Here is a 142,953-nt window from a genome sequence, read left to right as displayed (position 1 = left end):
GAGTATTCATGGGTCTCACTGCCTTGCATTGTAATATCTGAATAATAACTGTGACTTATGCAAACCAGTTTTCAGCTGTTCACTGTGATCAATTTTTCATTTTAAGCAACTCCCTGCCATCACAGGGCAAAAAAAAAAAAAAATAACCTGATAGGCAAGAAGAGCGAGATCCGAGGCAGGCAGTAATACCCTTCCCTTTTTAAATAATGCACAACTCATTTTGGGAGCACTTTCAAACGTGTTGCTTTCTGTTAAGTGCAGATAATATTCTGAAGGCGTTCCCCCCTCCTTTCAGGTGAGGCTTTTGGAATAACGAAGCACAAGAACGCGGGTCTCCCTGGCACAGTGCGGACCAGGGCCCGGCTGGTTAAATATCCATGAAGCAACTGGGAGAATTATTCCCCGGTGCTGTGGGCTGGTATAGCAGCTACTCCGCCCCACTCAGGAGGCACCCGTGTTTTCACCAGTGACTAGCGTTTCTAGAACTAGCAATGCACGACAAGCACTGCACAAACACAACATATCACAGCAGGCGCTTCTAAAAGCGGCTGAGGGAACGGACCACCTCTTCCAGGAAGGTGGTTTGGTCTAAAGGGCGATGGTTGCTGTTGGACTGGGGAAAGGATTAGGAAAAGATTTGCTCCCTGACAATGTTCAAGTAGACCAAAAGTCTTTTAATGAGGAAAGGCTCTCCTGCTAGCAGGAAAAGTGATGCTTAACTAGATAACTTCACTTGATAAACGCGAGCATCCCAGAGAATTTCACCTGAACCCGAGCCTGTGGTCATTCTCCCGGGTTGATTTCGCTACTGTGCGATGGGTGTCTCTGAATTTCACTCACACGATGATAAATAACCTCAGTTCCTTCAGGGGACACTTCAATGTCTTTTCTCTTTCTTTAATGAAAACCTCCCAGTTGGGAAGTGAAAGAAAATTCTTGCTACTAATAGTCACATCTCTGTCCCAGTGCTGGTAGACAAGTTTTTTAAAAAAATCTTGGTTTTGTTTCTACTTCCTCCCTCATTTGGGAGCCCAGGTTGCTGGGAGGCTGCTAGGGATGTTGTTCTCTCTTATTAGTACAAGCTGGAAGCTCGCTGTATAATAAACACTTCATTAAGCATCAGGCTGATGCATTATGACACGATTTACAGATGGAAATACACTGCTCACTTCCAGGCCTGGCCTTCCCAATGGGAACCAGATTGCTGCATGCGGTTTTCTCAAGGCTAGTCAGATTGATGCTCTGGTATTTCACCTGATCCCCAAGAGTCATGGTAGCCAAGAATCTTTCCTTAGCTACCAGATAAAAAGGTCACACAGAAAATGACTTTCATGTGTATCCATGAAAAATCCCTGAATCAGCAATACCCACGTGCTCCCAGTCTGAGACATTTCATGTAGCTCTCTGCAGTTAGGAGGAGCCTGGACTTCTTGCAGGCGTAAGCAAGGAGTCCTTTTGTCCAGGAAAATACGAGATAGACAGATTCTACATATGGCATACAATATTTCATGCTGTCACTTGATTAGGTGCTTTACTTTCGAGAAAGGTTTCAAGACAATCCTTTTATTGCATTAACCTTTAAAAACTGAAAACCAAAAAAAATCAAACCCACAACCCTCTTCCCATCTTAATTTCAAGGGGTCCTTACTCCTGTCTGAGCCACAGCCCTCCTTATAAATTGTAAATTTTGCCTGAAAAAGGTAAGAGAGGGATCTGTTGTAGTTAGGAATCCCAAAATAAGCTATAAAGCTGGGCTGGCACAGCCTGCCCATTTCCTCGGATCTCCTATAAACGGAGAGAAGCCCTTTTCCAGAAGCTTTTACAGCGGTTGAGCAAGAGAACAACCTTCTGACAGCCACCTGGCCTTGTTTTAAAGACTTCAGCGGTGAACATCACCGCAGCCCACGGGAAGTGAGTCCCGCCATGAATCAGTAGCACAGCACTGGCCGAGAAAATGTAACATGTTCAGTCAAGAGTTATTGGAGGGAGACAGTTTTCACAGACAAAATATCGAGGCTCTTTTGGAAAAGATCTTGTGTTATTTTTCACAGTACAAGAGTCTATTTTTCAGTACAAGAGTCTAGGATCTCCTTTGCTGAATATTTAGTGAACAGCATCTGCAGTATCTTAATTACAGTAGCTGTTCTCATCTTAATCTCTTGCTTCAGAATAAGGTTAAGTGTAATCTGTCCTAGATTCTTATACAGATGGTTCATTTCTTAAATACTTGAGAAGAGTTTAGTCGATCTTTAATTCCTTAATCTGGGAACCAAGACCAACCAACCTGATTCCGAGTGATATTTTACCAGATTTTACAAGAAAATGTAACATGCACCCACCCAACAGGGGTTGATTTCTTTTCAATATTTTTTTTCATTGCATTGAAAGTTGCTGGAGGCACGAAGATCCACACATGACTCTCCCTTCCTCCCATTAACCCACAGCATTATGGATAAAAAGCATCTGAGTGGCAGGAGAAGCTAGCAAGTAGCTTTTCCTTTAGTCGAAATACAGTAGTTTCTAAACAGTTCAATAATATATTCAGCAGCTGGTTTTTTTTAATCTATAGCCAAACTGCTGGCATCGCTAAGAAATACAAATCCTGATTGGACATGGATTTCCTTTCTGCAAGCAAACTGTGCCTAACCAGCTATGATTCTGGCAAGGAACAAACTAAGACGTGTAATGGCAGTTTTCAATTAGGTTCGTGTTGAAACACAGTGTGATTACAGCTGTGAAAACTGCTGATACAGAATTTTAAACCAAAATTGTGTTCCAGAATGCTTATCTGTGTCTCGAACCAAACTTCTTGACCTTCATGCAGCTATATACAAAAAAGTGGTAGATTTTTCCACTTGGACTAAGGGAATAAAAACCACAAGGGTTTTGACTACACATCTTCTTGCCTCGTTCAGTTTCCCTTTACGAGCTGAGTTCCTCTCTCTGATGCTCAGTGTCGTACCAAGGGAACCCCAGCTGATGTGAGAGCACAGCTACGCCAGCTGCTCTACACTCCGAGTGAGAAGCGGTGCCAGCCCCCAAAAGCAGCCAGAAGAAGTTGTTTCAGCCTCAGGTGTAAAGTGAGAAACCACAGCCCCAAAGTCCTGCAGCGGACTCAGCCCAGGGCCCCGCACATCCAGAGTCACAGCCTGTCGTCCAGCACATGGCCATTCTCTTCACAGGAAATAACTGCGTTCACTTCTTTAAGCTAATAATCACTTCACCATTTTAATTCCCCAGCTCTTGGCTCGCGCTTATGATTTCAAGCTTTGCATTCGGTAAGACCCTAAAGGAAGCTCAAGAAATGAGCTCCCCAATACCGTCATTTCTATTCGTGAACTCTTCCAGAAGAGTCTCTGCCTATGTTCACCTCTGGTAAGCCTCCAGGGAGGGCATTTTGACATCGTTTCTAGCACTCCTGGTAGCTCCACGTAAGAATAATTGAGATATTTTATTTGCCCTCACAAAACCTGTGGTTTTCCCCTCACACACACAAAAAGATTGTTTATTTCCCCTCACAAAACCACGATGATGCTCCAAACACTGCTCTGTGTTAAAACCAGCTGGCTCTGGAGAGCCCTTGAGATGTTCCTACTGAATGCAACGGTCACAGGTTTCTGCAGTCCACCAAAGTGGCACGTGGCAAAGGTGTGCTGGCTGCCACAGGCACGGCCGGGTCTCCCACCCATCAGCGGGAAGTTACTGCACAGGCTTTTCAGGCAAAACTTGTGCCAGAGATGACAACGAGCTGGTCTGACTGGACAGGAATCATTCCATGAGGAAGAGAGCCTAGAAGCGCCCCGGCGAACCCCTTGTATGTCAGCAGCGGTCCAGACCCCGTTCAGCGCACACCCAGTCACTGCAGTTACCCGCCTCCTCCAGCCCCTCTTTTCTCAGTGTTCCCCTCTTTTGTGTGACAGTTTGCAGCAGATCGGGAAAGCTTCCCCACACTCTGCATCTCCACGTGTGGGAGAGCGGGTGGCCAAAGCCATCCTAGGGGTGCACTCACCCCAACCTGTGCTTCTGAGCACAGCCCGTAAGATGTGCGCATTGCTCAACGACCCTGACCACGATCACCCTGGTGTGAGAAAGATTGCCTCCATACTTTCTATAAATGCCACCTCAGTCGTTATAAATCCGTTTGAGAAGGGGGAACGTCACTGAGAGGGATTCATTCCGGGGAGGTAAACGTCTCCCAGCACGCAGCGGCAGATCCAGAGGTCTCTCAACTGTCCCCTTTCCCCAACCGAAGCCGACCGGGGGGTCCTGAGGAGCCCCTCACTGCACCAGCCCTGACAATGCCCCCGGAAACCTTAAAGCCGCATGGATTAACGCATCGATCTCCGAGTTAACAGTAATCTTTATTTATCTCTCCTCAATAAATCAGCGGCTCCTCAGGCCGAAATGTGCTGGCGGGCCCGCCAGAAGCCCTCCGGCGCCGTGCCTCCCCACGCAGGCTCTTTGTCATGGCCCCTTCCCCCCGCACACGCTCAACTTCCCCAACTTCCTAATGGGCCTCTTGGCAAGCAGCAATTTTTCTCCGAGATTATAAATTTCAGCTGTTGCCCTGATACAGCAGATGTTGGTCTTCCAGCTCTCCTCGATTGGTCCCCGGTGACAGGAACCGATCGATTTTTCACCTCGGACTGCGCGGACGGATTAACACAGTGATAAATGGCTAAGGATTGATTCGCACTTAATTGACAATTTGGTGAACCTGTTCTAAAACCCCGAGGTTTGGCCCCGGCAGCGAGCACGCCGCGGTAATCTACGGCCCGATCGATGCGGCCTGGCCTGGCCTGGCCTCGCCCCGCCGCTCGCCTGAGGCGCCGCGGCCGCGCGGGCCGACAGGGGGCAGCAGAGCCTGCGGGACGGCGGCCGCGCGGGGCGGCCGTTGGGACCGTTAAAGCCGTTAGAACCGTTAAAGCCGCGCGGCCCTGAGGCGCTGGGCCGCCGGCGGCTGCCCCTCACGCAGCGCGGGCGGGAGGCGCTGAGGGAGGCGGCTGCGCCCTTCCCCACCACCCGCTCCTCTCCCCATTTGGTTCCCGCCCGCGCGGGGCAGGGCCCCTCGGCCGCGGCCCAGCGCCTCCGCCTCAGGAGGGGCTGTGCAGGGGGGCTCGCAGATGCTATCTGAGGGATTTTTTTTTTGGTGGGATCTGGGGCAGGGGCAGAGCTGCAGGCAGCCTGCCGGCTCCCCACTGTCACCTCTGAGGCCTCTGGGGACAACGCTTCAGCCAGATTCCTGGTGTGGTGGTAGCAGGGACCATGCCACACGCCCAGGCCTGCACCGGAGAGGGAGAGGAAGCCCCCAAACCTGGATCACCTCCATTTCCCCACGACATCCACCTGCCCTGTAGGATCGCAAGCCCTCCTGATCTCTCTCTGCCCCCTGTGCTGCCTGTCCCCTCCACTCTCCACAGCCCAGCTCTTCAACAAGCCCCATTTTGTGTGCTGCCTTCACGACGGCTGGGATAATCGTGCCCCACCAGACCCGCTGGTGGAGTTCCCCTTGCCCAGCTGCTCAGGGAGTGGTTCCAAACTCATTACCGCTGGCTTACCTGCAGCCTCGTGTTTATCTTAAATGTAACATAAACTCCCCCCAGGCTCAGTCACCTGTGACTACAGGGCTTTATGGACAAAGCAGGGAATTGGATTGCTGGTAGTAGTGAAAGTAAAGGCCAAGAGGGAAGTTAATTAACAAAAACTATAACCTCCATTTGCCTTTTCTGTCATCCTTTGTTCTTTCCTTCTGTTGTGCCAAATCCCAGAGCTTTTACCCAAGTAACAGCCCCACTACAGTCTGCATTGAGATGATAAAAAGCTCTGTGCAATTCATGACAGCAGAGCAACATTATCCTCCAGTATTTATTATTTATCAGCAAGTACTTTTAGAGTTGAAAAGAGAAGCAGGATGAAGTCAACCTGTTGAACAACTTGATTCAGGCCCATCTTGTGTATCTGAATTTTCTGAAAGGCTGTATGACCCTCTGGCTCTACCCCCACAGTGACCATGACCCAGCCATCATCCCCTAAACATAAAGAATGTCTGAATTTGAATTTTTTTCCAATAGCCTTTCAGTTCCTTGCAGCCTTGCAGCAGCATCATTCAGAACCACCTCTGGATTTCAGTCTGTAGGTTACAACCACAACTGCTAAGTCTAATAAAGTAAATTGTGGACAAAAGCTAAAACCTTCATCTTGAAGAACTACCTTAGCCTTCATGCCTTCTCTTCGTGCTCACCCCAGCTCCGTCTAACCCCTGTGAAGTCAGCAGAAACTCTGCCATGAGTTTAGGCTTCTGAAACAAGTGCAGAACCCCAGACTTGATGAGCCAATAGTCTGATCCAGCAGAGCAGACCCTGCACTCCCACAACCACATGCAGCCCCTCTTCCTGCCATTGCAGAGCTCCTCCAAGTGATGGAAGCTCTGAAACCAACTGCACGGACTGCAGCAGGCATCCCCTCACAACGGGCTCTGACCCTGCAAGGCAGCCCTTCCTCTGGGGCAACCGGGCTTTGCAGAGCGCTCAGAAACGAGGCGGTGGGAAGGCTCTGATTGAGGACAGCGAGTTTAATTTACACCTACCTGCTGCACACCTAACTTGCAAACTTGGGGTGCTCACCGACTTCGGGTTCGTTCTTCGGGACAGAACTGTTGTTACTGCTGCCCCTACTGTGTTCTCCTTCGCTGCACGTCTTGGCTTTCAAACTACCTGGGGAAATAGCCACTGGCCACGTCCTTTGTGTTTATTTTGAAGCAGTGAAGGGACATTTCTCTAGCACAAAAATTATAGGGCAAAGAGAGATGAGGCCTTCCCAGATTTTTATACGATCCTCTTAAAAGCCCTTCTCAAATACAAAGCAATAAGCTTTATTTTTCCAAACTGCAGGACTTGTGTTCAGCTCTGCTTCAACCGATGGCCAGTACTACCAAAAAATTAGGCCTACCTTCCCCCTAAGGCAGCCTTCTGGGCTATTCTGTTACACTGGTTATATAATGGAATGGAGATAGAGAGGCAATTAATTATGTGGGATAAAGAAAAGTTCTTTGTAATGTCACCTGTAGCTTTGTGGCATCTCTGTAGTGATTACACCAAAGGGAAAATGGTAGATTACAAGCCAAGTCAGAATGCACCCTCAATACATTTAATTGAAAATGAAAAGACCAGTTTACTAGTTAATTAAGAACCATATCAAAAGAAGGCTAAAATTACATGGAAAGAAAAACTTAAAATTTCTCTGGCCCCAGAATGACCTCTACTCCTGCTGCAGCTCGCTTTTGTGCTCAGTATAGCCAGACCTCTTTGTGTTCCTTGCCTGGAGAAATAGGGATGTTGCTGACAGTGTCGGTACACAAAATAACTCTGTATTCATTTATTATGCCAATAACCCTTGTAACTCCTTAGCATGGAGAAGGTTTAAATAATCATATGTTCAATAATTTTATTTCCTTATGCAAGAATCCATGGGTTATGTAAAAGGATTGTGCTGCTGAGACCGCTAGAATGAAATAGCATCTTCTGACAGTTTCAGCGTGGTAAAAGTGGGCGAGTGCTGAGCATTAGGGTTTTAATTATTGGACACACACAAATCATTTATTAGACATTGATTTGTTTTTTAAGAATGTTCTGGTAGTGTGAAAATAGCTGGTAATTAACTTGTGATTAGATAGATTTACCTCCCTTAGCAAAGCAGGGGAATCTCTGAAGGCTTACATTTATCAACAATTTTACTGTTAATCCTAAAAAACAAGTCAAGAGCTCCTATGGCCTTGCTGGAGACACAGAAATGTTCATTTGGCAAGTCATAAAAAAACCTGTCAGAATTCTCACTGTCCAGAAGAGCCAAGAGTAAGGATTTGGGTTGTGTTAAGATTTAAGACTGTGCCTGTGATTTTATTAGATTCCTAAGATGTATCTGAAGGAACAGGCAGCTAATTGGATATTAGGTGTTCATTAGTTGTTCAGGAAAGCAAAATTGGTAGAAAATAGGTGAATCCTAGGAACAGCAGGAGCTGTTAGTTTGCTAGAGTTTCACATAATATATCACAACATCAACTTCTAAATCCTACAGTGGTCCTGAGCCCAGCAGCTGCTGATACCCAGTATTTCTGGGGGAAATGCAATTTATCAATTATCTGTGAGCTCAGGGAGAGAAGAAAAGGCACAGTGAAGATCAAGCAGTACCTTTATTCGTCCAAAAATGGAATCTTTTCTCCCCTCTTAGGTGGTTACTACTGGTGCATATTCCAGCTGCAGTTTTCCCTGTGGTAAAATTCACTGTTCTCAGAGTGTTTCATTGTTCTGAACGGGAATGTTTGGGAGGGGGATGAATTTGAGCAGAGTGACCACAGTGCCTTTTGGGAGTTCACTTTCTGAACTTAAAGGTGTGAGGTGGCAGCCTCTAAATTTGTGTATTCAAATCATCCTGCAAGAATTATTATTTCCATAACAGGATTTCAAATCACCTTTTAGCCACAGACAAATTAAACCTCCACCTGGCAGATACAGAAATGTTATCCATCAGTTTAGAAAAAGGCAGATTTAAGGCAGTGCACAGCTAGGAAGCAGAACCCACACCTTCCAGCTCCCTATCCTCTGCTTCATTCCCAAGATCACCCTTCTGGGAAGCAGGTTCAAAACTAGGTATTTTGGGTAAAATTCCTCAGGCTCACTGAAAACAAGGGCAAATCATCTGCTGGCTCCTTTGGGGTCAGGGTTTCACCCTGTAGCTCAGTTGAAAACTTGTCAGCTGATAAGTTATTATATTTACTGCACTTTCACAAGGGAGCTCTTAATAAAGGGACTTTCTTCTAAAAATGAACAAGAAGGAACGGAAGTGAGCCACTGGGTAATCAGACAAGTCACTGCAGCAAATGAGACTGGCTGGCTTGAATTTCTCATGCGGCCATTCAATGCCACTGTTAGTTCTGAGCAGGAAGGTGCAGCCAAGTCTGGAAACAGAGGGATTTGAAAAACAACAGGAAGAAATTCCATATCCCCTACCCGTCCTGTGAAATGTCATGAGAGACCCAGGGATAATTATTGCAGGGCTGTACCGAGTGCAATCTGGGTCTGCACCAGGTGTCAAAGGGTTAAGCCCGAGTTATTTTGAACAATAGATTTCACTTTATTTTCCTGTTTCCTACTCCGCAGACTTATATTCTGAGGCTTTACTACTTAATCCCCAATGTAGTAATAAAAATTTTTAATCCTGTGTTTAAAATATGAGATTTACTTGTCAAAATCTGGATATACAGCAGGAATTATAATCGCTGTTCAGCAAAAGCAATTCCCCTCAAGTTCAGGCTGGTGTTTGGAAGAGTTTGTCAGGTCCTTTGTGTTCGCCCTGGAGGTATGCAGACCGCAGAGGTCAGAGCAGCTGCCCCTCGGCACACAATAAGTTCACAAGCATTTCATAGGTACCAGCTCAGGTTTCCCTTTTCTCTCTTCTGGTTTTTAATCCACCCATTCTCTCTGTGGCGTTAACAGTAACATCGGCTCCCTCAGCCAGCACCTGCCAGGCACTTAGTGGGTAAAGTCTCAGGCCAGAGGTGGGGCGCAGAGCAGGTTTGCCGTGCCAGCACCTCACCGCCACAGCCGCGCAGCGCTCAGCTGAGCCTTTTGCCCAAGTCTTTAGTTTTAGGTAGTGGTGTGAAGCGTGACTGGGAGGAGATACCAGGAGAGCCCTGCAAGCCTGAGCAGAGCTTGCTCGCCTGCACCAAACACACTAAGCAGACACAAGATGGCCAGACCTCCTCGGCATGGTCTCTGCTTCGATGATCAAGGCTACACTTTAATTCAGGAGAAGCATACACACTGATAAAGAGCAGATGTGGGATCTGATACAGATTAACATCCAGTTGACACTACTGCCTTCCTGGGAGGGCAAATTCCAGGCTGGAGTATAGCCATGGCCTGGCCACTGTAATAGTAAACTCAAAATATATTCCTCACTTGAACAAAATTTGTTTTCTTCACCCAATATTTATTCAGAGCAGATTTGGAATGTGCCACCCATACCTACCAAACTTTTGTTACGGTAATATGACAGAAAAGATTAAACTCCTTTATGTTTTAGCATGGTAATATTAATGCCAATATCCCTGAGCTGTTTAGTGAATTCTTAAACAGCTGTAAGTTCATATGTGTATCTAGATTATTGGCATAACTTCATTCCCAACCTATACTTCTCCAGGAAAAAGATTAAGTGCCAATTTACCAGCAGACATGTCTGATTTTGTTATGTTTGGTTGGGTTTGAGACCAATAAGATGGGAAAGTTGTATATGTCACATCACCACCTTTCCCAGTGTTGATGTTCTCCCAGCTGAGAAAAACAAAGTCACTCCTTGGAATTACTCCCCCCGCCTTTAAACACAAAACCTGCCGCTTTGGTAATTGCACCATTTCCTTTGCATTTCTGCAGCTCATCTCACCTTACTGATTTGAAACTTCAGTGCTTGGAAAGGAAAGGGCCGTACTACAGTGAGCTAACCTGCAGTTGCAGCAAGGGAGGCTGGTTATTCTGGGGTTAGTCTTCATGGAACGGCTGGTTATTGCATCATTACTTTGAGGCTATTTCTGAGTTAGCTACTCTTTCAACAGAACAGCTCTTTGTCTTGTTCAATGGCAAGAAGGTTTTTCCTTTCTGGCTAAAAGAAGGTTTAAATCTAGATGAGGAAGAAACAGCTAGGAATAGTGATTATTTTTTCTCAACAAAAAAATATAAGCAACTATCAACTAAGTCATCCTTCATGCTAGACATGACAGGCTTAAGTACTTTGAAATGATTTGTTTTTAAATGATATTATGATTTCATGGTTGAAACAGCAATACTTTTTACTTCACCAGACCCTGTGTATCAACCCATTCGTTACCCAGCCGAGACACCATTAAGTAGCAATTGAGGACACTTAGTAGCAATGGAGATAAAATGACATGGGTTTATTTGTATAATGCCCACACATCCTTGCCACGCCAGGTCATGGTACTACACAGGGCTGGCTTTACCCAGGAGGCAGTGCTGCCCTGCCTTTTTCTTTTCCCCGAGAACTGCCCTGGTGGCATCTTTCTGGTCAGGCCATGGGGACAGGGCTCCTGGCTGTCCCACCCATGTCACACCTTCACCCAGCCCTGGCTTTCTCCCTGTTGGTCAAGACACTGCTTCATCCAGGCAAAAAAAAAAAGCTCCAAGGAACACAAAAGCCTTTAAAATGCAATCAGCCCTCAGCTGAATCATCTCAGTTATCCTGACTTGAAAACCTGTGCCACCATCAGCCACAGGTTCCAGCAGCTTGATAAAAATGAAGATACTCTCCCTGCCTCATTGCACCCAGCACAAACTCCCTTCCTGGCACGTCCAGATGCATCTTCGTCCAAACACTGTGACCTACTGCAACAAATGCAGCCAACCTTTCCGTCAGGAAAGGCTTAATTTATTGTGAGCAAAGAACAACAAATCATAGGCTTTCAGATTTATGGCCCCCAGGATCTGAATTGACCATACAGCAAAGCAGCCTTTCCAGCACTCTTCATTTTCAACTTTATTAAAGAAATGAATAAATATGCATGCATGCAGAGCCACCCGATCTGAATTTTATGTAAAGTGCACAATAAGTTTATGGATGGTAGCAACATATGACTCCTTGTAATTTCATTATGTAAAAAGACACAGTTGGGATCTCTTAGGCCCCTATTTAAACATTTATGAATTAAATAATACAATGTATGCAAGACTGGGATTGGAGAACAATGTTTTCCAAAGGCAGAATTGATGGGGAAGGGTTTTCAGTATTTTATGAGTCTGTAACAATCTCTTTGCAGTCCAATTAGGAGAGATAATCTGACAAGGAGTGAGGAAAAAACCAAAGGAAAGCAGAAATCTGTCAAAACGGAGAGAAAGCAAAGCCTAGCACTAAATTTAGGACCCTGGAACAAACCCACCCTGAACTTCAGGTAGATCTAGGGTCAGATATGGGTGCAAAGATCTTTGAGACTTGCATCTGTCACCCTAACGGCAGCAGGGGAGCAGATTCTTGCTTTCACCAGGCTCTGTTATTAGCAGGGCACAATATCTCAGGGCTAGTGCCAGAGCCCTGTCTAACCACTAGGAAAAGAGGCAGCACCAGAGAGCTGAAAACCCGTGAGGACTCCACTGATGAAGTGCACGCAGCAGGGAACCGAGCACAGATCCCGGAGGAGGGCAGTGCGAGTCGTTATCCTTGCTGAACTGTAGCTGTAAACCTCCCCTCCTCTGGCTCTCCCCCGATCCCCCTCCCTGAACCCCCAGATGGGCAGATGATACAAATTCATCCTCCTGGAAAGTCGCTGCGTGAGCTTTTCCACAGCCCTTCCCAGAGGAAGTTTGGGGACACCATGAGACAGCACCCAGCCATCCCCACTCAAACCGCACCCCACCTATGGGATCCCCTCAGGGTGGTGCTGGTACCGACAGCCAGAGCTGGACCCGTGTGGCTCCAGTCTGGGAACTCGGAGCACCTAATGGTTCCTACAGCAGCTGCACGCAGATACTATGGATAAGCCTTTGCTATATCTTGTCAGACCTAAAAGAGAAGCCTGTTCATGCCCTGGGTCTGTTCCTCCCCTCACACCCCCACACCCCGAAGATCTTGTGTTCGATTTCTCTAAGCACCCATCACACATGTCTTTAAAATAGTTTGGTCACCGTGGCAGTATAACCAAGGAAGGCAAAGCTTCAAGTAAATTTTGGTTTTATGATGGTATGCAGAAGACATTTCATGCCCCGAGTTAAGTAAACTCTAACCTGTTTGAGCAATTCCTTTTGGTCAATAGAAATGCCATTATTTAGACTATCACAATCAATAAATTGGATTTTGCTTTTGCAAGTGAAAGGGCTGTTATTTTTCATACAGTTTGTCAATAGGCTCTAGGTTATGAGATATATGAAAGATATTCTATGCAGGCCAGAGAGTTATGAGCTCTCAGGCAGATGAATTATTTAAGTTCTTTTCACTTCTATAAAAAATAAATACAGAGATGGCCAAAACGGATGCCATAAATTGTGGTTTTGATGTAGGATTTCCATCTTTTCTTGTCTGTTCTAAAAAGCCTGGGTTCTTTGTACTGAAAATCCTTTTACCATTTGCATCCATGCAGGGAAAAAACATTATTATACACTGGAATTGTGTCCTGTGAACTGGACTTACAGGTGAAGACTTACTACGTATGAAAACTGAGAACCAAAAGTGTGCGGTTCTGGCTGGAAGCTGGAGGGAAAGATGTAGTCTTCCCATGTTGAAGCCTTTTCCTGTCCAGTAAGGGCGGCCTGCAAACCAACATGGGGATGCTGCTCTCTACGGACAAGTAAAAGCACAATCTCCTAACAAAGAGCTCTGGCGGCCATTCTCCAGGACATCACACTGGAGGATCAGGAGTGTTACTGCTTCCCAGGACCCTTCTAGCCCCACGACATGTAGCCCGAGGAAGGGCTCCAGCCCACCAACACCAGCCTGGCCCAAGCTGCTGGATCATCCAGGGAGCTGCAGTGGCTGAAGACATTTCGTTCTCTCCCCCTTGCTCTCTCCAGAAAGACTCACAGCTCCAGTCCCCAGTGTGTCACAGCCAAGGAAAAGCCAAAACGACAGAGTTTACCTTCCATTTTTTTCCCCCGTGGCTCCCCCCCATCATTCCTGCCTCTCTGCCAGTCTGGAGATTACCTGTCCCCATGAGCTATTGTAAAGAAACCTCAGCAAAGGAAACTGTAATTCATTGCAAATAGAAATGAGTTATTTGAGAATATAATAAAACCAGTGTAATCTGGACAGAGCGCTCTTATGTTCCCATGGTCTGAAATCTGTCTTCCAGCCTGCCCCTTCTCTTTGGCTTCGGTAATTCTCTCTAGCCCTCACACAGCAGTTCAGAGTTTTCTGCCCTACCACTCTACTCTGACATGATCCATTTTTTAGTCTTAATGGGCTCCATATACCTCATCAGCACATTCAATTTTTTTTTTTTTTCATTTACAAGTGTGCTCAGAAGAGCCAGGGCAGAGGACGGGGCCTCTTTGTTGCCAGATGCTGCAGGGATGTTGAAGCAGAAGGGGAGTCCTTGCGTCCAATCTCATGTATTAGGATATTGCTTCCTTTCCCCCACCAACACATGCTTGAAGCACTCTAAGACAGCCTGCTCTGCCCTTGCAGTTTCCTTACACAATCCACTCTAGTTAAATACCTTTTTCATAAGGAGTTTTAAATTATAAGTCTAAATGAGGCCAATAAATTATACTTCATAAAATCCTGTGCACATCATTTTCTCGCAGAAAAGGCTCCAAAGAAATATTTTCCATGCCACCACCTATGTTCCCATCCCTTTGCAATATAACATTTATTCTAATATTAAAATGGCAGCTGCTCTATAAATTGTGAATCATTAGCACTTTTCATTGATTTTTCCCTTGCAGCCTGCAACCCTGGGCAGCGACTGCGTGTGAATATCAGTCTATTGGATTGAGATTCATATCCTATTTGAGGGTCAAAGACCGAGACCTCATGAGCTTGAACTTCTATCAGCCTAAAGCTGATCAATACTTGGAGATATATTTGATCCTGGCTGCTAGCACAGATTAAGTGGCCATAAATACAATCAAAAACGTGAGGCTGCTGGGATAAGTGGCTGGGGAATGGGAGCACAACCACACACATGCCAGCTCCAGTGGGCTTTCTGGGAGTAGGGACAAGCCTGCAGGTTCTTCCTCAGCCCAGGGCTGGGTCCTGTGCTTTTGGGGAGGGGGCTGGAGGGTCAGCCCGGCATGCAGCACTGCTGATGGAGGTCAAAAGGAGGGGTTGTGACTTCAGGGGCCTCAGACAGGATGCCACGTTGTTTTCCAAGATCGGTGTCCAGGCTGGGACATGGGACCCCTCCAAGCTCCCACGCAGTCCACTCCCAGGGTGTCCCAGGAGGCGAAGAGGACTGCTCCTGGCGTGCACCAGAGCCAGCTGCACAACCACCGCTGCACTCAGCTTGGCTTAGGCACCCCGGGTGGGCACACTGGGAGGATTAATTGGAAAACAGATAAAATAAGTTCCTTTTTTTTTTTTGCTTTCCTCTCTCTCACTTTCCTACTCCATCTCCAAGTAAAACTTTAAATATGTGATTAAAATGATCTATTAAAGAGGAGAGACTCATTCCATTTGAGTATATTAATAGTGATTCTGTGCTGGCTGAGGAAGAAAAAATCCATAATCATAAGCCTTATTAAAGAACAATATCATTCGAGGGCTTTTTGTTTTCCCCTTTAGATAATGTGAAGCCTTGAAAAATAGACATAGAAACAGAAAGAAATGGAGACATTGCGTTGCACTGCTACGGAGACCACAGCACTCAGGGAAATTACCTCCCTATTTTTAGGCATGTTTACAACATGCCTATTTGCAGTATTACCTTTGATCCTAAACTCTAATTTAAACGATTCTTTTAAATGCTTGGGTGATCCAGAGTGGAAAGAATTAGAAGTGGCATGAAGTCAACAGGACTGTTTGAAAAGGCAAGGGACTAACCCTCTGCACAAACTGGTTGTAAGAGGGACTGTAGGACATAACGTGGTCGGGACAAGCAGCAAAGGGCTAAGCCAGCCCTCACCGTGCGTGGGGAGGGACCCATTGCACCGCTGGGGCATCTGCAGGGTGCAGCCTCCTGCACCGGTATTGCTTCAGCTGGTTTTGGGAGAGAAGCCACTGCCTAGCCAGTCAGGTGCAGACGGGTGTTTATACTTACACAGCTCGTGTCCTTGTAGTGTCCTTGTAGGAAGAGACTTCATTATCATAAAGAATATGTTTTTATTCCGCTACATAAGTACTACTTATTATAGTCTCATATATTTTCTGACACAACCAAGGGGTCTTTATTGTTGTACATCAAGGTCACTGACAAGCAATATATTCAATCTATTAAGTTATTAGGGAGATAAATAATTTGGATGCAAGTTGAACTCTGAACTTTTACCTTTTCCCCTGACAGACGGGTAGTTTCTTGGCATTCATACTAATCTCGCCTGTGCTTGAATCGTAATTCCATTAGGGTTATGACTGCAGCTGTACATATGCAATGACCTCAAATACAATTTCTTTATGGAGATGGGCAATAGGAATATTAAAATTTTAAGCCAAAGAGGATGTAATGTAACTTTACATTATTTATTGTAGACAAATCCTTTATAATATTAAAGGATAAAGAATTAATAAAAGAAAGATCCCACAAACCATCCATAAAGTCAAATGTAGTTCTTAATTTAATGCAATTGCTTTTTAGTGTCTTCTGGTTACAGGCTTGCACCTCATTAAAAAAAAAAAATCTAGTCAAGAATCAAGAGCGTCCTGACTAACTTGATGGTCCCTGGGTGTTCTTGTAAGTAGCTTTTCAACCCTCTGGTTCCGCTCCTACACAGAGACAGCCACTCCTCAGTGTGGTTGGGACTCATCTTAATCCAGAGGCTATTACAGTTAATTAGTCCCTGAAGCTGGGACCTCTGCACCTGCTAAGCAAGGTGTCCCTCTCTGCAGGACCTCGGAACAGGCCCATGCAGGCCGGGTCTTGGCACTGTCAGGAGACCTTGGGATAGGCTTTAACCTGCTGGTGCCCCAGGGAGGATCTCTAGCATTTAGGAGCTGTGGTTTTTTTCCCCCCACCCTAATAGTCTACCAAAGTGTTATAATTCCTGATAAACTTAGTTGCCAAACATGCCGAATTCTGGGAAAGGATGCATTTGGAGCATCATCCCTGAACGCTGCAGCAAGGAGGCTGCTTCCACCACATCACCACAAAACACATCCACTCCCAGGATGTGGAAGGAGAGGCCAGTCACCCTCCCAATGCACCCCAACTCATCCACGGGTATGGCAAAGCACAGATGAGAACACAGAGTGCCAGATGCCCTCACCTAGAAAAAAAACCAGCCAAAACTGACACCACAAAATGAACCGGTGTGAGGCTGAGTCCACCATGGTGCTGAGCTGCTGGGGCCTGGTGAGGGCAGGTGCGGCTGGGCAGCCTCAGGGGGCTCAGGAGCTGCAGGGCATGCGGCTGCAGCAGAAGTCGTCCTGCCTTGGCTCGGTCCCTGCTGCTCTCCTGCATGCCTTGGTCTGACACAGGTGGGCCCAGCCAGCTCCTGGGTACCAGTTGCACTCTGCAATTTTAAACTGGGATTTCAGTCTTTCTAGAGTACAAGCACCCTCATCACCCTGACATCTTCCTCTGGGCTGATGTCATGTTGCCTGAAAACGCGATCCTGGTATCAGGAATGTTAACTATGCCAAAATCACATCGTATATTTAATAGGTGTTGACAACCAATGTGTTAAAGCTGTTTTCATGTCAATTCTCTTCCTAATTTAGGCTTAGGATGTCAAGAGAATGTTTTCAGCAAGGTTTACATCGGTAGTCTAAATAATTAACTGACTTTTGGAATGAGCTTTTCTCTAATGAGAGCAGAATGAAAGTGGGGGGGGGGAAGCAATAAGACTTTCCTACCATGACTATTAATTTTCCTATTGCAAATTCCAGTGTATTCAAATATCTCCTTATTTTAACTAATAGAATACTTAGTTTAATGAAAAAAGGAATTTGACTAATGAAAGTTACCTCATTAAATTGTAAACCCCCAAGTGCTGTCAGTAGCCATCACCTTCTGCTAGAAGTGCCCAAAATCCATTCCAAAAATGGTCAAATAAAAATTTTACATCCGTGTTTCTAAGAAAACAAGCTTGCCGCTCCTTACATTCCTACAGAAGTTTTCATCTGACTCACTTTTTGGGAGGAGAAGGCAGAAACCTTTACCTGCCTGAAAGGTGCAGAACCACCCAGTTGGCAGATCAGCAGCATTACAATTTTATCCCCAGATTTTCTTCAGGCACAGATTTACTTGGTGCAAAAGCACACGTGTATTGGAGCCACAGCCTGCAGGACCATGAGGCAAGTAAAAATTCTGCATTCTCTTCTTTGTGTCCCCAAGATGCTTATGGGAACACAGGTCAGCATAGCGATCAGGCTGCTCAGGTCTACACCTTCCGAAACACCCTCTACCAGGAAATTTGGGAATGGGGTAAAGCATCTTCAGCACTATTCAGAGGGAGCTTTGTGTGCAGCCGAGAGGTCAGGCAGCCCACCAGTGAGGAAAAGCCCTTCCAACCACGAACGTGGGCAGTAAAACACACACTCCTCTCTCAAGATATTGTCACAGCACTTCAACACGGCTGCAAGAGGATGTTTCCAGGCAGGAGAAGAGCAGGTGGGTTTAGTTGGACCCTAACACCTCTGTGGGACTTCCAAAAGGGGAAAAGCTGGGGACAAGGAGCAGTTGCATTTTTTAATGTGAGGCTCACACCCCGGGCACGGCCCAGCTGGCAGACACCAGATGGTGGTGACTGGGGGTGGGTCTGTCACCCCACACCAGATCGCGGCTTTCCCCAGACTGGGCACACAAGCACGAAACAGCAAAAGCCACAAATCCGAGAAACTCCAGAGCCAGCGAGGATCCCAGCTGCAGTCTCATTCACGTAATCCTTAGCATCGTTACTAGATTGTCACATGCTGATAGGATTCGTGTGCTTGGTGCTGTAATATGTGACAGAACACAGCTATGATTATTACTTTTTATTCTGTATTTATTTGGCATTGGCGTTCAGTTTTTACACGTGAGAGAGACTGCTCTAATTGCCTCCTGGGCTTTTTAGAACTATCACTGTTAACTAACCTGTTTTATTTTTCTCTTCCAAGAACTAGCTGTGCTGATCCTGCCTCTAATTGTCAAGGGTGATGTTTTATTCCTACTACTGAATACAGAAGTCAAACCCATCTGGGGTGTAATGCTACTGCAGTCAGAGTTCAAGCACTTCTTTTCACATTCTCTATTCTTGCTTCTTTTTCCCCTCCTCCCTCATTTATCATCCCCTGCCCACACCCTTTCACCACTCCTCAGTGTCTTCTTCTGACTAGGAAATTGCTCAGGGGCTCAGACCGAGTGTCTTCTCAGGCGCCTGCAGCCCCCCACCCCGGCTGTCCCTGGGGAACTGGGCACAAACCAGCCCCCCCAGTGCCCAGCTCATAGGGACTTACACAAAGGCTTCCCTCAGCCCCATGGAAGTGGGAGCTTTGCCCATAGACAGCATTTGTGAACGTTTTCAGGCTACTATGGGCCAATAAATGAGCTTGCTTCAAATTTGAGGGTTTTCTTGGTTTTCCTTGTTTTGGCAGTGCCTGTTGGGCATATGGGCTGGTCCAGCTCTGCTGCTCTATTACAAACACTAGCTTTTGTATTCCATCAATGATGAGCAAAATTCACTTAACATGATCAATTTGAAATCAAATTTCCCACCTGCACTATTAATTTAATTTTAACCAGAACTATTGGTGATGAAATAATCGCCCATTTATTATAGAAGATGAATCATACCTGGTATATTATATTTCAGGCTGTTCATCCTCTCCTGGCATGCCTTAAACAGTTAATTGGTGGTCACTGAACTTGCAAAAAAAAGTCATTAAGTAGTCAGACTGCAGTGCAGCCACCCTGCTCGGCATTGCTCGGAAGGGCCAGTGGGCCCGTTCTTGAGAGTGGACACAGAGTCAAGCACAGCCAAGCGCATCGGGACTCTCCTAGAGCAGCGGATCCCTTACCCAAGTCTGCTGTTCAATAGAGCCACATCACATCGGTTATGGATGGGTGTCAGGTGGGAACAAGCCCTAAACACCACCAAATTCTGTGGACAGGCTGTCCGGATGCTTCCCATGTCCTTGGGATAGGCTCAGGCCCTTCCAAATGAGCAGTCCCTGCCCGAGGAACATGTCTGCTCCAGCCAGGGTGGGCTGGGTTATTGCTGCAGCATGCTGGGGAGCACAAGCCCTCATTCTGTTAAGGAAGGAGGGAGGGACACACAAGGGTTTAGCTTTGCTGTTGCAAATCAAAAGAATGACATGGATTTGTGGCCTATCATCTTTGACAGCCTCCTTTAAACTGCTTATTTTAAAACAGGATAAACAGAGGATTAATAACCTTGCAGAACACAGAGAGCCTGGTTCCTCCCAGGGCAGAGGGAACAGGGAAGCCTCTGCAGCATCCCTCCCCAGCAACTAGGTGAGGATCCCACCCATCTCCTGCACCTAGGAAACTGTGTCCCCACAAGTGAGCTGTCTCCACCTCAGTCCGCTAAGAAATTCTGCAGGCTCAGGATATGCCCCAGATTCAGTTATAGGGATAAGGTAATACTGAAAATTGACTTTCCTCTGCGCTGCTAGAATGAATCGGGGGGGGGAGGTCTGTGTGGTAAATCCGAGTATTTTCTTAATCATCAAAATAAAATAATTTCAAGGTCAAGTCATGTTTCAACACTGAGTAATAGAGTCTTTGCTCCTCCCACCCTCCGTACAAGTTGGATGGAAATGCACATTCAGAACACACTTGCAAGTTAAAGCTGTTGAAAATACACAGTTTCCCCCCACTAAACACAAATACACACGTATTTACTAGTGAGAAGCTACACTGAACAGCATAGGGGGGTATTTCATCCAAGTCCATGTCAGTCATTTCAGAGCAGATTTTCCAGTCAGCCCCACAGAACCTGCAGGGTGGAAGGGTAAGTGAGTAGGGATGAGCAAGACAGTCCCTTTCACACTTCTGCAAGACCTTGCTGACTTGAAAATGCCACATTTTCAGCAAAGCAGCAGCACATCTAATAAATCACATCTGTACACCGCTTTATTCAAAGGCACTGACAGTTTAGGATTGACGACACCCAGGGCAACCTAGTGTCAAGCACTCCTAATGAAAACTATCCCATTTTGCTCCAGTAGTAGCAGCTGCCAACAGACATAATCTACTGGCATATGGAGAAGGCCATGCTAATCCCTGCAAGGTCATTAACAAGAGGGTGAAAATTACATGCAAAGCACCAGCTGTGGCATCCCCTGCTCCCTCACACTCGATGTAGCAGGGGCAACAGAGGTGAAAAATGCAAGTACATCTCAGCAGGCCAAGCATTTCTATTAAGAGCACAGCTATTTTTTTCCGCTTTCCCCAAACCAAGGTTCAGTCCTGTTGAAATTCTTCCTGTGCAGAACAGCAGAAAGCCTTTCGCAAGTGTCACCTGCTTTCGCAGTCAGAAATGACTCGAGGGGAGATTAGCTCCCTGTCAGCATTGCTGCTGGAGCAGACAAGCTAACAAGAAGGTCTTGGCCCACCTTGTTATGTGGGCTGTGCTCTGCCACTGCAGGAGGCAGGTAGCTACGTCCCATCCTCCCTGACAGCCTGTCATCGCTGGCACTATTGCCCTTTGAGGGGCTTTCCTTGTCAGATGCGAAGAGCATCTTTACATCCTTCTTTCCAAGCATTTTTCTTTAAGCCACACTGATGAGCCTGAGCCTTAACTTTTAACACCCAGCCCTCATCTCCAAGGTTCCTGCTGGCCCACGCTCCTCAGATCAGGACCTCATCTTCTGTGTCCATGCAGCATTTGACACTTGTATTGACACCTGGCAGGTAGTAGGTACCAAAACCCCACAACAGACCATTCGTGTCCCAGCTGACTGGGACACCAGACAGACATCCAAAATCCAGCTTTGCCCTGCTCCTTTGGGCCAGGTCTTTGCTGAGTGCATTGGCAGGTACAGACTATCTGCTCTGCTGCCAGGTTAGCAGAGACCTAAATGCCCTCACCACAGTGAGGAATAGCACTACACAGGGCTAAGGGGGATCTAAATCTCCAGCCTATCTTCCCCTCCAACCCTTAATCTGCAAATAAGGACCCTGTCCCTTCAGGCTCATCTCAGATTTATATACTTTAACATTTACATGCACATACCAAGCTCTGCTTCCATAATCCCAAACTCACTCCCAAAGGATATTCCACCCTCATATTTGCACGGGAACTCAGGATCCGGTTTAGTCTTTTCATTAAATCATGCAAACATTTTTATAAGCAATAAATCAAAAAGTCTGTTAAAACCCCCCAGCAACAACTACCTAAAACAAATCTTTTTCAATTTAAATCCCAGCCTGCATAACGATCAATCCCATAAACCCCATGATTGTTAACATTACTTCGGGTAATGTTTAAAAACATTAATTTCAAAAAATGTAATAGGAAAAAAGCTCTTTAAATCGGCAAAAAGATAAATGGTCTCCAGCAGCATGACCTTTTTCCATACCACAGTGACATTGAATCATTTTGAAGTTATTTACATTTTCATTCTTCCTTGGAAAAATGTTGACAAGGCTTTCACAGGCCATAATGGATACTCAGCAACATCTATGGAAAGTGTAACTGCATCAAGAGCCCTTCCTCAATTCCTCTTCACTGCTTCACACCAAACAGCTTTAATTAATGGAGGAGAGGTGACTTCAGAGCAAGCCTTCTCATTAGCACAACAGACTAATCTGTGGGAAGGGACACAGCTCCCCAAAACACAGCTAATGCAACCTGCAGGTGGTGGTTTGGGGTTTTTTTAAGCCACCAGTGTCTTCCTGCCTCGAGTGTACGTGCCTTCAACTCCACTCTTCAAAGATTAATTTGGCCTCCAGGCTTCTAATTGCCATCAGGCTGCAGGCTGGTCTGCGACAGCTGAAAAATACCCAACATCAGCCTTGGCTTCACTTTCCAGTCTGTAACTGGAGCATCCACCCTCTGCCAGCTCACAGGTGAGAGGCAGTGTCCTAGCGTACGCCCATAACCCGTGGTGCCCAGCATACGTGCGGGACATGTTCTATAAAGTGCACTTATAGGCACATATGGAGCTACAGCTTTACAGCTGACAGAGCTATCGGTAGAGAAATCCTCCAAAGACACTTGCACACCAGCACGATGGAGCACATGTAACACACACACACCCCCCAGTCTGGAGTGGTACATGGAAACTGTGGCTCTACCCTAAGAGGTGCTGGTACAGAGACCTGATACTTTAGAAAGCCATTCCCTGGGCCAGGCTAAAGTTTGACGCCTTGCCTGCACTAACAGCAGGAGCAGGCATGGCCCTAAAGAAAAAAAAAAGTAGAGAGGACTCCGGTTTTCCTTTCTTCCATCCTCTGCCAAGTGTTTGGGTCTTTCTGATGAGACTAGCGTGCCATGCTGGAAGCAGGAGGTGACTCCCAAGTGACTCCTGTCCCCACAGATGCAGCAAGCCAGGGGAGGTGGGGCCAGACTCACAAGCCTTCAACAGACTTCTATTGTATCCCTGCTGCCAATACCACCCCAGGTATCCCAGCCCTCTCCCTGCAGCCTGTTGGGCATGGCAGGGAAAGCACAACTATATCAAAGCTCCAGGCACTGCAACTCGATCTCTGGCTTGATGTAATATTGATGACAAGTAATGTGTCAACCCACAGCACCGCAAAAGCGATCGTCTTCCAGCCGTGCTAGGCCTGAAGGAGAAGCACAGGCTCACCTTGACTCCAGGGCCACGCTAGGGCCTGAAAACCCTGCAAACACACAAGTGCAGAAGCTCCTCTCATCCACAGGACCCAGCCCTGCACCTCTCCCAGGCATGGAGGAGCTTCCTAGCCCCAGGGCAGGCTTTGGGGCACAAGGACGTGTCTTAGGGCTGCACACCACAGCGGGGCCTGATACCAGGCACCAGGCTGCAAAAACGGCGCTGAAGTAACCGAGAGCTCAGCTCCTAGCTCCTGTGAACGCTGCTTATCGAGGGGTTGATCAGGAGCCCACTGCGTCATGCTGTGCTTGGTCTGAAGAGTTAAACTTCCACATAGGACATAACCCACTGCCCTTTATACTGAAAGAAATATCCCACCTGATCAAAGCATGTCCAATTAGTGTTCTTCTAAGTTAATGAGATGCTTCAACTAACACAAGGGAATTTACTTTGAAAATTATGATTTTCCTGTTGGCAAATCAGTGATAAAACTGCACAAATCTGTGTTTCAATGGAGCTGGCCTACAGCTACATCTCCAGATTGACTCGGTGTGGTTACGCTGCCCCTATTGCTGCGGCACAGCTAATATCAGCATCCCACAATTAGCATGCAGTATATTAATCCATGCCAATAAATGAGCCTGGTCCTCTAGTCCAAAAAACACTTGGGGGACCAATTCTTTATTTCTGAGTGTATGATTAGTACAAATTAAAACCAGAATAACTTTTAATTTTACCACATCAGGCAGGTTCATCAACACACCCTTATCCCCCAGAGCCAAATCCCAATAAGAGCATAACAAGGAGATGTTTCAACTAGAATGATTAGGATAGTCCAGGAAAATTAATTTTGAAGTTCATGGCAGCCTCCTGTCAGAAAGAGGCCACAGTGAGGAGGGTATGTTCAGCAAATGGAAAGGGTGTGCTAAGTACCACTGGTGGCAAAGAACAGAACCAGGATCTGGCTCTGCTCCTTCTCAATCGCTCTCATAAAAGCCTCATTTAATATGAAGCCAATTCAACATGATAAACTCAACAACTGGAGCCCAGTTCCCAACCACGGAGGCCTGCTGTCCAAATCCTCCCTCATTTAGCTAAAGGCTCCCTGCAGCTCTCAGTTCAGGCTGCTCAGAGCATTCAGAGCAGTTGCTGCTAGAGGTGGGCCTGAGGGGCTGCGCGCTGACCGCCACGAGCAGGGTACCAAGGCCTGCACTGGATATTTCACTTCACTTTCCAAAGAGCATAGATACAACAAATATCTTTTTAACACCACTGCCAGCCCCTGCACCTTCTGCCAACCGGGGTCTGCTCAGCACACGCAGCCTTGCTTTGCTCCATCACCCTCAGAGCAGCCTGTCAGGCACTTCCCCGGGCTGAGGGACCTCCATCCCACTGCACCCGAGAAAGCAGCAGTTCTGGTGCAGCACACACCACGTTTAGCCAGAAGGTAACCACCATCCCTCCTCTTCTGCACACACATACACAGCTTGGTTTGTCCCTCTTGTTTTCCAAGACCCCCCCTGCCATCCCCAGCACACAGAGACCACCCCCAGAGAAAGAGCAGCAGCAGACCTAGGGCACGACTGCCTCCAGGAGAAAGCAAACAGGAATTTCAACATCCAGTCTCCCAAAATTTTGCCACATTTCAAATTAGAATTCACATTTGAGAAAAACAAAACAAATCCCAGCCCAACGTGCAGCACGCAGAAGGAAAAGCAGCCACAGCTCAGCATTGCGTGGCCTCGCAAAAAGGAATCAGAAAACAACTCCAACCCCTCAAACCCAGGCTGTGTTAAAGGAAAGGCTTGTTGTACACCAAGCTGATGTCATCTGAGGCTTGTTTTGGGGTTTTTCAGTCAAGAAAAGAACCACATGTTGGGAGCCAACCTCCCTCTATGTACAAAGAAACACATACTGCTTAATCTGTGGCCCACACAAATGCCAGGACAGATCCTGGGGAAACACCAAGCACCACGTTCTGGAGACGAGATCAGCCCCACATCCCATGAATCTGCAACAACCTCTCCCAAAGGCAGCCCCACAGCCCACGCGACTGACCTCCTGCACAGAGCGAAGACTCAATCCCAGGGCCCAAATGGTCAACGCAGAACGACCCCACGATACTTGAGGGAAGCCAGGAACCAGCAAGGACACAACCCTAGAAAAGGGGCAGGCAGGAGCCGTTAAATAACTTCCTTCTGGCCTCAGCAGTGGAGCCCAGGTGGGACTTGTTGAGCCTGATCCCTCTTTACAGGCAGGTTTGAGTAAATGAGCTGTTTCAAGTGGAAATAAACCTTCCACCCCAAATCCTGCCCAGCCCTGAGTGGGGTGTCTGTGTGGGATTGAGCCCCTGGCTGTGCAGGGGCACAGACCTGGGGCCTTCATTTCACTCTGCTGCTTTGCACTTCTGTCAAATGCCTCCTGATTTACACCACTATAAGAGAGGGGAGCCTGGCGTCGCACCCCCTGTGCCTGCCCTTAATAAGTATTCTGATGTGCTATTTCCATACATTGAGACCAACATCCTCCCTTGGAAAAACAGAAGCGATTCCTGAATTAATTTAGATTTCCCGCTGCCTTGTTAGACCAGCTGGATATGGCACGCTTCATCTTCTCTGCAAACAGTGCCGCGGTCCCGCCGGGACACTCAGCACTTTATAAACCTGTCAAGCCCTTAAAGCCGGTGACCATGAGGCTTCGCAACAAAACGCTTTGAGGTTTATGGCCACACACACGCACCAGCCAGCCCTGGAGAGGACAACCAGCGTGAATGGTTTTGGAAGGGAGAGGATGTTGTTTGGTGCTACGGTTTCATTTAAAAGCAAGCGAACAGAAATACGCTGCGTGATTTATTTTAAAGCATTCAAGCTGCTGCAAGCTGCAGTGCTTTGAGAGCGTATGTATATACATGGAAAACAGGAGATTGCCTCCAACATCATTTGCATTTGTCCCTTCCCTCCCTCCCTTCCTCATGCAGTGAGTGGTTTTAAAAGGCCTTATCCTAGAGACGGCTGGAATACCTGCAACTTCGGCCGAAGTCAGAGACTTCTGGGTGCAGAGCACCCGATCAAGCTGGTTTTCATTTACAAAACACGTTGTTCTGCCAGTTCCCCCCAGCCCAGCACCTCCAACACTGATTTATTTTCTTTACTCTTCCGACAAGCTTCAGAAGGTGGTTTTTTTTTACACAAACAACATTGATTCAGCATCTCTGGCACTTGCCTCGGGACGAGGGCTCCCCGCGACCCTCGGCACGCAGCGCCCGGCAGAGCGGCACGGGCGACGCACAACCCACGCGCCCTCGCATCCCCTGGGCTGCTCCTTCTGTTTAGAGCCTTGCCCACCCCCGGAGCACAAGGCCACATGGTTTTTGGGCTCAGAGCCGTGGGTCGGTCCCTGCGAGCCGCGCTCAGCTGGCCGACGCTGGCTGTCTCCCAGCTGGAGGGGGCTGCTGGCTCCTCTCCGCCCCGGCCACGCTGCTTTTCCTCCCACATGGCAGTTTGCTCAGCCTAACAAGTCAGCATCTGATGAAGTCTCTGCCGTTTGGGTCCCTCAGGGATTATAATATGACTGCAGCAGGTCCCAGCTATTCTCTGCAGCCCAGCATGTTGTTGCTTCATTAAACGCCAAATTGTTACATTAATTCTAACTGCCCTGTAGAGATGTAGCTGTCAGGAATGATTTACTCGCCTCCAGCTGACTCGGAGACTTTTTACACGCTCCTGTGTAGGAGCTGGAAGAGTCCAGTGCCCGGCTGGGAGTGGAACACAGGACCTGTGTCCAGCCAGATACTGGCAGCAAGTGGCTCTGCCCTCCCTGGAGAGACAGAGACGCTCTTCAAACCCCAGTGGAGAAATAACCAGGAAGCTGTGGAGTTTTTGTCTGAACTGGGGGCTGCTGGTAACCAGAGTTGCCTGTGAAAACGCAGCATCTTTGCTGGAGTATTTATTGAGTCCAAATCTCCGGGATCCCTCCTTCACCCTAGCAGGCAGCTCTGCCTGCACTGCAGGAGGAAGGTTCGGGTCATATATAAATGTCAAAAAACATCTCTAGTGAGTCAGGACTGAGCCAGGGGTTAGCTTTCCTCTGTTTTCCCTGGGTTCAGGGCAAGGCTCTCAGTGCTACACACAGAGCAAATTGGTCAGAAGAAGGGGAAGGGACCCTTGTCCCCTCCATTCAGGTGCTCCTCTGGGAGCATCGCTGTTCCCAGAGCCCCCAAACTGCAGCGAGGGTGGGTTGGCTGGTGCCCACCCCAGCAGCACCACTGCCAGCTGCCTGGCCCCAGAGCCCCCGGGGCCACACCAGGGCTCCTTTACTAGTTTGCTAGAAATTACCTGAGTCTTCATGCAAAATGGAAAGAAGACAAAACATCTTGGTAACCAATATGCAGCTTCTGCTTGTGAACCAGGAAAGACCATCCAGGTAGCATCTTCTGCCGGAGGATCACAGTCTGTGGTTTGTGTAGGCGGGACACACACCTTCGTCACACTCTGCTCACACACACACACACACACATGTGTATATGTGTGTATCCTGCAAGAGAAATAATGCGCAGAAATTGATGGGAAAATTATTTAAACCCAGAAGCTTTGCATATTTGGTTATTATTTTTCATCCCCGGACTGCGAAATGCTGAGCACAAAAGCAGTGCTTTTGCATCCTAAATCAATGCTTTCCCTAGGCTCTGCTCCCTGCCCACTGCACCCGTGTGCCAGTACACATGCCTGCACGTGTGCCTTAGTGCAAAAGGCACTCCCGCCTAGGCACATGATAAAGAAGTCAGAAGAAAAAAACCCTAATTTAAACACCTTTGCTTTTTTCTTGACGTATTTTTGTTAGCTTGGTTTTGGTGTCAGGTTTTAACAAAGTCATTTGCTGCTTTTAAAGGTTATTTTGGTGAATAAACCGTGCAGGTCTCCGCTCTCCTGCCTTGTTCCCACGGACCTTGGAGCGTGCAGGGAGAGGCAAGGCGGGCTGCGCAGGGCGCCGAGGACACCTTTGCTTGGATGCTCTGACACATCTGGGAGAAGCCATCAGAGGGGACCCCGAGGATGACCCGGCTCCAGCCCCCCTCCCTGCTCCCCTTCAGCAAGGGGTTCCCCCTGGCCCGTGTCCCCAAAGCGGCACTAACCTCCCCAAGCCCTGTGCCCCGGGGCAGCGGGCTGTCCCCAGGCCAGCCCTAGGACCCCAGCTGGGGATACCCTCCCTTCCCCCACATCAGGCTGGATAAACCCCCCGTGTCCCGGCCGTTTGGCTTGGCTCGCCCCGGCTCCTCGAGCTGTAGCTCCCGCAGAAGGCGGGCGAGCGGAGCCGGGTGAATCAGCCGCCCTCCCGGCACACGGCCTCGCTGCTCCCCGCCGGGTTCACAGGCGTTGGGTTACACCGGCGGCCTCGGCTGCTGCAAGGACCAGGTTCCCTTGCCGAGCTGACCCCCCCGCAGAAACTGCAGGAAACATTGAGCAGGAAGGTGGTGTCTGTCCCTCTTGGCGTGAGGGGTTGCTTTCGTTGGGCGTGAGCCCCATCAGAATGAGAAAAATCAGAAATGAGAAAAAAAAGAGGTTATTTCCACTGTTTGACACAAAATCTAATAATAATTTGTCTGTAGGGAACGCGAGTTTAGGCACGGCTGCTTCTGAAAGGTGAATATGCCGTTTGAGAAAGAAAGATTCATACATTAGATTTTCCTCACTGAGAGGGCAAAAAATTCCCTGCCTCCCGTGCCGTGCGCTCACGCGAATCAGTGGCGGTTGTAAAGCTCACCTGCAAACTGAGCAATGCACAACCCCTCTTCCTAATTCTGTCTGGGTTTTACAAGCTGTCAGTCAGCTGGATAGCGTTAGTTTTATTTGCTTCTTTCAAATTGGTTTTCTTTTTAATGGGAAGAAAGCATTTATATTAATGGAATCCCTGAAAGGAGAAGCTGAAATGCAATCCCTGAATTTTATATCAGGACCTTCGGGGAGCTCTTCTCCATGTTCAGACGAGCAGAAGCGCCGGCAACTTTCAGCCCGTTCTGCCTTTCAGAGCAAAGCACAAAGGCGGAGGGGGAATTTGCATTTCTTCCTTTCTTAAATTCAGCCGTCCGCTGGGAATTCCCAGGGCGAGAGGAACAACAGAGCCCGTTATTTGCTGGGAGGGAAACGGTGAAATAAAGATCTATAAAATACATGTTCAATTACTACAGTTTCTAGACAATGGCTTTGTAACAGCAGCATTATCCTAAATTCAACTACATTTCTATCTTCCTGTTATTTCCTTCTTTCTTAGGGAGTAAGAGCCATTTATAGTCTTTTTTAGTCTTTTATAGGAAAATGTTATTTATACTTGAACTGATGAAGTGTTCCGGTGCAAAACACCCAGATTTGGTGAGGCTCCTTCTAGATCACAGGGTAAGAGAGTGGAAAACACAGAATTCTTGAAAACCATGAACTCTTGTTTTCTCTTTGGGTGAAGTCTTGTTCTGCTTTTTTAAAATCCCATTGTTTCTAATTACTCCATAAATTTCAGTAACAAATGTCCTTGCGATGTACCTGTGGGCTAGCAGCAACAGTTGTCTCTTTATTACTCAGTTCTGGAGAAGGAAGAAAAACCAGCTCCAGCCTCTCGCTGCCCAGCCCAGCTCTGGGCTCAGCCTCGGGAGCTCACACCTGAACGAGGCAAATTTCTGCCTTGGCTGCAGGAGACCCAGCTTCCCCCCTCTGAAAAATCCCCCAGCAGCAGAGACACGAGCAGATCTGCACGTGTCACCCCCGGGTCTGAAGTGGCTCGGTGTATTTACACCAAAAGCCCCACGGTGTCACACAGTGGGGTTCCTCCCTTCCCCACAGTAGCTCTTGAACTGAAAAATAGAGTGAGTTTCTCTGTCGAGTGAACATTGCAGCGCGAAGGCAGTGTGCACGTACCCGTTTTGCTTCGGGCAGGCTTCTGAGAGCTCGCTGCGAGCAGAAACTGGACGTGTTTCCTCTCCTCGGGGGCGATGCGTGTGTAACAGGAGGGGGAAAAGCTGTGAAGACGCTCATGCGGTGCTGGTGGTTAAACAGGATTTTGCAAATCTAAATCTTTCCGCAAATATTGTCGGTACCTGCTCGCTTCTGGAGACGCCGGTGTCCCACCCGAAGGCCCGGGAAGCGGGGAGCGACAGCCGGGTGCTGTGGCAAGCGCACATCCCCCCGCAGCTGCAAACCAGCGAAGGCCACGACAGCGAGAGACCGCAGCCGACGCCGCGTCACCCTGCTCCAGCGGTGGCCGTGTGTCCTTTAGAAAAGGTGAGGAATAAAAGCCTGGCCTTCCCGGGTGTCACCGCCTGACATCTGCTGAGTCCCCGGGGCCAGGCGTGCCGGGGTGCTGGTGGCCTCCTGGGGCCAGCGTGGCTCCTCCTGGGGGGGTTCCCCCCCCCAAGCGCAGGACGGTGTGTGCCAGAGCAGGGGCTGGAGGCAGCTGCACCCCGAGCCCTGCGCTGCCTCCCCGCCGAGGCGTGCTGCTGGGCTCAGACCCACAGGCTCTCAAAGATCCTTGATACACGGGAGACCCCGGTACGAACATTCCCTGACTTCTCAGGGGAGTGAGAGGCTCAAAGCCCGAGTGCTTGAGAGAGTGTCTCCCACCCGATTCTTAAAGCAGAGATTTCAGCAAAGCGCTGCCCTCTGCTCCGAGGAGCACGACCACACGTTTGTGCGTGAAGACGGGTGTGTGCACGCACCCCTCCCGTGTGTGCACACGCAGGCTGCACAAGCTCAATTCCTTATTTTTTCTTTTCTTGCTGATTTCTCCTTGAAATATTCCGATATCTGACTACTAACGTTTTGTGGGCACAACCTTCTGTTCACAGGCAGACGACACCAGACTCTGCTGTTTTCTGTTGCTTTATCAGCACAGATTTCTGCCTGCACCTCTGGGATGGGTGCTGAAAAACAGCCATGACCTGTCAAAAATAGCTTGCCCGCGATCGAAGCCTGCGCATGCACAGAGCGGTGCTGTTTGGAGCTGCCAAGGACTGCCAGCCTCCAAAACCGTCAGGTTTTATTTCAGCTTATCAAAGCATTTCTACATCTGTGGGTTGGCTCCTGTATTTAAAGGGAAGAGCGTATTTCGACACTTTGCGGAGCCACGACATCGAGTTTTGAGGGCTTTCCCTTTCAGTTTCAGGGATTGTATTTACCAATAGTGATGAGAATTTAGCGAAAGACTATTTAAAGTTTAGCTGACAAATTTATTTGTAATCTTGAAGTATTTGATCATCAGAGAGAAAGCAAGAATATAAATAAAAGACACTGGACATTCACGTAATCTACAGTTAATGCAATATTTTTTTTACAGAGAACAATATACATATTGTCTTGCCTTTCCTCACAATCAGCTCACACTATATCTGCGGAAATACACAAATGCCTGGAACAGAGAAGTGTCACCAGGAAAGCGTGTGCTCGCTCCGACACGCTCCCAGCCGTGCCTGGAGAATGCCTTGAACTAAACCAGGCAAAAACCCCCACTGAGAGACCCCCCCTGAGGAGGTATTTGGCAACAAGACATCAGGGTGATTTTGGAGAAGCTTTGCAGTAAAAGTGTTGCAAAGGAATTTGAAAGAAAAGCATAAGATTCACAACCCAGAGCCACTCGTGTTCCTGAGTCAAGAAAAATCACCTCTTGACCTCATGAGAAAAGTGTAATTATTTGGTAATAAATACATCTATTCACGGTTTAATGCTTATTTGGAAGAATAAGACTAGCAATCTACAAATTAAAAAGATGAGAAGCAGAATTAACGTATGATTTTCATTTTACAAAGGAAAAGGGTTCTGGATAAATGATTGGCATATTAAAGAGCATTTCATTTTAGAAAAGTTCATGTAAATTCAAAATAAAACAAAACATAACGCTTTTTAAAAAATCTGCTGGAAGAACAGAGAAGTTTTCTACCATGGGTTTCTGAAGTGATTCACTATTAACATTTCTCCTATAGAAATATAGACATTGTCACACCTTTTACCGTGGATGAGGACTTTATTTTCCCTTAAAAAGGTTTCGGTGTGGATGGGTGATGAAGCGAGTCCTTGCTTTGGAGAATGCACTGACAACAGAAAGCAAAATGCCTCATATCAAATCCGTAAAGCACAAGTCCTGGTGTTCAGCAAAGCCACAAGCAGCAGCTCCGTAGGCTCATCGCTGCGCTGCGGCTGCCTTTGCCCACCGGCCTCTGCTGACCCCCCGCCGGGCCGCCCTCCGAAAGCACGGCTGCTCCCTCCGCGTCCTCACGCTTCCCTGCCCCGCTCAGCAGTCACGGTTTGTCCCTCCTTTCTTTCCGAGGGGAGAGGACGTTTAACAGCACCGAGTCCTTTCCCTTCCCGCTGCGCGGTGGTGGCCCCTCTATCAAAACTGAGCGTGGTCGACTTCGTCCAGCCAAGAGGCCGGGCTGGCAGGGAAATCCGGGTACCCCCCGCTGCTGCCGGTGGAGAGGTCGGAGCTGGGCCCGTTCCCGGCCAGGACCCTCATGGACTGGGGCACCCCTTGTCCGCTTTGTCCCATGATGCCCAACCCGTTGTCTGGGTAAACCAAGCTGGAGATTAAAGGCTGGTGGCCTGGCAGTGCTTGCAAGGAAGCCGGTGACTGGGGTATCCCATAGGGGCTGTTGGATCGCAGGTCGTGGTACTGGTCCTGAGCTGGGATGCCGCTGTGATCCAGAGCAAAGCTGCCGTTGGTCCCAGCCTGTCTCCCCAGAGCAGGGGACGCTTCGTTGAGATTGCTGTAAATCCCGTTGGAATGGCTCATTTCAGACATAGAGGGCTCATCTGAAAGGGAAAGGGACTGGTTTTACTGGGAGAGCAATGGTCACGGCTGGTAGTGGTCGCACGGGAACTCCTGCAAGCTCTGGGTATAAATAGATTAGATGGATGGGAGCTGAGCAGCCACACGCTTGCCACTCGTAATTCCTTATTATTCCTGTCTGTGTTGACGGATCTTCATAGAAGGCCACGGGATTATTATTTTTTCTGAGTACAAACATCTGATACATTTTGGATCTTAAAAATATGCATGAAAAGTACATATTAAAATATAAGGCCGTGCTTTAAAAATAATCCTTTAAAGGGGAATGTGAATTCAATGTCTTTCCACCTTTTGTTCTGCATTTCTATTGAGCTTTGAGGTTTATCTTGAATTTTGATATCATTTTTAGGAGCTACCTGAATGTTCACCGATGCAACAAAAACTCTCCATTGCTCAGAAAAAAAAAAAAAAAAAAGATATTAAATGAGCAGTATTGCTCTGCTCAGGAACAGGCTAATGAAATGCATTCGTACGGCTTAAAAACACTTCTGAAAAATGAGCAGTATTTTTTAAGTTACCAGCAAAAATTGTTTGCATTCGTTAGGGGCTTTATGGACAGCGAGAGCTGCTCTGTTGCCTAGGATACAAAGCTGTTCGTGGCATCGAGCTATCAATAATTGTTCAACATTTTTTAGTTATTATTTATAGTATATTCATATTTAATGATGCTGATGCACGGCGTGTATAAACAGGCTTGAAAATCAAACAGTTTTTAGGAGCATGGGAGAGAAGCTGAGATGCAAAGCTGTGTCTGTACAACCCTGCAAGCGTTATAGATGTACAGCTGCGGAAACACCTGCACAGAGTTTCGCATTTTCTCTCTGTGTTCCTAAAACCAGGCACATTTGGGCACTGGGGTAGCACAGACCAGCTAACGGCGGCAGAGATCCCCCGGCCCTGGGACAGCTCTGGGCTGGAGCTGGGGCCGTGCAGAATGTGCCCCCTCACAGCGCTGCAGGCACCAACCCCGCACCCAGCCCAGGGCCGTGTCCGGCTCCCGCAGCAAGTGCCCTGGGCCTGGAGGGTGCGGGTGGGACCACGCAGGGCAAAACCTGGTGGAGCTGTGTCCCCAGGTCGATCAACAGAAATCTCTGCTCCAAAAATGGGACCCTCCGGTGCAGAAAGCTCCCAACACGCCGCCATCTCCCTTTGACAGCACAGCGCAGAGCGAACGACTCCCACAGAACAGGCAAGGGAGTTCCTCATTAGTAACTACGCAAATAAAACCACCCCTAAATAGGGTGAAAAAAAAAACCCCTACGTACTTTTCCCATAAAAACATTCAGGGATCCTGGACTCTCTGTATTTCCAAGAGTCCCTTGAAAAGGGTGTCTATGAGCAGCGGCTCCAGCATCCGCAGTGCCTACCCGGGGAGCAATCCTTGCTCTCACCGCGCCTTTTTGGACGTGACAAGCCCCCCGGGAGGCAGAGCGGAGTCTCCCCTGCAGCTCCTCCACCGCGGCTGCCCCTCGCTGCCGCGGCTCCCGTCCCCCCCCCCCGCCGCCCGCAGCCCTGCCGGGACCGGGCAGCCGGGGCCGCACCGTGGTAAATCCCTCAGCTCTGCGCTTCTCCCGCCTCGGGCGTTTTTTTCACTCATTATATTATGATTGAAAATTACTGGCGCAGCACCGAGGGGGTGAAAGGAGCCTAGACTCGGGCAGCAGCTCGGCAGGGAGGGCACAGATCGCACACTCGGCAAAGCCCCGCCTGGGAACGGGGCTCCGGGGACCGACCTGTGAAGGAGACCTCGGCGTCGCTGTCGGGCCCCTCCTCCTGGATGCTGTCCTTGTCGGACTTGGAGGTCCCCCGGGACCGCTTCATGTTCCTGAAATACTGACCCCACCGCTGCCTCCCCGCGTCCTTCTTCAGCCTTTTCTCCTTGGCCCGGCGGTTCTGGAACCAGACCTGCAAGCAGGGCACGCCGGGGAGCTCCCTCTCCGCCGGGCCGGCTCCTTCCCCGCCGGCTCCCAAACCCCGCGGCCCGGGCAGACCCGGCGGGGCGGCGAGGGCCGCCCCGTCTCACCTGCACCACCCGCATGTCCAGCCCCGTCTCCGATGAAAGCTGCTCCCGGACGTGCCGCGCCGGTTTGGGCGAGTTGTTATAAGCGTTTTTGAGCGTTTCCAGCTGCTTGGCCGTGATGGTGGTGCGGGGCCTTTTGGCCGTGGACTCAGCCTCTGCCGACACGGTGCGAGTTAGAGGCGGAAATGACCACGGAGTGGCCCCCGGGGACGTGGGACCCCCGTCCTCCCTCCAGACACCCCCCGACGGCAGATGCTCCCCGCACCCCTCCCGCCCGCTGCAGGAGCCTGTCCCGGAGGGCAGGAGAGCCCCGGGCCACCTCTCTCCTGCCCTGTGGGGTGTTGGGAAGGACGGGGCGAGGGGTACCTCTCTGTTTGGCCGTCTCGTAGTCTGCTTTGCAGACCAGCCTGCTGTCCTCCATGAGGTAAAACTCGTCGCCGGTGGCCAGCTGCCTTTTGCAGACGATGCAGGCGAAACAGTGCAGGTGGTAAACGAAATCCTGGGCCCGCCGTACCACCTGGGTCGGGGGGATGCCCTGCTGGCAGGCGGCACACTTCGTCCCGAAGCGCCTGAACGGGGTTGGGGGGTTGGGGAGGGGGGCGACAAGCGGCGGCCGCTGAGAGCGGCGGGGGGTGGGGGGGGGCGGGAGGCGCGCCCCGGCCCGACCCGCCGCTGTCCGCGGTGCTGAACCGACCGCGGCGCTGAACCGGCCGCTGTCCGCGGTGCTGAACCAGCAGCGGTGCTGAACCGGCCGCCGTGCCGAACCGACCGCGGTGCCGACCCCCCCACCCGGGCCATCGCCCCCCGCCCCACCGGCTTCTCTCCGGCCGCCTCCCCTATCCCCGTCCCCCCCGTCCCCATCCCGTCCCCACGCACTTGAAGAAATCCTCCTTGCAGTAGACGCCGTCCCCGCGGCTGAAGCACTTCTCGGCCAGCTGCGTCTGGCAGTCGGAGCATTTCAGGCACTTGCTGTGCCAGTGCCGGTCCAGGACCTTGAGGATGAACCTGTCCACGATGTGCTGGTTGCAGCCGGCGCACAGCGGGATCTCTGCGGGGAGGCAACCCCCGTCAGCAGACGGCCTTGCCGCCCCCGGGGTCTCTGCCGTCTGACGGCGGACCCGGAGGGGGGGTGTTGGCCCGGGGAACGGCCAGAAAAAAATTAGTATTTGTTCAAATTCGTTGGCGCGGCGCCGTGTGAGCCTCTCCCCACGCTACGGAGAGCAGCGAAGCCATGGGCCACGCACACTGTGAGCAGCGCCCGGGACAGTGGGAGAAAACAAGAAGGGAAAGGATGGGAGCGGAATTAACCCCAGGGCTGAGCCGCCGGCAAAGTTGCAACGCAATTATTCCGGGCTCTTTTTCTTTTTCCTACGCTCCCAAAATTCACCTGCAAGTTACAGCGGGATAGCCTGGGCGGGGTGGGGAAAGAAAATACCAAAAATTACAAGAATGGCACTGAAAATAAAAACACGGTAGGCTTGTCCCGTCGCCCTGCAGATACCAACAGAGATGATATAGAAAGAGATGAGATAAGGTTACATATATAGAGAAATAGAGTTATTAAAATAAAAAGATACAGTAGATAGAGAACGAAAATGTATGGATATATATAGACATAAATATATAGATATCGGTATATAGGTATAGATATAGATAGATACATAAAAATATGGAAATAGAGGTGCATAAATATAGATATATCGGTATAGATACAGACGCAGAGATATATAAACACGGTTGTATAGAAATAGATAGATGCAGCCATAAGGGTAGCTATAGGTAAATATCGATGCAGACGTAAGAGTATCTATATGTAAAGACAACTATATGTAGATATATAGAGATGTATTTATCCGTGCGTAGGGTTAGAGGTGGAGATTATATCGTTATAGGTATCAATCGTCTCCTCAACAATTCACCGCGTCCAAACAAACATCTCCAATAACGTCAGTGCTAAAGGCAGCGGCCCCGGCCCCGGGCTGCCCGGGGAGGACGGGGCTCCGGCACCAGCACCGGCCCGGTAGCACGGCACAGCCCGGCACAGCCCGGCACAGCCCCAGGGCCGGTAACGCGGCACAGCCCGGCACAGCCCCGCAAGGTCCCGCTACAGCCCGGCCCGGCCCGCGGATCTTACGCTGCATGACGACTCCGCGGGCCGCGGCAGCGCCACTCCTTCACGCGGGACGCGGGCACTGGCGCATCTTCCGCGGGGCGCGGGCGCAGCCACTGCCGCTCCCCAGCCCCGCGCCCTCCGCCGCCGCCCCCCGCCCCGACGCTGCCGAGGCCGGGCCGGGGTGCGGAACCGCCGCGCTTCCCCCCCACCCCACCCCCCGCCGGCCCTCCTCGGCCCCCCCAAACACCGCAGACGTTGCCCCCCCCCTCCTCGGCCGCTGCCACCCCCGCGCCGCCGGGGATTTAATTCGCTAAAGCGGGTTATTTTTAGACGCCGGCCCTTCCCGCCGGTGCCGGTCTGAAGCGCCGGGCAGGGCATCGCGGCGGCTGTATTTAATCCCCCCTCGGGGCCGGCGGCACATCCCCTCCAGCCGCCCCTTCCCGGTGGGAGAGCGACGGCTCCGGGGCGCCCGGTAACGAAACCCAGGCGGGGCCGCCCCGCGACAGGGCCGGTGGCGGGCGGGGAGGCCGAACCGGGGGGCACCGGGAGCGGGGGGGCGCGGTAGAGCAGGCCGCTGCCCCGAGTTCGTTGTGATCCTCAAAGCCCGGGATCTGCCCCCGGCCCGGGCAAAGCGCGGCGCGGCTCGACCCGTCCGGCGGCAAGAAAACCCCGCCGGACCCGGTCCTACCGCCTCACGGCCCCGGCCCTCCGCCGCGGTAAGCCCCGGTGAAGCCCTGCGCCCTTCCCGCTGCCTCCCCGAGCCCCGACGGAACCCGGCCGGGTTCAGCGGGGCCATGAACGGGCGTCGCGTCCTGCGGGAAAACGGCGTTTTCGCGTCGTTCCTTCTACCGGGGGTTCGCTCTCGCCTCCTCGCCCCGACAGCAAAAGCATCTGCTGATTGCCGGGTCAAAAGCGCAACTACCGCGGTTGCGGTGTCCGCACGGCGGAAAGACGCGGGGGAGAGCCGAGGAAAGACCAACCGGGCGCCAAGAGCGGGGTAGGACCGGGGGCACTAGCCCAATGGCGGGGGGCTGCCGGTCTGCCCGGCCCGCGGGGTCGGTGCCGCTCTCGGTAACACCTCTGTCCCCGCACACCGGCGGGGCCCCCGCCCCGGCTCCTCGTTGTTTTGTTTTGAAGCCCCCGTCGGTGGGGCTGCTCGATGCTGGCGAGAACCGGGACGGGTCCGCACCGGGACCGGACCCGCTGCCCTGGACCCGGCTCTGCCACCCCCGGTGAGACCCCCCCGGAGCCCCGCACACGCCAGGGCAGCGTGACCCGGTGCTCCCCACACCGACAGCGCCGTCTCCGTTCGTTAAACGGGAAAGAAAAAAAAACCCAAACAAACATTTAGGAGAGGAATTAACGGGAGCTTTTCCAAAGCGGGGAAAAAGCCGGGTCGGAGCCGGGCGGGGCGGCGCAGGGGGTCGCCGCCGTTGGGGGAACCGGCGGGCAGAAACTCCTCGTTCCGTCCCTTCCTTCGTTGCGGCGGGACCCCGGGGCAGGAGCCGTCGCTCCGCGGTGCGGGATAGAGCTCCCGCCGGGGCGACCGCCGCGTTTCTCTTCGGGAGCGGGCGAGGAGCCCCGGTCCAGACCCGACGGGACCCAAACGGGCACCGTAAGCGGGCGCGGGGCCGGAGCCGCCGACTTGCGGGAGGCAGCGGCGTGGTCTTTGGTGTCGGGGACGAGGCAAGAGAAAACGAGAGGGAGCGTGGGGCGGGCGGGATGGACCGGGATGAACCTCCCGGTGCCGTCGGGCCGCCCGCCCTCCCCTGCAGCCAGCCCCGACCGCGGCCCCGACGGTGCCCCGGGGAGCGCGGAACGGGCACGTCCGGCCCGGCTCCCGCCGGCCGCCCCGCTCCCACCGGAGCTCCCAGAGACGCCATCGGTGTCTCCGCGGGGGGATGCGGAGGTTTGCGCGCCCCCCCCTCTCCCCCCTCACCTGGGCTCCGCGGGAAGGGGCAGAGCTCCGCTGCCTTCTCCGAGCCGGAGCGGACCCGCTCCAGCAACATCGCGGCCTCCGCGGGCGCGCCGGGCGCCGTCCGAGGTGCGCGGGTGGCTGCGGAGGAGTGGCGGAGCGGCGCGGAGGGGAGCGCAGGGGCTGGCCGCCGCCCGGGGCGGAGCGGGGCCGGCGCGGGGGGGCGGGCCGGGGGCGGCACCGCGCCGTCGGGCCGAACCGCGGTTCACCGCGGGGCTCTTTAGCATCACAAAAGCAGGATGGGGGCGGGGGGGAGAGCGCTGTCCCCCCCCATGTCCCACGCGTGGCCGGGGACGCCGCGACAGACCCGTAGGCTCAGGCTCCAGCCACCGCCCTCGGGCGCAAAACGGCCCAGGGGCCCCCGCAAAGCCCCCGACGGCGGCACGCAGGGGGTCGGGGGAGTCGCCGTCGGGGGGAGCCTCCCCCGGGGACCGGCCGCCCCCCGCCCGCCCCCGCGCCCGGATTTCGTTTGCCGCCGCGGCGAGGGTCTGCTCCGCTGCCGCCCGTGGGGAGCCGGGGGGGGGTGGGGTGGCTCAACCCCCTCCACTAATTAGTTAATGAGCGCAGAGAGGTAACGGGTGAGGACTCGGGTCTGACCCGCGGCTGGAGGAGGTTAATTGTGCTAATTGAGGACGGGGCGGACACGGACACGCGTGTGTGTATTTGATGGGCACGCGAGGGTGCGTGTAGGAGCACACGCGTGTGCACATGGGGTGCAGGGGCCTGCACATGCACTAACACGCGTGTGTGCACATAGCGGTGCAGGGGTGAGCACATGCAAGGCTGCGTGTGCAGTCGCGTGGGCGTGCGTGAGTTTGTACGCAGCTCGTGTGTGCGAGTGCTTGTGCGTGCAAGGGGGGCGTGCGCCAGCCTGTGTATCCGTGCAGGTGTGCAAGCCGGGGTGTGCAGGTCACTGCGTGTGTCTGTGTCTGTACCTGTGTGCTTGTGCTCTGTTCCGGGGGTCCTTGTGCGTCTGCGTGTGCAGAGGTGTTGGGGCGTGGGGGCACGCGTGTGCGTGTGCTGGGGAACAGCCCCGCGCGTGTGTGCGCCGCTTGCCCCAGGCAGCCGGAGCTGATAATTGTGGTTGTTACTGTGAGCCCGTTAATCCCCCGAATCCCTTTACCTCCTGCTCGCAGGGGATTACAAATTAATAAAAGCAGCTTAGGGGCGGGAGCCTCCAAACACACATATGGTCCTGCCGGGCAGCAGCACAGGGACTTTCGCCCGCCCGTGGGGGCAGCCGGGGAGCCCAGCACCACCCCCTCAAGCGCCCCGACTTCATGGCACTGGTATTGGCCCCGCACCACTACTGTGCACCCCTGGGTGCCAGGGTGCCTGCCGGCCTTCTCCGGGTCCCGCAGGGCGTGGGGCTGCGGGGGCCAGCACCTGGGTCAGGACTGTCCCCTCTGATGGCTCATCTGGCCAGGGGACAGGTCCCAGCCTGGGGGACAGCTCAGCCCCATGGGGTTGGAAAAGAACGCAGGGAGATGTTTTGGGGAGCAGGATTTGGGGTCCCCAAATAAAGCCCCTAGGAATGCCAGGCTGGAGTACAGCTGGGGTGCGGGTAGAGCTGCTGGAGCATCACCAGTACCGTGCTGTGGCAATGCTGGGCGCCACGGCGAGTCCTGCTGGGTACCACCAGCACCGGCTGCACTGGGGAACCTCAAGCCTCCCCAGCGCCATGAGCAGCTTCAGGGGGGCCGCGGAAGGGAAGCAGGTGATGATCCACACGGTCTCTTTTAAGCTCAGTTTTATAAGTGGATTTTTAGTCTGATCCTTTAAGGAAGCAGTTTAAGAAAGCGTGTGCGCGTGGTGGCGGCTGCTCCCCAGTGCCCGGGGCCTGGGGCAGGGCTCTGGCAGCTGGGGCTGTGCAGGACAGAGGGCAGCAGCCCCCGTCCCCCTCAGCACCGTCCGTGGCACACCCAGCCCCGTGCAGCCTCGTGTTTCCAGCCCCGCGGCTCGCTCGTGCTGCGGCACCATCTCGGCCGGTTCCCACAGAAGCCCCTGTGGATGATCTCTGCGCGCTCTCGCGCCCTCCTGCTCTTTAAAACCCTGCACCTCTTGAAAACAAGGCGGCAGATGCGGTCACTTTGGGGGGCAAGGACAGGGCGCCCAGGACATTTAGGGATAAGCCCATTCTCCAGGTTCCCCTGGGGAACATCACCGTGTTCCAGGCAAGGGCACAGGCCGGCAAGGAAACGCCCGTTTCCCTGGAGGAGCGAGCTGCAGCACAAACATCAAAGAACCTTATCTCTAGGTTTAGAAATCTCTAGTGATTTCTAAAAATACCTGGGAGTCCTTCTGCAGGCAGATAACTGATATTTTATAGAGTCACCCGTCCCACCTCCTCCCTAGCGCTGTGGATGGCAGCAGAAGCCCCCAGCGGAGGTAGCACCAGCCCGGCCAAAGGAGAGGTCCTCAGGTTTAAGGGAGAGGAAGGTTTGTGTGCGTGTGTCTCTAGAGAGGTAATGTGCAAATTACTGGTCAGAAACTGGCAATTTTTCCATCGCTCCTGCAGACATTCACTGACATTTTCTGAAGTTACAGGGTAAGAGCATAAGAAATGGGGTAAAAGTTTCCCTGTTCCTGGTACTTTTCAAGGTTCAGTACCTACATGAAGTGGCTTGAAACGCACATGGGTACAAGCTCTCCTTGCCATGCAGTTTGGCTAAAAAGAACTGGAAAAGACAAGTAAAAAGCCAAAACACACCACTTTGCTCAAATGTTTGCAATTTATTTTAAACAAGCACATTAGTTTACAATTTAGTACAAAACGGTCACTTTTCCTTCCCGGAGAGGTACAAGACTGAGTAAAAAAAAACCAAACCAAAACAGAACAGCCTTGAAAATGTCAAGTCATTGAATTAAAATAAATAAACCACTTAAATTACTGCAATGGCATACTCGTTATTTTCAACACCTCAGCTGGAACGCACAGACCGAGACAAGTCCCCTCAGATCTCTGGCTGAGAAGGTAGCTCCCATCCAGCTCCGAGCAGGTTAGCAGGAGGGACACACTGCTGGAAATGAAGAATTAAGAGTTCTCAGGAATAACCTCATGAGGCTTCTTTAGCACTTACAGCTTTTCTTTCTCTCCTGGCGCACTCCACAGGGCTCCTTTTATTTTCTACGCAGGTTTAACATCTCCTCTTTGAAAACATCTGAAGAGCAAAGGCGGCTCCGTGAATTACAAAGGGCCAAGAAATCCTTCTCGGGAGCGACTGCCACCAGCCCGCGAAGGAACGGGGCACTGCAGACACTTCTGTGGTGCAACACAACACACAACTAAAACCCCCGGGACTGAGGAGATGGTGGCTTGAGGCCGTTTTTATAAAGGAACCGCGTTCTTGTAGCTCACCCACTGGTAACGCAGCACGGCAAAGCAGCATCGCACACACCCCAGCAGACATAATGTGCCTTTACAGGGTAGATAAAAGGACGTAATTTGTCATTATAAAGGCAGAAGATAAGAACAAGTAAGCCAAGATTTACACAGCTGAATTCACAGCCAGGAAAACTTCTCCAGATGAGGTCACTACTAGCGTGACAGCGGAGGCCTCGGCCGTTAACTGGCAACGGAGTTGGAGCAACACAGATCAACATCCTCATGTCACGCTTTTACACTCTTAGGAAACCAAAAAAGCAACCCTGGAAGTTTGAGTATCGGTTCGTTTTGTCAGGGCTCCAGCAGGGTCACAGCAAGGTGGAAGTTAAGGGTGCAGCAGAAACCCCACCTCATCCCAAACCCGCGTTTGCTGCTGGTTTAATGGCAAAATCACCCCTACAAACCTTCAACGCCTTTTGTTTTCACGTGGAGATGAAAATAAGCTGAATGAGTCAAAGTTGGGTCTCTGTGTTTGGCAGAGATCTACCCAACAGCAGCAGGGACTGATTTTCAACTTCGGATCGTGCAGCAGCACCCACAGCAGGAACCCCACAGAGACCAGCCAGACCTTCCAGGTCCAATACCGGCTGTGCGGCGGGTTTGGGTGGGTTTCTTTGAGAAGCTAAACATCCTTGTGTCTTGTTGGCTCCTATCAACACCTCCCCACATCAGGTCACTTAAAAAAGTTGCCTGATTTTCCAAACTAAATTTGGAAACTCTGGGCTTTCCTCTCAACGAGCCTCCTCCAGGGACTTCTCGCTGGATTCCAGCGCAAGGCAAGCGGCACTGGCCTGCGCCACCTTCCACCGCTGGTTCAGCATCTCTCAACGGTGCTCACGAGTTGGTTTAATATTCAAGTTGATTTAATATTCAAGTCTAGGCACTACAAAGGTAATTAGAGGGGCTTTCCTCAAGAAAAGGGGCTCATTGTGCCAGAACTCCCGAATGACAAGGGGCCTTAAAAAGCACAGGCTGACTTCACATCACGGACTTCACGGCGAGGCTGCAGAGGGAGGTTTTCCCGCCAGGCCCCAGGCAGAAGCAGGTGCCCGCGGGGGCTCCCGGCAGCGCTGGGCTCCGCGAAGGCAGCAGGAGGCAGGGGCTGGCCTCCAGCTTCCCCAGAGGCAAGTGTCTCACGCTGGAGCCCCCAGGCACGCCCAACGAGCAGCGAAGGTGGCTTAAGGACACCGCAGGTTAATGCCCCCTTCGCCCACGTCAGACCAATGGCGTCATGCGAACGGAGGCTTTTTTCCCTCTGCCACGTTTACAAGAACCACCGAAGGTTATTACCTTATGGGTAAGTTATTTTGAGAAACTTAAGGAACGAGGGACAGCACATCTTTGAAGCTCAATTTTGTTATTCCAAGCGGAAGCTGCAGAAACTGGTGTCAGAAACGTTCAGTTTTGTGAACAAACAAGATTTGATTCTGCAAAAATATCCCGGTTGAGTTTTTGTGCTTTTAGACCACTCTTGTCACTAGGCTTTAAACTTTTTATGCCAGGGCTTGTGATGGAAGTAAGAGGAGGACACACTAACAGTATAAATACAATGAATTGGCCAGGGACTATTTATCCCTTCTCACGTAACAGAAGAGCTAGCGAACATTCAATTAAATTAGAAGTTGCAAATGTAGAATTGAAAGGAAAAGCCTTTTTATATAACATAATTAATCTGTAGAACTCACTGCCACAAGAAAACATTGAGGCCAAAACCTATTAGGATTAACTAAAGATTAGGTAATGGATAACTAGAACATGCTCAATTACATCGGATAGGATTATAAACTTCACTATCCAGGACGTGAATTATCCCCCCCAGCTAGGATCAGAAAGGAACCCCTATTCCAAACAGTAATTTTATAACTATTTTCATAGTTTTTCTGACTGCTAGCAGCCAGGAGCCCAGGCATGTCTGTAAGGGCAACTGCTACAGTCCCAATCGCTGCCACATCCCAGAGCAGCAGCTCTGAGACCGCCTCAGCGCAGCCTTCCAGCATTAAAGGGGGCCCACAGGAGAGGTGGGGAGGGACTCCTGGTCAGGGGGTGTAGGGACAGGATGAGGGGTAACGGTTTCAGACTGAAAGAGGGCAGATTTGGGTTAGCTATTAGGAAGAAGTTCTTCCCTGTGAGGGCGGTGAGGCGCTGGCACAGGTTGCCTGGACAGGCTGTGGCTGCCCCCTCCCTGGCAGTGCTCAAGGCCAGGCTGGATGGGGCTGGGAGCAACCCGGTCTGGTGGGAGGTGTCCCTGCCCAGGGCAGGGGGTTGGACTTAGATGGCCTTTAAGGTCCTTTCCAACCCAAACCATTCGGTGATTCTATGATTAACCATCAGTTAAACCCTTCTTGACCCAAACAGAGGAGCACTCCAGCAGAAGGGCAAGAGAAACGGGCTCGTCTGGGGACTGCACCACCCTCACAGCCAGCAGGTGATACTCTGAGCTCAGAACTGGCAATACCAAGTGAAGCGTTCGCCCCATCTTACGGGAAGAAAATGACTATGTTGTAACGGAGTCACACAGCATCGTAAGAAGTTTGGTTTTTCCAGATCTGCAGGTTCGCTCCGCCACGTTGACGCCAACCTCGCTGTCCTTCGCTAAAACCAGTTTCCCTTTACTAGAGCTCATCAGAACTGGCTTCATCTGGGTAACACGTTAATCACTCAGCTACTTTTCTGGCTCATAAATGAGCGAGGTGAGTTATCTAGTGCTCCATTAACACCCCCAATAGAGCAGCAAGCAAAGCGCTGGGCCCGAGCCTGTCCTTGATCAGCTCTAAACTCCATTACCACAGCATCAGCAATCAGGATCAAGCTGCTTATTGAGACAGAAACCGCCCCAAAACTCTCATCCTGGCAGAGACATACACATCCTTGCCTGGAAAGCACAAGGGAATAGAAGACTTACTTGAGCTTGTAATGCTTTCTACTTTAAATATGCAGCGTAAATAATATTTCAGAAAGTCACATGGGTTTAGAATTGGTTTAATCAGAACAGAACTCGTTTCCTGAAAAAAAAAAAAACCCAACCAGAATTCTTGCTTCTTCAAATGAAGCAGCCCAGGTTAACAGCATAGCCGTTCAGTACTCTGGTAGGTAAAGATCAGCTCTGGATAAATTAAAAAAAACCCAACAAACCTGACCTGAAGTACGCAAAACAATATCCAATTTCCTTCCGAACCAGGCACAGTTGATTGCATAATGCAATGCTTACTCTGAGAATGAGTAAAGGATGTAGGTGGTAATTCACAGAAAAACCTTAACTGAAAAATGCAACGCTTCCTTCAGCGAACACCTCGTGACGGCGCGGTCTGCCTCAGTCAGAGATCGGGGTTCTTGCAGCGAGCGCCATGTATTCAGCTAGAACCCTTGTGAAACGACTGGGGAAGAAAGGGTTTTGAAACAAGGAATACTGTATACAAAATCCCTGATCATAAATATTAAAGCTGCACCTGGTACTGAACAGCCACGTACAACAAAACCTTTGTTTCCGACTCCAGCTTCTACACAGACGAGCGGTAATACTTCACCTTCCACCGCCTAGACCTCATTCGGAAAAAAAAGTACATAATCATTAAAAACAGGGATGATGCTACATACAGAATGACACACAGACTCATGTCTAGGTTCGAAAATCCAATCCCCAAGAAAGACACGGCCTGCTTCGTCTCTTTAAGGGTCGCTGATCCGGCTGCGCTTTTACTGCTCTCTCTGACAGGTCCGCGGTTTGCTATCAGCTTATCTGACACCTTCGATTCTGAATCCAGCACGTTCTCTTTATCCTGGATCTTATTTTCGCTGTTTCCACTTGCTTTCTTCAGTGGGCTTTTGTCTTTGACCTCCCCGGCACCTCCCTGTTCAGTTTCACTGGAGTCAGTCTGGCTTTCAGTGTATTTATACAGAATATTTTCACTGTTATAGTGATGTTTCATGAACTGTAGAACTTGGGCTTCATTCCAGCTGTGCAATCCTTTAATTTCTTCATGACATGCAGGACAAATGTCTGGAGTTGGCCACTGAACTTTGGGAAATTTTGGATCTTCAGTCAAATCACCTAATTGGGAGGAGAAAAAAAAAATTACTAGAAGTAAATGAGCAGCTGAACCACCCGACACTTCACTGGAACAGAGTATTTTTCCGCCGGTAAACAGCGAGGCTGGCAAACAAAGCCCACAGCACAATTATGTTTGTATTAAACCAAAGACAAATCATCAACAGCTTTGGAAATTCCCAAGTTTCCTTACGAATGCATCCATTACGTCCCAAAGCATGGCTTCCTCTTTCACAATGCGAACACCAAATCTTAATTCTTTTCCCTCAGTGAAAGCTGTAGTGTCAAAACTCTATCCAACCAGGCCCTACAACTGCTGGGGTCTCAGAAGGCACGAGACCACCCCCACCCCGGCCTTCCAGGGGTTAACGTGCCCTACAGCTCAGAACAGCAGTGCTCTCTCAGCCTGAGGCTTGGTTCCCAGCGGCTTCAAGGCCAAAGCCTTGCAGATATTTTCAGGTTTCTGTACCGTGAACTTCCATCCCAAGCTGCCTTTGCCAGAGCTTGCATTATCACTATGACAAACTCTTTTCAGTCCTTTAAAAACCATTATCCTATGTAAGATGTATTTTTCTGCTCGCTTTTTAGCCTGTAAACATGTGCTGCTGTCTTGAACCTGACCCAATTTCAACATTTCAGCTGCTCATAGCTCTGGTCACCTTTCTGTCTTGATGGCAGAGATGAACGCTGCAGCTAGTGTTGCACTCTGCTCTACAAAAACAACAGTTTAAAACACGGATGGAGATCACTTTTAGAACAAAAATCTCTACCTGGTAAAAAAGCTGATTTATTTCTCTGGTTGTTATTAGTACACTAATGCTGAAACTATTTCAGAAACAAACAGATTCTTATTTTATGGATATTTTTATCCTTTTTAAAGGTAGGAAAATTCCCCAGGATTTTGAGCAAAATGTTGTTTGGGAATTCCAAGAATCCTTAAAAATATTTGTCTCCTTGATATTTCAAGTCAGAGAGCAAGTCTGCATTTCACAGATCTTTGTTTACAGATCACTCAGCAATCAGTTTGTTTCAGCACAGAAAGTAGAAACAAAACGTCTTAGGGCAAGATTACAAACAGAAAACTTGCTGTACTTCGTGTTTTCCTGCCAAAAGAACGTTTCTGTGCGCTCTAAAGCAACAGGAAGGAAAAATGGGCAGAGCTGAACAACCTCATGACCTGCACTCAAAGGCTGCGCCAAGGTGTTTCCATGGACCAAACACCATTTCTCACTGAAAGCCACGGGCATTACCAGAAATCCAGAGGCAGCTTTTAGGAATGAAAATAAGTCTCTGTCCCAAAGAGAAATTCTAGTAAACTTAGAAAGCATAACCTAACGTTGCTATTTATTCCAGTGTGCCTGTACTTCTCGCTAAAAGGCCGGTTTAGCCGGCTGTTGCATCATCTCAATCAATACCCACGCGGGTTTGCCAATGACCTAAGTTCTAAGTCAGTCCATTCCCCCACTACTTGGCAACTCCAAGTCAACAGCACTGCCTTTTTGTGTTCAACCTGGCAATAGTAACAAACAACAGGAGATGATTTTATTTAATACCTCATCATTTACTTTTTCCCTTCTTGGAGAAAGGAGACAAACCGTTTGTACTCACAACAGTATTCAATATTTCATAAATCTCGGAAATTCAGCATAACCATAGTATAAACACAATGCAGCATATTTAAATTGTAACTAACGCTACCTTACGCAGATCCATAACAGCAGACAGGGATTAAGTGCAAAGAGAAACCAATTTTCTTTAGTGCTTTAGTTACTTGATATCCCCGTAACAGAACGGATTAAATACAACCAGTAGTTTAAAGGTACTTTTAGTCTAACTGGAAACACAGCAATCTAGCAGGGGAACAGATTTTCTTCATGCAGTCATTTTATTTTACTCAGTTGCTGATCTGCTAATAGTTTAGGCTCTTTTAGCCCGAGAAAGTCTCCAATAATCATTTTCTACACAGCACCTCTCCAGAACAAAATGAAGACGGGTTTTAACATCTATTTAAACCGTTACAGAAAGAAATTGAATTGTTTTTTCACCCACAGGTAAGTAGCTGAGCTGTATCGCTCCTTCTTGAAAAGGCTTTGATTTGCAGCCCAGCAAAATCCTCTCGCCAAGCCACAGGTGACATCTCAGAGGCAGCAGCACCTTTGGGAACGGCGGCGTTTCTGCGTTACGTACCGTCAGAGGTGACGGCGTTACTGGAGGTCAGCCTTCTGCAGGCAGTGTTTAACAAAGGAATGCCAAGCTGGGACAGCAGTTACTGTTGTTTTAACCTCCCGTTGGAGCCTGACTTGCACCTCTCTCCGCTCACACCCCTCCACGGTGTATGAAACCCCAGCCTCGCTCTTCAGACCCAGCTGCCTTCGGCGGGGTTTTCCCAAGCCAGGCCCTCCGTACCTGCGAGCCGGCTGTTCACCACGTTGTGTTTCTCCCAGAGCCAGAGAACGGCCTTGTCTAAGGTCTGAACGGAATCCATGGACTCTTTGGCCATTTCTTCAAAATGCTGAGCGCAAGCCTTGCAGCCAAAAAAGTGGTGGATGTATCTCCGCATGATCTGAAGGACTACCTGGGGATTGTCTTCAAGACCTAGGAGAACAGATGACAGATGCACTGAGCTCCACCCGGACAAACAGCTTCAACACGGGCGCTTCAACGCACCTAAAGGTGAACCGCGGGAAAAGGGGAGGAGATGTTGGTGCCTCCTTGCCCCTCTGCTTTCGAGAGAAGAAACTGGCCACTTCGATAATTTAGAGAGATGCACAGCGCGCGTGCCGTCATACAGAACCTACACCTCAGTACGGCACAAAGATATTAGAGGGATTAAAAGCTTCACACAGTCCTTGGAAGAAATACCCCTCCCAACAAAATACATACAACAATATTGTCACCAAGTTGAGGTGAGACATACAGAAACCAAATTATTTGCTAATAAATAATTTAAGGTGATCTCAAACAGCACATTTCAAAACACACGGCTTTGACAGGTTGTCTGGGATATCAGACACAACTACAAAGGAATTATTTCGAACACACTAAGGTTCAAAAAATGTTAGGTGAGCAACTGTGCTCTTAAAAACACAGAGCAGCTATTTATCCTAACACCCACCAACACATTTAATCTATACAACCGTCTTCAAGGTTACCCTGAACAACACGTTAAAATAAGAGTTAAAGATCGAGTGTTCCTTACAGTGAAATTTCTCCTTTCAAAGACTATCTTACAATTTGAAGGGGCAACAACTCACCTAAATGAAAGTTAGAATTTTATTTTTTTTTCCCAGAAGCCCATTATCAGAGTACATTTTGTTAAAAACACGGAAAGTCCACGCTGTCCACACTTCACACAATTCTTCTGGAAGTAGAGACTTTCTCCAATAACTAAATGAATATTTACATTACGCTTTCACCATTTCCGCTCAGGCACTAAGGTTATGGTGACCTCGCTGCTGAAAAACCAAGAGTCAAAAACCCCCGGTAAGTATTTCAGGAGGCGCCTGTGGTATCTGCTTGTTACCCCGTAACTCGGAGGCATTACAGAATACCAGAAGCTCATTACAGCCACTAATTCCGTGGCTATTTTGGCGGGCACTGAATGCACACAGTAATAGCTACTTAGCAACATTTCGACTTTCAAGAGTAACTCGGGAATTCCTGCTAAAACAAACACATTATTCTGTCTGTAACAGTCACACTTTTACACTAAAAAGAATGCAAAAGAATCACTGTTTTATTCAGAAGTAAGCCAAGGTCTTTACAAATTCAGAACTTTGCCTGGGCCTTTATTGTGACAGCAGGTAGTGCCTACGTCTATCTGTAAGTGGCTTGAAACCCTGATATAATTCGTTGAAATCCTAATGGTTTCATCTCCGTCTCACTGATTTTCTGATTCACGCTTAATTGACCTAGTAAATTATGCCAAAATGTGTTTACAAATGTACTATACGCTACCACGAACACACACTTGTCAAACGAAAACACATTTTATGACGCAGATTGATCAAATTGCCAACTCCCGCAGCTGAACGCCTCCGCCACGAGTCATTTACAACGCAGGTTTGGTGGGTTCGGTAGCAAAGGGTTACGGGGCTTTGCTCACTGTCCTGCTCTCGTAGTGAGTAACACACAGTTTGGTAGCAGGTCCGGGCATTGGTTTTGGAAAAAATAAAAAATCTTCAACAAAACCTATTCCAAACTGTCAGAGTGCTTGTCTGCTAGGTATATAAGAAATGCCTGAAGAGTGTCACAGCACCTTTATCCAGAACAACACCTCTGTCTTCTTAAACATGGCAGCAAAAAGAGTCTTTAAAGCCAAAAAGAAATCATAAAGAGCAAACAATCTCTACTCAGACATTCAATATCTGTGATTGAACAGGCATGTATAAATAAAAGCTATCAGATTAAAGCAGATTAAATTACAGTATTAAAAGAAAGGCTGAAAAATAATTTTGGGAATTTGAAATGAATTTCAGGCAAAACAGTTTTACCATGTATACTAAAATATATATGTCTAGAAAAAACAACAAACGTAACTACCAGCAAATAACCTCTTTATGGAGGAACAGAGATTCATACACAAATTTAATTATATCTGTCCTCCTGTGTAATGTTACGCTCTTGAAAATTCATTTTGTGGGGAGGTCTTTCAAATTCAGCAACAGATTAAAAAGAAACCAGATAATTTTTTTTTATAAAATCCACAAGCCTGTCTTGTTCACGCCAATAGATCCTGTTACCTAAACCCACATTTTGCGTAATTAAGTGTGCTCAGGACTAGATTTCTACAATGATTTTCTACATCCTCGGATGTGAGCAGTTCTGTTCAGAGTTGGGATTCCCTTATGCTGATCCCGCTGCAGCTTCAAATTACACTGTTCAACATTAAAAGGTGTCAAACCAACCCATAAAAACATGCTATCAAGAAAGCCACAGCGAATTCACACTGACTGCCAGCCTCTGCAAGGAGAGGAAACTATCAAGAAAAATACAGCTGCTTTAAAAAGAAAACAAACAATTGCAAAATGGCTCATTTTGTTTGTTTTTCTTTTATCAGCCCAGAGATGAATCTTCTATTAACATCTGCCATGTATCATCGTGTAATCCTCCTTTTCTCTTTCCTCCCAAACTACTGCAATTCAGGGTAACCCTAATCTTTAAAGTGGACAAGAACCATAAACCCCTACCTGTGGTGGGAAGGATTAGGGAGTACATCATGCTTTTTAGTAGATGGGATTTAAACAAGCAATAAGGAGAGGAAAACCTCCCAAGACATAATCCGACAGTCTCAGACTGACCCAATTCTTTCGCCATAAGAAGTGATCATCACATATCTGTCCCGATTTAAATCGATGGTTAAGTGTGCCAAAGAGTTTTCAGGTTCTGCAATGTATTTTTAACTTCAGCCTGACTAGAGCACACCCTTGAAACACGGGAGAAATTTAAGATGCAATTTTGCATAGCTAAATATTAAGAACCTTTTTCCATTTAATTGGAAAACTTTTGGCAATTGGGACAAAAGGGGAAATTTAAACTTATGCACCGTCCTGCTGAACAGCCAGTGCATCATCTAGTATAAAAACCCCCAAACTCGCCAGGCAGAGCACAGTGCCACATCAAAGGGATTCAACCTACCGTCCCATGAACAACAAACAAAACAAAGGGAGAAACAAAAAAATCAACAACAGGATGACAGGCTATCCAAAAATTCCCTATTCTGCAGGAGATTCAGTATCAAGAATCAAGAGATTTTCACCGTGATTGCAAGTAACGCTGGACAAATGTACGCGTGTACAATTTGAAACAATCAAATACCATTTTTTTTAACAACTGACAGATTGCAAATTTCTGAGTTTATGATCTAGTGACCATCCATCCAGCGTTCTTATATTCCTTGAAAAAGACATTAAAAAGGCTTTAAAGGAGGACAAAATAGAACTATAACCGAACAAAGCACCGTCCTGGCTAGAATAAAATCATATGAAGGCCAATATTGTAGCATTATTAATTCTATTTCCACCGTGCAAGGAAAACAGTCGATACATCCAGCACGTTTCTTACACAGGAATCATCACCAGAATATTAACACTCCGCTTCACAAGATGCAGCAAGTCTAAAAATAAGCAATTTTACAGAGTGCTTGCAAAGCAGTGCATCACTGCACCGATTAATCAACACCAGGTACCTCCAGCTGAAAAAAAGGCCAAACAGTCATAACATTCAGTATTTAAGAAATAACATTACAGAAGGATTGGCTAACGGTCGGACATCTTTTCTAGCTGCTGAACAGTATGGTTAAATCTCAGTCTTCTCAAATTAAAGTAGCAGTGCAACTTCAGACAACCTGAACAACCGTCATCAAGATTTTAGTTTCCAAAATGTCTTTGTTTGAAATTCTCTCCTTTTTCTGCTTTATTGCTCACCTCTTTAGGGCCACATACTTTATTTACCACATTTCAAAGCAAGGACAAAGTAACAGCCTTCCCTTCAAAGCCCTCCCGCCGCAGTAAAGCTACGCTCTGACCTCTGCTGGTACAAACCTGAAAGCTAAGCCTCGACCGCCACTGTCCTCCATCAACGTATTAGTTATTTACACACAAAAAAACTTGCTCTAATCCGTTACTTTTTCTGTTGCATAGCAGAACGGCTGCACATATTTGTCTTGTCCTTAAAGCATCTCACGTGACTGCTGCTTACCTGTATTTAGCAAAGCTTTCGGTCGCAGCGCAGCTTGAACAGTCAGGGTATGAAACAGCTTCCAGAGGGAACAGGTATAACCCCTCAGCCCTGGCCTGCTGCTCTGACACCCGACCCACTGAACTTTCTTTGTGAGAAATATCCCAGAAATCTGGAAAAAAAAAAACCCAAAAAAGTATTTAAGATATACACAGCTCTGGGACCGAAATTCATTACTGAACATTCAGCGCTACCTTGAAATTGAGGTGATCAAGGGTAAAGAAAAGGACTCTCTCTGCACTTGTGCTAATGAATTCACACTTAAGGCAAACAAATTTTAAACTACTAACCATCCTGAGATACTCTGATGCACCACTGTAAAGCTCAGATGCACTCTCATAAAACTCATCCCTTCCATGATACACAACGAACAGCCGCTGATGTCAAACCTACTAAAACGCACATCACAAATGTCTAATTAGTCTGACAGAACACATTAAGTAGCTTAACTGGTAAAGTTTTTTTAAGCACAGTATGAACACGACACACACGCACAAGAACTACTGTAACCTCCGAGAGCTAAACGTTCCCTGGGCCCACTAAAAATTCCGTATTACTCAGCAAGATTTACGTGACTTACAGCGGTAAAGTCTGAACAGGTGAAGATGTGGAATTCATTATTTTTTCTTTTTAAAACAAAACCTCTACTTATTCATTACACCTAAAAATCCAGCGCAAGATTTTAGTTTCTGACACTTATCTCTCTGCTTCTCAAAACCCACAGGAGGTTTCCAGCTTCCCGATCGCAATCCCATTTCACAGGAAGACAGACTCCCATCGACTTCTGCACAAAGATGTCCCCATCACAGGGCTTTGCATCACCAAAGTGAGAGATGGGATTCCTGGCAAGGCCTTTACCGTGCCAGGAAATTAAAGCGTATTTGGGGAAACTCTCCAGGAATAATGCCCGTTTCAGCGGGTAAATTTCCCATCACTTAAACTCTGACCTTCAAGGAAATCTGCCGGCAGCAAGCAAAGGCAACTCAAAAATAGCCGCTGGGAATCTTGCATCACTTCAGGCTGACGTTAGGGCACGTGTTCATGGCAGCGATCGCTTGCTCATTATAAAACCGAGGCAGGATTGTGTAGTTCAATTCTCCCATTTCAATTCCTTCGTGTGGATATTTTTTTTTTTTTTTTAATGATTTCACTTTATTTTCATTTTAACCTTCTTATAACTCCATTATGACTGAGGGACCATCAGTAAGTGATGTCTTAGGTTTATATAGAATCTTATCCTTTACTAATGCTGTGTTTTATGCTGGAAACTAGTAACAGCTTACCCGCATTTTGTTGTTGACCAGATCTAGGATAGCATCATAAGGGATTTTGTCTAATGGAAGGCTCACCAGCCACTCTTGCAAGGTCTCTAACAACTTTACCACAGGCTGACGGCCAGGAAAAAGCTGAGGGGGAAAAAAAAGAGAAAATACCCATATTTTAAAGCGCAAATCTCATTAGCAGCAAAACACTTTTATCTTTATCTAAATCTGTTTTTCCTGTCTTTAAAACGCTTCAGGTTTTCTTTTGTTATGAGCAAATTAATTAATCGTTCTGCTTTCAATACAAAGCCACCTCACACTAACTTTTGCTCACAAAATTCAACACCTTGCATGCACAAAATGTTAACCAGTAAACTGAAGCTCCTCACTAACAGGCAGAAATGGTACAGAACAACTTTTGATAGATTACGTAGAATTTGGTGTTTAGGGTAATTCGGTTCCGTGTATGGCTCAGAACAGAGCATAAGACCCAAGTGAACCAGAGAGGCTGAAATCCTTCTCGCTCTGAGAAGATTAATCACAAAAATTAGTTCTTATAAAAATTTTGTTCCGATTTCTGTAAATGTAGAAGTTGGTTACCTGAAGAACAATTTCCTTTTCAGTGATTTCCAAAGTGATTTGGAAATAGTTAGCTCCTCAACTTGCAATTTAAAGTCAGTCTGGCAGATGAGTGTGAGGAACCATAAATCAGCGGTAATGCCATTATTTTACACTAGAAAAGGTATTTTGCTTTAATGATGGATGTAATTACTGTAGAATTAAGCAGAGTACGCATACCACCCTCTAAGTGCCCTTCCAGAGGGAGCAGTATTTCAACAGATGGGGAAATAAACTCCCTGTATCTGCGACATTAAATACATAAAGCGATTTATGACAGAACATGCTACACATATGCTAGCCATTCCGCAGCCGTTGCCCAACTATCGACAGCACCTCTAATTCACAGACTGCTCACTCGATACCATGCGAACCTCACGGGCAGGAACTCCCTGCTGCTGCTGTCTGCATCGTATCGAACACCAGGGACTCTGCACATTGTTTGGGTTCAAAGACAACTCCTAGATAGTCTGTAAAAACCCAGCACACCTCTGACCTCCTGGCTGCAGGCTGTAATTACGTTGCCTCCTGTAGCACCCCCAGGATGTCATGCATCAATATCTAAAGGACAGCAGTTGCACAGTATCTCCAGTAGGTATGCATCTCATCGAGGATTCAAAAAACAATGGACTTGTGCACTGATTGCCAAAACCCTCTAACTCTACAATGAAAATTCCCCAGGTAGAGAACCAGAGACCTCTGTGACTTTGGACTTATCATCACTAGAAATGCTGTTGCACAGGAGGGCAGTATAAGAAGTTTCCTAAGGGAAACATCGGAGAATCATGAATGAGAACTACAAGGAAAGTGTCTGGGGACAAGAGAAAGCAAACGAAGAACAGCTTTGACACAGTCCTCACTTGGGTAATGGCAGTCTGGAGACGAGCAGGCAACTAAGAGCGAGCGTTCCCCATTTATGCACTAATAGCCAGGGAACAAATGACATCAGCTGGCCAGGAGCCATCAGGAAGAACAGAGGATGTTTTAGGGATAATATGATGGAAAGATTACCACTACACTTTCTTAAAGAAATGAGGCCAGCTAGAGATTTCTGACCTCTGATGGCTGTGGGGAGGGGAGGGGGGGGGAGGGGGGGAAGAAACTGTCTGTCTGATTTTCAGATAAATCCAGATATTTGGAAATAGTTCATATAGGCCTTATTATGCCCTTAAATAGCTGCTGATTCATTCTCTTTAAAATAAAACAAAGTGTTAGCTGCTCAGTAAGCAAATATAGAGACATTGGTCGTTTCAGTAAGCTGACATTATAAAGTTAAATTATATAAAATTTTTTTTCAAGTCATATCGCATTAAATTACGCCTACTGTCCCTTCACTCAAACGTAGTTTGTAAGCATCTTTATTGTTGAAATACTCAATTATATTCAATACCTCAATTGTCTTGAAATACTCAATTAATTAAATTAAATATCTCAATTACATCAAAAATTTAGACAGACGTTACTAATATCTCTAAATAGAACACCATTTGTCAAGTATGCATTAACGAAATCCAAAAGTCAAGAATGAAAAACAAAGGGTTTTTTAATCCCACTCAGTTACAATAGCTACTTATCCAGAAAATCTGATAAATGGACTATATTTACAGTGTTTGTTCAATATGCTGCAGACTAAGCTTCATTTAATTTCAAGCCCTCTCAGATTAAATTAAAATGCATTTCAACCCTGTAAGTATGTCAGAACGGCACACAACAACTCAAAAATAACATTTAAAGAAACCCACAGAACTATTTTTTTAAGCTAGTGAGGAAGCATCTATTTAAACATTCTGAAAGACATTTTGAGAGACTTATGTCACATAATAAATTTTATGTTAGAGCCACTTTATTCTTACAAATAATCAAAGACCAGAAGTGTATACCTTGGCAGCGATGGTAACAAAATCCTTGAAGGTCTTTAGCTCAGCTCCCTCAAGTGTCTTGTGCGTAGCCAGCTCTACCCTGAGCAGGTAATGCAATCCCGACTCAAGGTCAGCCATGTAGAGCTTAGACCTGAAACACACATATATAATGTTAGGAAGTGGCAGGTTTCTTTCGCTCATTTTCTCACCCGTCGTGAAGGTAGAATTGATATATAGCAGCTGTCACTAAAACCTCACCACTCGCCCCTCCGCAGTTATTGCGGTGCCTCCTCCACCAGAACGGGGAGGCACAGCAGCTACTCCAGGTGCTCCGTACGGCGAGTGTCAAGTTCAATGAGTTTCACCATATCTTTTAAAAGACTAATTTTATGTCATTTTGTTCAGAGTTCAGACAAAGGAAGCATAACCACACACAATAATTGGGTTTATATTTGACTAAACTTTTTGCCTCCCAGCCAGCTTTACCTTGTAATGACAGTGTAACCCTGCTGTCAGCAAGGAAATGGCCAGCGTGAAGAAATTATAGCCTCTCTTCAGGATTCACCACAAACACAAAAAAGACATGCTATGAAAAAAGGGAGGCTTTTGTGGAACAAAAGTAGATTATACACAGAGCAGGAGCGCAAACAAGACTGAAAAAGGTCAATGCTGGAAGGGACTGAATCTAGAAATCCTCTCCCAAATGCAGCAGTTTCACTGTAGGTTCTCTGCGTGCAAGTTTAACTGTCAATTTTAATCACACCAGCTCTGAAGACACAATTAAGAACCTTATGAGAGGTAAAACACTTAAAGATTTTAAGAGTTCCTTCTCACAACTAAGTATCTTCATAACAACAAAAAACACTTTACAAAGTACAAATGCATCAAGTAAATCCCCCTATTGCAACGCTTCCAGAGTACAAACTTTAGGCGGTATGACAGAGAGCAATGGAGCCGAACAAACAGAAGTTCACATAGTTAATAGAGTTAACACTTCTTGTAGGAATTCAGCAGCGCTATTATTCCCAAAACCAAATAGAATTAAAAAAACAGTCATTCAAGAAACTGGCTGACCCCACCTCCTAAATAACATGCAGGAAATATCATATTAAAATATCAAATAATCTACATTCTTAACAACTCAAACTACAGACTTATTCTGAATTTCCCTCCTTAATAACGTACTCACTTAAATTTTAAAAGACAGCAAAATTCTGCTTCAAGTTTCTTAAATAAAGAGACATCCATGTGAATGCATGAGGTTCTCCCAAAGGATCCTGGAGGTTCACATCAACAAGACTTCGTCTTGCTGGAAAGCAGCTCCATTTAACTAAGTTCCTTCGATAACAGAATGTTTCATATGAAATATTTTATAATAGTCATTGAAAGAAGATGACAGTAATAGTGTCTATGAAGGAAAAATAAGTACAAAATGAAAGCACTCAGTCCTACATCTTTTCCATCTAAAGATGCTGAGGGATTATCTCTCTGCAAAGCCTTTGCATCCTTCTCTCAAACAGACAAAGCGGGAAAGAGGGTGAAGTTAAACCTGACCGGATTTGGTATGATAAACATCTTTTACACTGACTTTAGTATTTTCTATTATACTTGCATTTGACAAGCACTTTTTATTGGGCACCGCTCCATGATTATACACACAGAGAATTCTCATTTCCAACAGAAATGTTACAGCTTGTGATTTTACTATTTATTTTTTCAGGGACACTGATTACTTGCTGAAGCTTTCCAACAATCCAAACCAGTGATCTATACATTTCAGGTAGTAAGTCCTTGATAGTTTTCTAAGTCCATCGAGTATTTCACAACACTTTTGAAGAAAACCATTCCTTCCATAGCAGTGCGGGTACTTGCTGCTAAAAACAAAACACTGGCAGGACTCAATAATTTAATCTCCAAAGTGTCTGAAACACTGCTCACACTTGTAAAGAAGTCGTAGCCCTGATGCTGGAGCTGAACTAATGCACAAGTGTTACCTGAATATACTGAGACACGGGTGAAGTTGCAGCAACAGCTGAAAGTTTTGCTCTCAGCTTTGAGCCATAATTTCTCCAGCATTAAGCACAAACACCTTTAATTTTACTCAGCAGAAGAACGCAGACCATTCAGCAGCGACCAACCTACTCGATTCAAGGCGCATCAGCTGGGATGGAACGAAGCAAAATTTTGAACTGCACTAGGATTTTATAATAAACTACAGCGCAGCTTCCCACACGGCAAGAAAGGGCCTGCAAGCCAATTTTAACAAAAAGCATTGATCTGAGTATCAGGGGTATCACTTACTTATCGAACTCCTTCCACACCCTGATTTCTGTACTCTCCTCTCTGGTTTCTTGAGCAGGTAGCTGAAGTGGCAAAGGGAGTTTTCTTCTTACACCTGGCAGTGACTTTAAATATGAAGAAAAGAAAGACCGTAGAGGCTTCAAACTGCATATAAATGGACAAAGTAAAGATTACTTTTAATCTCAGGCTAAGTGAGCATCCAAAGCAAATTAGTGTATTTATAAAATAACATATTCACTTTATGTTTTACAGTCCTAGTGCAACGTGTTATGCTTTGATACAAAGTGGAATGAAATACTGTTCAGTTTAGGAATAGTAATAACAATAGTTGGGATTAGTGGTTTGAAATTCCATCCAAAACAAGAACCCATCACGTTCATCAAAACACCAGTTCGCCTCACACAGGCAACGTTCACATGGAACCAGTATACCGACTTGGAAGCAAGTTTTTTTAAGAACTTTGATGCTTCATTAATTTTTTCTTTTTCACTTTTATTCCAAAGTCTTTTCCTTTCAGAAGCATCACAGTAAAGGTTAAAGCTATAAATAGGCAACAGTGATAAGCAAAAGCAGTATTAGGTCTCTTACCAATAATACAGGTAACGCACAACTTCAGGCAGGACAAGGTATTGACTACATGCCAGGACACAATGTCATTACATATATGCAAAAGCAGGTTATAGAATAACTTGCTTAGTATGAAAGGAAGCTATGGAAACTGTTTTTTATAGCTTAAGTGAACTTCCCCATATTCCTCAGACAGAGAACTACTTACATGCTAATTAATCCATGGGACCCATTTGGATACATCAGGTAGCAAGAAGGGACTGAGGTAATACCAAGTTTCTCAAGAAAAGGTTTATCAAAATTCAACGCTCTCTTTACAATGATGTTTTCGTACTGGATCAAGTCTAAGATAACCTGGGCAATGAAAAGATGACATCAATTATACATTGTTCAAGGAATATCCAATCTTGTAGGACAAGGCATACAAACAGGTGAAGTGCAGAATCCTTTAAGGATATCATTAAGCTCTTCACCAAGGAAGTACAACTACGAGCATTTTGTGGACACTAACAATTTCAGTTAAAAAAGATTTATTCCTTGGAAATTATTACTCCTATCTTCCTTTTTTTTTTTTCCCCCTTGGGTCTATCCTGTTCTTTTTCCCTTTGAAATCCAACGTCTGAAGAAAACCTGAGAATGAATGATAAAATGTCCTCATAAACTTCAAAATAGCCCGGAGGATATTCCACAGGCACCCACAGGTTTATGTTTCACGTCATATATGTAACTCGAGTCTAAAAGTAAGTTTTCAGGTAGTGAATTAAAGCACTGCTCTCACCACTTTACAGCATTCTGATGCCAAAGTCCACAACTTGGAAAACACCTAAGAGCTCCACAGGAGTTAAGGCTTTGCCTGGCAAGCCCTGCCCAATCAAGCTGTGTAGTCTGCGGTGCCACAGCACCCAGCTGCCTGTTCAGCTCCTTCTGGTTACCAGCCCCCCAGCAGACACTCCACACAGGGATAGGAGACCATATCTCAAGAGTTCCAGTTCACAGTCTAGCATCTTGGCTTAAACCAGTCTCCATCAGCTGTTTAAACCTGATGCTGGGCTTTTGCACCAGAGCAGCTGGGAATGGGCACAAATTTCTTTGCAAGGTGTAAAATTCAGTGAACGGTGGAGGAGGCAGAAGAGGGCAGTAATATCAGAATGGTTCAAAGATTTGGCAGGACTCAACTATCAAAATTCTTTGCCAACTACAGCCAAAGCTGCACCTACAAATACGACAACTCGGTCATAAGTAACGAAAATCTGCCCTTTCTTCCCATCTTAAATCCTTCAAGGTCCCACTGGTAAAGGCATCCTCTTTTGCCATTCTGATGATCACATTCCTCACAACCTTCCATTAGCCTATGCTCTTATACTACCACTTCAAATGTTCCATTCTGACCTACAAAACCTTCCGTCTCTTTGCACATTTCTACTTTCCTTCTTTTTACTTGTACTGCTTTCTGCCTTTTCTCTATCTTTTTCCCGCTGTTACCTTCACAGTTTCCACTACACTTTTCCCTTCCAGGTGAACACTCTCTTTGCTACATTTTCTTTCACTTTCAAACTTGTAATTTAAGAGACCCTTCCTTCCTTCCATCAGTGATAAATGCATGGCCTTCCTTTCTTCAGCGGTTGTGACTTCTATTACATTTGTCCATACTGTCTTATACTATAAACTTGTAAACAATGTTCTTTTCTATTTCACTATAACTATTCTATAAAGCTAAAACACTGCATAACATTAGCAAATATTTTTTCTTCTGAAAGCAGATTCCACTTTCTCTTAATCAGATGACACTCAGTCTTTCCCTACAACAGCAGGTAATAAAGTTAAAGTGAGTGTGATAGAAAGCTGAAGGACTTTATATATAATCAACACACTTCTCTTCAGTAATGCCCACTTGTATCAGCACAGCAGCTTCCAGAAAACAAACGTCTGGAAGCAGCCTGCTTCTCAAAGCGATTCTCGCTTCGGGCAGCACTCTCTCCTCCACTCGGGCAACTGGGCCACCTCAGCACCAAATCTAATTAGAAACATTTCACAGACGTTGGATGTTTCTACACAGATTTTGCCTAGATAATTATGCAATTTGTTTTCTTTACTTATCCTAGATCTTGGCAGGAAGAGAAAAGTAACAGTTGTCTAAGCTAACAGCAGGCTCAATAGGTGGTAAAATGATGCCAAACCAAATATTTTACTGGGGGGGCGGGGGAAGCAAAACCCCAAAGACTTCCACTTCTTCAGTGCCTCAGAGCTGTGAAAATAATTTTATGCTATCATCTTAATTTAGAATGTCATTTCCTAAAACATATACATGAAGAAAGAGAACCAGAGAATTTAAATATAAACAGCTGAAATCACAAAAGCTGCCCAGAAGAATTAATATTATGAAGGGTTCTCTAGCAATAACAAACCAGTAACATAATCTGACAACGGTTTTGTTGTGATCTTTCAAAATCTCGAAAGAAAAAAGAATTGTGCTAATAGTGAAATCGATAAATTCATCTTCCACTAAAATGCGAATGGAAGAAGTTAAGATGACATCACACTCATTCATCACAACAGCCCTACATAATGCCTTGACTTCATGATGTCTCGAACATGCATGACCTGCCCTTTACGACCCTTTAATTCAGTTCTATAATCAGAAATTTAGTTGCTTCGCGAAATGACATAGAATTCAGCTGTGTTATGATAACATTCATTCCTATTCATGATGTCATTGGTAAGTCACACATTACCTCTCGTCCAACGTAGGAGTTATTACTTTCAAACACAATGGCAGTATAATGACGGTTGGTCTTGTCAAAAAGAGAAGCGATATCACTGGACCTTTTAAGAAAAGCAAAGCCATTTAGCACAGCTAGAATGCAGCACACCCACTCTTACTGACGGAAATTCCTATTACAATCTCGTAGCAGAACTGGTAATAAGAAAAAAAGCTTACTTCATCTTTAACAGGACCTTCTACATTTTACTTAACTAACACAGTCAGCACATACCAGCTGTATTTTAAACACGGAACTTACGAAACTGGATCCAATGGTGGGCAAGCAGGCGGTCTCAGCTCTTGGGAATGGTTCTGTAAGAAGTCAATCATCATCTGACGAACTGTTTGCAGCTCTCGATCTGCTCCTGCTGAGCACAGGTCACACACACAAAAAATATACCACTTCAGAAAACCAGGAAAAAAAAAAATTACTCTCATGCAGGTTTTCATACATTTTCATGCTTTTCCGTGTCAGACTTTTGTTTTAAATTCGGACTTAAAAACCAGAACACTCTTTGGCTGAAGAACAGGGACTAGGGATTTAGTTGTAGGATTTCATTTTGATGTTGAGATGAGATCACATTTAAAAGCTGTCATCCCACCCCAAAATTAATAAAACCTCAAGACTTTTCCAAATCTAACCATCTGCCTGTCCTGCTGATTTTCTCTTCAAACAACGCTTCATTCTAAATCTGTGCTCATTTTCACAATAGTTAGTGGGCAGCTTCAGTAGCTTTTTTGCAGTAAGGATATTCATCATGCGTTAAAAACCGCAAAGGGGTACCGTTCTGAGCAAACGGCCTGGTGAGGTTACAAAGCCATGAAACAGTATGAGGAGATAACTGAAGTGTGAGAATATTTGCTTTAAAAGAAATTGATTAAAAAGAGAAACTCTCACAAATGCCAAAAAGTAACAGGTAAAACTACAGTCTACTTTCACATGAAGGGTTAATGGTGCAGGTGGTCTCTCTTCTGACCTCTGGCCTTTTAAATGTTAATCCATTGAAAAAGACAACATTACTTTTGTCCCCAGACAAACCACCTCAAGCTGTGATCCTGACAGACACACGGGGATAAGCCTGTTTTCAGTTAGTCAACATCTGAATAGGGGTCCTCCCCATGAGATTCAGGATGCCTGGAAAGTGGCTGACAGGTCAAAAAGCACTGGATCTCATGCTGATGACGTGTGGTGGAAAAAGGGAATTTGAAAAAATTATCTAGCCATTTGTGAACGTTATCAACCACATTTCAAAAAAATGAGGAATGTGAGCCCTAAGTTCTTGAACAAACGTTTTGCCTGACATTCCATTTTCATACAGTACTTGTAATATCATTTCTTAAAGAGCTCTTTAGTGTCCATCCCATCTCTAGCTGTCTCAACTAACTGACAGGCAAAGGGATTTTGCTTATTGCGGGACACATTCCTGGCTGGGAGGATAACTGCTTTGGCCACTCCTTACAGTAGGATATTCTTACCTTTGTAATTTTCTCCAGTAGTAAACTGCTTTGTAAACGCTTTGAAGTACTATGTGGAAGGGAAAAAAAAGTATTATACAGTGACTTATTTTCAAAGCAATAAGACGAAAGCTCAGTTTAGAAACAAAAATGGCTTTCAAGAGTTTTTACTTTTAACAGCTCTAAACACAAAACATTTTTATCTATCTCTTCAGAAGGCAGTTTTCCCTCTTAGCCTACGAGTTCCAAAGACCTGCTTCTCGACTACACGAGGGTAGCTCACAGGTACCAGTTGAAACTGATACACAATAAAGCTAACTTTTAGATGAAAAACACCACAACGCATAATCCAATACTGGCTATTGATCCATTATTGCAAACATCAATCCAAACACGAATTAACTGATTACCAACTATCAGCACTACCAACTGTGTATATACTTAGAACACTATTCACATTTTCTCAACTCCCTCCAGTGGTTAAACAGGATATACAATGGAGCTTGACTGCCTTCTGCTATAAAATATAAAATAGAAAAGATTCAATGTCTAATAAAGAGTGCATTCCAATTTACACCCAAAACTTTAACGATTAAAAAAACCAAACATTGCTCCTTCTATCAGGGTAGAACATCTCACAAATTCTACAGTGAAATGTCTCCTGTTCCCTCCCCTGTCATAACAAACATAGTTTATTCAATCCTCTCCATCCCTCACATTCTGCTTATACTTACAGTTAATAATGTGATTATCCAGATTGACAAAGGCAGAGAAGTTAAAAAATGCACTTAGACCTGAAGATGAACGATGGTAGATACCACTGGCAAACACAAGATCCCTTTTAAAACTCGGTTTAAGCCAATTATGAAATTAATTAAAAAAATAGTGAAGGATGAATCAGGAGTAAATTTTTAATTGGAGCCCTGGTCATGAAATCAGCTGATCTCATGATGCAATTTCAATATATGACCTTTACTTTCACATACCAAAACTAAAAACACTATTAATAATCATGAACATTTGAATTTGAAAAACATTCATACAAATCCGTTATTATCAAACAAATATATCACAGGTAGGTGTTATACAAATGTAACACAGCACTTTCTAGAATGGTATCTTCTTTCAAGAAGAGTTTTTCAGATTCAGAACTGAGGACTGGGTTACTACTATAAATAGCTGCATCAGCTATCGCGTTCAGCAAGAACTTGAATTAATTTTCTATCAACCCCGCAGTTTTCTCGCCAAAAGCAAAGAAGTCTGGCTAAAGAACAGCTAGTTCCACGTAACACCGTGCACAAGCAAGTTGGTTATGGTTTTAGTCACTACAAAGCACGCATCACTCACCCAAGGCCGTTAACATACTGTGCCACTTACCCTGAAAGTTGGGTAATAGTGAATCCCATATTCTTTGCATGTCTCATAGTTCTCTTCTTCCCCACAGTCCAGCACACCAACTCTAATTGCAGATTCCCAGTCTGAAAACAAAAGTATCTTTCAATTTTCAGCAGAAGTGATTGTGGATCCCAGCTGATGGATTACCCTGCTTCCCATGGAAATCAACAGCAGAACTCCGATGGATTCCCATGGCATAAAAATCAAGCCCTTGGTCAATTCTCATTTGCTATTCATTCCCATCATCAAGTGCAATACGATCTACTGAATTTTAAAATAACTAAAACCTCCCTGTTTTCCTTAGCTGTGCCAGGATTTTCAATACACCTAAATAAGCAGAATCCCAACACACAACGTAGCACTTCCAGGGCCGAAGACACAGCATTGAATCCAGGAAGGTGAAATAAGGGCCAACCCAACACTTGCCAGATACCGGACTGCATTCCCCAGCTCTTCCCATTGGCTAAGCCCATCAAATAAAGCATGCAGAACATACATAACTGAACAAAATTCATCCAACAGTTACTCGTCCACGTGGCTGTCAATTAAAACCCCACAAATTTGATGCACCTTGTGTTAGAGCTGTTTTAACAGCGACTCACCACTTACCCAACTTACCATTTTCTCTGAGCCTCCAGAACTGCACACAACCCAAGGCTCACACACTGCCTACGGAAAGCTGCCTTTATCTTTTAGTACTGTTCAGGAATACGTTAGATATATCTCAAAAACATCTGAGTTTTAACCAGAGAGCTAAATAGTTGAGTTTAACATCACTCTAAGTTTCCTTTATAAATGTTTCACAGCAATAACCACAGGAGTTCAAGCAGTTCTATAAATATGCTTATATAACTTCAATAAAAGCTTTCAACTCATTTATACCTTTCTCCTTCTCGTTTTGCTAGGAACTTCCCTTTTTGAGCCATGCTCTACTGCAGCAATCACTTTAAGGAAGAACTGCTCCAAAAGACTCCTTAGACAGTTACTTTTTAAAGCTAAGCTACATCAAAACAGCTGTGGGCAGAATTTGAAGGCACATCACAATTCCTAAGTATCCATAAAACTTAAAAAGCACTAAAATTAAACTTGCTTTTACAGCAAAGAGCACGAAAGCTTCATCAAGTTCAAGATCTGATTGACAGTTGCATGCCTAGCTGCTTTTGACATTTGGCTCGACCTTTATTTGTCTTTGGAGGAGGATGGGGCAGCTGATGGAGAATTTCAGTTGTGCTGAACATGCCAACAGCTGAACAGGCACCAGGAGTAACTACAAGCATGCTAGAGCAGATGGGCACGCATTCACAGGCGCACAAAAGATACAACAGTCTATTTCATCCAATAAAACGCAAAATAAAAGAAAAAAAAAGTTTGGCTTCTGGGTATCTATCTCATTTAACTTCCACCACTCCTCCTCCTTTTTCCACCTGTCTGCATCCTCCTCCACACAATGAACAGAAGCGCTTCAAACCCGATGCAAATAGGCTCCCCACAACAATGCAAGCCCATCTCCAGCTGAACCCTCGGGCTAAAGAGCACCAGCTGGGCCGGGTGCTGCTTGGCATTGGCTTCTGCTTGAAAAGGAGCTTCTCCTCACTGAAGGGTGCGAAGGGCGCCGGTGTGCACAGCCTAGACTGGAAGTTTGCTGTGGCAACTGTAGCCTGGACTGGTTTTTTTAAACGGCGATGAATTTTAAATTAGCATTAGTATTCTTGAAATCCTCACTCACAAGCTACATGAAAGGGGTAGGTGAGTGATATCCTGTTAACCAACACTGTTTCTTTTTATGCTAAACAAGTTCCAATGAAGGAACACGAATGTATTGGTCATACTGGAAATCCAGCAGACTGGTCAAGCCTCCCACTCAGAAATGCTACAGAACACCAACACGGCCACGGTGTTTGACGAGGAAGATCCTTTCTTTGCATAAACCCTGTGCATTCCCTCCAGCAGGCAGACGCGATGCCGTGTGTTGTATTCCGTTAGGAAGATTCAGGCAGGGAGATAAGCGATGCAGCACAAGGAACCTCTCCCTTCGTGCTGCTTGAGAGTTACGTTTTTTAACGTGTAAGCTGCTTCCTCAATAATGACGAGTTCCTCACCAAATGCGTTTAAAGAACAATTTCTAGAAGGAAATCATTATTGCCAGATTTGAAACAACTGCTAGGTTTAGAACAGTTGTTCAAAATCCAGAGGAGTGGATTGCTTCTGCATATAATTCAAGGGTTGTCGTATATGGCATTTCCAAGGGTTTGTTAGTTCTACACAGAAAATTACTACACATAATTCCAGCCCACAGGCATCTTGGTGGATAGATTCAATCCTCTTTTAAGACAGAAAAAGTACAATTAACTGTAATGGCCACTTTGGACACTACTGTAATAAAACCAAACGTGCGATCAGGAATGCAGCAGCAATGACTAAGCTTAAAGCCTCTTCTGAGAGGAGAGGGAGTATCAAACTGAAAATGTAAATTACACAAAAGCACCATTCCTACTTTTCAGAAGGATCATCTTCTGCTATGAAGTCTGCAATGACAGTATTGCCAAATGAGAAAGAAAAATTAAGTATATTAGCACAGGCCTTTTATGGACAAAGGAGTTGCACCAATTTAACTGGACTGTGCCAAATTAGTAAATACAGCCTTGGGGATCTAGGAGTTCTCTAATACAGATGAGTCTGCATCCTCAAAGACAGCTGTCATACCCTAGCAGTTGAGTTAATATTGTTGAAAACTAAATGTTGAGACAGCCTAAGTGGGCAGAACGTTTTAGGGCTGGTTTGGTTTGGTTTGTTTTTCAGATGAAGCTACCGATGAAAAGTGTGACCGTTCCCAGGCTGCTCCTAAAATCCATTCATTCCAACTTGAAAATGGAAACATTTTGCTGACAAATAGCACCAGAAGCCAACTGCATTTGCTGGTAGTGTCAATGTCCACTAACATAAAACCCCCCTTTTTAAATGAAAGTCTCCATAAAAACTCAATGGATTAAAGAACAGATAGGCCTTTAACTGGTTGCAGTAATACAAGTGTGTAACATCATTTGCAGTTATCCTGACTGCAGGTGAGAAAGAAAACAGGTATTTGAAGGAGTCATTACACGTTACAATAAGCATGTCCTTGTCTTATCTTGACAAAAGCTCTGGTCAGTTCAGGCTCTTCATGATCTTCACCACAGTGTTCAAACACCTCCTTGCTCTCACTTTTCTTCAAATAAGAAGAAAATCTAATGCTGTTTTGGCCACAAGCAAATCAAATCAGAAGGTAAAAATGTTACAAAAACTTACTCAAAGAAAACAGAAAAAGCTACTTACTTATAAACAAAACCCACACACAAATAAGGAGTGTTTCAAAGGCTCTGAAACCACTACTGCTCCGTGTTTCTCGGCTTTTGAGTTTCTGCTCATCAGGCAGCAACCCCCAGCGTGACGAGTTCATCGGGACTTATTTTGGGGTAGGCCTTCGCTTCCGTATCTTGAAAACCACGTACACCTACTACTGCACCTGCATTTCGTGTTAATCGTTAACACTTTTCACACACAAGGCTGCCAGAGAAAAGCCAGAGCTCTACACTCCCTCTCAAACTGAAACCATGTGAACGCATTAGAACTACTGCCTCCATTCTGGAAATGTCTCTTGGGTCAAATGCTAAATTAAAAGTAGTTTAAAAGCCTTTAACAGCACTATTATTAAGCATAACATTTCCTACAAACTTGGTCTCAGGTGTTCTCCCCACCACAGGTACTGAATTTAACCACTACCCGAGGGGCGTGTTTGTTTCCTTACCTTAGATCTACAAATAGAGTAAAACTTCAGCACCTACCAAAAAAATTGAGCAGACTAAGACACAGCAAGGGAGGTCTCCCTCAGTATAAACCGTGGAGGCCACCATTTCTTTTTAAGTCACTATTTGATAAATCTGAAAACCTGACTCTCACCCAGCCTGATTTTTGTATTATTTCCTGGCGATCGTTTTCCCCCTGCTAGTCCATTCACGCTATATTGTATTTACAAGATATAAATCAAACACATGCATGGCCTCTCCAGTATCACAATATTTATTCACAATATTTACTTTTCATTTAACCTCAAAAATAAGCTAGTCTCTTTACAAAAGACTCAGAAAATAAAGATCTTGCCTCAAAGAGTTTAGTCTAAACATACCTCCCGAGCTGCAACACACACAGAGGCGCTTGCGCGTAAACCCGCAGCTGCATCGCTCTGTGTGGGTGAGGAGTGGTGGCATTTTATCCCCAGATTCCTACGAAACCCTTCATTTGGGGACTTGCTCCTATCATCCATGCCTGGCTTCACCCTGCGTGCCATTCCGGCAGCGTGGCAAGGGCCCTGCCTGCCACCACAGAAGAGGGGTGACCCGCACATGCCAAGGCACCACGGCGGTGACCCACGCACGCCAAGGCACCACGGCCTACACATGCCAAGGCACCACAGCGGTCACCCGCATGCGCCAAGGCACCACAGTGGTGACCCACACGTGCCAAGACATCATGGCCCGCACATGCCAAGGCACCACGGCGGTCACCCGCAGGCGCCAAGGCACCACGGTGCATACCAAGCCCGGCCACGCGTGGTGAAGCACCGCCGAAGCCCGCGGGGACACAGCGAGCCAAGGCTCTGCTGCAACCGGGTGCCCCACGGGTCACCACGTGCGCCGGGGCACGACGAGGCACCGCTGCGGCCCACACGGCTGCCCCGGTCCCAGCACCGACACCGGGGACTGATGGCCGCGGGCCGGGGAGCCGAAGGAGGCTGCGAGCCAGCGGGTCAGGCCCGCGGCGGCAGCCCGGCCTCACGCCGGGCGGAGCTGCGGAGAGCCGGGCGGCGGCGGTGACCGCCCCCCGGGGTGCGGGGGGCCCGGGCAGAGCCCGCTGCGGAGGGGACGGCGGCGCCTCACCTTTGACGTCCCCGGCCAGGGCCCGCCAGGTGGGGGCGAAGGCGATGCAGTGGCCGCAGGACGAGCTGTAGAACTGCACCACCCAGGCGGCCGAGGAGTTGAACAGCGCCCGCCGCACCGAGCCGGCCGCCAGCACGGTCAACGGGTCCTCCCCCGCCCGGTACAGCCGCGCCGCCGTCGCCGCCGCCAGCAGCAGCAGCGCCAACAGCCCCAGCGGGCCGCTGCCGCCCGCCGCCGCCATGTTTGCGACGCCAGCGGCGCGCGGCGAGGGGCGGGGCGGGGCGGGGCCGCGCCATAGCAACGCGCCGGCCCTGACGACGCGGCCTAGTGCCTCCCCCCCGCCCCCCCCCGGTGCCTTCCCGCCTCGGCGTCGCGCAGCTATGGCGGCGGGAGGGGGGGGGCCTGGGGCCCTGGTTCCTCCTGAGGGGGAGCGGGGGTTCCCCGTTCAAAGAGAGCGAGGCGGCGCTGCCCCCCCACGCCGCACCGGCCGCAGAAGGCGACGTGGCCGTTCCCCAGATGGGGACACACCTGTTGGCAGCCGCCCCCCGCCACGAACCGCCAGCCGCCGTGGCCTTCCCCCCTAGCCCAGGCGGCGTGGGGCGAGGGAGGTGGTAGAGGCGCTTCCTCCTTCCCCCTTCCATCGCCCAAGTGTGTTACCAAACCCTGGTGACAGCGATACGCCACAAATAAACCTTTTGCCGCAGTGTTTAGAGCCATGTTTCCCTCAGGGAGGGGCTGTCTGAGGCAAAAAGTAAAACCAGTGAGGTTAAAGCGATGGAAATCGCTTGGTGGCCGATTTTACGTGGCAGTCTGCTGTAGAAACAGGAGTTGTAACTTCAGGAAGCTTCTTGCTGAGAAGGGAGTAAAAGAGCACTGAGAACTGTTTCATCCCAAAGTCCATCGCTCGGCAGGAAAGAGCTAGTTATCCTCAAAACTGAAGATGGGATGAAAGGCCACGTGTAGGATGCTGTGAGCTCTGAAGAGGTTTTTAGAAAAAAAATCTCTGCCCTTGTAGTAAATTCAGATTGGTTGTGCACTAGTAATGGATTTTAACACCTTTTTTAGCTGTAGCCATAGTATGAAAGTCTCCTTTCATTTGTGAATATAGGCTCAAGAATTTTCATTACATTATCAGAGACAGAAAACCAACAGAGAAAATGTCCCCAGAGGACAATTTTAGAGGAGTTTAAAATTCAGATAATGAAAGACTTAGGTCCCCAAATAGATAATTCCTGCTTCTGTTACTCAAACGCTTCTTTTAATCCTTCAAAAACAAGTAGGAAACAAATGGGTCCAAATACTTCAGACCCACCGGTGTAAACGCAGAGGTTAGAGTCTGGTTTATCATTGTTTCTGGCCAGTAATCCACAGACACTACAACGGTGGGAATCTTACATGCAGTAAAGATCCTCTCCTCTGAGAACTGAGTAACAGATTCTGCCACCTTTGCCTTTTCTTTTCCTGACCCTCTTTTTTGACCATTAATACCTGAAATGGTTCAGTCACATATCTTTTGCACCCATGTCCGCAGCTATAAGTTACGCAGTTCCTTGTATGATGCCCCAGCCGAGGGGTTTTCTGTTCCTATATTTCCTGGGTACTGTAAGCAGCAAAATGGCTAGCAGAGTCCAACTGCTTCAAAGAGCTGAAAAATCTTGCGGCAGCTGCTAATTAGGACTTTAAAAATCTGCAGTGCCTAAGACATTTTAGAGTGCATTTTATTCAGAAGAATTGTTAAAGGTGTGAAGATGAAAGAGATGGATTACAGGAAAATTAAATGTAGGGTTTAACTGAGAAATAATCATTTTCTATGAAAGATAATGGCTCCTCTTGAGACTAGTATCAAGATTTATTGACCCAGGAGGTTAATATTGATCAAAACCAAGGCAAACAAAATATTAGACCTTGAAGGAGAGTAATCTTGGTATTGAAGTCTTGCCACTGACTGAACAGGTCAATATATCTGGGTGCCAGAATCTAAGGTTTTGAACACAGAATGGTGGGAGATATTAAATATGTCTGACATGTTCTGTGTATACACTCTTTATTCTCATCAGCAGTAGTTACTTTATAGCTATGTCCTTCTGTATAGAGCATCCTGCAAGGGCTCAGGCTTCACTCACAACCTAATTGCAGATGTAATGGTTATCTTCCTCAGGTGTAACATAAGGCACCAGTCTGAAATAAAACGAGTTCTTCATCTATTCATTCACATTTATAAGTGATATTTTTCATTCCAAACACAACAAGGATCCCACTGCTGCGGCAAAACTGTAGTGAACAATAAACTGAAAACCCATAGTGCTTCAATATATAGATTTGTCATTGTATCCAAGAATTTGTCATTAAGTCCAGGAGGAAAAAAAATTGAGTTAAATTCCACTATAAACTGACAAGAAAATATTAATCTTAGAACAGATAATTTATCCAGATTAATTAATATGGATAAAAGTTGAGACTTAAGAAAATGAACCACTAGGGTTATAAGAATGTTTATAGGATAAGATAAACAGTTAATGCACTTGGGGCAGAAGCTGCCTTTTTATTTCTGGTCATATAGCAACTACAAGGGCAGGGCTTTATAACAGCCCCAGGAGCTGTCTGCAAAACAAACACAACTACTCCCGTTCACTAATGAGAACAGCAGTGTCTACACGATAATCTGCAATTCTAACTGATTTCAGTAAAAATAAGAGTGAGATACAGAGGATTTATTTTGTTTATTCAGAAAACAAACAATTCAGGATGAAAACAGTGAAGCTATCATTATTTAAAAATAGAGATATAAAATCTATTTCTGTTTTTCCCCACCAAAACAATGTTGTAAATATTGTGATTTAAAATATAAGTTTATATATAGTTTATTTGTCCTGCTTTTCGTTTCATTGAATGGGATTTGAATAGATCATTACATTCAGTTATTCAATAATGAACAGTTTCTGAGTTCCAGTAAGAAATATTTGCACAGTATTTAAGAAAAACTAACAAATAAAAATTTATCATTGGTCTTCTCAGTACAAAATAGGTGGGACCACACCAATATACATAGCAAACAATTACCATGCTCAGGGAATGCTTATATATCCTTGTTAAAAATCTTGGTTTTTCCAATATTGCTAAAAAAAAAGAATAGGCTTAGTGATTTCCTCTGTTTTGCCAGTTAAAGTACATCCTCAGCCCCCTATGAATTCCAAGGGCTTATGTGAAGTGCGTGATAAAGCGCCTAATCACATGCAGATATTTAATTTTCAGAAGCTGGAGTTGCTGATAGAAAAGTGTCCCATTCCAGGTGCATTACAACTGGTGTTTGTCTCATTTACCTGAAGTTACAGCCATCAAAATTGAACGTCTGGCTCTACATCCCGCCAGGGCAAGATCATTGCATGTGCCACATCTCTGAAGCCATCTCCAGGCTACTTTTAACCAGTTCCACAGCACACAAAAAAAGTGCACAGTCACCTTTAACTCTACTGCACCCGTCAGGAAAAGTTTTAGACTTGCTCCAGTTAGAGGAGGTTGTTCCAAACTCCAGAGGTCCACAGCAATTCAGTTTCTGGGAAATTTAATCCCATCTGCACTTTTACGTCCTTAAGACGGTCACCTACGATTTTTCTGAACATTATTTTCAAAACACAGTTCACATGTTGCCACTCACAACCTGAACGTGATAACCAAGAACAAGGTAATTTACACACAAATTGGTTTTGAACCCTGTTTGTGTAGAATTCTATGCCATTTAAAATGTGTTGTACTCTTAAAATGCATAAGCGAATAAATTGCTATCTTGACCACAAAACAAGAGACAAGAATAAAATTTCTACCCTTTAGTCTGATGTCACACAGAATCTAAGACCACCATTGATCTTAATGAGCATTTCCAAAGCACAAAATACAGAGAGAATATTTTGTGGAGTATTTTTCTGTCTGCTTAAGTCTCTGCTTGCATCCTTGTGTTGTAAACATGAACGTACAAATTGGGCCGAGACCACACTGGTATGGGGTACAAGTTCAGAATTAAAATTCTTAAAACATGCTTTTCTTGCCTAAAAAACCATCAGAGATGACAATTCCTCCATTCGGGCCTTTTAGGGAAAAGGTCTAGTCACAGGCTTTTCTCAGATAAATCTTGTTGAGAACTCTGACTGTATCAAGGACCAAGCTATCAAATATGTCTTCAGTGATTCTCATCTTCACAGTTAATTCATCAGCATCGTAATCAGTCCACTGAGATTCTTCTTTGCGGAGCTCCTGAATCTAAAACACGAACGTGGATAAGAATGTTTACTGCAAGAATAAGAGCAGGGTCAGTTGTGAAAGGTACTAAGACACTGTACCTAATCCAACACCTTTATATATGCATTGTTCATTTATTTAATTTAAATCACTCGCAGCAGCTGGGAATACTGGGTTATTATTGCAAGTGTACTGAAAAGGAAAGCAATAACTTGAAGTTCTGAAGTTAAGTAAATACAACTCTCACAAAAGCATGAGAATTTCTAGTGAAAACCTACAGAAAGTAAACAAATCTCCATGTGGAAGTCTGCTCACCAGAATAAGGTCCACTCTGTCTCTCTCACAGTTTCCATACTTGGTCATATTAAGGAATTTTCTTTTCATTTCTAAGTCATTCTTTTCCAGGTTCATTATTTTAATAATTTCCCCCTGAACGAACATCTACAAAATAAGAAAAAAAAGGCTGAAAATTCTGTCACTGTGAGGGTTGCAAATGAGTGACAGGTGCCAGTGTGAAGATCCAGCTTTAAACCTAGAAACATCCCAAAGTTTAGGGAACTGACCTCAAAGCAGCTGATCAATACCGTCCAACCAACACGTTTTAAATGCAAGATTACTTTAGAGGTTATATCCAGGGTGGTTATAACCAGGGAGATATAGAAGCCCAGATCCCATTCCCCTAGAGGACTCCACACACTTGGAATATTAATCAACTAGATTAATACTAATCAGCTCAGTCTGAATTTATTCAAGCATTTCAGAGGAATGCTGTTTTCTGCTCTAATCCTCAGTTACACTGCCATAATCCTCCCAAATTTCACTTTTTTTTTTTCTTTTTGCCATTGCAATATCTACTCTCTTCATTGACTCTTGTCACTGTAAATTTTACATTTCCAGAATGTACCTTGACATCATTGACATCTGTTCTTCTGCAAAGATGCCTGGAATAGCGAGATCCCAAATTTTCTTTCATCCATGGCAATGTACTTGGATTTGCAGTTAGTCGATATTCTGCACGAAGCAACTCACGGGTCAAATCAAATATAACCTGTAACCAAGCACAGCACCAACATAAACCGAATCTCTCGCCAATGCCCTTTCCAGAGTTTTCTTAGCACTTCTGAAGGCTGCGAGCCTGGTGACAGCAGGGCTTTGAATCTCAGTACAAAATTGTCCATCATCGCCTGCATCACTGATGTTCCTATAGCTGATGTCATGACCACCATTGCCTAAAGAGCATGTAAACCTGTACAGCAGAAGGTACTGGACAGTAACGTGGGAACACTCACTGGGTATGGACGGCTTATACAAAAGGCCCTGATGAGACCCTTTAGTCTCCTTGTGTAGACAGAGGTCTGCAAAACTCAATAGTTTCAGGATGCTGAGGAACACGGAGGTCTCTCCAAACTCAGCAGGACATCCAAGGCAGGAGACTTGGATTCTTCAGACTGCAGCTTTCCCAGAAGCTTGGCTTTTTCTGAACAGACCCAAACCAGACACCAGGCTAGCTGTGCAGGCTCCTATGACTTCTAGCAAAAGGCTTGTATCACAGCAAGGGCATCAATTCTAGTAGAATTATTTTGCAGTAGATACCAGAAGCAACATCTTGCAATACCTCTTTCAGTGATCCTTTAGCCACACTCAGCGTTAGCAGCTAGAATAGCGTTAAGTACTGCTGCTATGAGTCAGCCTACAGAACACCAGAAAAGTTTAACAACAGCTAGTGCTTTAAAAATACCTGATTATACATCCTCTTGCTTTCTGTTTCCAAATCATTCCCTGGGAGATCATTACAGTCAAAGTGCTTTGGCACACCGATTCCCCTGAAATCTGAATATATGTTTTCTGGGGTCCATAATTCTTCTACAGCGGATGCAGACAATTTCTTAACATATGAACTGTGATGTGGTATCAGAAGAGGAACTTCCACAGTTTTCTTCCAAGGAGCTGAGTGCCACTGATCTAATTTGTACCAGTATTGGTTTCGTGTTTGTCTCACCAGCATACGTTGGTCAGAATTAGGCTGATCAAAGTCTTCAGAGCTTCCAAAAACACCAGCATCAAGGATTTTTATGAGGAACTTTAGTAGAGAGAAAAAGAAAACCAGGTGACACACTCCGTATTTTCCTGCTATCTTTAGAGGTACTGTGACTATTAACAACTGATTACTTCAAACCACCTTCTTACTCATGGGCTCAAAGGAAGGCTTACTGATGTGTCATTAAAAAAATATCTATTTTAACTGTATTCGGCAGAATTCAGAATTAGAAAGAATTCTAAATGTGGAATTCTATGAAAATTTTTGACATTCTGAAACACTTTTGTTTCAAATTGGGACTACTCTCCCCACCACCCCAAAGCAAACTTCTTTTTAAAAGATATACTTTCTGTGATATTACTTCTTAAATAGCGCATCAGGAAGTACAAACTAGAAGCCATGGGACTGGAAGCAGCAGGTGTCACAAGCTTCTGTTTTGTTTGGGGTTCCAGTCTCCCAAGGGGCTGAACAGAAAGTGAGAGTCTGGCAGCTCCGAGAGTCTTGACTTTGCTAGAAGCTGCCTGCGGAGCTAATGCAGAATTAGAAAGCGGAAGGTCTCGCAGCCAGGAGCTGCAAAGGAGTCAGGCAGATGAGCTGACAGGTGCCCGGGTTTGCTCTAAAATTAATCAAAACTGAAGTTTGTGCAGATTTATCTGACTGACAGGTTCCAACAGAAAAGTTCATTTGCTTTGTTTGCACTAGCTGTAGTCATTATCCCCATGCTCGGCTCATCCTTCTCTCCCCAGACACGTGCTATCCACTGGCTGCAAGATAATTCCTTAAATGAGGAATGGGTCAGATTAAGTGAGCAATCTGCTTCCAAATGCTGACATGATGTAATTTTTATGGATGATAAAAAACTGGGCAACACAAGTGCTTTCCTGTGTAGACCCAGTTTCAGGTCCAACACTTAAGTAGACAAAAACTTTCTGACAGTACTTACTGGCAAAGTGGTTGGAGAAGTCTCTGAAGATGAATGAAATATCTTGTCTGCTTTTGATCCGTGTTTTCTTTTAATCTTCTTATATTCTTTAACTGCATCATCTACAAATTTAGTTACAATTCTTTCTGCTACTCTGTGACAACCGTGAATGCTAAACATATCAAAATCACACAGTAAAACATCAGAAACCTGGGCTGATTGTTCAGATAAGATAGGGACTGAATTGTCTTTGAGGAGAAAGAGTTTCTGATTGTCTCCTTGCGTTAGGCCTTTGCTATAATTCATCGTGTCTTTTTCAAAGGCACTTTTATATTTGTGTTGAGCTGTTTCAGAAAATGCAATTAAAGTGTCAAACAGAAGTTTTTTACTGAGTTCACTTGCAATATCATCAGCAAGTTTATTTCTTTTCTGATCCTCTACCAAGCAACAAACATTTTTGCTTGTGTTTACCTCCTCTGTGTTACCAGTCTTCCTTTTCAGTGGAAGCACATCTGCAAGTATCGCTTGTTTTATTTGTATCAGTTCTGTTTTTTCCTTATCTGATCCCAAGCATCTGAAGTTATTTTGACAGAGGAATTCATTACACTGAGACTGGTCAGAATGTGGAAGCTTTTGCTCTTTCCCAGACAGTGAAGCAATGTGTAACCTAGACTGGTTTCCTTTCATTTCTGATCCCCTTGCACTGTTTGCATCTTCTGCTTTCTGCTCTGTAAGCCCTCCTCCACCCTGCTCATCATCTTCAGAGTATCTGTAGTCTCCTTTGAAGGGTTCATCATCAGAGGAGTCAGAATCTTCACCCCCAGTGTAGTTGGAACCATTTTCATTAGCCCCCAAGAGGTGTGAAATCTCACCAGGTCTGACAAAGATACCACAGCCCTGAGCACACTCAAAATACTTCACCCCTTGGTAAGTTCCAGCATTATCACCTTCAGCTTTGTCGAGTGCAACACCCGCCCAATGGCCACTATCAAAACAAGTCCGTCCTTTGAACATGAGGGTTCCAGGTTGGGTCTGCTTTACTAACACTCTGTCCCCAATTTCAAATGATAATAACGGGTCATCACTGTCCTCCTCAGCGTGGGGTGGTGTTAAGTATGTTTTGCTTTGTTTCAGCATGAATTTAGGGCTTTTACTGGCCTGACCGAAAGAAACAGGATTTGACACAGGCAGAAACTCCAAAGGCTGCAAAGGGGTCTCATGTTCCCCTTGTTGGTATTCTAATATGCTCTTCTTTGCACTGGAAACATCTTTAACTACAGATTGTTCTGAGACACTACCATCATGAGTTGAAAAAGCATCAATTGTCTTTCGATTGAGCAGGGGGAATTCTTCAGGCACAGTGTTATCGGGTAATGGGGGTAATGCATCCATTTTCAGTGATGTATCTTCATCCATACACTGACTGGTCTCTGAGACTGTCATTTGTTCTGGTGGAGGTGGGAAGTCATCCATACCGAAGGTAGAATCACCATTTTTCATTGCATCTGCACCTAAAGGGGGAGGAGGAAGATCTTCACTTGGAAATGACAAATCCCTTTTATCAGAGGATGGCAAGTCAGCACTTCCATAGGACAATACTTCATCGACGGGAGACAGTATTTCTGACAAGGTGTCCCCATCTGTTGGAGGGTGACCCTCATCACTAATAAAAATTGAATCATCTTCGCCTTTGGAAGAGCGGTTCTCCGTTTGAAACAATTGCTTTTCTGAGGAGACAGAAGAAAACAGTCCCCTTCTTGCTTCCTTTCTGGCTCGCCTTCCAGTTGAGTTATTTTGATTTCCTGTGCCCACCCTTTGCAAAGCCTGAAATGAATTGGGTTCTCTACGAACTTCCTCAGAAATTCCCAGCATGGGCATGGACAGAAATGCCATCTTACTGACTTTGCTGGATGCCAGCCTCTCATTCGAAAGCTGTGCATGATTGTTTTTGCCTTCTGAAACTGGCAAGGTTCTTGAAGATAGACATGCTAACGATCCACTAGTTGTAATATCTTTGTCAGCTGGAAAAGGGACAGTGTTCCTAAGTTGGTCAGTAACCAGATCTAGAGGTTTCAGAGAGCCTGTCAGTGGAAACCCTATTAGGTCTCTATTTTGATCCACAAATAAACGGTTAATTCCACCATCCTTTGTCACACTGCTAGTTGTGGAACTAGCTTTCTGCTGTTCATAGATCTTAAATGAGTAAATATCATCACTGCCTGAAGAGCTGGCAACTGCATCTTTACCCTCTTCTGTGATCTCCTGAGAACAGGTTTTGTTTCTGTTGTGTTTTCCCAAGGCATCCAGATGTGTCTCATCCATTCCCTTGGCAGGGTTATCAGATTGGGAGGAACCTGCCGATTTTGTTGTGGAGGCATTTGCTTTGTCTGATGGAATGAAAGAAAGAAAATCAACGCAGCCATGATCTGAAACATGTCCAGGGTATTTCTGGAAGTGTGATGAGGTCGCCGTGCTGTCATCTTTGGGCACTTCCTCATGTTTGTCACTAGGTGATGTTTCTTTTCCATTACCTATTGCTATTAGTGTCTCTTTTGAAACATTAGGAAAAGCATCACCATTGTCATAGACAAACTCTTCTGGGATGCTGACATCTGTGTCCTCTCCATTTTTCATCTCCAATTCAGACTCTGAGACGGAGCTTTCTAAGATGTCAATCCAAACTGCAGACACTTTCTGAAATTCTGGGAGTGAAGATTTGGCACTTCCACATCTCCAAGAGAGGTTGTTTGACTTGGACGATGATTCAGCGAAAGCTAATCCTTCAGAAAATGCTTTAAAATTTAATTCTTCATCAGATGCTTCATGAGAAATACGGTCCAAGTGCTTCAAGCACTGACTAGCGTCCACCTGATGGATCTCATAAGGGACAGGCACTTCCACTTCTTTAACTGCAACATTTACAAGTAAATTTTGTAAATAAATCAGCGTTCCAGAAAAAAATCATGTTATAGAAGAGGTTGCTGACAGGTAACTTTGAGTCAAACCCAGTAATCCTCAACTGTGAATTGTATTCAGAAGACAGTAGCATTAAATACACAGTCAAGATTAGGACTTTAATATCTTTGTACAAAAAGAAGAGAAAAAAAAATCAGACTTTTCAAAGATGAGGAACCCGGTCCTGTAGCAAACAAGCAAATAGAATAGTATCCAAGGTAGTTGATCAGAAGAGTTTGAATGCAGGATTTTCATTAAGATCTCTACTATTTTAGCCCAATAAGTAGCTTCACCCCCTGGTACAAGTAGTAGGCTATTATTGCCTATGGACAGACTCCAGGAAGAGCCATTCCTCAGTCTGTATGGTAAATAACTACAGCAACCCTCCTGGGGAAAGGTATTCCCTACCTTCTGACAAAGGGATTTCAGAAAGTGCTTTTTCATCTGTATGTGTGATTTCCAATTTTCTCTCGGAGTCTGTGCTGAATCTGAAAATACAACGTTATAGTTGGATTAAACTGAAATTACGAAGTGTATGGAAGGCACTGCCATTCAAGAACGTCAATAACATTGAATTTCTTTAGGTGTATTAGCTACCTACAGACAGCACAATGCAAAGTGTTTTAAGTGTCACTTCAGATGGTTTCTGTCTAGCCCAAAGCATTCTGAAGACAATTCCACCCCCCAAACTGATTTCAACACCCTTTCAACTGACTCCAAAGAATTAAATAGCCTAAGAAAACTTGGTGGGGAATGTTTGATGAGTGTGACAACTATTATGTCAAACTTTTATAAAAGGAGTTTTTTTGGGGGTTGATGGTTGGAATTTTTTTGGGGGGTGGGGGTGTCGATTGGGTTTTCTTTGTTGCTTTTTAAGCTATATGAGACAAAAACATCCCAGGCTATCATTCAGGTCTGCCTCCTCTTTCCACAAGAGGACCACACCATGGGCAAGGCAAGGTTTGGCATGACAGTAAGAGAATTGGATCGTAGGACTGAAGATTTTGACCACGACAGATATAGTACCTCTGTTCTTCTAGTGACCTTTCTTTCCTTAGCCAGGTTTTCTCTAACATAGCTTCATTTAAAGTCAGTGTTGATCCTCTTTCACCATCTTCATCATCAAAAGAAAGATCTTTCTTCCATTTCCCAGTCTGCAGAGAGTATGATCAAGAATCACTAAATATACAGGAAACCTAAAGCATACCAGTGAATTGCTACTGGACTTCCCCCAGCCTTAAGGGCAATATTTTAACATGGTACAACAAAAACTCAATACAACTTCAGCTTCTGTGCCTGCAAGCTGAGTCCCAAGCACAGTATCTCCACGCCAATAACGAGGATTTCTTCTGTTGAAAATTTATGTGAGATAAACTAGAAGCTTGCCACATGCCTGAAAGGGACCGCAGGGGTCCAGCTCTTCTTTCAGAGTTTCATGACTTCTCTGCTTCTTGTGTGCTTCCTCCACTATTGGAGACTCATTCTCTAGATCTTCTAAGGACAAGTTAGCATCACCTGAAAGACACATATTATTCAGCACAGAAGGCAGATACAGGGTGGTTCTTTACCTCAGTCACACAAAGTACCCACGACTGCGAGGATCTAAGGCTTGCTGGTAGAGTTTGTGGTGGTGCCTATGCGCTTACACTTGAGGTCATGAAACAGCACAAGACTCCTTGCCAAATACAAAAATAAAGTCAAAACACTAGTGGCAAAGTTGTGGCCCACTGAAGTCCATGGAAAAATTTCTCTTTGACTGAGGGACAGGATTTATTTCAGACAATTCGACCTCCATGTGCTCAAAGCTTTGTTTGAGAACCTAGTTAAGGTGCAGCCTATGCCAAACTTCTGTCATCAAGTGCTCTGGTTTTAAGTGTTAATTACACAAATCTATGGCTTCCCTTACTATGGTATCTAGAAATAAATGTGGAAAAATAGTTCATTAGAGAAAAAAATGAAATATTGCCACAATATATAAATATTTATAATGTAGAGTTTATGCATACCCAGAACTATGTAAATGATATAACTGGTTCATATATAAACAGCCAGTTTTACCTTTTATATCTCCTACTGAGAGCAAGAAATATGAACTGAAGAAAAAACTGGAAACAAAAATAACTCCAGCATGTCCTGATGAAGTCCATCTTCAACTGATCTATGTTCTTTCAAAAAGACCACCCTTAAATTATTTTTTAAATGCCTCAAAAGAGAGTAAATTGTTAATGACACAATCAGAATAAGTTATGATTTTGTTCTGAGGAAGCAGTATAATCATATCTCATAATAAACCTTTGAGAGATCTCCACCATCTTGCCTAGCAGTGATTTATATATTGGGTATAGCGAGCGAGACACTTAGGTAATAAATGAGAAGATTGTCTCTCTTTCTGTCTGGATTAAAGTTTGATTGAAGTGGTTGAAACAGATTGGACATAATAGCATTAAATATGATTTACCAGTTCCTTGAAGAGTATTTTCTGCCTGAACTAGGCATAAGTTACACAGAGTAGAAAGCATCCCCAAGCCTTTCACCGTGAACTTGCTGTCACATGGATTAATATCGTCATTGTCTTTAGGACCTATCTTTGGGTTTGAAATAAGTGCCTTTTCCTCCGGCACAGATTCCTAGAATGTAAATATTTGAGACAGAGTTAATGGCCTAAGGGAAAAGGACTTTTCTGGTGGAAAGAATAGTTAAGAGATCAGAGATTAACTCCACATGTTCTCACTGAGATATACAAGTGCATATGAACTCCTGTGCATATATACCCGTGTTGAGGCTGTGTCACTGGTGGGAGGAACTAGTCATTGCAGCTGCTGTAGGGAAATTACAGTTTACTGCTCCAGGGACAGGGTTGGAGTCTCCTGAAGCAGCACAGCACTTACCCCCATGAGATGGCTTAAACACATTGTCACCGTTAACAACGCAGGGAAAATGGAAGGGGAGGGAAGGTTGTGGTAAACCAGCCCGTGCCAAAACTTAACCTTTAGCTGAAGTGCACATAATCAACGCACAAGACTGATTTTTAATTGGTGTTCATAACCGCCAAATGAGTCTTGTGCTGGTCCTGTCTTGAGACAAATATTACCTGGGGCACCGTTTCTGTAGGCAGAAGTAGAATTCCAGAGGTGATCCTTACCTGAAAGGCATGCTTTGTGTCTGCTCTTGTAGTGGGTGTGGATATAGGTTCATCCATTCTAGCCAAACTTGCATGTTCCAGAGGTAACAAGACACAATCCTGAGAACTGAGCTCTGAAAGGTACATTAAGTTACATTTCCAATGCTGCATTTTTTTTCCATTAATAACGCAACTAAACTTTTTTGTTTAGCTCAGTCAAAAACACCTAAAGATATTTAGTTTGAGTAATCTAGTTTTGCCCTACAGATTCCTTGGCATACCCCCAGAAGATGAAAGGACCCATGAGCTTGTTTATCCAGTCATCACCTTACATATCATCCAGTTACAGGGCAGCAACTGTAAAGCCCACTGCCAGGAATTTCTACAGTCTCTCTTTGTCTTCATCTACGCATAGCTGCTACCTCAACTAAACAACTTACACCCTTGCTACCCCTTCCTGCTAATCCTGAACAGATCCTGGTACCAAAACCCATGCTGGAGGTAGCCAAGGAATAGGTCAACATCACAAGTTCTCTCTCATGGGCTAATTAGCTCAATCGTGTCTTCTGAAAGATCATTGGAACCGCTCCAAAGCACAGCTGAGACTTCAGCTTTTGCCCTAAGTCGTTCAGTTTGACTAAGTGGTCACAAACATGGTTTGCTACAGAGGTCGTCTTTATGGGGTACCTGCATTTTTGCAGTCTTTAATCATAGAGACCAAGCCTCTGGTTGGACTAGTAGCACCACACACTGTCTTGGCCACCATTTCAGACGCATCAGGACCTCGCACACCAAGAGACTGCTCCAAACCTGGGGACTCCTCGGCCTGTTTCTGGTGTTGTACCAGTGTTTTCTTCTCAGCAGAAAAGCTGTAAGGAGTTGGTCAAGGAATTAATGATCTGGAGTTGTTTTGTGCTCCTAAGTTAATTATGACAAATCTATGTGAAGTCAATAAAGGTATGAATTAAATGCTTCTGGTAGTGCTTGATAGTACCTGTCGAGTGCTCACATGCACATGTGTTTATAAATCAGCAAATTAGTAAAGCCAGAAGCACTCTGAATAGTGTATTTCCCCATTCCCCTCCTTCTCATTTGGTACTGTATTTTATATAGTCAGGTTTCTAAACTTCATAGACAAGAACAGGAGGAAAACGAAGAAATCGGCACTGAAAAGGCAAAACCAGGGTCAAATTCTGAACCTGTATGCTTCCTCCATCTCCAATCAATTATACTGTATCAGATTCCTACAGATCTCACTGATTTTAAATATAGCATGGCAACTTTATGGACATTTAGGACATCAGCTACCGACCGTGGTGGTGACTTTGAACTTTCTAAGCAGTCTCCTTACAGCAAAAGGACAAGGCAACACAACTGATACTCACAGGCTTTTCTGTTAATGGTACAAGGTCTAGAATACACAGTTGAGTAAGTTATTCCATCCAGAAAAAACAGTGATTGACATGTGGGGTTTGGTTTTGTTGTATTTTTTTTTAGTACAATTTTTCTCGAACAGATTAAAACAACAATATGACAGTGTCTAGGAGCTAAACCCCTATTCTTTTTTTTTTAGATGTGAAAACAGCAGGCCCATAAAGTATTCAACACCACTAATGTTTAAGGACTTCAAAATAAGTATCCCAATTCAGAAGATACATTCCCAACTCTCAGCTAAAAGCTTGTCCATTTATAACAAGTTTCTGTATTCCTTGTTTCTAATATTTAATATCCATTAATAAAACCCCAAACCAGCAGCTTTCTCTGCATGTTGGTAATTTGTTCACAATTTCAGGTTGCTTTCATTTTTAAAATTATTTCCCAACTCTTCCCGTTCCCTTACATCCCTGCTTATTAACTATCTTGCTGGTCAGTATAAAATAGGAACATACCTGCACCAGTAGATAGAAAGCACAATTACCACGCTGCACTTTGGCATGGGAAAGGGATCTGTACACAATCCCGCAGCAGCCAGAGCCTGGATGCATTGCGAGTTCCACCAGGCCTTGTCTGCTCTAGACTGACACTAATATTCACTGTTCTCCTATGAGCAGGCTTGTCAGTAATAAGAAGTGAAAGCACAGCCAAGAAACCTTTTAAAGATTTCTGTGGCTTGTAATCAATAACGCCATGAATTATAGATCAGTTCCGTGCAAGGATTTATTTGAAAGCCTTTCCCCACGGGGACTTCAGTAAATGCACAAACCTGACTCACCCGTCTGCTAAAGGTCTGGGTAACACTGAATGAAAGGGGTTGTTGGTTGGGTTTTTTTTTTTTAATTCATGTAAATGTATGTTTGTCTTTGACCGCATTTGTGGGGGTTTTTTCTGAAGCAAACTAGATTTTTGTTCATCTGAGCCTGCTTTGGAAGACTGCAGTTCTGAGCAGTGTGGATGCTGCTGGGTCCTCATCTGCACTGTTCAGCTCCGCCAGCCCAGCGGGAAGCGGGTGGGGATGGTGGGGATACAGCGCCTGGGGAAGAGGAGAGCAGCGCTTCCTCAGCACAGCCTGGCTGAACTCCCGAGCTGCCTCTGACAGTGGGTGTTTTACAGGACACCTCTACGCTTCAGTTTAAGCACAAAATTAAGCCCCACATAGTACAAAAGCCTTCTGTGGTTAAACCCCGAGTGAAACACAAACCCGCTCTGAGGGGTTAAGTGATACATAGGCTTAGTGCCAGAGGATGACAAAGGAGCAAATTTCACCAATTAAATCAATACATTTCTATTCATTTTGTATGGGTATTTTGAAGTTTAATTAGTATATAGTTGCAAAGTGCTTTGAGCTTGTAGTTAAAAGCCATCATGAAAGTGTGAGTTATCATTAGCAGTTGTGTGGCATCATTAAAATTATCCTGGTTATTAATACTATGTAAATTAAACTTGCCTAGACCTGGTGTCAAAGCTACCTTTGTTTCTAACATCACAGTGACAGGCCCCAGTCCCACAGACACAGATAACACTGCTTAACATTTTATTGTGCAGATAATCGTAGTGAAACATTTACCTGCTTGCACAAAAATGCAGAGTTTAATATTAATTTGTAAAGCCTGCCAGGACTGGCTTTCTTAAAGCAGAGAGGATTATGTCTGCAAGAGCATGGAGCCATTCTAAGGAGAGCACAACTGCCTTAGGAAGAAGTATTACTCCCCACTTTTGCACACAGGATTAAACGGTGTGTTATTCAGTGCAGCCCCTTCCATGTGCAATAGTAGTGGTATGGAAAGGATCTCCAGCTACAGATCCAGACACCTCAGCGTGCTTGATGCTGTTGACGTACCTTGCAATAAGCTGGTCCCTGTCCTGAGGAGCTTACCACTGAGGGCACCAGATGGTAGGTTGGACACACAGAAGACACAAACAATGAGGCACTATGGGTCAGCATGATAAGCAGTGATCTTGATGCATCCACTGCTTGAACACGGGTGGATGCATCAAAACTTAGTACACAACTCCATCTTGGGAGCATTTAAAGCTCACGGTTATCTAGGACATAACTACTTCCATCTTCTCCACTGGACTGGGTCTTCAGCTGTCACTGTGGAAAGGGTTTTACTTACCCCTCGTATTTCTTGATTTGTTTATTCTTTAGCTGGACACAATGCTCTCTGTTCCCTGAGAGATCAGTCCTTTCTGGGTGGGCTGTAGACTCTGCTGAAGCGGAGCATAACTTTGAGCTAGACATCGGTCTCATTGTTTTCAGCTTTGTTCCTTCTTCAGTTGCTAGGCTCCTTGTAAGCTAAAAGGAATAAGTAACAGGTTTCACCTGGGTTCCTTAGCTGTACTGTCAGCTCTGACTTCAGCTATTATTGACTCAAAAAGCCCACCGAGACATCTAGTGACTGTGACTTAATAACCTCTTGCTTCCCAGCCAAGTTACGCAGCTTTTCCTGGAGCTGTGCTGTTGAATGCTGCATCATTAAGATTTCTCTTTGCTGCTTTAATAAAAGCTTTCTTTCTTGATGGGCTGCCCTGTAGATGTTTTGCAGGTGCTGGATTTCTGCCTAAGCAAAGCAGAAAAAAAGGAGCATGAGAGTCAAGATAAAAAGAGAGCTGCTTAAAACTGTGTATAGTGTTTTTTAACATAAGGCAACACTATCACAAAACATCCTAAAAAAGAAATTAAAAAAAATAAATATGCAGCTTTTGTTCCTTTTTGTAAAAATTTTTTGGCAGTTTTATTTTTCACTAGCACTGACTGGCAGTTACCTGTGAAAACTGATGGCAGGTAAGGGGATATTTCACTGCCTGAGAGAGGGGGGTGCCTGAGAGGTGAGACCTTTGGAAATTATCTTGATCTCATTCAAAACTACAGGATTCTTGTGGTTTGTACTCTGCACAGGAATTCCTTGAAGTAAAGGAGAGGCTTGTACTACATAAAGAGTAGGACAGAAATTTTCTGACTACCAAGTGTAATTATGAGCCCAGTATTCCTCTCGGTAGCAGGGGAACTGAGACTATAAAATTAGCTGTCAGATTAATTTAATGTATTTCAACATCAGAAGCATAAATCTGCATAAATCACTGGAAACCTACATTATATGGCCTGTTTGTTATGGCACAAATAGAAAAATTCACAACAACAGCAGAGGAGCAGGGGGGAAAAAAAAAGTGTTTTCTTTTCTCTAAGATTTACAAACTGCTGACTTTGGCACAAAAACCCCACCTCCCTGAATGTAGGAAGCAAAGCAGAATCATGCATGTGAAATAACACTGGTGACTTCTTTTTTTAAAAAAACCAAACCCCACTTGCTCCAATAGCTCCAGGCACCTCCCCACGTTGCACCCTCCCGCTGCTTATAAGATGAAATCCAACTCCCTTGCTGCAGTGTTACCTGCTCCTGTTTCAGCTCCGTTAGGATTTTGTGCTGCTTCGCGGCCATGGCAGAAGCTCCCTTACTGTCTTGCAGGTTTTCCAGACAGCTGGAGACCAGAGAAGGATGGGGATCACAACTGGATAGTTAAATGCCATGAATGTAATGATCTTCAGAAAACAGTGACAGGGATAAGAGCAAAGCTCCTCTCAAAGCAGCTGTAAAAGCAGCAGTAGCTGTGGAAGGCTCTGCAGAAAGTTCTACTAGACTTGGAGGACATCTCACTGCCTTGGGGCTGTGTTGCCTGGACGTCTCCCAAGGCAGCTGGACTTCCCTGAGCACTCAGTACACAGCACCAACGGGTGAGGGATGCCATGAACTGGGGGGCTCAAACTGCACCTCGTGGTGGCTGCAGGAGGGAGCTCAGCTGGGCTCTGGAGAGAATAAAGCTGTGCAGGCTCCTCTGCTTCTGCATTACCTGCACCTGCTCTGCAAGGGAAGGGTTTTATATTTGTTCTCTTCCCCCAAGCCAGGACAGTTGCTCTTCCTTTGAGCAGGCAGCAGCACCTCTGCCTCTTGCTGGAGGACCCGTCCCCATCAGGGCAGGTCTGTGGTGTCCTGCCCACATCTCACCGTTTCTGGTGGTCCAGCCAGGCCAGCTCAGCCCTGGCTTTCTCCCGGAGAGCTTTTTTGCGGAGCTTGAGGAGGGCAGCCTGGTGTCGAGCTCGCAGCTCTTCCCCCCTCAGACACTGCTCTGCCATGGCCAAGCTGAAGCGGCAGAAGGTGCTGGAGCCTCCGTAGTGTCGGCCGACATCGCTCCACTGGGGACAGAGCAGAGCGCCGTCGTTATCCGAGAAGCATCGTGCGAGTGACAAGTTTGACACAGGAGCTAAAAGCCAAAACAACCCCCCCAACCACAACACCCCACACACGAACACGTGAGCTGATGTTACCCGGCTGTTGGAGCTGGCCTGCTCACTGCTCTCTCCAGAGTCATCCCCTGCGCAGGTCTCCCCGTGGGGCGAGTTCGCCGGAGGAGTCAACAGATTCGAGGTTTGATGGTCATGCAGCCGCTCCCTGTGCTCTGCCAACAGGGATCCTAGGGAGAAGATTTGAAGTCACCATAAGTAAATGGGTTTTTTTAACAGAAGGGAAGAGACCCCCAAAATGGTTCCCATGCTACATGAGTCAGCGTCCATTCCTGGATTTAAGGGCCCTTTGCAAAGGCTCGGCAGCCGGGCCCGCGCGCTGCCCTCAGCCCCAGGAGTCACCCCGCAGCTGTTCACTGACAGCAGCAAGCCGTGAACACTGACCTCGCTTTCCAGTGAGATCATGGTAAACAGGTAAAAAGAAAAAAGGTGCCTGTAAGCAGGGTAATAACTCTCAACTCCCAAGATTATCTCCTGTGGAAGGGTCAGGAGTACAAAGGGAGATTGCTATGGTTTAAGTATGCGTAACGAATATAAGTATTTAGGTCAAAATTTTCAAAATGTTAGCAAATTAATGAAATTTGCGGTTACATGTTCCAGCCCCAGCTGTGCTATTTCTCATGCTCTGCTATAAAATGTTGGGTTTTGCCCAATGCCACCAAATCCTTTAACTTAGTGTTCACCTTCTTGAAGCCCTGAGCAATATGAACCCCTTCCTCTCAGAAGTTTTCTTGCTTCCTCTACTGTGGGATCCACTGGACTCTGACCTCTTTCTGTCTTCAATGGGGATTGTTTCAGTGAATGCATCTCTTGAGTCCTGAGGGTAAGAAAACAAGGAAATATTTTCTTATTGCAGTCAGAGACAGTATTTCAATTCCTATCTCTCATAGCAAAGTCCCCTATGGAGGCTGAATCTCTTTCAAAGTAGCATGATGCTCATTTTTATGCAATATTGGAAGTTTCACCTGTGCAAAGGTTCCTTTCTAGTAATTGTATACGTAAGACTCTAGAAGCAATTCTCAAGTCTTTGATCTATGCCACTTTAAATGAACATAGAAAAGTACAAATATAAAATTCTCATTCATGCCAAGGTATATAATGGTAAAAAAAAAGAGGAAAATTATACTGTCACACAAATTTCAAAGGGGCTTCTACCTTTTAAAAAATGCAAAATCTCCCACAACATTGCAAAGATGTTTATACTACAGTTTGTGCACAAATCAGAGTAGAAAGTCTGTGTCACAGAGATAGACACTTCACAGCAGAGATCTGAATGCATGAAACAGTTAGGCCATAGTCCTGTAGATAATGTGACAACCAAGTAAGCTGTTCTTAAGTGGCTTGAAGTGAACATCCGTTTTAGAGACAACACAGTGCAAATGCTTTAGTGCCCCAAGTCATTCATACAGTCAAATCACAGGCTAAGCCATCGGAGTGTCTCGTTGTATGTTGCCTTCTGTACCTGCCAGCTGCATTGTCACCTTCTGATTGGTGTCCTCTCCGTGGTTGCTCTGCATGGCCCAGCCCTGGCACAGAAGGGTAACTGCCTTTGGAGCTGCTGCGCTCCTGCAAACACAGAAATTGTCCATAGACCTCAACAATCGGTTTGAAAGGCAAAACTTTTAAGCCTTCTTCCCTCATCTTCTTGGGAAAGCCATTCATTGTAGATAATGCTTTTCATATGCCAATAAATTGTAGGGAGTTGGATTAACTAGTGAGCTGGGTACTTCTCACAGCGAATTAACTGCGTATGGAAGAAAGGTAGTATAAGAGCTCACAAACTGTTGTGTATGTAGAGCTGTTTTCATGGGAGTCAGGGTACTTTAAAAACATAGAGGCCACTTCTGTTTGAGCTGTTCAAACATACTGAAGACATTAATTAAGCTAAAGCATCCTCCAAAGCAAATTCTCTCAACAATGTAACGAGAGCTTGGAATCACACATGAGATTTGAGCTTGTGTTCGTGCATGTGGGGTTAAATTCTTATTCTAACAAATAGACACTGAAGTCCATCAGTTCCTAGCTGACTTCAGAATCTGAGGCTAGAAAGTAAACCTCAAATAAGCAGCATGCTAATTTTTTTTTCTTATTAAAAGATACTTTTTTGGCCAAGATTAGCATCTCGCTAGGCTCTCATGTCTATCTCTCGAGGACTTAAAAACCCTTCTCTTGATTTTACAGCAAAACCAGCCATAGACAGCAGAAGCTGCAGTACCCAGGTGATTTCAGATCAACAGTCCAAACAACAGCCTAAGGGACTCTGTTACCTGAGAGATCTGGGCACTTCCAAAATCTTACTCTGACCTACAGTTTTTATCAGTTAAAAAACCCCTTTTGATTAAAGGGCTCTAAGTGAGAAAAACCCCAACACACAGCAGTGGGGACTGGAGGAACATTTTGCTGAATCCAGAAGTGCTAACACAGGATCTGGAGTGACGACTTACCTCTGAAGTGTGCTGAAGCAGGTCACTCAGAAACCTCTGGCTTTCTTGAACTTCTAGCTTTGCTTTCTCCCTCAGCACCGTAAGCTGCTGTTTCTGCTGGAGCTGATGGACCTGCGTTAGGAAACAAGATGCTATAAATGATGTTTTTAACAAAGTCACATGATTCCTCAGAGCTGGGGGGCAAAGGGCAGCAAACTCCAAGAGAAGGCAGCACAGGTATTGTGCAGCCAACCCCGGTCGCACCCTGCTGCCTTCGGAAGGCAATGCAGATGCTTGCTTTGGCTGCAGCACAGCGAGGTTTCCTACCCACCAGTGCTAGACTGGCCTCTCCAAATAGCAAATTAAGACTGACCCCTCTCCTTTAGAGCTACCTGGAGTTTATAAACCTAATGCCGAGTCAGCTGATGCAACTGATTGTAGCCTAAACACACCTGAATTTGGGGATAGGTTTCACCTTTTCATGGGGATAGCAGAACTCGAATTGCTCTTTGCTTGTTGCAGAGGCTGCTTACTGTACCTTGAGTTTGTGAGCCAGTAGTAGGGAGGTTTGCCTCAAATTGTGCAGATGGCTCCTGTATTCCTCTTCTGGTGCTGTGTAGCTAGGATCTCCCTCACCTGCAGAAGCTTGAGAAATAGATGGGAAGAGTCACCATTTCTTAATTAAAAACAATAAAAAAAATATTCCGTACTACTTTTAATAGGTGCCAGCTGAAGAAAGTATCAGAGTTTACCAGAGGGAGGCAATGGAAGCAGATTACCTCCAGATTCCAGTAAAAATGTGTTTCTATGCTGTCAAAGTCCTCGGGGATTTAAGCATTTGCTAAGTGTATTGCCAGCAGGGCTGGCTTGCTGGGTCACCACTGATGCCAGCACACCTTGTAAACAATCTAACGGTACCGTGGTATTTTCAGTGGGGTACCAGGCCATCTGCTTCTCTGCATTCTTTGCTGCATTTCAGGCCTGACTGTACTTCTCAAAATGTGCCTGAGTCCTAATACATAGGCTTAAATGAGGGATCAGCAAAAGGGGGAAGGGGGATGTGTACATCATTCCTAACTGCATTTTCTTTTTGAATCCTCCCTGGGCCTATTTTTGGAAGCCTCCCAAATCTGACATCTGCCTTTATTCCTCGAATAACTTTGTGCATACGTTCACTTCTTCTGCCATATCTGCAGGAGGAAAAATGTCACTACCTACATCTTGTCAATAAATCTGTTTTAGCATAAAGTCCTGCAAGTATTGGGGAGAGGGGAAGAGCTGGGACTCAAGAGGGACTATGCCAGGGAGGAGAAGGACTGGGGAGCAATTCCCATTCTAAGCCCAAAGTCCAGAGTGTGGGTTATGGTCACTCTTGTTCCCACTGCTCCTTTGCTGCGCCAGCAGGATCAGACCCACCGGTTACAAAAGAAGAACAGCTTCCCAACCTGGTCGCCTCCTTGGGAACTCTAGCAGCATCGCGTGTGCCCCCTCCATCCTGCAGCTTCTCCCTGTACAGGGGCGCAGGCTGGATTTCTCTCTTTTGTCACGGGGGCACACACTCGTGGAAAAAAGCTTTTGCTTTTAAGTGGGGAAAAGAACTCTTGTTCCAGATGCACCTATTTCACTGCCACTTCCTTATTGTAACTCTCCTGTCTGTCTTTTACAGTACAGGTGATGTAATGTTTACCAGTGATGTGGTCTTGGCTGCGTTGAGCTTCTCAGATGAACTGCTAAGCTTCTGCAAACAGGTTGTGTGTTTACTCTGTGCTGTGGCTCTGTCACAGCAACCAGAGTCATAAATGAATTGGAGTGTGGGTCATAAATAGAAATAGGTTTGACTTGGAAACTCGAGACAGAATCTGTATCCCTGTCCAGACGGTCTGAATCCAAATTACCCCGTGCCTCAGGATAAGCCCGTGACGTGCAAGGTTTGTTTTTGCTTTAAATACCGAGGGAGCTTTAACACGGAAGCGGCAGACGTGGGCTTCTTTGCACGCCAGGGTGTGTTTTGTGTTCACATGGATGTGAGTGAAATAAAATGTTAATATGCATCGAGCCTGATGCAGGTTTTCTATTGGAATGGTGCTGTGTTTTGATAAACAGCTTGATGGCAAATTTCACTTACCTCTTACGATGTTACTACAGGAGGCTTTTCTTAACCCCCCCACTTTTCAGAATGAAGGGCCTGGATGAAAATCTTATCTTTTATTTCCGTAATGTGTATCTCCTAGTTCTGGAGGGTTGTTTGAAAAGGCAAAATCATACTCAATTAGCTAGAAATCACATGCCCAATGAAGAGTTCATACTTTTAAAAATATTTTTTGTTTTACTCCAATCTTTCTGATTTTGAGGGCTGATTCAGACTCTTTAATGCTTATGGTTACCAGAGATGATTTTGTGAAATGGTATATTTAGGAAAATCTTGTGGGTGAAAGAGCTGTTTTTTCTACAGGGAAGTTTTGTTACTGGTTTTAAGCAATGTAATGGAAAAAAAGACAAGTGAACGGTTCTTCAGCAGGTATACAGACACCTCACCACTTTCAGAAGCCAGATGAGGATGCCTCCTTCGATACTAACAAATAAGGTCATTTTATATAAAAATGTTTACAAGCTGAATTTACTGATGCTAAGTTGTCTGGGTAGCTTTTAATACTAGTATCTGGGCCATTCTGAAGTATGGTAATCTATTGGGATATAGTTTAAAACTGGCAAGTATTTTCAATTTGTGCCTCAAACTGGACAATGTTGTTGTTGTTCTGCTCAAAGCCCGACCAATGGTGCTGATCTCAAAGTGAATACAAAGTTTATTCTGATCTCTTTTCACTTCTATTGAAGACAATTTTCCTAATTGTGGCTATTTCCAGATGCATTTCTTGCGTTGCAACATCCTGCATTAAAGAAAATACCATCTGGCTAAACTTCACGTCCTCTTACGTTATGATGAATGGCGTTTTACTGCATACCCAGATAGCTTCACTGTACATACGCTCAGCCTTTTTTAAAAAAATGCTATTTATTAAATCACTTTCCGCTGCACCTGCAGAATCTCGGTAAAGCCCTGTAGAATCTCTGTGACACATAATTAAAAAAGCCGGGCTAAAAGTCTCATTTTTCTAATCACTTGAAGCTAGGCAGAAGCACTTACTGCTGCTTTACTCAAGGACAGCTTTTTCTCTTTCTGCCCATGTCAGCAATCAGTCCAAACCAGTTATTACAAAAATACATACTTGCAACTTTAGGTGTAAGCGCCACTTTGACTACGTTATTGCCTGGAGGTGTGTGAAGATGGGGTGTAAAGAGTCCTGAAATGCTGCTGTGGGATGGAGCAACAGATCCAGAAGGAATTGACCTATTTGACACCCAGGTCAGGGCAATCCTTCCCCTCTCCAAAATTACTGTGCTAGGTCAATTGCTTTATTATTGTAGGAAGCTTTTCAGGAAAAAGACGGGATGGGTGAAATCCCACCCAGGCATTTCAGGACTTCGTTAGTGTGCAGGAACCGAGCTGTAGCGGTGCCAGGTAAATGGAGATACAGAAAAGAGGTTTGCTACCTCCTGAGCACAGCTGAGCTACGCAGCGCAGGGGAACAGGATGGCTGTTTGGCCCTTCTTCAGCAAGGCCTGTGAGCCAAGAGCAAACCCTAAGCAAGACACTCTAAACTTGAAGGCTCTGCTTGTTTACTCAGGAAAATCAATGGGCTGATCTGCATTCTTGAGTACCTTGGCGAATCTGTATTTCCACACCTGCTGAATCAGTTTCTTCTCTCCTCTATAAATACGTCTGGTATCCCACTTGTCATTGAAGAGTAACTGCTTGCTAAACAAGGGGATTAATGTGGCCTGTGCTGCTCCTGTCCTCTGCATATTTTGTGTTTATATCTAAATCCTCTAGCGCGGAGGGTTGTCTGGAGTTCAGCTTCCAGCCAGATGTTGCAGCACATGGCAAGATCTCACCCTGCTGCTGCCCCTTCCACGTGTGGCACGTCACACGCAGAGCAGCAGAGCCGCTCTCGCACCAGGCTAGCGAGAGAGAGGTGGGCCTGAATCTGGACCTAACCAGAACCCTGAATTTCCATGGAATGTTCCTTCTAGTGCTCATCAATCATACTGAATTCACTCGAGCCACTACACTTGTAGTATGGATACCAAAGCCCCAAGCTGTGTGGCAGAGCACCCCTGGACTCCACAGAGTGAAAAATGCGCACACGTGTCCGCATGCTTTGCAGCGGTATTTTACAAGTAACAGCATGGGGTAGTGGCGTGGAGAGCAATAGAGCCCTGACTTCTTGTGCACACACAGGCTACAGGATCATTTATCATAGAAGTGCAAATACAGACTCTGAAGGTATGGAAAGAAACCAGTTCAGAGGGAGAAAACTGATATCAAAGGAAGTGCGAGCAATTCTCAAGAGCAATTCCTGTGTCAAGAAGGATGCTGTGCTTCAGCGCTGCCGCCGTTGCGGACTGCTTTGGAGAGGTTTGAAGGCTGATGGTGGAGCTCACTGAAGCTTCACCAGGCAGAAGCTTTGTAAGATACAAAAGACAGTGTAGGATTTTGGAGCGAAACATGAAGAGCTGTCTTATTTCAAAACTATCAATCAGAGGACAATTAGCTGAAACCATGCTGCTACACTTTGCTGATTCCACTAATTTAATTGTTTCTCCCTCTGCTAGAAGCAAGAAGGCAGCTCCCTCTAGTGATACGAGAAAATATGTCAATCAGCAGTTAAGGGGAAAGAGGTTACGTAAAAATATATTTTCTTTGTAATCCAGGTTAAAATTCTGCATTTTAAGAATAATGGAGAGCATTCCTTGCTTTCCTAATGCAAATTACTTTAAATCGGTAACCATGCTTAAGATTCAACGTTTAGAAAATGCTTTTTTAACAATTAATTTCAGCTTAAAACTTGTTATCTCTCAAATACAAAAAAAAGAAACAAAAGTCTGACCCGATGAAATGAGCTTTCGGGCTCATTTAGTCCAATCTGGCTCGTAGTCCAATCACAAGGCTGTAAGAAGGGGCACAGGTGAAATCTTTTTTAAATCGACTAGTTCCCTTATTTAATAGCAGTACGGAAACCTGGGTGCTGTGGATTCAGAGAGTGTGCTGCAGTAGCAAGGAAAGCACAGCTCATCTGTGGAAGAGACCTGGCAGGAATGGTGGAAAGATTTTATGTAGTGGTGTCTCTGAGGTAAGCAAAATGTGCAAACCCTGTCCTCGTCAGCTCACGTGGTTGTTCCAGGTTTTGTGCCTAAACTGATGAGAGACGCGTGTAAGAGCTCTGTGAAATACTTTCCAGTCTGTGTTCATCACAGCATGTGTTTATTATAGCATTTGCAGTTCTGGATTTTATACTGGCTGTGTTTAAAAAGAAAATTCAGGACAGGTTCACTGTCTTACTCCAGGCAGTAAATAGTTATAAATAGTTTGTGGGTATCTCCTTCTTCTACTCTGCTTTATTACGTTTGAAAATGAAAGTTGTTGTTTTGCCAACTATGCTACAGAAAGCTGTCCATGTCTTTGGCGCAGCAATTAGCGGTTAGGTGATGCGTGTCTCTTAAAGGTAAACATTTCTGCTTTGCAGCAGTTGTGTAATTGCACGTCATTATGCTGCATGTGCACAGTGACTTCTGTGTTCTGGGAAAGAGAACAGAATCCGCTGCTGGTGTGGTGCATTCTAGCGGACAATAGAGCCTTGCGTCTGAATGCCCTTTTCCTGGGACGAGTGGTGAACAGATCCACTTGTGACCCATATTTCAAAACCACATTGTCGTCAGAATGACAGGTCTGTGCCTCATCTGCAGCAACATGGCCCGTAGTGGAACTGCTGGCTCACAGTCAAACCTTGGGCTCGAGCTCACTCAAACGCTGTCAGCTCCTGCCAGTGCTCAGAGAAGGTAGAGGCTTCTCCTGGCAGAGACACCAGGCAGCAGTTCCTATTGTTCATGTGGTGAATAGTGGATGGCAGGGTCTTGTTGTCAGATAGCTTCCAGAATTGGGGCTCTTAGTGGTTAATATTAAATAATACAATGTCTTTCACTTATGGTAAACACTTCAGACAACAGACTTACTGTCCAATCATGTAAGATGCCCTCCTAGTCCCTGGGGAGTGGGGAGAAGCATAGCAAACAATGCTGGCTTCTCCACCACCTCAAAATCCAATATTATGTATAAAATTTTGTGAGGAAAACAATGAAGAATCCTTAATAAGAGGAAAGGCTTTTTGTAAGTACCCTCTTTGAGGAAAGGTTATCTGATCTTGTTCTTTTGTCTCAGAAAAGCCCTTAAAACAATGCACCATCTGCTACTGTTTGGTGGAAGCGAGCAGAGACCTCTTCAGACAGAGCGGCCTGCATGCTACTGTTTGCCATTTAACCCTTTCGGCCACAAACTTTCCCTTGTCTCTGCGCAAACATTTGTTCTGAGCAGGAGCGGCGATGCCCTGCACCCCACCCTTGCCTTGGCCAGCCCTGCAGGATCCCTCAGCAGACCTCTCCAGTCAGCCTGCATCCTTCGTTATCCCCTGTAACTGTTCTGTGCCTTGATGTCTAAGACCCCCCACGCTTCTCTGAGGTGGTAATTATGAAGAATTAATTGCAAGGCTCCTTGAGACCTTCTGAGGAAGCTGCAAGATGCTGAAAACGTGTCTGACCTGAACAGGGTTTGTTCCCTCGGGAGTCATTTGTAGCTGTTGTCGTGTGTCACCCAGCACAGGAGCAACCTGTGAGGTGATGCTTTGCTGAACTCACAGCTGTGAGACAGCCCAGGGCTGCCTGGAAAAGGCCAAGCATTTCTATTGCGATCTTTCGTGGGGTGTGGCTGTGAAATAGGGCATGAAAGTTGAGGGGACATTTCTTTATATTTTCTTCGCCTTTGAAATTTGGAACACGAACCAGCTATTTACATTCCCCCGCACCCTAGAAGCTTTTTCAGTCCGAGTCAGAGCTGTTAGCAAGAATGCCCTTGCAATGAAGGGCGGCTACTCCTGCTGCAATAGTGTGAGTAGCCTGGGAGGGCACTGGGCAACCACCGCGCTCTGACACTTTGGGAAGCGCCACCTTACCAACGTCCAGCTCAAAGCCGCCGTGAGTCTCAGCTCCAGTGCTCAGGGTGGGAGAGGGCTGTAATCTGAGGCTGCCCGGTGTCCTCAGGCTCTCTCTGGGAGACCGGTTGGCGATTTCCTCTTGATTCGGGACTTCCAGAATAGTCTCACACCAGCAGTGATTCCTCCCAGCTGTGAGTTCTCTCTGTGGACTGTGTCAAAGTTAGAATAATTACTCAGAGTTTTTGAGATCGTGCATGTGTATAAGCAATCTTTTGAACTAAAAAAATGGTGATTTCACTTTAACAAAGCTATCATTTATTAGATTGTGGAAACAAAAGACTCACTGAAAAGTCATACCTGCCAATGAACAAAATCCCCTTTCTTGTACCTTGATGTTGTCAGGAAAGCTAGCAGCACCTGTCTTTACCTGCTCTGATTACTGCTCTGAAAGGGCTGGATATTTTTCAAGCTGGTGGCAAATAGAAACAACAACCTTGCAGTTTTGAAGCTTAATTTGTGAGGGCTGCACTGTACAATCTGTGCCATTGTTAGGACTCGGTTGCGCAATCCAGCTCTGAACCTTGGCAAAGTTATCTGGAACCTTTTTAGAAACACGAAGTACTGATCTCTGTTCCAGGGCTTCTGGGGCTTGTGCTGAGCGTGGCTGTGGCCCAACTAAGATTTGCTATAGACATACATACTTTAATATTTCAAACCGATGTCAGCACCGAGTCCCGCAGCCCTGACGAAGATCTCTGCTAACTGATTTTACTTTGTTTTGATTTGTAACTATCTGAGCTTCATTAAAAAGATTAAGAAGGAAGGTGTGAAAATGGGCATTTATTAACCAAGCCTCAGCTGAAACACATGCAGGGACACTGAGACACGTTGAAATGGTGACAGATGTTTTTTTTTATACTGAAAAATGAGTGTGGAATATTTTTTTTATCGGCAATCAGCTTAGGGAAATCTTATTTCATTTTCCTTGTTAATAAGCTTTTCTTTGTTTTTCATGACCCAGAAACTGCTAAAACGATTAGAACAGCTTCCACTAACACGTCCCGGGTGTAGTCTTCAGAAAGTGGGAGCAAAGGTGGATAAGAGAGAAAGAGAAGAGGAAACAGGGATTTCTTGAAAAGCAGTTCTAATATTTGTTGGGCACATGCACTGAGTATGGTCCCTGCGTTCACGTCGCGGTAGTTTTTTAGTCGCTGTCATTGTTTCCTTTGGCTCTTGAGAAATGCCTGCTTCTGTTTGGAGAGACCGATGCCAAGGTCCAAATCCGACCCTGCCTGTTTCCTGGGAAGGCTACTGCCAATATCAGTGGAAATCAATGCAGATTCTACAGAAAACACTGGGATTACACAGGAGTGGCCAGCAACCCCTCTCCTCCAGATACAACCAGCTCCGCAGCAGGCGTGAACCGTCACCATTCACAGATGAGGATCTTTGGATTTGCACCGGCTAAAGAGAAAGCATTACTGGGTCCGCAGGAGGAGGCAGAGCTGTGATCTAACTGTCTCAGGACATCAGGCCTCTGCCTGGCAGCTGCTCGCTCTGCCCCAGCCCATGAGGCTGCCCAGCGCACATTCAAAACTGAACTTATGGCAAAAGTGTTGTGACCTTTTTGGCTCTCATAAATGTAACGGAAAGCCACTTCTATAGGTAACTGAAGCAAAATAAGGATGCAGTTGCATACACATTTCCTGGTGGTTTGGAGAATTCCCATCGGTGAGTCATTTGCATTAGCAACAAATCTCCGCCAGCCACCCCTGCGGACGGCGGAGCAGCCGTGCGTGAAATGGGAACATTTCTTATGGAAAGAGGCACCTGCAGGACTTCTCGCATGGACGTGAGTCACTGTTTTCACAGCTATGATTAAACACGTCGACACAAAGCTGTGCTGTCGAAACTGGCTGTGGATAAGATCATGTTCAAGAGCGCTGATTTTGTAACGCTGGGTGTTTTGTATTTGTGAACGAGGCCGGCAAACAGTCAGTTTTTAACAGGTGGCTTTGTTTCGATGAACTCTTGAAGAGAATATCTGTTGTAGTCATCTGCAGACTGGTAACCCATCGCTGGTAGCAACAGCAGAAGCCAGAGCCTAGACCCAATTCAGCTGCTCTTAGTATCCCATTTTCTAACGTAGCTCTAGCTGCGCTGGAGATGAGCTAGACAGGCATGGATTTACCTGGGCTAAGAACCCAGGGCCATCCCCCCCTGTTAGTACAGTCCTGTAAAGTTCCATATGCTGGTCAAGACACTGGCTTCCTTCACTCCCTACTGACACTCCCCCACACCGAGTTTGTGCACTCACAGAGCAAATGTGTCTGGAGCAGGAGAAATTATGACCTCAGTCACCTCCTGAACACACCGGTGCTCCTTTTCCCCAGGGCTTTCTCATCTGGTCAGACCACAGCTGTATGCCCTCAGCAGGCATGTGGATCGGTTGATAGCAGAGCAAATTCAGGAACAGCCAGATCATGGGACCCTCCCACTGTCCTTACTGGTGTGTGGAGAAGTACTCTCATCCTCTTGCTTCCCATGAGTGAGCGTGCAGGCTTCAGGACTAGGGGCAACGTTTGAATCTAGATCATAAGCAAATGAAAGCTGAGAACAATTCAAAGGCATGCTTTTACTCTGAACCTTTGTATTATCTACTTTACCAGTAGCTAAGAAAGGGTTAGACATGGGGTGGTCTTTCCTTTGTATCTTCCCCTTCACTGTCACCACTGCTGCATCAGAGGGAGCTCTCAACCCACACGGAGATGAGTCTGGAGTTGTTCACAACATAGCAACACTTTCCACTTCGAATCTCTAAATACAGGGGTATTTTATCTGCAAGTAGCTCTCCTCATCTTTTGAAACAGCGCTTGCAATAGGGTTGTGATTTATTGTTTGAGGTTTCATTGGTGGGTTTTTTCCTGTGATGCTCTGAGGACTTTGTTTGACTCCACTGCTCAAACGCACGGGAGCTTTGCTTTCTCAGTAATTGCATTGTTCAGGAGATCAGTGCAATCTGTCTTGTTTCTACTTTGCCTGATGCTTGTCCATTACAGCTGAGGGGCTATTCCCTTCGGGGCCCACGGGGGTTCTGCACCTACCTTCCATTACTGTGAATTAGAGTTGCGTATGAACACGCAGGCATCAAGACAAGAGTAATGGGCCCCACCGTTTCCTTCAGACTGGTGCGCTCTCTAAGGTGCAGCGCGTACGCAGCTCTGCCTCTTCCCTGCACGCTCTGAGTGCCAAGTGCTCATGTTTTATACATTTACCATCTTCTGTGACAGAACAGCTCCATAATCCTTGCAACTGATCTCTCGGAGCAGAAATCAGCCCAACCTTTATGAACGTGGTTGTTGCACACAAAGCACAGGGTTTTAACTCTCAGTAATTCCAGTAATTACTGCTCATAACTTTGGTAAGCTGAGCTGTCTGGACTTATCTCTCCAATTTTCATTTTCCTCTTGTTTGCAGCTTTACAGTGCAAAGTAAACAATCTTAAAAAGCAGCTGTGCCTTACATGCCACCCTCGGGTAACAAACCCATTCTTTTTCCCACGAGAGCTTTCTGCAGTTTCACTGCAGGTAGGTTGGCAGGGCCAGCTCGGGCCCAGGCGCTGACGAACTGCCCGTTAGGCAGAGCCCCGCCTGGGCAGGGCTCCCGCAGCACTGACCCCTCGTCCTTTGCTCTGAATGGGAAGTTGGGGACGTGTTGGGGCCGGTTTGCTGCACATATGTCCTTTGGTAATGCCTGTCCAAGTTGTATTTCATCTTCTAGGGCTCAGGGGGTTTATTCTCTGAGGGAAGACCTCTCTGCAGGGCTGCACAGCCCCTGTGGGGACTCCGCCTTTGTCTTTCTCCGTGGCTGGACAGTGGCACGGTCTGAGCTGCGCTTAGCGACTGCGTCTGAACTAACAGGTCCCTTCAAGGTCCTCCCTGTCCCCAGGGATGACCCACCCAGGGCAGTTACACAAATATGACTTTGCTCTCTGAGGCCACACACAGGGTTCTCAATCAACTGCCATCTGCATTAAACATTTAATTAACATAGGCTGACTGAAAACACCCTGCGTTAATGGAATCCTTTTTTCTAAACTTCCTATTTTCCGTAATAATCAGCACGCTCTGCCAGGCGGACGGTTCAAGGCACCTCATGTTTGTGAGTAGGCGTTGCTCCGCTTACACACAACCTGGAGAGCTCCAGCGATCAGAAAATTTTCCACCCACTTTCAGAGCGCAGTGAGTAAAAACAATTACTAAAAATGAATTTATAGTATTCAGTTGATTGAATCACTCTTTAATCCCCTGCAAAAAGGAGATCAGTGGAGATTTAACTGGGTACTCCCAAAGATAATCAACGTATTCACCTGCCGATGCCATATGTTAAAATATGGGGGGGTACACAGCTTCCTCCCCAGCCCCAGCTCTCCCCAAGGGGACCCCCCTCCTCCCAGGGCTGCCCCTGCTGCAGGGACAGGGGTGGCGGGGGAGGAGGCAGAGGTGCATGGAGAGACCTCGCCCCATGGCTCCCGGCCTCCTCGCGCTGCTGGGAGGAGGCATCTAGGGCAAAATGCCTGTCGGGGAGAGCCACCTCTCCAAAAAAACCCCGCTGAGCCTTTCCGCTTGATTTCCCGGCTCTCTGCAAACAGGCGGTTCTCTTTCGGTACGTCTGGTGTCAAAATCTGCCTGCTCAGCAGCTCGCTGGGTGAGGAGTAACAAGCAGTCTGGCTCTGTGCTGAATTGGTGCTATTTATTTAACTACCTGTGTGTGTGGTGTGTTTAGCAGAGAATAATATATCCAAATTTATTTACCTTCTAGCAAGGAATCTGTGAGATGGAGAGGCTGGGCTGGTTATTGGCTTTTCGTGCAAAAGGTTTATGTCCACCTCGGAGCCCTTATTCACAGGAAAACCTTTTAAAAAGACAAATGAGGGCATTTAATAAATATGTTCTTTGTAGAAATGAAATGGCCCAAGCTTTGGCAACTATTCTCTGCCTACTTATATGTGAGCACTTAACTTCCATATAGCTCTTATCCACAGATTTCTAAGTACATGCAGTTAGGCTTATAGTTCCTTTCTTACTTCTGAGAAAGCCTAGGGACCAGAAGTTGATGTGTCCCAAATCAGTGGCAAAGCCACAGATAAAATTAAGAGGTGTAGTTTCACAGGTGCAATGAGAGGAGAAGAAAGTCATTGGATCATTACTCAAGTTAGGTCATTACTCCTTAATGTGACAGCCTCTACTTTGGTCCCATCTCTCCTCTCACAGGGGGACTGACAGACTTTCCAATGTTAACCAAACAGGCATATAAGAAAAGTCACTCACTACTAACATTCTGGCAACCTTCTGATCTGAGGACATTTGCTGGAATTTCATGGTTCTGCCCCACTGATCTAAACATACTGAACAGTGTATGGAGTGGTGCTTGTACTCGCTGCTGCCGGAGGGTCCCTAGGCTGCCTGTGCTGCTTGCTGAGGCTGCCTGTGACTCTTCTGGGTGTTAGGTTTGTGAGCTGCGCTGAGAACAAGCCTCCAAACACTCAAGGCTCCAGCGACAGCTCCCTCTGAGCAGTACAGATACAGCCTAGAAGACCTGCTGCTCAGGAACTTTCTAAGACATGGCACTTCCAACAGCCAAGGGGAAATCAGGCTTAAACATTGCTTTGTAGCTTTGAAAGACTTGGGCTATGGCATCTGAGCTTTATTGTTGCATTGTGTCAACGTGATCTACCTTTCCATGTGTTCCTCGGGTCTTCCCCAGCGTTGAGATCCCTCTGTCCTGCGCTACAAGGGATCCAGGGTAATTCTTTGCTCGCAGCACTCCCACCAGGCAGTGGAGTGGGTATTGCCTTCCGTCCGTCCAGGGCTGTTGCTCCCTCAGTGCTACTGACAAGGCTAATCCTGCCCAGTCCATGAAGTTCCCTGTCTGATGACACATGTAACACATCAGGATCTGGGCTATCCAGAAGCATTTGTATAGTCATTGTCCTGTCTTGCTCATCCTTGGGTGTCTCAGGCTCTGGGACAGAAGAAGACTCATTGTGAAAGTCCAAAGTTGTCAATGTTTTGTCAGCAGGGTCTTTAACCCAGCTTGCTGCATTCAGTCTCTTAGTTGCCATCTCAATCTTTTCAGCAAGTTCCTTGGATAGACTATGTATGGCTTTCACTCGATCCTGTTTACTTCTGTATGGAGAAAGACCAGAAGTTGAATCCTTAAAGTAAGCTTTTGCACCTTTCTGAGGAAGGGAAAATCTCAGAGGAGGTGTATGCAGAGCTGGAGGAGAGCAGGCCCTCCAGTCCTCATATTTCAGAGGACTGAGAAACCAGCATTCAGATTCCAGTGGTGCTGGAGTAGCTAATGCCTCTCTTTTTTCATATGGTTGAACTGCTTCTAGTAGTTGATTCCTGTTGAAATAAAAAGGAGAAATGTCACACTGTAAAGACACAGTAACAGTAGCTTTCTGCACAGCCCAGTGTGTTCAACTAAAGCGCTTCACAAAAGAAACAGATTTCCCTGCTTATAGATACACTTGTCATAGGAGAGATTCAGGATGGAGATGAACTGCTAACATGCAGAGATGAATCAGCCTGGGGGTGGCAAGGAATAATTATTATTTAAAAATACAAAGCGTAGAAGTAGGCTGAAAAGTCTGCCTCAACCTGGAGAGCCAGAGCATAGGTGTCTTTCCCTGCTCAAAACCACTCCCAGATGCTTCCAGGTTCTGTAACCTCTCTGGACGAGGGTGCAGTGAGGCTGGTTTTAAGGTCAGCTATGACAGCGCGTTAGTCCATTGCTTTGGTTTTTATGGTTTACAACCGAATACTATGAAGGGTCTGCAGTGCGTGCTGAGAGAGGCTTTCTAGGATGCTTTTCATGTCCGAGTACCTGCCTCTGTGATCTTTACTTAATAGAACATGGGATGATTTATCCACCCGGGCTGTGACGTTCCTCTCCAGGATTCCACCACTGGTTTGCTCCTGAAACAGAAGTGACCGTTAGTGCAAGCACTAAAAAGCTGGGCAACATGAGGATAATAGCTGGCTTTTGTTCCACTTAATAATTTGTTCATGTGACTGGAAAATTGCATGCACCAAACAACAAACCTGGTAGCTCAAGCAGGCTGTTGGGCCTGAAGTCAAGGCTTCCAGCCTTACTAATAAGCCCAGCAATTCTTGCCATAATTAGCAGTTAATTGCTCTCTTTTTCCAGATAAAACTTTTTTTCCCCGACACTTGAAAGCATTTGTATGAAGCATTTTAATCTTCTACATGGTGCTGCACTGATCAAGATTGGAGGGTTTGCAGTTTGCCGCTCCTTCGTGACTTACTTGCTCAGGTTTACTCTGAGGACTTTCTTTTGCAGAAGCTGTTTCCCCGATGAGATTGCATGTCTGGTCAGAACAGGCTTTCTTTCCAATAGCTTCTCTCTGTTTCCTGTATACTTCTTGCAATCTCTTATTTCTCATCTCTGTGGCCTGCACCAAGGACTTTTTCTCTTCTAGGCTTTTTCTCTTTCTTTCTTCATTCTTTCGAGACATAAATTCCTGGACAATTTCAGGGCTGTAGGGGTGAGGTTTTCTAACGTTTACCCTCCTTTTTGAAGGGAGTTTAAGGTTTTCTTTCTCCGACCTTTTCTGTGCAGGGCTGCTTGAGCCTTTCTGTCTCTGAGGAGATGTCCTTTTTCCTCTGCTGCAGCTCCCTGAGGTGTGGGGCTTGGCTCCATCTTTCATTAATGAAGACTGTATCTTTTCCCTGCTGAAGGCAGAGGGAGTTATGCCCTGAGGTCCAGGTGAAGGAGAATGGAGCCCTGCAGGGTATTGCTGCAGAACTTCTACCTTTCCTTTCACAGTGTCTTTTGGGAACTTGGTGTGTCGGTGTTCATCCTGATGCTGGCTTTGCAAGTGTAGGTTCCTGAGTATTTGGTTTGTGTCCTTGGTCGGTGCATTGCTGCCCCTTTCAATAGGCTTGCTGGGGGGAACCGCACAGCTTTTGAATTCAGGGCTTTTCCCCACAGGTTCATTTCCCTTTTCTCTGGAGCTGTTTTCCATCGCTGGCGTTGCTACAAATCCTCTACCAGATTCTGTGGAAAGCATTTGGAAACAACAGTGGTGTTATTACTTCAGAGATGTATCAGTTCCTGTATCTATCAATCATGTGCATCTCAAAAACTGCCTCCCACTGTAGGTCTGAGGACTATTTGCATGTGTAGCCCAGGCTTGTACATCTGCTGTAAATACTGCAGTGTTCTCGGGAGAAGATAGAGCTGTAAGGGTGAAATTTGAAGTTGCAGTGGCCAGTTGCACAAGTGAGGTGTAGTTTGTGGCCCTTTGGTACAAACAATTTAATATATATGGGCACTGAAGCCCTTTATCTCATAAACCTCTTATGCTTGTCAGGGTAGCACAACGAAGGCTCAGTGGCCAGCCTCAGCTACCTGCAGACCCAGGGAAGCTCTACAGCTGTGTCTGGCAAACCACCCCAGCTAAAAAAGCAGCGTGTGCTAGTACGTGCAGGCCGTGGAGCTGATGCTGTCTCTCTGCGGGGGAGACATTACCTGTGCCATGCTCCAGACAAGTCTTATGTTTAGGTCACAGTGAATTTGCATTGTCTCTTCAAAACCACAATGGATTCATTGTGCCAGCTGACCATGGACAACAGCTTTAGTAAGTGTTCTGGGTGGTTGTTAACCTGACGAGGGAGTCATTGCAGGAGTCATTAAAGACAGGTGCTCAGAAGGTCCTTGAAACCTTTTGTTTCAGTGAGTTCTAATGCACTTTTTTGTTTGTGTGACAAAACAACTACTGTAGTAGAGAGGCAACTGTACCAAAGGTATTTGCTGTGGTCCGCTCTTCGTCTGTGCTCCTCAGATTTGGCAATGTAGGAGGTGGACCGAGCAACTTTCTAGCTAACTTCTGACCTTCTCTCCATGCAGAAGCACCGGGGAGCTTCGCACCTGAAACAGAGGATTTGTATTTAAATATTAAGCACTCACATATTCTTTGAAAGAAAATCACAACTCTATTATAAATCTTTTTAATGGTGATTTCCAGGAATCTCACCCAAGGCGTGGGGAAATCTCAAAAGTTTCAGTCAGAGGAGGTTGAAAACAAAGGTGATGCTACTCTGGTAACGAGAAGTTTTTAAAGCACTTAAACTTTGGAGGCTGTCACTTTGCTGGGGTCTAGTCACCAACTGACAGAGACGGTTCATGAATCAGATGAGGGCAATGCATGAAGGTTCAGGGAGTTCCTAAGGCTTTACCATTAGCATTAATGTAGTTTAACACTTGTAGCATGTTCACACAGTTCTCTGAAGTTTTACTCAGAAACCATTGGCTCCCAGAGTCCTCAAGAACACTAAGAGGAGGTCAGGACACTGACCCGAGAGCATCTGAGAGCATCCTTCTGTGGTGGCAGCTGCAGACAGCTGATACTTGCTGGGTACCAGCAGATTTGAGAACCAGAGGGAGGGGCATAACAAAAAAATCTTAATTTCCTAGTGATTACTTCACACTCACTTGAGTAAACAATTCATTTTTAAACTGGCGAGAATCAGCAGGATGCAGTGTGGAAGAATCAATGAGCAATACAGGATGAGGGACAATGTATAATGCAAAAATAAACGCAGTATGCAGCAAAACCAAATTATTCTTGCTTAATGTGTGGTGTCACATAATAGACCACATTTATCACTGTTTTACTTCATAATTTCTGATTGCATTCACAGCATGCCAATACTTGCACTGGCATAATTATGTGTTTATTGCAAGCACTTCTCCAGCAGAAGGTGATAAACAGGGACTTGTTTGGTTTTTGCATGGAAATCCTCCCCACCAAATTGTCCTCCAATGAAAATATTCAAGATTTTTTTTAAAGAAAAGGTTTGACTCTTCAGTAGGCATCAGCCTCAGTTCAAAAATGTGGTCCAGTGCTCAGTCAGCTGACCGAGTCAGGCTTTTCTAGCTTCTGTTCAGTAAACTTGTCTATAGGCTGAGCTGACTGTGTGACTCGGAGAATCCCCTGCTGGCCCCGACGCACTTTTGGAGACGCTGGTTAACGGGGTTGTCCCGGGACTCCCCTTTGCTTTGTCAACAGCTGTAAGGCAACACCTTCCCAGCCAACAGCCCTGGGCTGCACCACCGCCGCTGCTGGAGTCACGGCCGCACCTCAGCTGCACTCGCAGCCGACTGAGATGCTCCGGAGGCTCCTCTCAATCGTGCAGATTAGGTTGTTACAAGAGAAATCACCTTTTTCAGACAACGAAGAGCTTTGCTGTCTGTGGGGCTGAAGACACTTCCTATAATCACATGGACTTGCCTGGGAAGCCTTCAGTGGAATTATGTACAGGATCCCCACGGTTCGGTGTTTGACAGCACGAACCATGGATGGAATTCCCAAACTCTGCTGGACTCGGGATGGCTGAGATCCACCAGTGTTTTTAATGAAACTCCTTCCTGTATCACTTTGTTTTCTAGTTTAGCAGTAGCAAAAACGCAGCATGCTTTCATTTTTATTCTGTCTTAGTTTCTCTGAATGCAACTGACAAATTAATCTATATCCAACAATCTTCACTTCACCATGTTGTCCAGTTTCAATTAAATCTTTTTTGTCTACACAGTGTTTATTAACTACAGAAACTGTTATGCTGAAGTTCAAGAGCAGCCTGCATTTCTTTTGAAAACACTTGCTAGAAGGAAATCTTTTGATTTAAATACCCTCTGGGTTTTTTTTCTACCTATGAACAGATGAATATTTTATAGCTGTTGTGACTTAATTTTTTGTTAACTACAGCAAATTTGTAATTCATCAAATTCCTGAGTACTCTGGCTCTGACCCCTGCCCCTCATTCATCTCTTTGTAGCCCTGCCTTGGCTCTTTCGCTGACAGAAACTAATAGCCAATAAAGACACCATGACACTGGCAGTTACAATGATGAATGCTTCATGTGGCATGGTCTTATTATGACCCACTCTCAGAGGAAGATCAAGCCATTTTTCAAACAATCCATTAAAACAAAAAAAAAAGGAGGGAGAATGAAATTATTACATATTTCATGCATTTTAAATAGTACTTAGGTAGCAGAGCACATGATGCTGCTGTACTCATAATTTCATCTGCACGGTATTAGGTAGCCTGGATTTTTTTCTTTCCTTTTCACACAAGTTATGTATCTGGTGTAAAATACAACTGCTTTGAGTGAGCAGGGCCCATAGCACTTCCACGATTTACCTTGCTCCCCACAAAGTCTGAATGCAACTATTTCCAGTGCAAAGTAACAGCGTTAAATGGGTAAAATTACTCCAGTAATTCAAATCTGGACTTAAACATACTGGTCAAAGGGAACTGAGAACTAGTGACTGGGACTCCTGTTCCTGCTGTTGACTTTGTAGTAAGGCTGTGGCCAATTCATCCGACTTTTCACTACTTTGATTCCGTCCCTGTTTTGCAGGCCAGGAAATCCCTGTCTTTTGATGGCACTCCTAATTCATTAGGGCACACAGAACTGAAGAGGTGACAGACAGCTCTCGCCACCTACAACATATGGCTTATTTTTTATTTCTAAGGATTTTTAATGCTGGCAGGTCTGGGACTCAACTGCTGCAGGCAAAGGCGTGACAAATTGTGGGAGGTAACAAAGGCTGGTTCTTGGGCAATGCCTGTGAGCACAGACACGGAGCCTTTGGCAAGTCCTTTGCACGTGGAGACCCTGAGGGAGGGCGTGTGGAAGTGACTTGCCAAAGTTTACCTCACAATTCAGTGACAGAAAGTGTTATCAGGTGGCCAGTCTGATACCCGGTCCCGGGGGGCTCAGCACGACTTACCAGCAGCTAAAACAGAAATTAAGGTTTGTGCTGCTTGTGGTCATCTTCTGCTTCCTTGAGCAAACGTCAATTTTTGTCTGTTCCCTCCATGGTTTTCTTTGTTATCTGCTTGGTGTAACTAGGCTTTGGTCCTTGACTGCAGATCCTATGATTTTTGGTATTATTTTAATAACCAGATAAAGATTTTGGCAGGTGAGTGCCCAGATGCCTCTGACCTCCAGTAGTTTTGCCAATCAATTTGTGTAACTTCTCATTATTTTCATCTTTACTCTTACCTGTCACTGCTGTCTCCAGAACAGAGGACTTGGGTGAAGGCTGCCTCTGGCTTTGCGTTTGAATTCTTCGGGTTGAGCTTCTCTCTCTTTGGTCTTTAATCAGGAAGGGAAAACCAACCAAACAAAAACAAACCAGAAAAAGCGTGCAGCTAAAATCAAGCTTCGGACATGAGTGCTGCCACCAACAAACCAAACCCAGTCCCGTTCACTTGGAACACAAAAGTGGGAATGCCTGTAATGACACTGGTCACCGAACAAGGACTCCGTTTTTTGTGGTACTGGAGGTGTCCCAGCAAAGCAAGCGTTGGCCTGGATCCCTCAGGTTACATCCGTGACCCTGTCTACCCGTACAACAGTGTACTGTGCAAACAGCCCTGGCACATCCAGCGGCTGCAGCGGGACACCTTTCCCCTTGGTGTCTCTCTGGAGATCCAGACTAACCTTTCTTTGCAGAGTACACAAACACCACTTGCTTGGGCAAGTTGCCTGTAACAAGGTGTTACGATACAGCATTGCTAACCTGGGATCTTGGGGGTTTTCTATAATCCCTCCCTTGCTCAGGGGTGGTAAATTCTTCTCTGCCTGGTATTCTGTGCTCTTCATCAGGCAAGGAGAGATTAGACCTCAGGTTCACAGCAGTAAAACCTAGACAAGCATGAATCTGAAAGCTGTCAGGCTACAAGGAGCAGTGCAGATGCTGGTACCTGATAGCACTGAGCTCCTGCATGTGTGAAAAGCAGCAGCAGGCTTCCTAGGCCAGACTGCAGGTATCTGACAGAGGCAATGTCTGGCAAAGCAGCTGCGACACGCTTGTTTCAGTGGTGGACTACAGTCAGACAAACCGAACAAGCTGCATCTGAACCGAGCGTCTGGAGCTGTTAATCTTCAGCCTCTGTTCTGCAAGTTGAATTGTTTGTCTGGTAGTTCCCCAACTCAGTTATGTAAAATGACCCGGGTTCAAAACAAACTAAACTAGCCTTACCCCTGAGAATGTTCAAAAGAGGCTCAGCAGGGATTGTGGCTTTGGCTCCTGGGTATTAGGAGGGGTAACGCTGCGCAGCGGTGACCGAAAGCGCCGCCTGCTTCAGCTGAAAGGGGGAGGCGATGGCAGCACGGACGGGTGCTCCCACAGACCCAAGGGGAGCACCATAAGATACTTCTGTACAGCACTGTAAACGGTGATTTGGAGCAAATCTGAGGGAAACGCCCGTGGAAGCTGGTGGTGTGTGACAGGGATCATAGTGCCCAATAAATTAACGCTAATGCTATTATGGCAATAAGATTTATTATGTACAGCTTTTCAGCTCGTCTTCTCTAGTCTAATATACCCTCAGTAATCCCCTGTTGGCTGAAAAGATTGCCAAGCGGGCAGGCTAACGGGGCTAGCTGTAGGCAGTCCTTGCTCTCAAGTCCGTGCGTTACTCACAGCGATCTGAGACCTTACATCACGCTAAACTAAAGTGGCAGCTGGAGATGGATGGTTCTTCAGAACCAAATTTAGCAGCAAAGCAGGATAAGCAAGTCTAATAATATTTGCTTTCAGATCCACACTAGTTCCACTGAATGAACTGCACAATTCCTGCTCTAAGTACCTGTGATGCCTCTCTGCGCTACTGTGCTGCTGTTTCTCATTTCATGCTTTATATGTGGCAAAAGGAACAATGTGGGAGGAAAGGGGAGAAAAGAACATACGTCCTGCAAATTCTCTACTAGTTTGTGGAAAGAAACTTATAAATTTGTGCATGCTGGGGAATAAATCCAGCAGAGAAGCGAACTCAGTAAGCAGGCTGATGCCTATAGCACAGGGAGGTTTATAGCTCCCCCAAGGGCTCCAGGGGTAAATGATTTTATCACATGAACATGGTTGCTGCCCAACATAAACCAGAGTGTGGGGTGGAAGCTGTGTGGTCAGTTTTCCAGCTGTGCCAAAGCCCTTCTAGGTAATACACAATTTCAGCCTTTCTCTGTAGATGCCAGACTACTACTGACCTCTGTAGATGCCAGACTACTACTGACCTCTGTAAAGCGGAGCAGGAGGAGCAGACACCACTTTGCACACCTTTCTCTTCAGGGCCCTTTTTTGCAGTGGCTCTTCAGCACAGGCAGACATCAGACACTTCTGCTCCTGAGATGCTGCTTGCTGCTTTTGCTTCTGCTCCTGGATTCTCTTCTTGAGTTGCTCTAACTTTTTTCGAGGTGATTTTTTCCACAGCTCTTCCAGCTTCTGATCCCTGGGCTTGCTGGCTGATGAGAGGAGGTAGGTAGGGAGCAGGACAGCCGTAGGCACGGGAGCGTTGCTCCGGCTGCCACGTGGGACAGCTGAGAACAGACTGCTTTCAGCAGGGGAGCGAGGTGGGTGATGCAGAGAGCAGGGAGATTTTTCCTCTTGTACTGTGCAACCTCTGGAATCTGCCTGCTCCCTGAAATGGTCCCTTCTTGGGCTTTTTGTAGGAGACCATGTCCCAGCTGTGCCTTCGCCATCCGCAGCCTCCCTCCTGGCAGGGCTGCAAGGTGCTGAGCCTCCCCTGGGGGACAGCGGGGTCATTCCGGTTGGGGCAGAGCTCACAGTAGGGCTCTCAAGGAAACTGAAGGTCTGTGGCCAAGCAGGGGAGAGAGCAGCACAGTTTCCCTTTCTCAAGAAAAAGAAAACCAAGACTGAATATGTAGGGTGTGTCATTAAATTGTTCAATAGGCTGCTAATATGAATGACAGCTGAGTTTCTACAACATGCTCTGATGGTGATCTCTGTCTCCACAGGATCAGCATTTTGCCAGTTACCAGCAGTTTGGCAAACAAATACAGTATTGGGAAAGTGCAAAGCGAAGCGTGGTCTGATAAGAGTTCCTACAAGCAGGGGCCGATAGACGAACACAGAGAACTGATGTCAGGGCATTGACTTGTGGATCAGCATTTCCGAGGGTGAAATGGTTTGGTGGCTTTTTCTTTTTTTTCTAGTAAATAGTAAGATGCTAAACTTTTTTCTGAAGTCCCGCATCCCAGAACTTGAGATCCTTCTATGCGTGTCATTGCCTCTTTATCCACCAAGCGCTGTACATTATTACTTACCTGCAGGCTGGACGAATCTCATTGCTCTGTTCCTCATTCAAAGCTGCTTCATCTCTGTTCCTCTCACCGTCTACAGCATAGCAAAATTATGTCAATGTCAAAAAGGTTCCTTAACCATTAAATGAAACCAGTTCCTTTTACTGGGGACTATTCCCCAACCAAATCTGGCCCTTTGGATTCCTGGGTACAATTTTGTTCGTCCTTGGTAATGAGCCTGCCAGCACGGCAGTTCTGGGACAGGAAAGTGAGGGTTTGCTCTTTGGTGTAAAAATCTCTGTGTACACTGTCTCCATGCCACCCAGGTCTGCAGGGCAGGCTGAGTATTTGGTTACTGGCTTGCACAGAAACTCATGCTCCCTTTAGCACCCTGTGTCCCAGCTCCTTGAGAACCATAACACGATGTTAAAGTGTGCTTCACCAGGCCACGACATGCCCCTGTCATTTAAACCCAGTGACAAACATTCATCTCGTCTTTCCTTCCTTTGTGCGAACGGCTTGGGAGCAAGAGAAAAGACTCACATGCAAAACCACAAGCTCCAGCAAAGCTTCGAACAGATCAACTCAGCACACCTCTCTTGCTCTCCTTGCTACCAAGAGCGAGGCCCAGGCAGTGAGCCTTCTCCACGGGCATGGTACAAAGCTCAGCTGCTCAGGGAAGGAATAGCATCCCTAAATATTAAAGGCTGGCAGCTTAAACTGTTCCTAGCCAATAAGTCGTCTCAAAACCAAATACCCAGCAGATGCGACAAAAATGGCAAGTCTGTTCTTGCCATTAGTTTTCAAGCATCTTCTAGAATTTGGTTAAATTTCCTGCTTTTTTCGTTATCCCACTTTGTCTTTTAGAGATGATTTTAAACACATTATGTATTTCTTGCAAAAGTAAACAAACAAAATGCTGCGTTTACATCCCTTCAGTTATCTCTAGGGGAAAAAAAACCCTCAGAGGACAAGCACGAGCAGCTTTTACATTGCTGTAGCCGGTGAGCATTAATGCTGCATCTTTTGCCTGAACTGTCTCCAGCAAGGTGTGACTCCTTGTGCATTGTGATATCCTCCTGGGAACATTAGTAGAAAGCTGATGAAAATAGACACTTTCCTCTACAAAGAGGGCCTTTCAGTATCTCTTATCACCTTCCCATCCCTCCAGCACCAAAGCAGTCCCCCTGCCTCAGCAGTTTCCCAGTAACTCAGAACTCACCAAAGCTTTTTTCATGCCAAAGCTTTCTTCTGGCTGCCTGTGATTTGGCACAACTCCACGTTTGATGATCAAATTTGTTTTCAATCCTTTGTAGCTGTGAAAAGGCAGATTTTTCTTTTGAAGGGAGACATATGTTTTTTTTTTTTTCCCCGTGGTAGCCTTTTGCTGGCATACACTGCTTCTCTGATTAATTTTGCAGCTCCTAGTTACTCTGTAAATACTGGCATGTCTGAGCATGTTCCATGTGGTATTTCCTACAGTTGGAAAGAACGCACTTGACTGGGAAGATAAGAGATGAAATCGCCTCTCTCCATTGTTTACACTTCGCATGTGTGTGTGCTTCAGATTTTTACCGGAGCTGCTCTGATGTTTTTAAATACAGCAGGAGCTGGAAGTAACCCCGGCCAACAGCAGCTTCAACGGTGTGATACTAGTGTCAGGCCTTGCCTGTGCAAGCAGCGCTGAATGCGTTTGGACAGTATTACGCGTTCATTGTTATGATTGTGGAGGCGGTTCATTACGTTTCCTACTAAGAGGACAGTAAGACAATGAGGTTTCAGAGGATGTCTTGACTCAGTGAGTGTCAGCTCTTATTCTGCTCAGGGCTTCAGCCACAAGCAGGGCAAACCTTTGTCTGTTCTTGCCATTAATTCTGAAGAGTGTTGTGAAATTTGCTAAGAGTCCTTGCTTCTCTCCTTACCCTCTTTTTGTCGTTTAGCAAATGATTAAAGAGATCGTATGTTCATTGCAAAAGAACAAACGAAACGGCGTGTTTACACCGCTTTCAATTGCATTATTTCCATGAAAGAAAACTCTGTGGAGGCAGCGCACAGGTAGCTGACAGAGAACGATAAAGGTGTGTGACAACAAGTGTTCCCTGAACCGCACGTACCACTGCTTTGGCTTTCTGAAGACTCTTCCAAGCCAAGGCCACATCTGCAGAAGCAAGAGATGAAAGACATGTTTTAGCTTCTCTTCACGTGTGTCTTCACTACAGATAATTTTGCCTCACGCCCAAGCCAGAATAGATTGTAGAGCTGGTGGCTGAAACACAGAACTGCTCCTGAAAAGTTGTCTGGAGTGCTTTTATATACGGCTTGTTTTCCAGGCGTGCTTAGTGCCATCAGAGCTAGTGCTCTTTGAGCTATGTTAGTGCTTCTTCAGCAAAATCCTCACTGGTATTAGCTGGTAGTTTTGCATGTATTTAAGGAAGACTGAGCTGAATTTCCCAGTTTAGTGCTATTTGGTAATAGTTACTTACAAAAAACTCCCATGTAGGATTAATTGTGAGAGTGAGAATGGCTCGTGCCTTTTCACAGAAAAAACAAAGCAATGCATCAGGCAGAGAGAAGCTCCTAGCGTGAACTTAATGCAACAGTAATTGAGTCTTGATGACTTCAGGCTGAGGATGATTCATAAAGCAGGTTTCTGTTAGAAAGCAGCATGAAATGGGGAGCTTTGGTGTTGCTGTAAGAGCTACAAGCACAGTTACGATACTGTCCAACGCTCTCCAAACTTCAAAATATTTGCTCCATTGTGCCTGAAGTCATGCAATCCAGATTAAACTAAGCTCTAAAGTCTTCCAGTAAGTGATAAATCCTTGATTTGAAATAAAGTTATCCAAGTCTCTGCTACGACCGTACAGAGGAAAACGGAAGGTCATTACCTACGTACCAGCTAGAGGATCTGATTCTCCAGATGCAAAACTGTTCTCCATCTTTCAGCTGTGCTAGAGCTCTGCTTAGTTGATATCCATGTCTGAAATAACCAGGCAAAAGGACTAGTCATTGCTGCCCTTTGAGAACAGCCTAGATCATTTCTATGCCTACGTATTTTTTTTCTCGTCTGTAATTGCTGACTGCCCATAAAGACCCTCATCGTTTACATTTCTGTGGTGTTTGCAAATGTTACCTGTTATTATTCATCTTCTCAGCCTTGTGAGGGAGTCTCGGGGCGAGGCAGCGATATGACACAGTTGGCAAATGTCCTGCTCTGGGTCAGTGTGCCCTGAAGAGCTGCCCTGGGAGCTCGGGAGTCTAATGCACTCACTTGAGGCAATGACTGTGGGATCAGAGAGCCAAGAAAGTCAGCTCCCTCCTATGTCCCCCTGTTACTGCCCGGTTAACACTTACCTTTTGAAGCCTCACCCATGCATAGAACAAAGTCTCTGCTTAGGAGCTGTGCAAAAGTACCTAGAGAAGCACTTTAGAGGTGATCTGCGGGAGGGCTGCAGTCTTTCTGCAGTGGCTAATCCCAGAAGCCACTTCCAAAGAGAGATGTGCGAAAGATCTCAGCACTGAACATCCCAGTCGCTGCTCCTTCCCTGGGCTGAGCCATCCGCAGCCACCAGCTCCGTGGCACCAGCTGGGAACACGGGAGTTCCTCCGAGACAAGGACCAGGTCGGTCCCTGCCCTGCCCATGAGTGCTGGGAGGCACGGGAGGACCTCCAGAGGAGTCCCACCAGCCCAGCCAGCCATCAACCGTCGCCACACCTTTGTTTGAGCCCCTCTGCGCAGGGCAACAGTAGCGACAGCGCAAGGAGAGGCTGTTAGGAACAGAGGAGAAAACAAACAGCAACAAGAGGAGCCCGAAGGCTGATCTCAGCTTGCAAACATGTGGCAAGATGCCAGCAGCTTTCTTGACAGAGCCCTTACATCCTTTCCAGGGAGTCTGGCATCCCGGCGATGACCGCTCCCAGGGCTGGATGGCTGAAGAGGAGAGGGCAGGGCAGCGGAGGAGCAGGGTGACCGACCTGAGCCCAAGTGGAAGCAGCTCTGCAGCTCTGGGATGGAGAGAGAATATGGTGCCAGAGCAGGGGGAGAAACTAGACCTGTCTGATGCCCCCGTCACAGGGCACCTTTCCTCACGGCACAGCAACTCTCGCCCTCCCAGGACACCTCACACCTTCCTCTGAGGGCTCATCCAGCTTTTGGTCCGGCTCTCAGCAGCGCACTCTGTTGCACCTGAATTGCTGATCTGAAAAGAGCAGGTGGCTTAATTCTGAACATTGGCTTTTCTTTAGGGGGAAATTAAAAAAAAAGGGTTCTGGTCTTTGTGATTATAAAGAAAAGCTTGAGAATATAAAGTAAGTGTATGCTAAATTCGCAGATCAGGCTGTTCCTCCTTTGTGGGTGTCAGTTTTTTTAAGTGTCACAGTTTTTAAGTAAGTATTTGAAATCTGGGGGTAACCATTCTGGTTGTTCAGCTCTTGCTGTTCTTACCCTCCCATTTTGGATTAACCAGAGGGAACAGTTTACTCAGCAAACAGCAGAGGGCAAACGCAGCTCGCAAACACGAGATGAAGCACTCCCAGCGCTGGGAGGCTCCGGGTCCCGGTTTCCGTCAGGACAACCCAGGAAAATGGCAATTGTCACCTTGGTCAGAGACCCCCTGGAATGGGTAGCAGCAGAAAAACTCTTGCTATAGCAACGATTCACTCTCCTCTTCATTTTTGTACTTTTCACAGAGCATTGTTCTGATGGGCTTCAATGGCAGTGACATCCTGGACTGCCAGCGCATTTCTTAAGCCCTCCGGAGATTACGGCTGCAGATGGCTGAGCGTCTCTTAAGACCTATTTCAGTTGGTGAATTTTCCTTCTGTTTGCATGCTGGGAGACTTGCTTTCTGCAGCTTTTTGCCCCAGAGTTACTCAGAGCTAATTCCTGGATCTGTGGTTACCACCAAAACTACTACAATCAACACACAAAGGCCAAGACTAGGCTGATCATTCAGTGCGGTTGGATGGTCCTTAGACATTGGTTTCCTGTGAAATCTTCCCATATCTGATTAGTAAATTTTCTTCCCACAAATATCCTCTCATTTACGCTGAAGTTCTGCAGGTCCCAAGGCTATACTTGCCAGTGGCTCAGATATTCACGGAAGGCATGTGAATACGAGACAGACAAAGGAACAGGGATAAAACACATTTCTTGTTACCGTGCAGCAGTGGCCGTCACTGACTTCTGTCATGGGTTGAATTTGAGGACCTACCCGAGAAGAGGCTCTCTGTCCTTTCCTGGGGCCCACCTCACCGCAGAGCAGAGGAGACTGATGTACTTTTGGTTTATATTGAATCTGGCTCTTTCTTCTGGTTTGTGTCCTCAGTTATTTGTTCATGCTTCATAATTTTCTTTAAGCATCAGGGTCAGTATTGTAAGTGTTCGGTATTACTGGAAAGTACCCGGATGGTGAGGCAAGACACTGACACCACACCCTTTCATGTACATGGATCCCTGTGGTGTCTAGAGAAGTCCTCTTGAAGAAACAGACTCAGACTGCTACTCTAATAAATGTCACTGCCGCCTGTGCTCAGATATCCCCAGCATTTCAGCTTTTCAAGTCTAACCAAACAAGGAATTCCTCAGCTGCAGACTGGAGTCATGAAGTTCCTGTTTCAAGCTGTTCCAAGCCAACATTTTGGCCTGATTAGAGGTTTCAGTGCTAGGAATGCAGAGCTTGTCCAAGAGGGGAACCACAGCTATTCAGGGTGTGCAAGTGATAAGAGCCCTAACTGCAGTCTCGGGTTAACGGGCAGCCACTGTGCCAAGCGAACTGGTTGACCAAAGAGAGAGGAGACAACAGGAACATGAAACATCAGCAGCAGGAGGGCAACGTTCAGCGAAGATTTGGTAAGATGGGAAGCTGTGACAAGAACCAGGAAAGCCCAGGGCTGATCCCAGCCTGCTGGGCGGATGGAGGAGCCAAGTGGAGCGGGAATGCACATGCCGTGGCAGGCAGGGCTTTCAGCGGCGTGCAGGCGACGCTTCTCAAGTCCGTCAGGTCGGACTGGCATCTATTTTGGCACCATTCTTTCTCAGCAAGCTGTTGGAGCTGACGAGAGCCAGGAGAGTGACAGATTGCCAGTGTGTTATGCTGCACATCTTGGAGTGTTAGACCACAAATCTGCTGGGAGATGAAGTGAAACCTATCATTGGGCCAAATCCCACTTCTGCAGTGTGTGAAACTCCCAAGTCAGGGAGCCAAGTGCGAGCCGAGGCAGATAGGAACAAACGCGTTTGGGTCTGTGTTTTAGATCTGTACGAGCGAAACGAGCCAGTCACCATACGGCTCTGGCCTGCTGACTCCACAGCTCCTGTCACATGGAACTGAGACAGAATTAGGCCCCGTGTTGTCACTCGTATGGCATTTATGATGCATCAGCCCTGAAACACTGAATTTCCCTGCAGGGGTACTCAGTCTACCACCTACTCGTTTCAGCAAATTAGACTACAGGCTATCACATACCCGGTGGAGTTTTTACAAAAGCCATTTTAGGCTTTTTCTGGAAAGGAGATTGCAAAGTTTCTCGCAACAAAGAATCTGCCAAGAGAGATGCTGCTAGCCCACTGCATGGGATGATCCCACGGAGAGCATGCTGTTCAGACACAAGTCTCTGCTTTTTCCCAACCAGCACTTTCCACCGCCGTTACCTTGCACGCACCATGATGAAGGGGACAAGAAGTGCCCAGCTCTGCCACACTGTGGCACTCTGAGCTTCAGCGTGGGTTTCTGGTGGTTTTGTAAGGCAAAGGCAAGCGGGCTCGGTAATCGCTCAACCCTGTACGATTCTGTTTGGAGTCTGGAGGTTTGTTTGACACCGTTCAGGCCACAGGCTCACCTCCCAGAGGCTTCAGTTTCCGCTGTTGTGCACTGTCACTGTTTAGGAAATGTTTAAACCAATAACCCACAAGGCCTAGCAAAATTCAGGAAGTGCATATGTGTGTGAACCAAACCCAGAAATTCCTCTGTGTTTTGAAACAGCTGCATATCGTGCAGCTATACTTTTGTGCCCACCAGATATGCTCCAAGGGTCTTACAAGCAATAATTCGCAGCTCTGGCAGACACACTCCTCTCTTTCTCCTGCTGGTTTGCTCTGTGTGCCCAGCTTCTGAGGGTGTTGGGAGTTCCCTCACTTTTGGGAAATATGTCCAGCTAAAAGGAAAGGAAATGGTACTTGTTTGTTGTCTTTTTTATAGTGCCTGACTAAGCAATTTACATTGTAAATTTACATTTCACAGCAATTCTCAGTTAGCAAACAATCAAAGCACAAATCTAGACTTCTATTGCAAGCTGGATGTGACATGAATTTTGTAGTAAGCATATGGTGGGAAGAGGCAGTTGACTAAAAAAAAAAAGCGTACTGCTCTGAAATCTGACAGCCAAGAGCCCAATCCTGCACCCACTGAAATCTGTGACAAAACATGAGCTGAAATTAAAAGGGACAAAGATAAAGGCACTAATAAACTGGGATTTGATTTGAACCTGCAAAGAGCATAGGACTGACCACTACCTATTGAAATGGTTCTTGAGGGTACTTACCATCTCTCAAATCAGCAGCAAAGACAGACCGAGGTAGATGGGCTACCCCGTTAACGACACTATGCCCCAGTTCCTGAGATAAGACACAAATTTCTTCCTCCGCCAGTAATGCTGTAAAATAGCAATATTCATGTAAAACACCCAGAGATACACAGGGAGGAGTCTGGCCCTGGCTGCAGAATTTTTGTGGGTACCACTGATCTTATTTCTTGATTTCCTCACAGCTCACGCTGTTTCCCATGTTGTTAGGAACAAGCAGATACTTTCCCCGTGCTCTGTGCCATACACTCAGTTCTTGAGCTGTACCCAGTGCTGTACAGGGAGCTGCTCAAGTGCAGGCGGGAGGGTACCGTGGGGCTGCCCCAGGCCTAGGGAGGGATTTGCTGCAATAGAGGTACATCTCCTTTGCAGTGACTCCTGTCAGAAACACAAGGGAATGTTAAGCTTGTACTTTCCTACTGACGTCCTGAAATAACAAGAGTAATGAGTGTCAGGAAAGAACCAGACCTTTGGAATATCTGGATGTTATGCTGCATGCCAAATGATGTCTGGGAAAGGGCAACTGTTCTCTTTATGTGCTAAAATACAGACATATCATCCAGTTATTGGGGGAAAATGTGTTAAGATAGGAAATAGCTATCCATGGCCCATTTGGGATTTTTTTTCTGTCAATAGGAGATTATGTGAATGGAATCTGAAGTGAAGAAGGGCGGGGGGGTGAGGGGGGCTGCCTGCACTGTGCCGCTGAACGTGGGAGAGCGCAGGATTGCCATGGAAACCCGCTGTAGTAAACGGGGCTCTCCAGCTGCAGGAGAGGATTTATAGTGCCAGGCTGGGACTAGGCAATTTAAATGAACAATCTACAGGTAAAACGGCACTTTTCCTTGCAGATTGTCTCCGTGCACTCTAAAATGAAAAAAGGAAGGGGAGGATTACGGGAGTGCAAAGTTATGAGGTGCCTTGACCTAAACCCTCCAGAAGCTGATGCAAAGATTCTTGTGGCTTTTGGTGGGGGCTGGACCAGGCATGCAACGAGCCGGCACGTGTTCCCTGTGCACCGAAACAGAGCAGTGGGCACAGGGTGCCCCCATACCTGTGCCAAACAAACTCAGAGAGGGGAGCAACAGAGTCTATTACCTCCTTGCACAACCCTGCACACGGTAGACCCCGCAGCGCAGGAGTGATGCTCAGGTTGTGCTTTTGGTTTGGAGCTGGGGAAAAGCCCATCTGGAAAAGGCCCCCAACACAGCTTGTTACACCTGTAAGGGAGACAAAGTGTGTTCTAAGCAACAAACAGTGCTTCTGTTTGGGAATGATTTACTGTTTTCTGGTTATCCCATTTATTGACATTCAAGCACGGTGATATATGGAGTGGTATGAGACAGCGACAACATTATTTTTGCAGTGCTGCCTTCATCACCATACATTACCAAGACGTGAGTGACAGTGTCACACAAGCTCCTCCTGGATCAGACACCACGCACCTGTCTGATCCTGCTCCCAGCTAAGGGCAATGGCTAAATCTAACTTAGATGGAACCACCATGGGGCCAGCGTGGTCAGAACTGCGTGCACTTAAGTAACTTGCCTTGTTGTCCTATCTAGTAACAAAGCTCAAAATCTCCTGACTCCACACTAACTGTGTCCTGGGCTTAGTGTGACGGGATTTAAATATGCAGTTTAGTACACATGTGGGTATAGTTGTGACGTTAAATATAAGACGGAAAATTCCTTTTGAGCTGGAGAATACAGCATCCTTGGCAGCAAAAAAGCTCTGTACACTCTGTAAGTGTGTTTTACCGCCTGTGCTCCACAGCTTTTTCTTCAAATGTTACTTTGTTCTGCTTCAGCCTTTCAACAAAGCACCAAGGAGCTACCAAGAATGTCAAGATTTCAGCCTCTTCCTTTGAGAATAGTTTTATGTTCAAAACAGTCCAACCAAAATCTGGGAATTGGGTCCTCCTGTCCTTCTGCTGCTGCTGCCTGTTTCTTTGCCGTCGAGTCCTGCCCACACAAAAGATGCTGCCAGCCAGAGTCCCACTTCCCTGTTGCAGGTTTTCCTCTCTGTAGTGCTTTCCTTGGCCCTTCAGTGGCTTTCAAACCCCCTCCTGCCACCTTGCAGTTCTTTATCTCCACTCAGCGATTTGCAAGCCATTAATCTCAGACCTGCCTCATTTGCAAACGACTAGCGAGAAGCTGATCTAATTACCTTGGTAGAAACTCCCGGGCAGGCTGGTACAGTGTGGTGTGTACAGATGCACTGGGACAGCTCCTCTCTGGGGCCCAACATCTGTTTTGCATCAGAGCTGATCTGCTCAGTCCCGGTCGGGACACCGGTACGGGCGACACAAGAGGCTGTTAAGAGAGCAGAAGAGCTCCGTATATCCCACTTGGTAAGGACAGTCCCTGGGGCCACTGCCCCTCTACTTGTAAATTCACCTGATTTTCCCTTGATTATATTTGCTTTAACCAGCAGGTGCCAACCCAAAATATTGTCGATGGAGAAGCAGCAGGCTAAGCTAACGCAACAGACTGCCTTTTGCCTTGTTACGCTCTGTCAAGTCAGGTTGCCCTCAGATTTGCCAGAGTTTCACTGCTGCTGTCCCCTGGGATGCTAGACAGCACAGTCATTTAACCCCAGATCATTCATGACTGTGACTGGAATCTGTTTGTCTAGGCCTTTTTTTTTTTTTCCCCCCTGTCTCTTTGGATAATAATGTAAACCAGCAGAAATATTGCCTTATTATTGACAAAATTAATCTATATGGAGCTAAGTGCAAAGGAAGATAGATAATAGCTGCGTGCCCATCTCCAATGGAAAATAAACACAGCATATGTTGGAAAGCTAAATTCTCTGCTGGTGTAAAGTGGTGCAGCCCTGTGCCAGTAAATAGAGCTACCCCAGTTTATGTAAGTAGCGAAGCTGACCCTGAGGACTTTCTGTTTCCTTGCAGCAAAGTTGGTGGGCGTGTTACTTCACTGAGAGAAAGAACAGATCCTGGACACCTGGAAACGATGGTTATTTAGGGGCTGAGCCCCTGTGAGCAAGGAGTGCCACCACTACGCAAGAATTTGGTAGGAAAACCTGGACTTGGTTAATTGTGCTGTCCGGTAGAAAGGCAGTAAGTTTGCAGAGACCTAGATACACGCAAGTGAAATGTGCTGTCCTGTGCATAGCCCCGGCTGGAAGGGCTCCCAGATGCCCCTTTTATGTTTCTATGACAACATCATTCAGCAGCTCTCGAGTGAAAGCCAAAAGCAGCAGCCAGGAGGTAGACACGCTGTTCTGGGGAGCAAAGCCACTACCTTCCCTCCCTTTGCTTTTCTAAGGAAAAGCGAGGGGAGGGGAAATGTAGATTAACCCTGGGCTTTGCCACTCCCGGAGCTTTCATTCAGAATCAGGACTCTGTTCTTTTCCAAGAGGCCAAAGGCAGCCTTCGGGCTGCAATCAACAAAGGACACCAATATTTGATCTCGGCAGACAACTTGAGCAAACGTTAATATTCATTTCGTCCCTTAGGCAATACAGGCTGTTAATCACACGGCGAGATCGATACTGCAGTACATGTTACACTGAAAACACGACTGCCATGTCAGCCGTGGTGTTGAGATTTGCCAGCCCAGGAAAAATATCGAATATCAGCAGATAAAGCTGATCGATAGGCAAAACAAGAAGAGTGGTTTTACAGACGACAGAGCAGACGGTCTAATTAAGAGTTCAGGCATACCACAGAGTAAACACTCTCACTCAGTGAATGCTGCATCAGACCCAGAACTTATTTTTGAACTGCAGCATATTTAAACATCATTCTTCCAGATAGCGACTAATGGAGGGTGCACTTGGTTCCTGAGAAGTCAGTTGTTCCACTGATTAGTTATCTACATTTAAACACCACGGCTTATTTCCAGTCTGAATTTGCCTAGCTGCAAGTTCTGGATGTGCCACTTTCTACTAAACTTAAAAGCTTTCTATTCCCAGAAATTTTATTGTCTATAAAGTTTACTGTCATCTAAGATTAAGTCACACCTTAAAATTCACTTAAGCGAGCTCAGTCGATCGATCTGCTAATTTTGCATCACTTCTGTAGTGGATATTTACAGTCTTTGCTACAGTCGCTTTGTGGTCTAACAGAGGGTTTGTGAGCTCCCACAGACTTTTCACAGCCCCTTCATCTCAGCGTGTGCATTTTCATCTTGTTCTCGTTATCAGAGCTGTAAATGCAGTGATGTTTGGTTGTGCTGGAATGCACGCTCCAGAGTGTCCCTCCCTACCAAACAAACCAGCCCCACCTCTCCCGTTGATGGACACTGTTCTTCTAAATTTCATTTTTTAACACAAGCGTTACTGGTAATGTCTTTACACTTAATCTCTAGATCATTGATAAAAACGTTGGATAATGCTGTACAAAGAGTAAATCCTTTTGGATACACTAGAAATTCCTCCATCAGATAATTACTTTTAGATGCGTGTTACCAAATTTTCCATCCATTTAATATAAGCTACATTGATTTTGTTGAGTACAATTTTCAACAGAATGTCATGCAAGATTAAGTCAACTGCTTTGCAGAAGTCTAAGTCTATTATGTCAGCAGAATTACCTTTATTAATGGAATTTATAATCTCCTCAAAAGAAAGTTTTCTTGTTTGATGAGCAGTTTTCTGGAGCAATGGATTGACATTCCACGTCCCTTTTGACTGTGTCCCATATTAGCATGGCATCAGTATTGGACTAATGAGGCTAAAGTTACGTGGGTCACCCCCATTCCTTTCCTAGGATATTTCATTTCACTATTAGTCTCTTTTCAGGCCTTTGAAACTTTCCTTGTGTTCTGTTATTTGCTCAAAAATCAGTATTGATGGTGCAGAGAGTGTGCTGTGTGCCATTATCTGTCCTAAAATGAGAATTATTACTTTTAGAAAATGCTGCTTAATGTTGCTATAATGTTGTTCTAATTTTCTACTAGAATGGTTAAGACCAGGCTTCTCTTCAAGTGGAAGAAATGTGGGAAAAAATGTGTATATCCTGCCATAAACACTTCGCAGAATTGAGCTGTAAACGGTGCTATTTGTGCGCTGGCTTTCATCGCTGCTTAAGAAAGCGACAGGTTCAGACCTGAGCCGTGTGGTTAGACTGCAGCTTTGGTTACAACCAGAATGTGCTTCCTGTCACGAAGGGCTGGTTTGCGGACAGCGAGGGGCGACGCAGCCTGGGGCTACTGCAGGAGCCTCCGCGACCTTGCGGTGTGGTCGGTGACAGAGTCACTTGGCCAGCTCCTCCTGCTCTGCTTCTCTGAGTTGTTGGTTAGTTAAACAGAAATAAACCCTGGCGGTTACACCGGGAGTGTTTGGAAAGCATTGGGAGAAGCTTGACTACACAATGCAATTCAAGTGTAAATATTGGCAATCTGTTTTAAAAACAAACACCCTTGCTTGTAATTAACGTCATTACCAACAGTTCAAAAGGAAGTAAAGCCCCCTTCAAAGGTGAAAATGTGTATTTTCTCCCTGGGCTTTCAAGTATAACAAAAGATTACTTCTTATTTCAGTAAATGCTAACAGGAGGTTTTCCCAGACTTCCAGCAGGAGAAATTGGGGGTTTGTCTGTTCACTATTGGAAACTGAAGTTGGTTAAGCAAACCCGTTGCCACCATTGTAAATACGAGCTGATCGTGACTAGGAGCTTTGGGTTATTTCCCTGAGCTACAAAGCTTCGTTAAAGTGCCTCCGAGCACAGCTCCTTGTTACTGCCATTCAAGTCTTCCAAGCCCACAAAGGAGCCAACGTATTTCTGACGAACCACAAGAGAGACTCCCATCACCCTCCTGGGGTCTTGGTTGGCGTCCTAAGAAGACACCTTGCAGCAGGCGCCTTGCAGGCTGGTAAATTCTCCTGCAGGAACTGTGAGCGGGCAGGGACCACGCTCCACAGAGCACGTGCCCCCAAGCAGTGAGAAGAGACGGAAAGGAAGCAGAAATGTTGCTCGAGCATGTCCAGCTTGCTGCAAACATCACTGAGACACCTGGGGGCACATCTGAGAGGCAATTAATAATGCCAAGGCTGTTCACATCCCCCCAGCTGGTTGTCAAACATCTCCCACCTTGGGTGTTGCAGTCAGCTCCAGCTTTCCCTCTAAGCCCGTTACTCAGACAGGCTCTCAGGGAATTCACGGCCGTGGCAGAGCCAAGCTGAAACGCAGACCGCACCAGCAGCCGGTTTTGATTCCAGGCAAGGAGGAAGGTGAGTGTTGCTGCAGAGACCCTGAGCACCGTGCGCTGGGGTCAGAGCAGCAGCGGGGCTGCGGTGCCAGGGCAGGCTGGGCCAGCCTCCCCTTAGCAAGCTGCGCCCAGCGAGAGCAACGCCAGGGCAGAGGAGGAGGTTGGCGTGAGGCTGAGGGCTGTTACAACGTGCAGCGGTTGCCGGCGCTTGAAACCTGCTGAGTCCAACAGGCTTCCCAGGCACCCTGTACCAACAGTCGTTCTGCTCTGAGGTGGCGAGCAAGAGGCTGAAGAGGAGGTTGCTGGCTTTTTGGATACAAGGCATGCAGGAGATCAGCACAAAGAAGTTAAGCTACTTGTCTCTGGCTTTGCCTATAAAATCCCCGTCTACCGAGCGGGCCAATGCCAGGCCACAGAGTTTCGTTGCAACAAACAAGCTACGAGGTTGAGGGCAAAGGAATTTTTAAGGGTCTCTTGCTGTTTATTTAATAAAGCATTTTCAGCCCAGCTTGAAATCTACAGGAAGCGGATGAGTTCTGCCTCTTTGTTTGCCTCTTCCAAGGCCGAGAGGAGTATTAATGAATAGGAAATTCAGGGGCATCAGAGACACAGGATGTATAAATATGCACAAAGCTGGAAAGGCCAAATCTTCAACTGCTGCGTGCACCCAATCGTGAAGGAATGTACCTTGTGGAAACTGTTAAGTCTTGATATGTGTTTTCATGCTGTACCAGGAGAAGAGGTGGGTGGGCATGGGGGCCTTGCCCCGGCGTGGGGAAAGCGAGCTAAGAACGCACTTGCTGTGTTACTACCCAGGTCCTGGGAAGGGGTTTGCATCCCGCTTTGCTGCCCAGCAGGCATATTGCCCACCACACCGCAGGCTGGGCTGGGCAGTGTAGCTCTGGGTGTGAATATGAGCCCCAGAGAGGGTCTCTTTACTCAGCAGTTGTGGCTCTTTCAGGCGTGCATGCACACAGCTAAATTATTCAGAGAAGCTCATTACTTAGAGCTTTTCCTGCGTCCCTGTGCTCCAAGAGGTTTTAAGAGACAACCCCAGTCAGCAAAGCAACTCTTCACTCAGATGATCCTGCTTATTTCAGGTATGGATAGTATTCCTGGCTGTGAGTCTCTGTGACAGGTTATCCGGAGATTGTAATAACCTTTTGTGCTTCTACTTTGGAGAGGAAATAATGGTTCCTCACTGAGTCCCACCATCTGAACAGGGGAGTTTTGTTGCCTTAGGACCAGATTCGGTGGAAAGAAGAATTGCAAAAGCCCTTGAAACCTGTAATACCTTTCCAGGTCCTGAAAAAATGCTGTGCAGTACAGCAGTTTTATTTAGACCTGTTAAATCTTCCAGATGCTTGCAGGGTTCTGTTGCCCCAAGAAAGATATTGAACCTTGTTCTTAATATGTTGTTTTAAATAACAGGATTGCGAAGCGCTCCTGCTGAAGCCCATCCCTGTCCCCTCCTGCGTTTCCTGCACGGCTCTGAGCTGTTCTGAGGAGACTGTTGTTGCAACTCGTGTAATTACGTTTTATGAAAATCCCAAAGCCAAAGGAAATGTTCCTGGTTCAGACAGGCTGTGTGCGGCCTCGATTTGCACAGCAGCCTTCACACCCTCCAGGGGCATTTCTATTATTCCCTTTTTTTTTTAACAAGGCTAATGCCTCTCTTACCCGTCTTCACACTGGTTGCAGGCTTCTTCAAACTACCTTGCTCGTAGCTCAGTAATACATTTAAGATTTTCAGACATTAATTCTTATTCCTTCCCTAAGAGAGATAGGGTAGAAGTTATTTTGTTATCTCCACTTTACAAACTAGCATATGGCAGCACCAACAGCCACGTTTCACAAGGAGGCAGTCCTGCCCATCGTCCCCTCCCTTCCAGTCCTGTGTTCTTTGCCTGGTGCCTGTATTTGTGCAGAGACTTGCCCAACAAACTGGGGAAGAAATGGATCTGGCTGAAAAATACCCACTGGGTATTTACTTTTCACTCGGATTAGTGCTCTGATTCAGTTCAGTGTGCGGCCATGAGATCACTTGTGCTGGGCCAGTGCTCAGGAACCACAGGGATGGGCTAGGGGAAACCGAGGAAGCTTTACTGGCTTAGCTGTTCACCGGTCTGAACCAAGTTTGAAAGGTTACATGACCTGCCTGGTGGCACAGCCTTGGTCAGTGACTGAGAAGAGGTGATGCAGATACAAATCTGTGTTTGGAACAAGAAAACTCGCTTGTTCATGAAGGTCTTTTGCCGTCTATGGGTTTTTTACTCTATATTAAAACTTAAAATAGAAACAACAACACAGCACGTGCAGCGTATTAGAGCTGTCTGGAGGAAAGAGCATGTGCACCAGCCTGACAGAGCCCCTCTGCAGCTTTTTGTCTCTTCAGTTTTCACCTTTACCAGAGAGCTGCTTCTGACAGCCATTGTCACTTCCCTGTTTATTCACCTCTACTCACTGTAAACTACTACTGTTGGTTTTAAAGGAATTCTGCTAATTATAAATTTGCATCTATCCCCCCTCTTTACGCTTCCTGCAACTCAAGCTAGCATTTACAAGCCTGCACACAAGTGGAAGTTACATCCACTGGGGTAACTTCAAAGATACGTTTTTCTCCATGTAAATTCGCAGCTGTAAAACCATTTGAGATAAGTCAAGACAAAGTTTCCTGAGTTTCATTGTGTGATTCTTTTTTAGGCTGGTTTAAACTAGTGTTATTCTCAATTTAAGATTATCGAGCTGCCTAAAGCATGAAGGAAGGGGGTAGAGAAGTCATTACCATCTCCACACTGTTCTGGTTGTTCTGCTTCGTCTGACCGATAGTGGATCTTTTATGGTCTCTCCATCCTTCTCTCCTCTGATAGTGGCCAACTTTCAGCCTTGCTAATAGTTTCATGATCTTTTTGCTTTCCTGTGGATTTGTCTTTTGTCATGGGACTCTCAGTTGAGTGTGGACTCTAAAACAAGCCCTGCCCTGCTACCTGCCGACTGACATCTTCAGCCACACAACAACATTGGAGTTACCATTGCCCCCTTCTCTTGGCTGGCTCAGTAATAAGCCTCTTCATTCTAAACCCCTTCTCTTTCTGCCAAACTTGCTGAAAGAGAGTTAGGAGTTAAATGATGGTCAGTGGGGAAGAGGCAGAAATTGGATGCGTGTGCCGGTAGGCAAGGATCACTCCTGCCTGCTTTCACGCCAAAAAGAGCACAAGAAAAAGTATTCAGTTGTACATCCACAGAAACAGAAACCATAGCCTGTTTTTCCTTGCAGACTACCTTTAAAGGAATTTAGAAAATGGCAAACTTTTTCCAGTACACTAGACAGTAACAAGGTGCTTTCAGAGCCTGACAGTTGGAAAAAAAAAAGACAGTACAAGGTGATGGTGTTTAATTATAGTTGCTGCCAGTAAGAGTCGACAATTGCAGTGCCAGTTCAGTAGTTAGTTCAGCTGGGGTCTGTCAGCGTTGGAACCTGAACTGCAGAGCTCTTCTTGCACAGAAACCCCAGCAGAGGCCACCAGCAATCCGTTTCATGAGCTGCAGGAAAGCTCCCATGCTAATTACGAGAGATCTTTGTGTTTTGGAGGGAGTGCCTGACTCCTTGGTGCGTCTGGATGATGAGGATGCCGAGTCAGTGGAGGAATGTTCCCATGTCCTAGCAATCCTTCAATAAGTGGCAAAATTTCCTGGGTGACTACTGTATCACAGTTCTGTGCTGCTGTCTCGCTGTCTTCCCTTCAGCTTTCTGGGGCTTGATGCTTTCGTGGTTGTCCTTTCCAAGTGGTGGGAAATGTGACAATGTCAGAGCTCTTTCGTGTTGTGTTGTGACAGCTTTGGCTATCAAATTTTAGAAGAAATATTAAAAACTGCTCAAGAAGTTTTAAGGATCCTGCAGTCCTATTGCTTAGCATTGTGATTCTGCCTGCGTTCGTAAGTGAAGATGTAGAGACATTCAGTAACCAGGAGGAACAAGATGATGTGCCTTAAGACGGCAGAAACAGAAAGGTATTGGGGGTGCAGAGGTGCGTAACGTCTGACTAACCAAAGTGAACCCTGCGCCGCCTTTGGTGGATGCTAGCCTGGCTGTTCTGCATCCTACCCTCCTTTTCATGACCCGTCCCTCCTTTTTGCTGCCCTTTGCAGCAGCCCTCTTCATGTTTACAGATTACTACTCCACTTCCTCTCGATCTTATCTGAACTGAACAAATTGATTTCTTTCAGCTTTCTCTCATGGGTCACACTTGTCACATTCATCTGGAGTCTTTCTCATTGCTCCATGTCCTTCCCAACACGTGACACAATGTGGACACAATTCACCAGATGAATTAGTGGCATTTTGAAAGTATTGGGGTTTCTTTCTCTCTGTGCTCTTGTAATTTGCCTGTTTCATTGCAGCTGAGCAATGGATCTGAGTGGTGGCTTCGGTCCAAGTACTTGCAGGGAGCTTCTTGGCATGAATACGTAGGGTTAACCAAACCCAACCCACAGCAAAGCAATTGAATCATTTCATCTAATGAATTCAAATCTATTGTGACCTGTTTGCCACTTCTACAAGAAGAAAAAGAAGCTGAGTTTGTCAGATGATAAATTATCCATTGCAAATTCATGAATTTTAAGGCCAAAGGGGACCATTAGGCTCATCTTTGTCTGACCTCCTGCACAACCCAGGCCGTTGAATCTGACCCAGTGATTTCTGTGTCATTAGCGTGTTGGTGACCTGTTTGCCCAGAGCTCTGCGGAATACCATATATCTGGCTGGAGCCCAAACTGGAAGCTGGCCTCCACCCTCCTTTCTTTCACTCCCCTTTCCAGCATTGTTTCTCCAAAGGGCAATTACTCCATCTGCCCACATTCATTAAATGCCGACCCAGCGCTGTGGGCCTCGTGCAGCAAAGCACCCTCTGTCTCCTGTGGTTGAGGAAGAGCTGTAGCCAGCAGCACCAGCAGCTGGTTTTCATCTTTTGCACTGGTGTTCTTGACTTGAAGAGGGGTTGGGGAAAGGGGGGAGGCACGGACGAATGCGCACCCTGGAAATACCCAGATCTCTTAGGGCTGAACAGTTCCTTGTTTCCATGTGCTTGTGAAGAGCTGCTTGCGCCGGGGTGTTTGCTGCTGTCAGTGAAACCACAAAGCTGGGTAAAAACAGGCTGGTGTGAGGCAGTGTCCAGCCTGACCCGTGGGTTCACCCGCAGTCCCTCCAGCGGGGCTTTTGTAGCTGCTCAGGGGCACAGAGGGGTCCCTTTTTTTGGGGGGGGGTGGTATGGCACATACCCAGGACACCGTTGCACCTCCCTAGGCACAGAGGCAGCTCTCAGCAGGATGGTTTCAGCTTTCTCTGCTGTGGTTTATCTGCAGAATTGAGACTATTCCTCAGCAAAGACGCAGATACAGGTTTGTTTATGGGTTTTTCATTTTGAATTTAAATGCCCAATCAATTAGCTCTTGGGAAAGAGGCTTTTGTGGTTTGCTAGTGGGGTGTTATTGATGAGGTTTTTTCCTGAGCAGGATCTCTGCATGCTCTTGAGAGGGGCTTTTGTGCAGGTCCCCAGGGTGAAACAGTTCAGTAAGTAGGGCATGGCTGTCATCAGAGGACCACAGGGTTCTTGTGCCTGCAGAGCAAGCTGCTAGACTCTGCTGACAGCCACAATTTATACCTGCACTTCTTTGGGGTGTCTGTGACACTAATGACGTTTAATTGCCGGCTAAGTGGCACTCATTTACAGACAGGCCTCTGCTGAGTGACCAGCTCACTAACTTTTACAGGAGCACCTCAAGCCTTGGAAAACAGAGGGAGCTGGATGCAGCGTTTGAAGAGGACTTGAATCCACCTCGAGACATCCAGTTGATGATAAATAGCAAAGGCCCTCAAGGTTCAACAGGACACAGGCAACACAGAAAACCAGCTGCTGCGGGCCAGAAGGAAACATCCCTTTTCCTGCTGGATTCCTCACCACCAGAGCAGCCAGCCTTTGCTTTGTGGCCGAGGCTGCTTGTGCAGGCTTACTGGGAGGACACGGGCTCCTGTAGCCTCCTGACTGGGGTGAGGTAGACCCAGCTGTGCCAGTCCTGCTCTCTGCTGCTCACCCTAACCGCCCCCAGGTGTGAGCACTCACTTTCGAGGATAAAAGGGCTTAGGCTAAGCAAACCCCGAGACTTCTTATGGTGGAATTAAGTGGCTATATATGGGGTGGGTGGGAAATCTCCAGCGCTCTGCTGCCCTCCTCTTGCCTTAGCGCCTGGGGACGGCGTCCGCACCCTCCTGGGTGCTTGGGACCCCTCTGCCAGCGGGGACGAGGCGCGGTCACCGCGAGGATAAACGCAGGGGACAACCGTGCCCCGCAGCCCGCCCTGCCGCGATGCTCCCCGGCGGAGCGGCGAGGGCAGCCCCGGGGCGGCGGGGTGCCCTGCCCGGGCGCTCGGCCCCGTTCTCCCCCCGTCCCACCGCGGGCGGGAGTGGCGGTCCCCGCGCCGGGAGGAGGAGGAGGAGGAGGAGGAAGGGCCGCTGCCCGCCGCGGGGCTGACATCAGCCGGAGGAGGGGCCTGCCCGCGAGTTTCTTCGCTCGGTGCATCACTTCCCGCCGCTGCCATCCGCCGCTGCCCGGTGCCGGGCTCCAGCCGCGCCTCTCTCCGCCGCGGCGGGCGGCTCGGCTCGGCTCGGCGGGGCCGGCGCCCATGGCGTGTCCGCCCGGCGGGGACAGCCCCGGCTCCGCCGCCCGCCGGTTCTACTCGAGGTGAGCGGGGCCGGGGAGGGCGTTTGGCCCCGGCGGGGGGGGGGGGGGGGAGGCGGGGAGCGCGGCCCCCGGCCGGTTCCCGACGCTCCGGGGTGGCCGCGGGCAGCGCGTCCCGCAGGGGGGGGGGGGGCGGAACAGAGCGGGGCGGGGGGCGCCGTTTTTCCGGGGCGGGAGCGCTCGTCCGTGGGAAGCGAGAAGCTGTTGCACGCCCGGGGGACCCAGCGGGAGTGCGAGAAGGAGGAGGGGAAGGACGTGGGGTTTCCTCCGTGGGGCGGCTCTCGCTTGGGGTGGGGGGGGTGCCGAGGTGGCTGGGAGGGGAAACTGTGGTTGTCCTTGGCGCTAGCCCGGAGCGATCGTCTCCCTCCGTTCGGGAGGCGGATGCTGAAACCGGGTCTGTGCCGGGCGTTTGCATGGGAGGCTCTCGATCGCACTGCGGAGACTCGCTAAGTCTCAGCTTTAAAATTGGGCGCTACAGAAATTCACACGAGGCTGGGGAAAAAATAGCTTCAGGCTGTCTGGCGTTCGTGGAAGTACTGTATCTTGCCCACTCTCTTCGTTTAGGTCGGAAATTAAAAAAAAAAAAAAAAGCCTAAACCGGAGTCAGTTTGAGGCCTTATGGCATCGCTTGGAGCATTGTTGTTTATGCTGTTCATCCTCGTCGTGTTTTATTTCTCCTCTGGCAGTCAGAAGTGGAGGTAATGCAGTATATCTGGACTAGAGAGCAAAAAGAAAAAAGTATATGCGGTGTAGTGGCTTTTCATCAATTTGCTTTGCAGTAGTTAGCAAGGCAGCTAGCGGGTTGTCTGGTTAACGAGGACTGGCTCGTTAGGACAGCAGGTGTTTCTTGGTTGTGTTGTACTGTGTAGCAACTCCTGGGGAAATGAAAAGAGAAGGCAGAGTTAAAACCATTGGTCTGCCCTCCCTGGTGGAGCTAGAGCTGCAGAGAAACACCCTGGCTTTTAATCAGACTGGATCTTTTTCTTTCTTTCTCTTTTATTTTTATTGAAAACTTTTTGTGGGGTAGACTTTGGTCATTTTTGTGAAGGAAATCCTAGCGAGGGGCTGCATAGCACTGACATGTGCCTGTCCAGCACAGTAAACACTGCTACCAGCTGTTCAGTGAAGAGAGAGGGGATGAGAAATGGGAAGCATCTCTCCTGTGGCTTAGTCTGGGTGGCTCTGGCAGGGCTGGTGGTGTTAAAATGCCCTGCAGGCCTTGAAAGTGCACGTTGACAGAGTCTCTCTGTCTTTACTGTGCTGTTAACCGGAGTTGTAACTTAGAGTTTCTTCCTCTACTTCATTTGTATCACAGTGTAGAAACTTCTAGCTTGAAATAGATGACTTTGAACTCCATCCAGAAGGAATATCTGGTGGAACCTCAGGTGACTGTTTGGTTGGTAAAGCCGTAATGACTGCTGTGTAAGTCTTTGCCAGTGTGTTTTTTTGCCTGGGAGCAGTAATCTGGGTGTAAGAACTGCAGGATGTACCTGTGCAGGCAGGGAGTGCCAGGCCCCTTATCTGGGGCTGCTGAGGGAGGTAAATTCCTTCTATGAGGTAGAAGGAAGCTTGCCACAAAGAAATTAAAATGCTTGTTCATTTTACTCCATCCCTTGGTATTTCCCTAAATTCAGCCGGTCCGAGACAAAGGCATCTGTTCTGGTGTTGTGCTCAGACAATCTGTGTGCTAACTGGGCCAAACTTTTATTTACAGAGACCAAAGTCAGGAATATCTCTGCTACAGCAGTAACACACCGTGTGCACGTTTGCAAAAGCGGTCCCGTGCAGCCCTTGTGGACCTTTCTGGTGCTGTTTACCTCGTTGCTGTTGCTGCAGCAGAAACTTTGGTCTCGAGGGGGACTTGTTGGACGTACAGGGCTTTGGATGCAGTCGTGACTCCCTACAGGGCCGGTGCTTCTGTGGTGGCCAGCTCCTGGAATTGAATATAGGATCTGTGGTGGGGGTTGGAAATGTGGAGCTCTGCCATAGCGCTCTGCAGACTTGAGTTAAGCAAGAAACGCATGGGCCTGAGCTGATGCTTTACCTTCCGTGGGGTTTTGATCTGGTGCTAATTGAAGTGCATCTGACTGAGCTGTGTGTAACCTCTGAGGACTTTTGTTAGGCAGAATCGGGGCTGTGGGAGCTGTGAAATCCTTGCTTGCAGCAGGTGCCCTGCTCTTCTCTGCTGCTGCAGCAAGTCTCACTTGTCTTTTTGTGACTGACCTTGAATGCATAGGAAGCACCAAGCCAAACAAATGATTGCCCTGGACTGTGGTTCCTGGGTATGTGTCAAGCTCGTGTTGGGGACAAGTCTGCCAGCATCCAGAGAGCTCCACTGGATTTGGCCCTTTGCTTTTAAAAGGCCACTTTGGTGATTTCCGAGTCTGGGAGTGAGGGATGGGCATGTTCTGGGGAAACCATCACTGCACTGCATTGACATCATGCAGACATTATTGATCCCACACAGAAAGAACATTAGATAATGCTGCCATCAGACCAGAAATGTGTAAATCTGACATGAAAACTCAGATAAAAGCATGTCTTGTTCCTCCCTCCTGGGCCTCCCTTTCCCTTCCCTTGCTCTGTGCTCTCTTGCAGTGCCACATATTTTCAACAGAGCTGTTGGCTTTTGTAATGTTTACTAACTTCTCTTGATTGTGTCATAAACAGTCTCCATCTCGCTCATTAATGTCACTACAGTGGGTACCTGACCTGAATGCACATCGGGCAATTAGAGCGTGCTCTGAGCACCACAGATCTCTCTAGAGAAGGCAACTTTCTCCCATTCTGATGGGAAAACTGAGATGGAAGAATCTCACCGAGAGAGGCCATAACTCAGCACGGGGGTTAAGGCAGAATAAACCGGTGTTTACAAAGCAAATTTGGAAGAAAGTCCACCATTGGAGTGAACCTCGCTCTGGAATGGTTCCCGTTCATTTTGCGTGTATCCAAGGGATCACAACACCATGAAATATTCTGATCACTTTCCAGCTGCTAGTACTTGTAAAGTAGGTTTTCAGACTTTGTAAGTCTGCACTTTATGTAATGCTAAAAGCAGTGTCGCCTTTTGCTCATTCAAAGGAAAAGGGGGGAAAAAGTTACATATTGCGTTCATTTAAGATACAGTTAAATACCAGCTCTTAGATAGAAGGTAAATATTTTGTATCTGCCTCAGAGGTGAAAATTAGCAGCACCTCAGCAGTGCTAGCTTGGGTGTTCATTCGGAATTTTACTCAATGCTCGAGTGAATAAGCCTTCTGGGGACAACTACTGGCTCTGTATTAACTTGGGCTGGATTTGAGCAGCAGCGCGGTGACAAAGAGCTTTGTGCCTTGCTACAAATCCTCCGAGCCTGAGGGCTGGAGAGTTGTTGGCTCACAGGAGGAGGGCCGAGGAAGAGTGTGAGTAGTGTGTTCTGGGAAGGGGCTCGGGTGAAGGGATCCCTTTGGACTCACTAATGATATGTCTGAACTGCTGCGGCGGCAGCTATTGCAGACCCTGGGAATAGCTGAGGCGGTGACAGAGTTCAGGAGAGGGAGCAGCCCTCACCCGAGCAGCCAGGCTGAGCCGGTGGCAGTGCGGGCACGGAGCTCGCAGGACCAGCTGGTGGTGCCCAGGGTAGCTCTCGATGGGTGGAGGGGAAGTAACTACCTCTATGTCTTTGCCTTATGGAAATACTTGGGGTTGGTGCCGATGACACGTGTTATGTGAGCAGGACCGATGTCAAAAATACAATGTTCACGTGATTTTAACCTGTTTGAGCTTGCAGGCTATTTTACCTGTTGTTTGTGGCTTTGACTGCCTGGCAGATTTCCCCTGTCTCTTTATTCTGATGCTCCAAGTTGTCACAGCTGTCCTCTTCATGTCCCCAGGTAAGGATTTTCCTACTGAAAATGACAGCGTCACGAGTGCTGTGAGTGAGGCTGGTCTGTCCTGGGTGGGCAGGTTTGCAAAGTAGGAGCTAGTTGGCATCACAGGGAAAACGTGGTGTTCGGTAGTGCCAGAACGCTGGGAAATGACCCTTTTTTGTCTCTACTCCATAAATCAAACTTGAAATGGCTTGATTATTACATTTGAGAATGCTGTGTTAGAGGTTTCTAAAAGATTACCATTTCTCTTGTGTAGGCCTACGCAGTCAGGCTCCGTTAGGCAGAAGGATGTGAAAAACGGGACAAGCATTTCTAAAATAGCTGTGCTGCGTAATAGGTGGCCTGAGCAAAAATTATATGCTAGCTTAGCATGCAGTATTGGTTTTGTTGACATCTGTTTTGGGACACTTTGAACAACTCACTCGTCGTTTCAGCATTTGTGAGTAATGCAGTCATCCCAACGCAGAGCCAAGCAGAACGTTTAGTCTCCACCACAGCAGGGAGAGGGACCCTTGGTGGTCAGACCTTGGACTGGGGATCAGTGTCTGGCTCTGTGGCAGGTTTCCCCAGGACCTTGGGCATCCTTTTTGCTGCTTCTGTGTTTCACCTTGTGGGATGTGGGGAGGGAGGTTCTCTTTTCCCTTCTCCCTTTAGTCTCTGATGTTAAGTAGGTTGGGGATGTGCCTTGTACCTGCACTTCATCTTACTTCTGACCTCTAGGTGCTGCTGCAATGCAAACAATTGTTGTCTTCAGGGCGTTAATTTGACTTGTGTGTGCACATGTAAATCAAGCTGGGATGATACACTGCTTTTTCCCTGTGCTGACTTGCCCTTCGCCGACTCAAGTTGCACCAGACCTCCTACTTGTTGTGCCTTGTGCTCCTGGGGTGAGAGCTGTCCCTCTGGATTCTTTATCCCAAAATACTTCGTATTGTATGAGGTGTTTGTGCCCAGCAAACTGGAAAGAGAACTTTGTGCATTGGCCACGTGTTTGTGCGTTATATGGTGTTTGCTACTCTGTCACAGAAGTCAGATAAGCTTATGTGACTCGTGTGTGTGGCCTGGGGCACCCCTTGAAGCCAGTTCCCTGTGAGATGAATGTTAATGCTGTTTGGTCACCCCAGGGTCTCACTGAATGAAGAGCTGGATCTGGAATTGAGGCAGCCTTTGACCTTTCCTGGCTGGGATGTCTGTGAAGTGCGAGTGAACCATCCTACCTGGTGCTTCGTGACTAGCTACTGAGGTGCCTTTTGCTAGCTGTTGTGTTAGTCATCACTACTGCTACTGCATCCCTACTGGGAATGAGTCTGAAAGAGCTCGTGGCTAACACAGGAGAAAGGACACTGTCCAGAAAGGGTTCACATAACCAGGAAATTGGTGGGGGCCTGGCTGGGGCAGTCTTAAGGGCAGAGAAAGTCCTCGGGGCTGGTGGTGGTGACAAGGACCTCTTGACGCTGGATTGCAGTTGGATCATGGTGTTAAAATTTAGTTGCCTCTGCAGGTGGTGGGTCCCATTCTGGCTCCTGCTGGATCCAGGTCTTGTTGGAGCTTTGGCTGGTGTCTGCAGCATGACTTGCTTATGCCACGTGAAAATCTTGTGTGTAATTAATTTCTGTTTTCCTGGTGGATGTAACTGATCAGGGATCTGCTGCCTTTCATTTTCCAAGTAAGTTAGGGGAGCAGTGCTTATTGCACCAAAGGATGAAAACTCTTTCTGAAGGCTGAGGAATTGATTTGTTAGAGAAGAGTGATCTTATAATTCCTGTGTGGCTGTTCCTCTCTTCAGCTGAATGCAGCTGAACTGTGACCGCTCTGGTAACGGTAGCAGAGACTTGCAAGGGGATGGGAGACTAGAAATACCTGGGAGAAGGAGACAGGAGCACGCTGCATAGCTCAGCTGGCATTTCCCTCTTCCAGCTCACTGAGGAGAGCATCCCAGGCATGGGATTTATTTCTGATATGTTACATAAACCACAGGGGAAAGCCTTGCCTTGGTGTTTGCCTTGAGGATGAGCAAAATCATGGCCAGCAGCAGGAAGGCTTAAAATTGGATATGTTGGTAAAAGGCTGGAAGTTTACTTCCCCACTGATCAAGGACTGCAGGCTTGGAGGGAAACATCTGCAGTATGCTGTGTGGACAGGAAGGGATTTTTTTTTTAATGGATTAGGACTAATGAAATGACTTTTGTTTTTTAAATGAAGCTCATCAGTATGGAAGATCCTGCCTGGATTCAAACCAGTAGTGTGTGTGTATGTTCCCATTGAAGCAAGAGATCCCCAGCCCTGAAGGCTGGACTGCCTGGAGGGGTGGCATTCCTGCTCCTGGCCACTCTGCTTGGGACATGGCTGGTGCTTTCAGCTGGAGGTGTGCTTGAAACTTGAGCGAGGACAGAGGAAAGGCAGGAGGGAGATGGCAGACCTCCCCTTGCAGCTCTACAGGATCACCCTGCTGCTGCCTGCCCCGAGGTGCATCTGGGGTGACCCTGGCTTGTGTCCTGGTCAGTCACTGTCACACCAGTGACTTCCTAGCTTCTCCTGTGGCTTCCTGCATCCGTACTGTTTTAACGTGTCCCCAGGGCACACCTTTGTTACTGCACCATAGCCACGTGTGGTTTATGCTCTCCCTAGGGTGAACACTGGTGTGTCTCAAGCTTCATCTCCCCATACGCTCATGTTCCAGCCCTGCTCTCTACTCGGTGCCATCTTGCCTCCTCTCCAACAGATCAGCCCTTCTCTCACCAGAGAATATAAACCAGTGCTTCTCGTGCTCGTGTGGCTGCTTTTTTGCTGTCTTGTATTTCTGCTCTTTAGGTGATGTCCAAACTTGCATTCAGCCTGGCTTGAAGAACTGGTTTGAACTCTGTCAGGTCTCGTGCTGCAAAAAGCCCCCAGCAGCAAGTTTCTGGAAGTGGAGGGATGCATCTCTTTTTTAACTCTTGATGCTGTTCTGCTTTAAGAGCAATTTTGTCTCCAAGTGGCTGCTCAAGTATACCTCGTTTCCCCCCTTCCAGTCCTGCTCTGTGTATTGCTTTGGCCAGCCAGCCCAGCTTCCAGAACTCAAAGCCACTTCCCTCTTACACAAAACCATGCCATCCAAAGCCATGAAATAAAAATTTCTCCTGTGTCTGGGCATGGACGCTGCGTAGCCTGACCACAAAGTGAGGCTGTTGAATTCTGGGCCTGGGCTATTTATATTGTCAGTGGGAAAGCTTTCCATTGACTGAGCTGCTTCTTCCCTAAAGATACTTTTAATTAAATGTTATTTGACAGATCTGACTTTCTAACTGGCTTAGATTTAGCTGGTATAAATGGGATTTTTTTTTTTCCCGCTGAAAGCTGAAGAAAGTAGGAGTAATCTTGTTGGAAGGCTACTTGCATTCAGAGCCATGTCTGTCTTGTTTACTGTAGTAATCTGATACAGTGTAAGGAAAAAAAAAACAACCCACACCAAAACCCAGAACACACACCCTCCCAAAAAAAACCCCCCAAAATCCACAACCAGAAAGGTAACAGTCCTGTGCTTGATGAGGGGAAGGGGAAAGGGAGAGCAGCTGCCCCTGGCTGGGAGCGCAGCAGCTCTCTAAACAATGCCCAGCGATGTTATGCAACTACCCAGGGAAGGAAGTGAAAATTTATCATTACAGTGCAATTTCGAGGGCAATATTAAATGAGCAATTTGCAACACAACCCTGTACTTAACTGACTTCACTAACTCCTCCTGGGGTAAAACAACCGGGCTGGCAAGGGCAATAGCCGTGGCCTCTGCTCCCAAATACAGGCTCTTTTTAGAACTGCATCTGAGGCATTGGACTGAGCCTTCGAAGTGGGCAGCCGACCCCCAAACCAGTGTAATGGCCTGATCCTGCAAGTGCCTGGCTGTTCCCTGTCCCACTGAAGTCTGGGAAAGGGAGAGCAAGCATGTGCCGGAGCATCTCATTGAGTTCTGATTGCTCTTCCTTATGTCAGTGGAAGCAATAAAAAGACCCCTCTGCGGTGCCCTAGACATTGGAGCAGTGACACAAACCCGGAATGAATTACTTGGAAGGCAGTGCTGCTCTCTGATCGCTACCTTCAGGGCAGAAATAAACAGCTTAAAAACCTTCTGCTATTCCCAGTTTTCTTTTGGCAAGAGGATTTTGTCCAGGGACGACGGGCACTGGGACTGCAGGCCTTTCTGACTGAGATTAGAACTGATGTATCAAAAGAAGCTTCACTTCTGCTGCGTGTCAGTAGCTCGATGCAGCTGCTAAACCTGAAGGCATTTGGAATGAAGCATATTGGATTGTCTTGTCTCCCCTCGTGCTTTTCTGTTACCCTTTGCACTTAACACCCTTTGGAGCAGCCAGAGG

At 46.6% G+C, this 142,953-nt stretch overlaps 3 protein-coding genes across 3 annotated transcripts; all 3 read right to left on the bottom strand.

Moving 5' to 3' along the window:
- Positions 1-32,760: 32,760 nt before the first annotated feature.
- On the bottom strand, positions 32,761-39,358 carry LHX3 (LIM homeobox 3). Its single transcript, XM_086475691.1, has 6 exons — positions 39,289-39,358; positions 36,113-36,284; positions 35,603-35,805; positions 35,240-35,391; positions 34,950-35,121; positions 32,761-33,179 (listed from the first exon to the last, which is right to left on the bottom strand). The coding sequence occupies exons 1-6, from the start codon at positions 39,356-39,358 to the stop codon at positions 32,761-32,763; spliced, it is 1,188 nt and encodes a 395-aa protein (XP_086331817.1).
- Positions 39,359-45,739: 6,381 nt separating this feature from the next.
- QSOX2 (quiescin sulfhydryl oxidase 2) lies at positions 45,740-70,864 on the bottom strand. The gene is made up of 12 exons (XM_086475706.1): positions 70,624-70,864; positions 65,693-65,793; positions 64,337-64,385; positions 63,120-63,225; positions 62,832-62,922; positions 60,308-60,453; positions 59,533-59,676; positions 57,253-57,382; positions 54,776-54,898; positions 53,454-53,604; positions 49,161-49,349; positions 45,740-46,757 (listed from the first exon to the last, which is right to left on the bottom strand). The coding sequence occupies exons 1-12, from the start codon at positions 70,862-70,864 to the stop codon at positions 46,207-46,209; spliced, it is 2,022 nt and encodes a 673-aa protein (XP_086331832.1). The 3' UTR covers positions 45,740-46,206.
- Positions 70,865-74,721: 3,857 nt separating this feature from the next.
- CCDC187 (coiled-coil domain containing 187) lies at positions 74,722-117,183 on the bottom strand. The gene is made up of 32 exons (XM_086475826.1): positions 117,141-117,183; positions 116,359-116,402; positions 115,467-115,560; positions 114,269-114,338; positions 113,219-113,835; positions 111,197-111,295; positions 107,931-108,059; positions 106,435-107,186; positions 105,993-106,084; positions 104,838-105,511; positions 103,916-104,015; positions 99,115-99,310; positions 92,594-92,686; positions 92,077-92,187; positions 91,095-91,198; positions 90,316-90,449; positions 89,657-89,802; positions 89,337-89,524; positions 88,725-88,812; positions 87,717-87,893; positions 87,450-87,628; positions 84,580-84,761; positions 83,914-84,026; positions 83,230-83,398; positions 82,147-82,286; positions 81,873-81,910; positions 81,180-81,223; positions 77,838-80,725; positions 76,595-76,936; positions 75,761-75,904; positions 75,172-75,297; positions 74,722-74,877 (listed from the first exon to the last, which is right to left on the bottom strand). Exons 1-32 carry the CDS (start codon positions 117,181-117,183, stop codon positions 74,722-74,724), a joined length of 8,472 nt encoding a protein of 2,823 aa, XP_086331952.1.
- Positions 117,184-142,953: the final 25,770 nt, after the last annotated feature.

The sequence above is a fragment of the Leptosomus discolor genome, chromosome 19 (assembly GCF_034619465.1).
Source record: "Leptosomus discolor isolate bLepDis1 chromosome 19, bLepDis1.hap2, whole genome shotgun sequence".
NCBI classification, from domain to species: Eukaryota; Metazoa; Chordata; class Aves; order Leptosomiformes; family Leptosomidae; genus Leptosomus; species Leptosomus discolor.
Note: the sequence above shows the minus strand (reverse complement) of the source record. Positions and strands in the feature narration are given on the sequence as shown.

Bases quoted from the DNA above. Each gene is read 5' to 3' on its own strand.
- LHX3 (XM_086475691.1), bottom strand. From the start codon at position 39,358: ATGTTGCTGGAGCGGGTCCGCTCCGGCTCGGAGAAGGCAGCGGAGCTC. The intron at 35,806-36,112 runs GTGCGTGGGGAC...AACCCCGTTCAG, and splicing joins TGCAAGGAGGATTTCTTCAA to GCGCTTCGGGACGAAGTGTG. The intron at 35,122-35,239 runs GTGAGACGGGGC...CCCTGCTTGCAG, and splicing joins TGGACATGCGGGTGGTGCAG to GTCTGGTTCCAGAACCGCCG.
- QSOX2 (XM_086475706.1), bottom strand. From the start codon at position 70,864: ATGGCGGCGGCGGGCGGCAGCGGCCCGCTGGGGCTGTTGGCGCTGCTG. The intron at 60,454-62,831 runs GTAATGTGTGAC...TTCATTGCCCAG, and splicing joins ACTCCTACGTTGGACGAGAG to GTTATCTTAGACTTGATCCA. The intron at 53,605-54,775 runs GTAAGCTGTTAC...TTTTTTTTCCAG, and splicing joins TGGTCAACAACAAAATGCGG to ATTTCTGGGATATTTCTCAC.
- CCDC187 (XM_086475826.1), bottom strand. From the start codon at position 117,183: ATGGAGAACAGTTTTGCATCTGGAGAATCAGATCCTCTAGCTG. The intron at 114,339-115,466 runs GTGAGTTCTGAG...GCTATGCTGTAG, and splicing joins TTGGCATGAAAAAAGCTTTG to ACGGTGAGAGGAACAGAGAT. The intron at 92,188-92,593 runs GTACAGTAAGCA...TTCCTAACGCAG, and splicing joins TACTGGCTCACAAACTCAAG to GTCCATCAGCTCCAGCAGAA.